Here is a 144,179-nt window from a genome sequence, read left to right on the forward strand (position 1 = left end):
TCCCCCTCTCCCTACCAAAAGCCACATTTCCCCTCTTTCCGCCTTCCTTTCCAAGTTGAAACCTTCACTTCTTGCTTACAGCGCCGCCGCCTCCTCGCCGGCGACCCTCCTTCACGCTGCTCAGCCTAGCCTATCCAGGCAGGTAATCCACACCCGACCCCCATCCTCCTCCTCCTTCCACATCCCACATGGCCTGACCGCCGGCGCGAGCGCGACACTTTCCACCCAAATCACCGACCCCTCCACCAAATAAGCGCCGACCTAAGCCATGGTGCTCGCAGTATAGCCAGGACCTCAAGGAGCATTTGGCAGCGGAGAAGCAAATCGTGGCCGCACGCGCGGATGAGATCGCGAAGGCTGCCATTCGTGCCGACCCCCAGATCTTGGAGGAGCACCTCGCCCTCGAGGCCACTGTTGACGCCTCGCGCACCGATGCCGCGACGCGTTGGCTGCTTTAAACGACAGTTCATGGCGTTTCACCGTCGGTGCCTTCGACGAAGACTACGAGGTGTTTTCTCAGCGTGCACGTGCTTACCTCATCTCGAGAGCCAGCAGGTTGGTGCCCAGAGCGGCTCAGGCAACTCACCACTACGATGAGGGCACCCATGATGCGGAGGCCTCGCCCTCTTCCATGTCCAAGGAGCCAATCATCATCGATATCTCCAACAATGAGGAGTAGCCTGTCTTATTAGCTCACTATAAGGACCCATGTTCAGTTTGCTAGCTACTGCCTTTCCTTAACAAATTCTAGTGAAATGCGCTATCTACTTTTACCATACAATCTTCTGCTATAGTGTAGATGTTCTATATGTCGTGCAATGTGGTGTTCAATTAACTGCGTGGTTCAATTCTGCAAATGTGATGTTCAATTCTTCAGGGTGCAATATTTCCAAGTTGTTAAGCATGCTTGGTTTGGTTGACTGTCTCATCTTCTATTAGGAGTATGTTATATTGTTCAATTGGTGTTTACTTAACTACTTGGTTCATTTGTTGTGGCTTGGTTCACTTGTTGTGGTGTTTAGTTAACCGCTTGGTTCAATTCTGAAATGCGATGTTCAATTGTTGTGGCTGCATTCTATTATTGTATACCATGCGAGGAATAAATCGAATTTGGTTGTACTAAATACATGAGAAACAAATAGAATTGATATATTTCCAAGTTGTTAAGCATGCTTGGTTTGGTTAACTGTCTGATCTTCTATTAGAAGTATGTTATATTGTGCAATGTGGTGCTCAGTTAACGTTTGGTTCATTTGTTGTGGTGTTTAGTTAACTGCTTGGTTTAATTCTGCAATGCGATGTTCAATTGTTGTGGCTGCATTCTGTTATTGTATACCATGTGAGGAATAAATCGAATTTGGCTGCACTTAATACATGAGAAACATATACAAGTGCTATATTTCCTAGTTCTTAATCATGCTTGGTTTGGATAAATGGGTTTTCCATGTGGCTTGAATTAATCTGATGAATTTGCAATGTGCTTATTTATCATCAACATATTTTACTGATATTATACGAACCCTTACTTAACCTGATGACTAACTACCTTATATGTGTTGCAGGGAAACAATGGGAAGCACTGAGGTTTACAAGATGGTACTAACTATTATACCTTGCCTTTTTGTATTCCTTTGCCCCATTTCCAATATAGAGAAGATATTTATGCACATCCTTGTTTTCAGGCTTCAGTGATGATTACCTCTCAAACCACCTCTATGGTCAGGAGGCGAGGAAAGTTTTCATACAACAGCCACGGTTCAATATTGAAGTGTTCCTGAAGAGGTCGAAGGATGGACGGTAAATCATCCATTGGCACTGGCCTAAAGTTGCAAAGACCTTCAACATGAATGAAGGCTCAATATTCGCCTTCTGCTTCAGCAGTTTTCCAAATGTGATGCATCTCTCTATGTACCGTCTAAGATGCTAATTTCGAAAGGTTCTAGATGTTGCATGTGAAACTTGCTGCTGGTGCAGTTGTGTAATGGGGTAGCTGAGTGCTGAAGCTATATCATGTTGTCCTCTGATGTATTTCAATTATGAAATCTTGCTTCCTTAATATGGAAATGGAATATATTATGTGCTTAATATGAATGTCAATTAGATTAGTAAATGGATTATTAATAATAGGGCAATTAGCCCGCTAATTGGCCAATTAGCTTGCTAATTGGGTTTTCCTATTGCAAACGGTTAATGAGAAACCACCGTGGGCGATGACCTCAGGCAACGCACACGGTTTCTAGCAATAAACCGTGTTGGATCAATGAACAATCACACACGATATTCTCTTAAAAATCGTTTGCGTTACGCCACCTTGCGCAAACGTTTTCCTTGGAGCGACTGTGTGGGATGTACATACGAATGGAAACGTTTAGCGGGGACTGACTGTGTGGGATGTACTTGCGACCGGAAGCAATTTCGCCGTATAATTGTATTTTTAGCTAGACTATACGTATTTCCGTATTTGCGCGCTCGCCGGTCGCACACGACCTCATTTTGCCGAACGTGTGTGCCAGGAGGGCATACCCCCGACGGTTTCTGGGTCATGTGGGAAGGACCCCCCTATCACCCACACTCACTTGGCGACGGTTCCAGATCTCGTCGCGGAAAGGGGTTAAAAACCATTTGTTTAGGACCGACGCGCTCCAGTGTCTGGGAAATGTGATATGTTGGAAATTTTAGCTAGAGGTAGAGGCTATTGACCCATCCAGTATCATAAGGAATTGGAAGTAAAGGAATGCCTTATTGTGCCGTCTGAAATCAATGTGCGACAAAATTCGTATATTGAAACTATACATATACAACGTCTCGTACCAGAAAACAATGACATTATGTCATTTTAATGAGAGGATCCCTAGTTTCCTTAAACCCTGGTTTCACTATCGATTTGGGGATTAGAGTGGAACTAGATTTTTTTTGGAACCTCTCATATTCAAGGAATAGAATGACAACAGTTGTTCCTTTCCTTTTGAAACAAGGTGGCAAAAATGGATTTAATGTCCTTCAGGCCATGAGAAGGAATAAATCTCAATTCCTTTGTGACCCAAACCACATCACATGTTTCGCCTCACTTCACTAATATGTTCAGAACAAAGGGCATATACATGATCAAAAAGTAATACTCAAACTAACACATGTTGATTAGAATGATCTTCTTCTTGGGAAACATGTTGCTCAAGAGGATGCCTCTCATTTCAACAACACAGTATTCAACCAGAATGAAAAATATCTACCTGAGTAAAATGTAATAAATAAGCTTGCAGTGTCAACTGCATATCCAGCTTCCTTGATCTTCATCGGATGTGCGTACCCACACTACTGCAGGATGCTGCTAACGCAACACTACGATCAGAGACACTTTGACGAAACTGTGTGCGATGCAATAATCGCAAACGGTGGTGTAAAAAACCGTCAAAAATGGTGCAAAACGTTTGCGATGACGGATGCATCAAACACGGTTCAGATTTTAGTTGCGTGTGCGATGCAGGGCATACGGTACAGTTCAATTAACTGTTTGCCATGAGGAGGAACAAAAGAAAAGCCAGATGAAGGTGTGTGCGATATACAACATAGGGTTCACTGGATGAACTGTTTGTGATTAGGCAACACAAAAGAAACGGTCAGCCAGATCAAGGTGTGTGCGATATACGGTATGCGGTTCACTCGGATGAACTGTTTGTGTTGAGACAAGAGAACCGAAACGCTTCAATATAACAAGATGTGTGTGATACGCGACAAACAGGTGTGTAATCAGAAATGTTTGCGAAGACCAATAATAACACAGACGATTGCTGCTAATAAGACGTATGTGAGATGCTCTGTCTACACAACATCTATTGGGCATTGGGCGACGGGAAATCATCCGGGTATGAAATAAGGATGCGAAGAGGCATCCTATATCAGCAAGGACTAGCTGTTCCACCAATAGCTCATCTAAGAGAACTCTCAAGTTGTGCTAAGGCTGGAGCAGCTATCAGATGGGTGACTCGATGGGAAGTTATCTTGATGTTAAATTAACTGATGGGATGGGTCATCCAGGTCAAATTAAATGACCTGTATGATCCATCCCATCAGTTAAATTAATCTCGGGGTCCTTGTTTTTTGACACATGTTAAAGAAGGTCTACCGCATTACTTTTTGAGAATGTGCGATACGTGGCATACAGTTGATCCATCCAACCTATTTGTGATGGAATAAGCCATGTGTGTTGTGGGCAAACACATGCTAGTATACAACCGTTTGCGATTGATAAATTCATCACCGACGGGTTCCCTAGTATGGTCCGTGTTCATCTGATCATCATCTACTTCTTGTGCTAGCTCGATGTTTCTTATATGCTAAGTTTCCATTAATTGATGGCGTTTTGTGAACACGCCACCGTTTCCCGCCATTTCCACACCTGTTTCCCCCCACCCAGCGATATTGTGCATAAACCTAGGCGGCGCATGATGCACGGAGGCAACAAGCGTAGCCTGTAGCACATCCACCTTTTCCAAGCATGCCAACCCACCATAGCGCCGCCTCTGCCATCAACCTCGTCGACGAGGAAAACGAGCAGGCTGCACGGCTCATCGAGGCCGAGGCGCTCCCCGACAACGCGATGGACGACGCTGTGATGCGTGTCATCGCCAGGGTTGAGCTGACCCTTGGTGCATGGCGCTTCAGCGCCACGGATCAAGATAGGCATGTCAGCGTCGAGAGGCTGCAGCTCGCCGCACAACATGATCGATGGCGTGCCGCAGAGCAAGCTAGGCGCGTCCGCGCCGATAGGTTGCGGCTCGCCGCATGGCGACAACGTTGGAGCGCTGCAGAGCGAGAGGCGCGGCACGGTGCACAACAAGAGCGGATCCATCGGCGCTTGCCTGTTGTCAACAGGGCGTCGCAGCTGGGTGCACGTCCCGTCAGTACCCCCATTCCTCGCCAGGAGTGGGCAGAGGCCCTCTGCGCCAAACCTACACAAGAGGCCGGCTGTGTCGTACTTGCACCAGACGCCTGCTGTGTCGTTCGCATGGGTCGCGCCGTTCGCATTGTCCTCGGCCCGCTCGATGCCAACGCGCTGGTCGGTAGGTTCGACCGCCTCCTTGGCCCAGGTGTCCACCTGGGCGCAGTAGAGGAACATGGCCGTCGCATCCTCGAGCTGGTGATGTACGATGAAAGAGCCAACTTGGAGTTCGAGATCACGCTCCAGATGTATCGCGAGCGTGTCGACCGCTTGGACGAACGCCTGCACGAGTTCAGGCAAAGCCAAGATCTACCGTAGGCAAGGGCTGTTGGTCATGGTCTTATGGACGTGTTTTATTTTGTTGAGTCGTTTCAATGTGGATAGCTATGTATTCACAGCAATCATAGTATTGCTCTGTTTCAATGTGTGTACTCTGTTTTCCATTCTTATATGTTCTGTTTCAATGTGTGCATATACGCTTTCCATACTGTATATGTGGATGATAACAGCCAGATTCAAATTAGTATACAAAAAAAGATAGAAAATGCAATTCATAATATATATATATATTAATTGTTCATTAGTTCATCATAGAATATATATAATATCATCACATATACATGATGATACTTAACTACTATGTACAATGCATAAAATTGAAAACGAATAATACTAAAACTAATAATCCCTCCTGGGGCGAGTATTCCGGCAACCCCTCGCCAGTAGCTCCCTGGTGCGTTGGGTGCCCACCGAAGCTCCTCGGCAGTGGCACGGTGGAGCTTATCGGCCCACCTCCACACAGCGATGAGGCGCCCAGTGCCACTACTGGAATCAGAGATTTTGCCGTCTGCCAGTTCTTTGCCGTCCGCTAGCAGACGGCAAAGAAGGTCTGTGCCATCAGCTACCAAAAAGCAGACGGCAAACAACTGGCAGACGGCAAAGAAGGTCTTTGCAATCTGTCAATTCTTTGCCGTCTGCTGGCTGACGGCAAAGAGAGAGGTGGCCCCCACTAACGAGCCGATTAGAAAAAACTTAACGGCCCCCCTCTTTGCCGTCTAAAAAAAGCGGATGGCAAAGGCTAACTAACCTAACCTAACTAACGGCCAATCCACCCCCCCGCCCGTTACTCCTCTCTGTTTCTCTCCCTCTCTACTCCCCGACGCCACGCCACCAGATCCACCCACCGCCACCCCCGCCCCCGCTTGCCCCGTCGCCCCACCACCCCGCCGTCCCCACCCCACTCGCCGACGCCCCGTCGCCCCACCACCCCGCCGCCCCCACGCCACCCGCCGATGCCCCGTCGCTCCACCATCCCGGCGCCTGGGCGCGCCACCACGTCGCCGGCCCACCCACCCCACTGCCCCGACCGTCCCATTGCCCCGGCGCGCCACCACGTCGCCGGCCCACCCGCCCCACTGCCCCGACCGTCCCATTGCTCCGGTGAGTTATTTTTTACTTTTTTTCTTTTTTTTTCATTTTTTGTTGTTTAATTGTTAGTGATAGATTTAGTGCTAGATATGTGTTATATAGTGTTAGTGTTAGAAGAAAAGAAGAAAAGAAGTAGAAGAAAAAAGAATATGTAGAAGAAAAGAAGAAGAAGAAGAAGAAGAAGAAGAAGAAGAAGAAGAAGAAAAGAAGTAGAAGAAGTAGAAGAAGAAGAAAAGAAGAAAAGAAAAGAAGTAGAAAAAAGATGAAAAAAGAAGAAGAAGAAAAGAAGTAGAAGAAGAAGAAAGGAAGAAAAGAAAAGAAGTAGAAAAAGATGAAAAAAGAAGAAGAAGAAAAGAAGTAGAAGAAGTAGAAGAAGAAGAAAAGAAGAAGCGAAAAGAAGTAAAAGAAGTAGAAAAAAGATGAAAGAAGAAGAAGAAGAAAGGAAAGAAGAAGAAGAAGAGAAAGAAAGAAGAAGAAGGATAGAAGGAAACACCCCGACCCCCTGACACCACACCCCGACACCCTGACCCCCCTGACCCCGACACCCCGACCCCGACACCACACCCAGACACCCCGACACCGACACCACACCCCGACACCCCGACCACCTGACCCCCTAACCCCGACGCCCCGACCCCGACACCACACCCCGACACCCCGGCCCCGACACGACACCCCGACACCCCGACCCCCGACCCCAACACCCCAACACCGACACCACACCCCGACCCCGACACGACACCCCGACCCCGACCCCCTGACCCCCTGACCCCGACACCCCGACCCCGACACTAGACCCCAAAACCCCGACCCCGACACGACACCCCGACCCTGAAACAGCACCCCAACCCCGACACGGCACCCCGACACCGACACGACACCCCGACCCCCGACACCTCCCGAAAAGGTGCTCTTTGGCCGTCCAGAGGCCGACGGGATCATATATTTGTGAATTATGAGTTAGGTCATATATTTTTCGATTTTGTTATGAAAAACATCATATATATATATATATATAATTGTGTTGATCGGGTAGATTTAAATGTGCAGTTGTTTCATCGCTGCGAGGTTTGGTGTTCGACGACCTCGCCGTGCGTTTGACGAGCTCTGCCCCTTCGTTCGTGGGTGAGCACAAATGACATGTCCTCCTCCCCCATTAATTATTTGCTCTGTTCAGGTGTTCGTGCCGATGAAACTTGATAGCTAGCTATATATGTGTCTTGAGTCATCAGTATGCGTAACCAATATGTGTCTCCCATTCGAAAGCGTTATAGTTATAAATATGCATGCATTTGCATATTTATAACCTTGATTCTTTCGAATTGTCCAACGCTATCCATGGACAGCCCGAGTATGTGTAGATTGGGTTCGTTTTCCCATATGCTTTGCTCCGGATCCGACGCATAAATTTCGTCAGTGCCTCCCCTGTTGTTCTCCGGGTACACATCCTCTCTGTTTATTGCAGAGACGTGTATCAGGAGAACAGCGGGGAGGTGCTGCCGAAATTTTGCGTCGGATCCGAAGCATAGCATGGGAAAATGAACCCAATCTACACATATTCGGGTGGGATTATGATCTATCATTACCTATTAGAGTGTAGGTTGCATGGACGTAATAAAATTGACAAAGTAGATCAACTGATGAATATATACATGGTGAATTATATATATATTTGTTGTGTGTCCAGTAGCTCTGAAAGTCAAGATGAGTGATCGTGCGTGGATGTATACCGGTCACACTGGTCAGAACAAATGGAGCGCTGAATGGTTCACAAAAACCAAGGGGTTTGTGCAAGCCGCATTTGCAAATGGCCAGCCTGGTGCCCCTGTTTCCGGTGCGGCAATTGGGAAAAGAGGATAGAGGATGAAATGGGCAAACACCTGTAGAAGAGTGGTTTTACGCCCCATTATACGGTGTGGACATATCATGGTGAGTCTGCCCAACGTGACAGAGCTGAGGTGGATCGTCGTCGCACCGACGAGCATGGTACCGGGATGGACAACGTTGAAGCAATTTATGAACTTATATTCTATGGTGACAACCCACCGAATGTCGTACTCTTCAAATGTTATTGGTTTCAGCCGAAGGAGACTAGAAGGACTCATGAACATATAGGGCTAGTTGAAATCAAACAAAGCACCCATTTAGATGTTCCTGATGTCTATATTACGGCTCAACAGGCGACCCAAGTATTCTATCTAGCGTGGGCCTGCCAAACTAATCCAAATCTGAAAGGTTGGGATGTCGTTTATGAAGTGCCGCCACGTGCTAGACTATCTCCCCCAAAGGAAGAGGATTATGAACCTCACATTAACCCAGACACATATGAAGGAGAATTCTTCCAAGAGACGCGTCTTTCCAAAAAGCATTTCAAGAACCGCTATACTTCACCCCAAAATATTGAAGTAGACAGCGACAGTGAATCCGACATCAACCCAGAGGAGGAACAAGAAGAGCCGGAACAAGAAGAGGTTACTGCTGCGGATGACCTATCAATGCTTGACCGATTACGTCAAGGTGGCCTTCCACATGTTGATGCCACTGAACCCTATGAGCCCATCATTGATTATAGTGATGATGATGATTATGCATTTATTGATGATAGTGATCGAGATTATTAGTAGTGTCAGGTACATAATTTTTTTATGTTGTACTTGATGATGATACACTTAAGTGGTATACATATTATTATTCATGTCGGTATTTTTTTATGTTGTACTAATTTCGTTTACTCTTTGTCATGGCAGGTCTTGAAAGATGGTGGGCGCTAGTAAGGTTCTTCTAGTGTTTTGCTTAACAAATGCATAAAGACCTAGACTTAGCCTTATTTCCTCCCATATGCTTACCACAATGACCTAGAGTTAGCTTCTTTTCCTCCAAAATGACTTAATAAGCTTACTGACCTCCAAAACCATCCATTTTACCTAAGTTAGCTCTAAAACGATCTATACTTAGCTTTGTTTCCTCCAAAATGACCTAAGTTAGCTCTAGTATGCTTAGTTAACTAGGTTTGCTCAATAATGACATGTACTTAGCTTACATATGTCAAAAATGGCATAATTAGCTTAGTTAGCTCATAAACAATCCATTTTACCTAAGTTAGCTCTAAAATGACCCACTATACCTTAGTTAGCTCATAAATGATCCATTTTACCCAAGTTAGCTCTAAAATGACCCATTTTACCTAGACTAACTTCAAAATGATCCATTTTACCTATGTTAGCTCTAAAATGACCCATTTTACCTAGGTTAGCTCCAAAATGACCCATCTTACCTACGTTAGCTCCAAAATGATGCATTTTACCCAAGTTAGCTCTAAACTGACCCATTTTACCTAGATTAGCTCATAAACGATCCATTTCACCTAGGTTAGCTCACAAACGATCCATTTTACCTAGTTTACCTCCAAAATGACCCATCAAACCTAGGTTAGATCTAAAATGATGCATTTTACCAAAGTTAGCTCATAAACGATCTATTTCACCTAGGTTAGCTCATAAACGATCCATTTCACCTAACTTAGCTAAAAAACGATCCATTTCACCTAGGTTAGCTCTAAAATGACCCATCTTACCTAGGTTAGCTCTAAAATGATGCATTATACCTAAGTTAGCTCATAAACGATCTATTTCACCTAGGTTAGCTCATAAACGATCCATTTCAACTAAGTTAGCTCATAAATGATCCATTTCACCTAAGTTAGCTCATAAATGGCATATACTTCTTCTTCTTCTAGTCACCTTTTTCTAACTTTCTTATTTGCCTCAGATTTCATTCACTTCACGGAAGCTAGCTTGCTATGATGGAGTGCTTGTTTTTTCTTTCATTCTCCTCTAGTATTCTTCTAGCTTGCTATGATGGAACTTGCTATCTTGATGAAACTTTGCATTGTAATATGTATGGATGGAACAATGTGTATGTGCAACTTGCTATGTATGAATGGGTGGAACTATATATGTATGCACGATGAAACTTATGTGTTGGATATGTCATATGTTTGCTGTTAAATAGCCCTGTGAAATATATATATATGTCATATATTTGCTGTGAAAATTGCTGGATTTAAAAAAAACAGAAAAAAAAGAGGCACCTTTGCCGTCAGCCGCTGATGGCAAAGGCGCCTTTGCCGTCCGCCGCAGACGGCAAAGAAGCCACGCGGCGGCCACCTGTGCTCCCTGGGAGCTGACCCATTTGGGCAGTTTGCCTACAGCGGCGGACGGCAAAGGCTTTGCCTACAATGGCAGACGGCAAAGACTTGTCCCACAGTGACGTCCAGCCGACGTCATTCGGCGGACGGCAAAGGCCGGATGCTCTTTGCCGTCAGCGGCGGATGGCAAAGGCTGCCGTTAGCCGCCTAACAGACTAACAGCACATTTATTGCCGTCGGCTTTCTTTGCCGTCCGCCGCTGATGGCAAAAGCCCCTTTGCCGTCCGCTTCAGAAAGCAGACGGCAAAGAAGCTCTTTGTCATAGCCTACTTTGCCGGAGCCTTTTGCCTTCCGCGGCAGACGGCAAAGGCCTTTCCCGTCCGCCATCCTTGCCTTTGCCGTCTGCCGTGGCAGACGGCAAAGTAGCTGATTCCTGTAGTGTGCCTTTGACCTTCCTCGCGAAGTACCCGTCTTCGTACACGTCCTCCGCACAACGAGGCGCCCGACCCCAAAGCTCTGCCACCTCCTTTTTCCAGGCGGCATCACGGGCTTCACAAGCCGCCTGGTACCTAGCTTCCTCCTCCGCCATCCCCTTCTTGAGTGCCACTTGCCTGGCTTTCTGAGCCGGCAGCAATGACTTCCACAGACAAAGACTGTACTGGCCCCAAAACCAATCCAAAGTTGGAGGGTCCGGTGCAACCTCGTCCGGCGGCGTGTAGGGATCCTCGTTGCTGCTATTCGAGTGAGCGTCCTCAGGGGGCGGCGACTCATCGTCGGCGCCTGGGCAGACCGGCGGCACCATGGTAGAGATTTGAGAGAGAGAGAGAGGGCGACCGAGGGGAGGATGTAGATGAGAATGCAGGCGGGACGACGTGAGCAAGGTAGTATTTATTGGCGGCCGGAATCTAGATCGATGGGAACAGTACACACGCCGGTCGCCGGAATTTACGAGTATTGTAGTTTGAATTACACACGATTCCCGCAGCAAAATCTGTGTGTGAACATAATAGCTAACGGTTTCCAATACAGAACCGTGTTTGATTAATGACCCCCGCCTCTCACCTACCAAACTTCGAGCCGCGAAATAGAGTGCCAATCGTGTGGGGCCCGGTTGTCTTACCAGATCTTGACATTTTCTTTTTTGAACACCAGAAATTTACATCGTCTGATAATTTTTTAACTCGCACACAAGTACACAAAAATATGATCACACCGTTATGGTTAGCCGTTGCATGTAGATGTAGTTCAAATTTGAATTACGGTCATTAAATGGCTAGAAAATCACTTAAATGCCTTTAAAAGGTCAAATGACCCCAAGAATTTTCCAAATTTCACAGGACAATTGTAGTAGTGCATGTTAAACGTAGAAAAAAAATTGAAGGCCGTAAGAGGAAGCTATCTCCCGTTCGTTATCAAACATGCATTGTTCCCTCTCGGAACTCAGAACCACGAGCATTCTAGTGAGTTGCTCCGGTTTCTGAGGGGTGTGTGTCCAAACTTTCGTCAAACAGGCCAATTTTTTTACCACATAATATTGGTGGCATGACATTACATTAAGCAAGGTTTCATGTTTTCCTGATCATTTTTTTATTTTTTGGAACAAAAATGCCATGGCACTCCATGCATGTGTCAATCCCATGAGACCAATATGTTTGAAAGTTCCTTCTAATTTACTGCACATGGAATTAACTCGCACACAAGTACTCAAATATGATTTTTCAAACCGTTATGGTTAGCCGTTGCATGTAGATGTAGTTCAAATTTGAATTACGGTCATTAAATGGCTACAAAATCACTTAAATGTCCTTAAAAGGTCAAATGACCCCCAGAAATTTTCCAAATTTTCACATGACAGTTGTATTAGTGCGCGTTAAATGTAGAAAAAAATTGAAGGCCGTAAGAGGAAGTTATCTCCCGCTCGTCATCAAACATGCATTGTTCCCTCTCGGAACCACGAGCCTTCTAGTGAGTTGCTCCGGTTTGTGAGGGGGTGTGTCCAAACTTTCGTCAAACAGGCCAATTTTTTTACGACATCATCTTGGTGGCATGACATTACATCAAGCAAGCTTTCATGTTTTTCTGATCATTCTTTATTTTTTGGAATTTAAATGCCATGGCACTCCATGCATGTGTCCATGCTGTGAGACCAATATGTTTGAAAATTCCTTCTAATTTACTACACATGGAATTAACTCGCACATAAGTACACAAATATGATTTTTCAAACCGTTATGGTTAGCTATTGCATGTAGGTGTAGTTCAAATTTGAATTACGGTCATTAAATGGCTAGAAAATCACTTAAATGTCTTTATAAGGTCAAATGACCCCTGCAATTTTCCAAATTTTCACATGACAGTTGTATTAGTGCACGTTAAATGTAGAAAAAAATTGATGGCCGTAAGGGGAAGCTACCTCCCGTTCGTCATCAAACATGCATTGTTCCCTCTCGGAACCACGAGCCTTCTAGTGAGTTGCTCCGGTTTGTGAGGGGGGTGTTTCCAAACTTTCGTAAAACAAGACAATTTTTTACCACATCATCTTGGTGGCATGACATTACATCAAGTAAGGTTTCATGTTTTTCTGATCATTTTTTGTTTTTTGGAATTTAAATGCCATGGCACTCCATGCACGTGTCCATGCCGTGAGACCAATATGTTTGAAAATTCCTTCTAATTTACTGCACATGGAATTAACTCGCACACAAGTAAACAAATATGATTTTCCAAACCGTTAAGGTTAGTTGTTGCATGTAGATGTAGTTCAAATTTGAATTACGGTCACTAAATGGCTAGAAAATCACATAAATGTCTTTAAAAGGTCAAATGACCCTTGAAATTTTCCAAATTTTCACATGACAGTTGTATTAGTGCACGTTAAATGTAGAAAAAATTTGAAGACCGTAAGGGGAAGCTATCTCCCGTTCGTCATCAAACATGCATTGTTCCCTCTCGGAAACACGAGCCTTCTAGTGAGTTGCTTCGGTTTGTGAGGGGTGCCTGTCCAAATTTCGTCAAACATGCCAATTTTTTTACCACATCATCTTGGTGGCATGACATTACGTCAAGAAAGGTTTAATTTTTTCTGATCATTTTTTATTTTTTTGGAATTAATATGACATGGCACTCCATGCATGTGTCCATGTCATGAGACCACTATGTTTGAAAATTCCTTCTAATTTACTGCACAAGGAATTAACTCGCACACAAGTACACATATTTTTTTTCAAACCGTTATGGTTAGCCGTTACAAGTAGATGTAGTTCAAATTTGAATTACGGTCATTAAATGGCTAGAAAATCACTTAAATGTGTTTAAAAGGTCAAATGACCCCTGAAAGTTTCCAAATTTTCACATGACAGTTGTATTATTGCATGTTAAAAAATGCTAACTCTTGAGCATGCGTTGGTTTTCCCTTGAGTAGGAGATTACACGCAAGTCACCTAGTACCTGGACAAACAATCAAGAACCTCGCAATCAATGTGATAAAGGGGTTGTCAATCCCTTCACGGTCACTCGCAAAAGTGAGATCTGATAAAGATATTAAGATAAATATTTTTGGTATTTTTGTTGTATAGATTGGAAAGTAAAGATTGCAAAATAAACGGCGACAGAAATTGGTAAGTTGACGAGAAACTAATATGATGTAAGACAGACTCGAGGCCCATAGGTTTCACTAGTGGCTTCTCCCAAGATAGCATATATTACGGTGCGTGAACAAATTACTGCTGAGCAATTGATAGAAAAGCGCATAGTTATGAGAATATCTAGGCATGATCATGAACATAGGCATCACGTCCGTGTCAAGTAGACCGAAACGATTCTGCATCTACTACTATTACTCCACACATCGACCGCTATCCAGCATGCATCTAGAGTATTAAGTTCATAAGAACAGAGTAACGCATTAAGCAAGATGACATGATGTAGAGGGATAAACTCAAACAATATGATATAAACCCCATCTTTTTATCCTCGATGGAAACAATACAATACGTGCCTTGCTGCCCCTACTGTCACTGGGAAAGGACAATGCAAGATTGAACTCAAAGCTAAGCACTTCTCCCATTGCAAGAAAGATCAATCTAGTAGGCCAAACTAAACCGATAATTCAAAGATACTTGCAAAGATATCAAATCATGCATATAAGAATTCAGAGAAGAACCAAATATTATTCATAGATAAACTTGATAATAAATCCACAATTCCTCGGATCTCGGCAAACACACCGCAAAAGAGTATTACATCGAATAGATCTCCAAGAACATCAAGAAGAACTTTGTATTGAGAACCAAAGAGAGAGAAGAAGCCATCCAGCTAATAACTATGGACCCGAAGGTCTGTGGTAAACTACTCACACATCATCGGAGAGGCTATGGTGTTGATGTAGAAGCCCTCCGTGATCGATTCCCCCTCCAACGGAGCGCCGGAAAAGGCCCCAAGATGGGATCTCACGGGTACAAAAGGTTGCGGCGGTGGAAAATTGGTTTCGTGGCTCCCGCTGATATTTTTAGGGTATAGGAGTATATATAGGCGAAAGAAGTACGTCGCTGGAGCTACGAGGGGCCCATGAGGGTGGGGGCGTGCCTACCCCCCTGGGCGCGCCATCCTGCCTCGTGGCCGCCCCGTTGCGTCTCCGACTTCATCTCCAAGTCTCCTGGTTTGCTTTCGGTCCAAGAAAGATCATCGCGAAGGTTTCATTCCGTTTGATATTCCTTTTCTACGAAACACTGAAATACGCAAAAAAACAGAAACTGGCACTGGGCCTTCGGTTAATAGGTTAGTCCCAAAAATAATAAGAAATAGCTTATTAAAGCCCATTAAACATCCAAAACAGATAATATAATAGCATGGAACAATAAAAAATTATAGATACGTTGGAGACGTATCAAGCATCCCCAAGCTTAATTCCTGCTCGTCCTCGAGTAGGTAAATGATAAAAACATAATTTTTGATGTGGAATGCTACCTAACATAATTTTCAATGTAATTTTCTTTATTGGGGCCTGAATGTTCAGATCCGAAAGATTCAAGACAAAAGTTTAATATTGACATAAAAATAATAATACTTCAAGCATACTAAAAAGTAATCATGTCTTCTCAAAATAACATGGCCAAAGAAAGTTCATCCCTACAAAATCATATAGTTTGGCTATGCTCCATCTTCGTCACACAAAATGCTCAAATCATGCACAACCCAGATGACAAGCCAAGCAATTGTTTCATACTTTAGTATTCTCAAACTTTTTCAACTTTCACGCAATACAGGAGCGTGAGCCATGGACATAGCACTATAGGTGGAATAGAATGGTGGTTGTGGAGAAGACAAAAAAAGGAAGATGGTCTCACATCAACTAGGCGTATCAATTTGCTATGGAGATGCCCATCAATAGATATGAATCTGAGTGAGTAGGGATTGCCATGCAACGGATGCACTAGAGCTATAAATGTATGAAAGCTCAACAAAAGAAACTAGTGGGTGTGCATCCAACTTGCTTGCTCACGAAGACCTAGGGCATTTGAGGAAGCCCATCGTTGGAATATACAAGCCAAGTTCTATTACGAAAATTCCCACTAGTATATGAAAGTGACAAAATAAGAGACTCTCTATCATGAAGATCATGGTGCTACTTTGAAGCACAAGTGTGGAAAAAGGATAGTAACATTGCCCCTTCTCTCTTTTTCTCTCATTTTTTTGGGCCTTCACTTTTTTATTTGGCCTTTCTCTTTTTTTGGGGCCTTCTCTTTTTTTATTTGGCCTTTCTCTTTTTTTATTTCCTCACACGGGACAATGATCTAATAATGATGATCATCACACTTCTATTTATATAACTCAAGGATTACAACTCGATGCTAGAACAACATATGACTCTATATGAGTGCCTCCGGCGGTGTACCGGGATGGGCAATGAGTCAAGAGTGACATGTATGAAAAATTATGAATGGTGGCTTTGCCACAAATATGATATCAACTACATGATCATGCAAGGCAATATGACAATGATGAAGCGTGTCATAATAAACGGAACGGTGGAAAGTTGCATGGCAATATATCTCGGAATGGCTATGGAAATGCCATAATAGGTAGGTATGGTGGCTGTTTTGAGGAATGTATATGGTGGGTTTATGGTACCGGCGAGAATTGTGCGGTACTAGAAAGGCTAGCAATGGTGGGAGGATGAGAGTGCGTATAATCCATGGACTCAACATTAGTCATAAAGAACTCACATACTTATTGCAAAAATCTACAAGTCATCAAAACCAAGCACTACGCGCATGCTCCTAGGGGGATAGATTGGTAGGAAAAGACCATCGCTCGTCCTCGACCGCCACTCATAAGGAGGACAATCAAAGAAACACTTCATGCTTCAAATTTGTTACACAACGGTTACCATACGTGCATGCTACGGGACTTGCAAACCTCAACACAAGTATTTCTCAAATTCACAAATACTCAACTAGCATGACTCTAATATCAGCATCTTCATATCTCATAACAATCATCAAGTATCAAACTTCTCATTGTATTCAATGCACTCTATATGAAAGTTTTTATTATACCCATCTTGAATGCCCATCATATTAGGACTAAATTTATAGCTGAAGCAAATTACCATGCTGTTCTTAAAGACTCTCAAAATAATATAAGTGAAGCATGAGAGATCAATAATTTCTATAAAATAAAACCACCACCGTGCTCTAAAAAGATATAAGTGAAGCACTAGAGCAAAATTATCTAGCTCAAAAGATATAAGTGAAGCACATAGAGTATTCTAATAAATTCTGATTCATGTGTGTCTCTCCAAAAGGTGTGTACAGCAAGGATGATTGTGATAAAATAAAAAGCAAAGACTCAAATCATACAAGACGCTCCAAGCAAAACACATATCATGTGGCGAATAAAAATATAGCCTCAAGTAATGTTACCGATAGACGAAGACGAAAGATGGGATGCCTTCCGGGGCATCCCCAAGCTTAGGCTTTTGGTTGTCCTTGAATTTTACCTTGGGGTTCCTTGGGCATCCCCAAGATTAGGCTCTTGCCATTCCTTATTCCAAAATCCATCAAATATTTACCCAAAAACTTGAAAACTTCACAACACAAAACTTAACAGAAAATCTTATGAGCTCCGTTAGTATAAAAAAAACACCACTTTAAGGTACTGTAATGAACTCATTCTTTATTTATATTGGTGTTAGACCTACTGTATTCCAACTTCTCTTTGGTTCATACCCCCCGATATTACCCATAGATTCATTAAAATAAGCAAACAACACACGAAAAACAGAATCTGTCAAAACAGAACAGTCTGTAGAAATCTGTATCAAACGAATACTTCTGGAACTCCAAAAATTCTGAAATAAATTGGTGGACGTGAAGAATATGTCTATTAATCATCTGTTAAAAGAATCAACCTAAAAGCACTCTCCAGTAAACAATGGCATCTAATCTCGTGAGTGCGAAAGTTTCTACTTTTTACAGGAAGATTGCAAAGACTTCACCCATGTCTTCCCAAAGGTTCTACTTGGCAAAAACACTAATTAAAACATAAAACCACATCTAAACAGAGGCTAGATGAATTATTTATTACTGAACAGGAAGAAAAATCAAATAAAAAATAAAATTGGGTTGCCTCCCAACAAGCGCTATCGCTTAACGCCCCTAGCTAGGCATTGAAAATTTCAATGATGCTCACATGAAAGACAAGAATTGAAGCACAAAGAGAGCATCATGAAACACACGACAAACACATCTAAGTCTAACATACTTCCTATGCATAGGCATCTTATAGGCAAACAAATTATTATAGCAAGCAAAAACTAGCATATCCAAGGAAGCGGAAAGAAACAATAGCAATCTCAACATAACGAGAGGTAATTTAGTAACATGAAAATTTCTACAATCATATTTTCCTCTCTCATAATAATTACATGTGGGATCATAAGAAAATTCAACAATATAGCTATCATATAAAATATTTTCAACACGATCCACATGCATGCGAAGTTGACACTCTTCCAAAATAGTGGGATTAACATTAACTAAAGTCATGACCTCTCCAAACCCACTTTTATCAAAAATTTCATAAGATTGAACATTTTCCAAATATGTGGGATCTAAAGTTCACACTCTTCCAAACCCACTTTCAATATTATTGCAAACATTATTATCAATCTCATATTCTTCATGGGGCTTAAATAAATTTTCAAGATTGTAAGAAGAATCACCCCAATCATGATCATTGCAACAAGTAGTGGACATAGAAAAACTAGCATCACCAAGCTTAGGGTTTTGCATATCATTAACACAATTGACATTAATAGAATTTATATTATATCATTGCAATCATGCTTTTCATTCAAGGAGCTATCACGAATCACTTCATAAGTTTCTTCTTTCAACACTTCATCACAATTTTCAGATTCACGAATTTCAAGCAAAATCTCATAAAGATAATCTAGTGCACAAAACTCACTAGCAATTGGTTCATCATATTTGGATCTTTTAAAAAGATTAGCAAAGAGGATGAGGATCCATAACAATAGATTTTTAGCAAGCGAAGATGCAAGCAAATAGAAGGCACATGGTAACACGAGCAAATAGAAGGACGAACGGAAAAGGGGCAAAGAAAAGGCAAAGGTTTTGGAAAATCGTTTTAGAAGTGGGGGAGAGGAAAACGAGAGGCGAATGGCAAATAATGTAATGCGAGGGAGAAGAGTTTATGATGGGTACTTGGTATGTCTTGACATGGCGTAGATCTCCCCGGCAATGGCGCCAGAAATCCTTCTTGCTACCACTTGAGCATGTGTTGGTTTTCCCTTGAAGAGGAAAGGGTGATGCAGCAAAGTAGCGTAAGTATTTCCCTCAGTTTTTGAGAACCAAGGTATCAATCCAGTATTAGATTACACGCAAGTCACCTAGTACCTGCACAAACAATCAAGAACCTCGCAACCACGCGATAAAGGGGTTGCCAATCCCTTCACGGTCACTCGCAAAAGTGAGATCTGATAAAGATAGCAAGATAAATATTTTTTGTGTTTTTGTTGTATAGATTGGAAAGTAAAGATTGCAAAATAAACGGCGACAAAAATTGGTAACTTGACGAGAAACTAATATGATGTAAGATAGACCCCCGGGCCATAGGTTTCACTAGTGGCTTCTCTCAAGATAGCATATATTACGCTGGGTGAACAAATTACTGCCGAGCAATTGATAGAAAAGGGCATAGTTACGAGAATATCTAGGCATGATCATGAACATAGGCATCACATCCGTGTCAAGTAGACCGAAATGATTCTGCATCTACTACTATTACTCCACACATCGACCGCTATCCAGCATGCATCTAGAGTATTAAGTTCATAAGAATAGAGTAACACATTAAGCAAGATGACATGATGTAGAGGGATAAAATCAAACAATATGATATAAACCCTATCTTTTTATCCTCGATGGCAACAATACAATACGTGCCTTGCTGCCCCTACTGTCACTGGGAAAGGACACCGCAAGATTGAACCCAAAGCTAAGCACTTCTCCCATTGCAAGAAAAATCAATCTAGTAGGCCAAACTAAACCGATAATTCGAAGAGACTTGCAAAGATATCAAATCGTGCATATAAGAATTCAGAGAAGAACCAAAAATTATTCATAGATAAACTTGATAATAAATCCACAATTCATCGGATCTCGGCAAACACACCGCAAAAGAGTATTACATCGAATAGATCCCCAAGAACATCGAGGAGAACTTTGTATTGAGAACCAAAGAGAGAAAACAAGCCATCTAGCTAATAACAATGGACCCGAAGGTCTGTGGTAAACTACTCACACATCATCGGAGAGGCTATGGTGTTGATGTAGAAGCCCTCCGTGATCGATTCCCCCTCCGACGGAGCGCCGGAAAAGGCCCCAAGATGGGATCTCACGGGTACAAAAGTTTGCGGCGGTGGAAAAGTGGTTTCGTGGCTCCCTCTGATATTTTTAGGGTATAAGAGTATATATAGGCGAAAGAAGTACGTCGGTGGAGCTACGAGGGGCCCACGAGGGTGGGGGCGCGCCTACCCCCCTGGGCGCGCCCTCCTGCCTCGTGGCCGCCTCGTTGCGTCTCTGACTTCATCTCCAAGTCTCCAGGTTTGCTTTCGGTCCAAGAAAGATCACCGCGAAGGTTTCATTCCGTTTGATATTCCTTTTCTACGAAACACTGAAATAGGCGAAAAAACAGAAACTAGCACTGGGCCTTCGGTTAATAGGTTAGTCCCAAAAATAATATAAAATAGCTTATTCAAGCCCATTAAACATCCAAAACTGATAATATAATAGCATGGAACAATCAAAAATTATAGATACGTTGGAGACGTATCAATAAACATAAAAAAATTGAAGGTCGTAAGAGGAAGCTATTTCCCGTTTGTCATCAAACATGCATTGTTCCATCTCGGAACCACGAGCATTCTAGTGAGTTGCTCCGGTTTGTGAGGGGGTTGTGTCCAAACTTTCGTCAAACAGGCTAATTGTTTTACCACATCATCTTGGTGGCATGACATTACATCAAGCAAGGTTTCATTTTTTTTCTGATCATTTTTTATTTTTTTGGAATTAAAATGCCATGACACTCCATGCTTAATTGTGTCATAGCCGTTAGACCAATATGTTTGAAAATTCCTTCCAATTTACTGCACATGGAATTAGATCTCGCACAAGTACACAAAATATGACTTTTCAAACTGTTATGTTTAGCTGTTGCATGTACATGTAGTTCAAATTTGAATTACGGTCATTAAATTGCTAGAAAATTACTTAAATGTCTTAAAAGGTCAAATGACCACTGAAATTTTCCAAAATTTTACATGACAGTTGTATTAGTACTACAATTTTTCTTGTACATTTAAAACACCATCCGTTGCCACTTTACTCCAAATTCATCTTTCACAGCTAATAAAAAATATCCACAACATCACACACAATTTTTTTGTCGGAACCGTTTGCGATGAAAATTTCTGGGTCTATTTAAGTCTTCCTCCTTAAGCTTCACCGACTCATCTGCTCCAGTGTCGGCAACCCCCGAATCCATGAATCCCGATCCCCATTCCCGCACCCCCTTCTTGCAAAGATGACGCCGTGGAAACGCTTCGTGAAGGCTCATACGATGGCCGCGTCCTCCCCGATCGCCGCCGCCTGCGCCGAGAGCGCGGCCGCCTATGCCGAGAGTGCCGCCGCATCTACATTGAGCGCGGCCGCATCTGCCGAGAGGGCGTCTGCGGCGGCCGACAGGGCAGCTGCAGGAGACGAGACGGCTGCATCTAGTGCTGCAACGGCGGCTGCAAACGACGAGAGCGCTCGAGCAGCCATCCGTGCCGCCGATGTCGCCCTGTCCCGGGTTGAGGCCATCGACGCCAAGATCGAGGATGCACACGCCAAGATATCAGGCCACCTCAGAATCCATCAAGCAACCCACGTACGAAAAGGCGGCGATGGCCATGGAACACCTGCTTCCTCATGAGATCGCCGAGCGGGAGCTCGAGATGCAGGAGGGGGCGGAGATCGAGGAGCGCCAGGAGGATGAGTTGCGCGTGGCCGAGGTCGAGGTAGAGAAGAGTCTGTCCGTCGAGGAATCGGCGGTGGAGTACCAACACGAGATCTGGCGCAGCCACTACTACGAGTACTACAACCTTGAGGACGACGCCAAGGACGAGGACGAGGACGTGGTCGACTTCAGAATGGGGACGAGGAGTCCACCAACGGCGGCATTTCGCCACGAAAAGTAATCGACCTGTCATCTGACACCGGTGATGCATAGGCCGGCGTGGCGGCAGATTTGTTAAAATTATGCTTACTTGGGCTTTGTTTTTAATGCTGGTCTTTTGTTAGAGCAATGTTTAGGTCAACTGGCTCTGTTTAATTACTAAATTTGCTCGATTCAGTAAGTGTGGTCTGTGTGTTGTACACTCTTTTGTGCGCCCAAATTAGTAAGCGATGTTAAATTATGCAATGACGTACCATGGGGAAATTTTCACCAAAATTTGAATTATCAAACTCATCCCATGCGCGTAAAGCATAAGAATCGTTTGTATTGCACACAATTGTTTAAAGTGAATGGTGTCCGGCGGCACCGCACGCAAAGTTTCCCTCCACATTTCCAAAATTTTGGCCTACCGCCAAAATATCTACCCCCTCCCCCCTTCCCCACCCCCTTTTCTCCCCAACCACAAGTCACGTTTCCCCGGTGTCCTCCTTCCTTCCTTCCTAAGCTATGGCCGCTTCCTCGCTCTCGTCGTCTCGCATCCTACCACCAGGGTTGCCATGGTCTTCTTCAATGACCTCTCCAGCGGTTCATCCTCCTCCTCCGACTCCTTCACCACCCGGGTATGCCTCTCTTCTCTCTCTCGGGCTATCACTTGGAATGAAGGAATTTAACCCGGCGGTCGATTTGAGTCATTTCATCCTCTTGTAGTTCCCTAGGACCATCAGTTGCAATGAGTGGAGCGGGGTGACTGAAGATCTGTCTGCTCGTTGTCACCATCAATCTCCATGCGTGAAGCTAGTTGCGTTAGAATATGTGGACAATGGGAGGAAGTTTCTGGCATGTGCAGAGAAGGTGAGACCCTCTTTCGTTGTTACAAATCATTTCTTAGATGTGATTCAGACACTGTCACGGTTCCAACCCATTCATACCACACCTTCAACCAAACGCATCCTAAGACAGTGTCACAATTTGTACCTAGTATCTAAAAATGTTGCCATCTCATCAGCGGTGCCTTTAGAAAATTATTTGGCACCATTTCAGTAGTTTGTGCCGCCAACTTTGGTCCACACATCCAAGAAGCCAAGCAGTAAAATACTAAATCTTTATGGCATGAAGGAACTGGGCATCGGAGCAACTAGGTGCTCCGGAGTTCGGGTCCCTGATTTCCGCTGCATCGGCTCGCCAATGCAGGGCACCGGTGCGAGATGTAGCAACAGTTGTCTTTACACCGGTTTTGGCATACATAGTGGATGGCCTTAGTGCTATTAGTTCTCTGTTACTAAATTTGTGCATGTACACACCTGTTAGTATCAATTTGCTGTCATCCAAACACTGTCGCTATGCTGTTGAAGTTATATTTACCTTCCTCATAAAATGTTCAATTTGCTATTTATAGTACATGAGTAAGAACTTGTAGCGTTGTTGTAGTTAATTATAGCTTCTGATGTTTCAGAATTTGGTTGTTGTCTCAGTAGCAACTAATTCATTTGCACATTGATCTTTTTGAGAAGATATGTCATAATTAACCTATTTCTTTAGTTTTTCAAAATAAGTATTGGTGATTTTCTATGTTGCTATAAACCCATGTTCCCTTACAATTGTTACAGATCTAGTTTTAAATATTATAGGATGAACGGAAGTGTTCTTACTTGGAGTGGGTTGGTCAAGAGTGGCCACAGTCTTTGAAGACATGCCTGGCAAATCTCTGGAGCATGTATGAGGAAGAGAACAGAGGTAGGCTTAGAGAAAGTGTTGTCAACGGTGAATAATATTTGAAGATGCGGGATAAAAAGAGGAAGGTGGAGAATGAGCTCAGATTTTTGAAGTCAGACTTTGCTAAAATGGTGTTGGTGAAGGGGGAGGCACTTTCCCAGTTGGACAGTGCAAAACAGGTTCTTACTAAACTGAAAGCATAGGTGGATAAGGCGTGCCTGGATGATCTCGATAAGGGAAATGTATATGTTGTTCTAATATTGTTCTTATGAAGTTGAACTAGCTATATAATGTACTATGTTGTTTCCAGGTAGCTATCGTACTGTGATGTTAAGATATATTTATGTGCCTGATATGAAATTGGCAAACAGTTGTTCGATATGAAATGTGGAATTATTAATTTTAAACTAATAAACCTGCTAAATGTGTCATGGAATGTTGCAAATGGTTCTAGCAGTAAAAGCGCTTGCGACGGATAGCCCAATGCCACACAGTTTTCTTCATAAAATCATGTGTGATGTAGCTGATAAAAGAAAATGGTTAACCAAGGCAGAGCGTGTGTGATAGTTACACCTTTCACACACGAGCCTATACATAAAACTGTGTGGGATGTACATACGAATGGAAACTTTTTCCCTGGATTGACTGTGTGGGGTGTACATAAGAACGGAAACATATTCCTTGGATTGACTGTGTGTGGTATACATACGAACGGAAATGTTTTCCCTGGATTGACTGTGTGGGATGTACATAAGAACGGAAACGTATTCCTTGGATTGACTGGGTGTGATATACATAAGAACGAAAATGTTTTTCTAGGATTCACCGTGTGGGATCTACATACGAACGGAAAGGATTGGGTTTTGATGCCTCTCCTGATCACACCCGAGCTCATTTTGCCCCAGCCTGTGTGCCACGAGGGCCTATTCCCGACCGTTTCTGGGTCGTGTGGGAAGGACCCCCTATCGCCCACACTCACTTGACGACGGTTCCAAATGCCATCACGGAAAGGGGTTAAAAACCGTTTGTATAGCACTGACGCATACAAGTGCCATGGCAGTGCCACCTTTGTGCTCATGGTGTTAGGGAAAAAATGTTCGCATAGTTCGTCCATGGTGGTCACTTGGTCTTGGCACCCACATTGCTATCCTGCATGAATGGTCATAGATGACATTCTCCTTGAGCCAAACACCCCCCCTAATTGGAGATGAGCTAACTACATAAGATTTTTTAAACGTGCCTCCTCCAGGTACTCAACTGTGCCCCCATGCATTCCCTGGCCGTTCCGTACCGCTGAAGATGCTCATCCCATTGTGTGCGTCTCCGTGTAGCCGCATCAATGCCGAGCGACGTCACACGCTCTTTCTCTAGTGACTGTGTGGCATCACCGTGTGTGTTTCTTCCTGTGGTTGAAGCATGTAGTCACAACGATGCACCGGGAAGCAAGGTCAAGGCTGTTGCAGGTTCGGATGTGCGCACGACCGGTGACGTGCGCACGACCGGTGCTGCGAGGACGACACATGGCATGTGTTGACGCTCAAAAGTGGCACAATCGTAAAAGTTTCTTAAAGCTATGTCAAGATTAAGTCAAACTTATGATTGGAAGTCATCATGGGATGGCTCTCTTCGCGAAGATCGAGATGGATATGAAGATGGTCTAAAACAGAGCTCGCATGCAAAAGTTATGACAAGTTCAGAGATGCTCATGTTGACAGCAGATCAAAGAATGACATGAAACTCAATTAAGACGGCCTCTGATAGAAAAAGTTTCAACATGTATCAGCAAAACGGTTGATCTTGATATAAAAATCGTCTTAATCCGAGGTCATATGCAACCTGTGGAGCCACAAGGCTAAAAACAGAAGCTGCAGAGTCATTTCGGACCGACCGAGTTGACTTGACTCGGTGATACCGAGTTGACTTGGTAATTCCGAGTTAAACCACTCAAAAAATTTGAATGAGATACAGAAGATTACAGAAGGTTGGCCACATTCACTCGGTGGGACCGAAGCAAATCACATGGTGGCTCTGAGTTGATCCGAAAAATTGCCAAAGATTCATGTCCGAGTTTGGTAAGGGTTTTTGATGTTTTGGACGGCATTTTTAGTCCTTTTCTTGTATGGAAATTCCATCCGCCTCATAAATAGATGAGAGGTGACAGCCGATTGAACATCACACAAACGAACAAATCTATCTAGCACTTTTTAGTTTTATCTTTTACCTTCTCCCTTTGTTCTTCTTCTTCTCGTTCTTTGTGAAGCAGGGCAGTGATCCACCAGGCCCTAGGGGCGATCAGGTCGACCTAGGGCAGCTCATAGCCACCGCACGCCCTGACGGGGTCCCTCCCGGGCGTATAGAGATAAGAGTTTGCCTCCTATTACAAGAAAAACCAATCTAGTTGTCCAAACTAAACCAATAATTCGAAGAGAAATACAAAGATATTTAATCATGCATAAAAGATTTCAGAGAAGACCCAAATAATATTCATAGATAATCTGATCATAAATTCACAATTCATCGGATCTCGACAAACACACCACAAAATAATATTACAACGGATAGAACTCCAAGAACATCGAGGAAAACATTGTATTGGAGATCAGAGAGAGAGAGAGAGAGGAAGCCTAGCTATGGACCGGTAGATCTGTGGTAAACTACTCACACTTCATCGGAAGGGCAGCAAGGTTGATGTAGATGCCCTCCGTGATCGAATCCCCCTCTGGCAGGATGCTAGAAAAGGCCCCAAGATGGGATCTCACGGGAAGAGAGGCTTGCGGCGGCGGAAAAGTATTTTGGTGGACGCTTCTGGTGGTTTCGGAATATTTGGGAATTTATAGTACAAGAATTAGGGTTGAAGGACTCCCGAGGGGCCCACAAGCCCTCAGGGCGCCCCCCATGGGCGTGCCTCGCAGGCTTGTGGCCTGCTCGGGCATCTTCTAACCCCCTCTCCAAGCTCCGTGGATGTCTTCTGATCCAAGAAAAATCATCGTAAAGTTTTATTCGATTTGATATTTCTTTTCTATAAAACTCAAAAACAAGAAAAAACATAAACTGGCACTGGGATCTAGGTTAATAGGTTAGTCCCAAAATAATATAAAATAGCATATTGATGCATATAAAACATCCACAACATATAATATAATAGCATGGAACAATAAAAAATTATAGATACGTTGGAGATGTATCAAGCGCCCGCCGAATTGCTTGTGTACCGCGCTTCCGGACGGGTCTCCTTCGACGTGAGTTGCGGTGCATCACCCCCGACGTCGAGGGTACACGGTGATGTGTTCGTGTGCAAACACACTTTTTGGCGACTCCGCTGGGGACGAAGCTTTGAACGGTCTGCAGCCCGTTATTCCTAGGAACAGATCATCGTTTAGGGTTTGCAATCTACAAAGGTAATATGAATACCCAAGTCACTTATGTAGATGCCAATAACGCATATGTGATTGCTAGATCGTTTCATGATTATAATGTATCGGCTAGCCCTAGTTTTATCAATCATGCATCTAATTATGTGCAAGGGCCGATGCAAAATAATCTTCATGCTTCAAATTCTTATGATTTTAGCAACGTACAACATATGTATCCTAAGTCTCATGCATCGGCAACCCCATAAATCCATATACCATTGTACAACATGATGGGTTTGGTTAATCAATTTGAAACACCTCATGTTAAAATTTCCAATAGCATACAAGAAAGTGTTTCACCCTTTTATTCGTCGGTAACTAATTTGCAATATGTGAGTCCAAACTTGCCGATGGATGGGGGAATTGGCCATACTACCACTAGCTATTCGGACAGTTACTCTGAACGGTCATATGCTACACCTCATGTTAGCAATTTTTCAGCACCGTACGCAACTGTAGATGTTCATAATTCGGCCCCGCACCTTCATGGTCATAGACGAATAAGTGAAATTTTCAAGGAACACACGTGCCATCATCTAATATTGTAGTGTATAATGCATGCTCTAAGCAATTCGAGAATTTCGGCAACACTCACGAATCGTTGCCGAAAGAATCTAAAAGTATTGTGGAGCAATCCCTTCCAGAAGCGGTTGTGGCTGCATTAAAAAAGAGCTTAGCACAAAACAAGAGGATTAGTGCTCTTTGCCATGAACAATATGAAAAGGGGTTGTTCCTTGGTTGTGCTGCAATAAAGGCTATAGTTTCACAAGAAAATGAAACTTCATCAATTGATAGAATTGGCGAAAGAACAAATGGTTATAGAGGAGTGCATACACCTCCACGTTGTACCGCAACATATTATACACCCCCTACAAAATTGCAAAATTTCGGCAACACTAAGAATTCATTGCCGAAAGATCATAAAAGCATTGGGAGGCAAGCTGATCTAGAGAGAGCAGAAATTGAGAGGGGAGTTAAAGCTTTGCACGATAGGGTGCAATTACTTCTCCAAGAGAGAATTAATAGGGAATTGGCTTAAAGAAAACAAGCCTTGACAATTTGTAGAATTAATGAAAACAAGGATGATTCAGAACATGAAAGTCCTTCGGTTGAAAAAGCCGAATTAAGTAGTATATATTCCGAGTCCATCAAATCCAAAGAGGCAAGCATTATTGAGAAAGGAAATGGCAAGCATAGCAAAATGGCCATGCTTGATTTTTCTGAAGTTAATGGAACCTACTTCCTACCCTATGAGTTCCGTGCCACATAAATTGAGAAGCCTCAAGAACAGAACAAGTAGCCGAACAAATTTCGGTTGACAAGGACCTTCAAAGTAACGATGCAAGGAATCAAGAAAAAAGGTGATGAAAAGGCATTGGGGAGCCATCCAAAGACGGAGCAAGATATTGTTCAAGTCATATCACCATCATGCTCTCCCAACATATTTGAAGAGGTATATCTAGCAAGTAATTTACCTATTTTCAGATTTGGTCACAACTTTATTATTGATACATCAATTAGAAAAATTATCATAAGTAATTTTCAAAGACCAATGAAGTAGGTAATTTACTTGTTAGCAATAAAAATTTTATAGAACATATCAGTCAACCCATTGCGCCATTTATAAAAACTGATAGCTACTTATTGTTGCAACCAAGGATTTCCCTTTTGCTTTATCTAAAGTTTATATCCAATTGGGTAGTTTTGCTTGCTTCATACTTGCTTATGGATGGTCTCAATTGAGACATGTATGTTCTAACTGCTTTGATTTCAGAAATTTAAAACCAAGGTTATACTTTGTTGAGAAAACTGATGATAGTATAATTTCCTTTTCAAAGACATCGGAGATAGAGTGCAAAACCCAATGCATAGCCGAATGAGGCAATGCAAAATCCGAACCATTCGTTTGCTTAACTCCAAATCCGTTCTCACAGCAAGATCAGCTAGAGAATAAAAAGTATACCTTCAATTCAAATATGTGTAATAAAATCTTTGATTTGGTGTTGAAAAATAGTTATATAAGAATTCTTGATCACCATGTCAAGCCATCAACCAAAGGACGAATGTATTGTAAGTTGCATGATTCATCCAAGTATAATTTTGAAGATTGCGTCATATTCCGTCAAATAGTTAAATCGGCCATTTATAAAGGACGACTGAGATTTGTTGAAACGCCAAAGAATGACCAATCTATTCCGATTGGTCCTAATAGAAAAAGGTTTTTGAATCAGCTGCTTCAAGGCGATTCATTTAAAGGTAAGAACGTAAAAGTTGTGGATGGTGCGATCAAGCTTTCAAATAATCAAAGTTGGCTGGCCCATTTTACGCGTGCACATGTTTTTATTTTTCTTCTATGTTTCGTTTTTTGGTTTATTTTTTATTTTTTATATGACCAACCTAATATTTTGTGCTAGGCACTATCAGAATTGGCACATGCCTGTATGTCATGGTTAGTTGGTAGCGCCGCCTTCATTTAGGATAAACCTCCCCCATCGATTCTTTTCAATCCCACCAATTTATTTTAACTGATTTTTAGCCCACTGATCTATTTAATCTCCTTTTTTCTGCCAAATTAGTAATGTCATCATCTTTACTCCTAAAGGGTAGTTGGTAGTCTCGCCTCACTACCACCAACACTATGTTACACCCGCGAGCGTCTTTGAGCCGGCCGATTTGGCGCGTGCATGAACTCAATTAAATCAGTATTTTCTCGAAACAACATCATGCATTAATTAATTCAAATCAAATCTTTTAATAAAATCTCTACTAAATCTAAACTTTTCTTTCTTCCATTTTTTTCTATGTTTTGTTTTCTGGTTTATTCTTTTCTGTTTCATTTTTTCTATGACCAGACTAATAATTTGTGCTCGGCACTACCGGAATCTGCACAGACTTGTACGTCATGGTTAGTTGCTAGCATCGCCTTTATTTCTTCTAAATCTCCCCCATCGATTTTATCTATCCCACCAATTTATTTTAATTAATTTTAACCCACTAATCAATTTAATCCGGTTTTTCTGCCAAATTAGTAATGTCGTTATGGAAAGTAATCAATTAAGATGATCTCTAATCAATCTTTAAACACCAAATCCATGGAAAGGAATCAATGTTAGATAACAAGGGGCAATATTTATGGAAAGGAATCAGCGTTTGATTATAGAACCCAACACGTTTTCAATATTGGTTTGAACTCCTCCACTGCGGTTAACTACCCACAACAAAGTGGCCAACCAGCTGGTTAAATTTTGCTTCACCGGTTTAATTCACATCACCCTTTCACCACCCCTTCACGCTGGTTTTTTCTCCCTCACACGTAACTCCCCTGCCTCTGTTGACCCAACTCATCTCTTTCTCTAAAAAATCATCACTATGTCGATCTCTCAAATTATCCTGTTGCTCGACTATCTTTTTTCTAGAGTTCCTCAACATCGCCGCCCCTCTGCCACACCTGCCACCACCAGCTGGTGGCCAAGATCAACCTCATCGAGTGTGGCCTAGTCGAGGCCCCGACTCGTGGGATGACGAAGCTGGCGCCATCGCCTCACCCCGGTGTAGGGTGTGTCTGCAACCGCGGTGCAGGCAGTGAGGAGCTCTCCAAGGGCTCTCCACCCGCCCACCCCCTACTCGGTCTTGGCCATGCACATTGTAGATGGGGCGCTGCTCCACCCATTCGTGGTAGTCGCCCCATCCTCCTCCACCTCTTTAGTGCCCCAAACCCCCACCTTCCGGAGACGCGGGCCAGCTAGGGAGATCCTTCCGTGCACCCCTCCTCGGCCATGGCCATGTTGCACTACCTCTGTCTGAAACACCCCGTGTGTTCACCTTTGTAGTTAACTTCCTTATAGATGAAGCCAACCTCGAATATCTGTTTATTGGAACCATTAGATTTATCAATAGTTTTAGTCATTACATTCTAGAGGGCCTGAAATGAAGAAAAGAAACACCTATCCCTTTTTAATCATGTAATGGTAAGGGGGTGACACTCTTTGACGGTGAGAAATTATTGACGTTTGGTAATGAAATAGTATTATATGAAGAATATTATAGAAATATAATTACATGAAAAATAAAGTTCAACTACTGTTGTCTTATAAAAGATTTGGTCATACCTATATATTTTTAACCCTCTTATTTTTATTATTACACTGTTCTTCGCTATACATGATAGTTCAACTATGAAATTGATTACACCTTACATGCATACTGACCAAACTTTCCTAATAGAACCACTTCGGACTCAAATGGAAACTCTGAAGTTCCGTCAGAAACACCACTGCAAAAAATATTGTGTATGTCACAATTCCCAGCAACAACCGTTATGACAGCGCAATGCCACGATCGCGAGGGACATGGATTCGATGAGGACAAGATGGTAGCTATCGACAAGGATTCAAGAAGGACCAGACACCACAGTAGTGGTTGTAATATTATCCGAGATGAATTTGAAAAAATAGTCGATATGTGGAGGTATGGTGGATTTTGCAAAAATATCTTATAGATTTTTGCTAGAGAGAACATATCGATGTGTATGCACTGATAGCATTTGCTTCATGACGCAATATGTTTGTCCTGCTATTAAATTTCTATTATTTTTTTATTTTTTGTTTTGTGTTATAAAACGCATAAAAAAGTATAGATCGTCCAGCACCATCTTGGTGTGTAAGCATTTGTAGTAATATAATATGTTTCATGTGAGAAGATTGGTGAAAGTGTATGTTGATGGATTTGAGTATTGAGAGATAAATTAGCATTCCTATGTAACTACCCTTCCATCACATAGTGAAATATGGGAGACCACACATCTTTCACATGCACGAGAGTTGATTAATAAAATTAGTGTGAATAAGTTGAAGAACTATCATACCATGGCAATGGCATACATAAGATGAAGTAAATAGAAGGGGTCCATAGCACTCAGATGGGAAGGCAGTTGCCACCCTTGTCCCTTGCCGCTGGCCTACCATGGTGGCGTCGACCACTGGCTCACTTAGAACATGAGTTAGTTAATTTTATGAGAAGAGTGAGGGTTGAGAGTGAGCGGGAGGAGTGTTGGGGTTGGTCTATTCAGTTACGGCTATCTGAGCAAGATAATTTCCCTACTTAGAAAATGTGGCAAATTGCATCCGTTAGTGATGGTTTTGCAGCAAATTGCATGAGCGAGTCGTTCATATTTTTTTCATCAAGTCGCTTACTTTTTTATTAGGATAGAAGGGTAAATGCAGTGGTTGGTTTCTTCAAAAGTTAATAACAATCTTTTTTGGTTAGGATAGAATGGTAAATGCATTGGTTGCCTGCTTCAGGAGTTAACATAAGAGACACTGTGTCCTATCACTCGCATGCCAAACAATGTACATCATATTTTTGTTTTGTGGTAATGCGCGATATTCAAATGTATGTTACAATGTGGCAATGGCTTAGGAGACATCAGATCTGGCTTCTGGGCTGGGGGACGCACACGCCTCCTCCCCCTTGATGGCAGTGACAGATCAACACAAACATTGGGGAGGGATCAAGGCCGAGAGCGGGGCGTTTGGTAGGGGACGTCTCCTTGGTGGTCCGTGGGGAAGTACGATGTGAAGGAGAGAGGGCGCCATGGAAAATGTGAGGTGGGCGTCATCTGGTTTTAAAGAGAGAAATGTCCTGCTACAGTGGGAAATCGAGAAGAAAGTGGAGGGTCCGACAGAAAAAGGGAAGGGTGCATCGTAGGGGTGAGTTTTTTGTGTTGGGGCGCATGTTTGGGATAACATGGCAGATAGTCTAAACAACCACATTTGTCTGCCATGTATGGGTTGGATTAGAGGAAGCCCGGACTATCTAGACAGTTGAGTTTTGAGGAGCCCACTGGGCACCCGTTTGATGTGCAGACACACCAAAACATATGAGGAAATGATTTTTGACCTTGGAGAAGACATTAATCATTTGTTTGATTCATTTCTGTACAAAGGTATGTGCCCGTGCGTTCCCACGGGAGCCAAATATTTTTTTAACACAATAATTAATCGGGTAGCCTCGGTCATGCCTGGTAAGTAGCTTAATGGGATATATTGAGTGGTGCAGGGGAAGATGCGCTGAAATATGGCGTACAATTAAGCAACGAAATTCCACATTATTGCAAAAAGGTAAGTTAATTAAGGTGGAATTGATGTAGTGCTACTAAATTAAATTAAATTAATATGATTGAGCAACGTACTTGAAAGGTGCGATCAAATATTGCTTCGTGAAAAAAACCCAGCTAGATGAATAAAAATGGGGGTGGAATGTGGTGAAAAAGGGAGAACCAGTTGACGGAGAGTTTTTCTTGGCAGGAAAAGGAACACTACTTATTTTTTAAGTACTATATAGAGATTGTAGCCCGTAGCAACACACATAGGTTGTATTAGTGATATATAAAAGGGTTGTGTTTCCCTCTAGTATCTGCATTTTGTTAGGACTTTTGGAGACACTTTAGTGCATTCAATTGAAAAAGGTGTCGAGGACTATATATTCATGGTATATAGTAAAGATGTGGATTTAAAATGAATAATCCATAGTCCATCATCAAACCCAAGGAATTATTTTGTTTATTTAGGAGGGTCGGCGCCAATAATGAATTGGCATTTCAACAATCTTTGGGTTCGAATGTTCTCTTGATTTATCCACATATTTGGTGTCGTACTGTTGTGTCTATTCTTCTGCCTGTTCATCCCAAGATGGAAATTAATCTTAATTTACAAAGGCTAGCTGTGTATCCCCCCTTTAACCAGCACCAGTCATCATTTGACCTAGGGGTTGCTAACATGTACTACCTCTGTAAAGTACTCCCTCCGTTTAAAAAAATGAGATCCATGGGAACTAGCACACAGGACATATTTCTATAGAAGAAGCTCAGTCGGGTGAGGGTCCCGAAATTCGCTCCCGACGGGATTTGAACTCTGGCCGCTGGGTGCACCACTGCAACCCATTGCCACTTGGCTACAGCCTGGCACTCACCCCCTCCGTTTTTATTTACTTCGAAGATTAGCTTTGTCTCGGGACAAACTTTCTATACTTTGATCAAGTTTATATATAAAAAATTAACATCCACAATAGCATGTCAATTCCTTTATAATCATCATTCAATATATTTCCATATCATAATACTTTTTATTGTGAAAGTTTAGACTGTTTTTGATAAAACTTGGTCAAACTTTCTAAAGTTTGACTTAGTTCAATGCTAATATACGGAGTAACTAAAAATGGAGGGAGTAATATAAGATCTTTTAGATCACTAAAGTAGTGATCTAAAAGGTCTTATTTTACTTTTTGGAGGTAGTAAATCTGTAAGGGTATCCATAAACCATAGTGCACCGAAATATTTTGGTAGGAAGCTAGTGACCGTTTTTTCACACCATGGTCATTTACACATTTTCACAAGCAACACAGGAACCAGGCTTGTGACGGTCTGATGTTGCATATACATTGGAGATACCCTAATGCAACTTAGAGATGTTATTTCCCCTCGATTAACTACACTCTTTTGGCAAAAAACTAAACAATAGCTACACCTGTATAAGAAAGAAATAAAGGAAGTAGGTGACATGTGGAGTTTGGTGAAGCAATGAAGTATGCGCTCACACTTAATCTATGAATAACTACCTTCCACGTGTAGCAAAAGCAATAACTGCAACTATGATAGAGGTGTTTTCCCTTTTGAGGTGATGGCTACAGTAGAGGTGGTATAAAGGTGTGTGATAGTGTGAGGCATGGAGAAGTCCAAGAGGAGAGTAAAAATGTCCAGCACGATGAGTGTGGCACCCATGCTTGAATGGGGACTTCTTTTAGAAATGGGATGTATTGGAAATTTCAGTTAGAGTCAGAGGATGCTAAAATGTCCAGTATCATAAGGAATTGGAAGAAAAGGAGAGCTTTCATGTACACATTGTTCTCGTTGACCAAGCAAATTTGGATGTTGAAACTATACGACACATAGACCGTCTCATATCAGAAAATAGTGTCCTTTTACTTAGTGGATCTTTGGTTTTCCTTGAGAAAAAAGAGGAACCCTCATTTCATTAACCATATGGGGATTAGAGTGTGATACGTCTCCAACATATCTATAATTTTTTATTGTTCCATGCTATATTATATTCTGTTTTGGATGTTTAATGGGCTTTATTATACACTTTTATATTATTTTTGGAACTAACCTATTAACCGGAGGCCCAACGCAAATTGCTGTTTTTTGCCTATTTCAGTGTTTCGAAGGAAAAGAATATCAAACAGAGTCCAAACGGAATGAAACCTTCGGGAACGTGATTTTCGGAACAAACGTGATCCAGAGGACTTGGAGTCTACGTAAAGCAATCAACGAGGAAGGCACGAGGCAGGGGCGCGCCTACCCCCCTTGGGCGCGCCCTCCACCCTCGTGGGCCCCTCGTTGCTCCACCGACGTACTTCTTCCTCCTATATATACCTACGTACCCCCAAACCATCATGTACGGAGCCAAAACCCTATTTCCACTGCCGCAACCTTCTGTACCCGTGAGATCCCATCTTGGGGCCTTTTCCGGCGCTCCGCCGGTGGGGGCACTGATCACGGAGGGCTTCTACATCAACACCATAGCCTCTCCGATGATATGTGAGTAGTTTACCTCAGACCTTCGGGTCCATAGTTATTAGCTAGATGGCTTCTTCTCTCTCTTTGGATCTCAATACAAAGCTCATCTCGATCTTCTTGGAGATCTATTCGATGTAATCTTCTTTTGCGGTGTGTTTGTCGAGATCCGATGAATTGTGGGTTTATGATCAAGATTATCTATGAATAATATTTGAATCTCCTCTGCATTCTTTTATGTATGATTGGTTATCTTGGCAAGTCTCTTCAAATTATCAGTTTGGTTTGGCCTACTAGATTGATCTTTCTTACAATGGGAGAAGTGCTTAACTTTGGGTTCAATCTTGCGGTGCTCGATCCCTGTGACAGAAAGGGAAACGACACGTATTGTATTGTTGCCATCGAGGATAAAAAGATGGGGTTTATATCATATTGCATGAGTTTATCCCTCTACATCATGTCATCTTACTTAAAGCATTACTCTGTTCTTATGAACTTAATACTCTAGATGCATGTTGGATAGCGATCGATGTGTGGAGTAATAGTAGTAGATGCAGAATTGTTTCGGTCTACTTGTCACGGACGTGATGCTTATATACATGATCATACCTAGATATTCTCATAACTATGATCAATTCTATCAATTGCTCGACAGTAATTCGTTTACCCATCATAATACTTATGCAATCTTGAGAGAAGCCACTAGTGAAACCTGTGGCCCCCGGGTCTATTTTCTATCATATTAATCTCCCGACAACAAGCTATTTCTGGCGCCGTTTATTTTACTTTGCATCTTTATTTACTCTTTATCATAAAAATACCAAAAATATTATCTTATCATATCTATCAGATCTCACTCTCGTAAGTGACCGTGAAGGGATTGACAACCCCTTTATCGCGTTGGTTGCGAGGTTCTTATTTGTTTGTGTAGGTGCGTGGGACTCGAGCGTGGTCTCCTACTGGATTGATATCTTGGTTCTCAAAAACTAAGGGAAATACTTACGCTACTTTACTGCATCACCCTTTCCTCTTCAAGGGAAAACCAACGCAGTGCTCAAGAGGTAGCAAGGATTTCTGGCGCCGTTGCCGGGGAGTCTACGCACAAGCCAAGACATACCAAGTACCCATCACAAACTCTTATCCCTCGCACTACATTATTTGCCATTTGCCTCTCGTTTTCCTCTCCCCCACTTCACCTTTGCCATTTTATTTTCCCCTCTTCCGTTCGTCCTTCTGTTTGCTCTTGTTACCATGTGCCTTCTTTTTGCTTGCATCTTTGCTTGCTAAAAGTTTATGGATCCTCATCCACTTGCTAATCTCTTTAAGAGATCCAATTATGGTGAACCTATTGCTAGTGAGTTTTGTGCACTAGATTATCTTTATGAGGTTTTGCTTGAAATTCGTGAATCTGAAAATTGTGATGAAGTGTTGAAACAAGAAACTTATGAAGTGATTCACGATAGATATTTGAATAAAAAGCATGATTGCAATGATGTTATTATAAATTCTATTAATGTCAGTTGTGCTAAATATATGCAAAACCCTAAGCTTGGGGATGCTAGTTTTGCTATGTCCTCTACTTGTTGCAATGATCATGATTGGGGTGATAGTTCTTCTTATAATCTTGAAATTTTATTTAAGCCCCATGATGAATATGAGATTGATAATAGTGTTTGCAATATTATTGAAAGTGGGTTTGGAAGAGTGTCAACTTTAGATCCCGCATATTTGGAGAATATTCAATCTTATGAAATTTTTGACAATAGTGGGTTTGGAGAGGTCATGACTTTAGTTAATGTTAATCCCACTATTTTGGAAGAGTGTCAACTTTGCATGCATGTGGATCGTGTTGAAAATATTTTATGTGATAGCTATTTTGTTGAATTTTCTTATGATCCCACATGTAATTATTATGAGAGAGGAAAATATGGATGTAGAAATTTTCATGTTACTAAATTACCTCTCGTTACGTTGAGATTGCTATTGTTTCTTTCCACTTCCTTGCATATGCTAGTTTTTGCTTGCTATGATCATTTTTTTGCCTATAATATGCCTATGCATAGGAATTATGTTAGACTTAGATGTGTTTATCACGAGTTTTATGATGCTCTCTTTGTGCTTCAATTCTTGTCTTTCATGTGAGCATCTTTGAAATTTTTATGCCTAGCTAGGGGCGTTAAACGATAGCGCTTGTTGGGAGGTGATACGTATCCGTCGTATCTACAAAAGTTCTCGGAATGACCTGAAACTCCACGGAACATATTTTTGGAAAATATTAAAAATACTGGAAGAAGAATCCACGTCAGGGGGCCCACACCCTGTCCACGAGGGTGGGGGGCGCGCCTGCCCCCCTAGGCGCGCCCCCCTGCCTCGTGGGCCCCCTAACGCTCCACCGACCTCAACTCCAACTCCATATATTCACTTTCGGGGAGAAAAAATCAGAGAGAAGGATTCATCGCGTTTTACGATACGGAGCCGCCGCCAAGCCCTAAAACCTCTCGGGAGGGCTAATCTGGAGTCCGTTCGGGGCTCTGGAGAGGGGAATCCGTTGCCATTGTCATCATCAACCATCCTCCATCACCAATTTCATGATGCTCACCGCCGTGCGTGAGTAATTCCATCTTAGGCTTGCTGGACGGTGATGGGTTGGATGAGATCTATCATGTAATCGAGTTAGTTTTGTTAGGGTTTGATCCCTAGTATCCACTATGTTCTGAGATTGATGTTGCTATGACTTTGCTATGCTTAATGCTTGTCACTAGGGCCCGAGTGCCATGATTTCAGATCTGAACCTATTATGTTTTCATGAATATATGTGAGTTCTTGATCCTATCTTGCAAGTCTATAGTCACCTACTATGTGTTATGATCCGGCAACCCCGAAGTGACAATAATCGGGACCACTCCCGGTGATGACCGTAGTTTGAGGAGTTCATGTATTCACTATGTGTTAATGCTTTGGTCCGGTACTCTATTAAAAGGAGGCCTTAATATCCCTTAGTTTCCGCTAGGACCCCGCTGCCACGGGAGGGTAGGACAAAAGATGGCATGCAAGTTCTTTTCCATAAGCATGTATGACTATATTCGGAATACATGCCTACATTACATTGATGAATTGGAGCTAGTTCTGTGTCACCCTATGTTATGACTGTTACATGATGAACCGCATCCGGCATAATTCTCCATCACCGATCCAATGCCTACGAGCTTTTCACATATTGTTCTTCGCTATTTACTTTTCCGTTGCTATTGTTACAATCACTACAAAACCAAAAAATATTACTTTTGCTACCGTTACCGTTACTTCCATACTACTTTGCTACTAAATACTTTGCTGTAGATACTATGTTATCCAGGTGTGGTTGAATTGACAACTCAACTGCTAATACTTGAGAATATTCTTTGGCTCCCCTTGTGTCGAATCAATAAATTTGGGTTGAATACTCTACCCTCGAAAAGTGTTGCGATCCCCTATACTTGTGGGTTATCAAGACTATTTTCTGGCGCCGTTGCCGGGGAGCATAGCTCTATTCTTTGAGTCACTTGGGATTTATATCTGCTGGTCACTACGCGAAAACAAAAATTTATCCCTCAACTACGAGGGGATGTAAGGAACTGCCATCTAGCTCTGCACTTGATTCACCTTCTTGAGTAAGCTTGCGACACCTAAACCTGCTTCTGCTATTCATTTTGATATGTCGCATGTTACTGATGATGCCACTTATGCTATGCATTATACTTATGATGAAACTACTTCTATGCTTGATACTACAATGCCACTTGGTGAATTTCTTGATGAACAACTTGTTAGGGCTAGAGAGAATGAAATTACTAAAACTGATAATATTGAAGATAGTGATGATGAAGACTCTCCCCCTAATAAATATGAATTCCCTGTTGTTCCTGAGGTTTATGTTTTGGATGAAGAATCTACTAGAGCCATTCTTGCTTGCAATGATAGAAGTGATCTTAAGAAATTATTAGCTAAATGGAAGCAGCGATCTCTTAATGCTAGAATGAAACCTGACCCTGCTTTTGCTACTTCACCTATCTGTGTTATTGATAAGGATTATGAATTCTCTGTTGATCCTGATATAATTACTTTGGTTGAATCTGATCCTTTTTATGGCTATGAATCTGAAACTGTTGTGGCACATCTTACTAAATTAAATGATATAGCCACCCTGTTCACTAATGACGAGAGAACTCGCTACCTTTATATCCTTAAAATATTTCCGTTCTCATTAAAGGGTGATGCTAAGATATGGTTTAATTCTCTTGATCCTGGTTGTGTGCGTAGTCCCCGGGATATGATTTATTACTTCTCTGCTAAATATTTCCCTGCTCATAAGAAACAAGCTGCTTTAAGGGATATATATAATTTTGTGCAAATTAAAGAAGAGAGTCTGCCACAAGCTTGGGGGAGGCTTCTCCAATTACTTAATGCTTTGCCTGATCATCCTCTGAAGAAAAATGAAATACTTGATATCTTTTATAATGGACTAACCGATGCCTCCAGAGATTACCTGGATAGTTGTGCTGGTTCTGTTTTCAGGGAAAGAACACCGGATGAAGCTGAAATTCTATTAAACAATATGTTGACCAATGAAAATAATTGGACACTTCTTGAGCCAACTCCTGAGCCTATTCCTAAACCAACTCCAAAGAAGAGGGGTGTTCTATTTCTCAGTCCTGAAGATATGCAAGAGGCAAAGAAATCTATGAAAGAAAAGGGTATTAAAGCTGAAGATGTTAAGAATTTACCTCCTATTGAAGAAACATAAGATCTTCATCCTTCACCTATTGAAGAAACACATGGTCTTGATAACCCGACACAGGTAGTAAAGGTAAATTCTCTCTATAGATTTGATGAAGGTGATATTCCTCACTATAAGTCTGCTAGACAATGCTTAGAAGAGTTTGATAATTTTATTGTCAAACAAGAAAACTTCAATGCTTATTTTGGTAGACAATTGAAATACAATTCCGATACGCTTGAACACTTTGGTGATTATATGTCTAGAGTTAAAGGTGAACTTAAACTCATTAGTAAACATGCTTCTATGGTTACCACTCAAGTAGAACAAGTACTTAAAGCTCAGAATGATTTTCTCAATGAATTGAATAGTAAGAAAAATGATTATGTTGTTAGAGTGGCTACTAGAACTGGTAAAATGACTCAGGAACCTTTGTATCCTGAAGGCCATCATAAGAGAATTGAGCAAGATTCTCAGACAAATAATATAGATGCACCTAGTCCTTCTAAAAGAAGAAAAAGAAAGATGATAGGACTTTGCATGCTTCTAGTGGACCTATTGCTAAACCACCTGAGAATCCAAATGATATTTCTATTTCTGATGCTGAAACACAATCTGGTAAAGAACATGAACCTAATGAAAATATTAATGAAGATGTTCATGATGATGCTCAACCTAGTAATGATAATGATGTAGAAATTGAACCTGCAGTTGATCTTGATAACCCACAACCAAAGAATCAACGTTATGATAAGAGAGACTTTGTTGCTAGGAAACATGGTAAAGAAAGAGAACCATGGATTTAGAAACCCATGCCTTTTCCTCCCAAAACATCCAAGAAAAAGGATGATGAGGATTTTGAGCGCTTTGCTGAAATGATTAGACCTATCTTTTTGCGTATGCGATTGACTGATATGCTCAAAATAAATCCTTATGCTAAGTACATAAAAGAAATTGTCACTAATAAAAGAAAGATACCGGAAGCTGAAATTTCCACCATGCTTGCTAATTATACTTTTAAGGGTGGAATACCTAAGAAACTAGGAGATCCAGGAGTGCCAACTATACCATGCTCCATTAAAAGAAACTATGTTAAAACTGCTTTATGTGATCTTGGAGCCGGTGTTAGTGTTATGCCTCTCTCTTTATACCGTAGACTTGATTTGAATAAGTTGACACCTACTGAAATATCTTTGCAAATGGCTGATAAATCAACTGCTATACCTGTCGGTATTTGTGAGGATGTGCCTGTTGTGGTTGCAAACGTTACTATTTTAACGGACTTTGTTATTCTTGATATCCCCGAGGACGATAGTATGTCTATTATTCTTGGAAGACCTTTTTTGAATACTGCAGGGGCTGTTATTGATTGCAACAAAGGCAATGTCACTTTTCATGTTAATGGTAATGAGCATACGGTACACTTTCTGAGGAAGCAACCTCAAGTCCATAGTATCAATTCTATTGGAAAAATTCCATCGATTATTTTTGGAGGTTTTGAATTTCCTCTTCCTACTGCCAAGAAGAAATATGATATTCTTATTATTGGGGATGTGCATATCCCCATTGAGGTAACATATTGTTATTCGAAATTTCTCCGGTTCCATGTTATTCGGAATGAGTTTGTTAACAAGACTTGATCAACCTTGTTAGTGGATTCCTTTTGATGAGCATGAGATGGATGAAACTAGAAGCACAACCTTCTATACCCTCTCTTTACTTTCTGTTATTTAGTTGAAATAAAGCAAAAAATAGTATTTTCCTGTCTGTTTTCTGATTTATCCGTGCAATATAAAAATACCCCGAAAATAAAAGTTCTCCAAATGCCCTGAAAATGGAATATGATTTTTTCTGGAATATTTGAGAATATCTGGCACTGAGAACACATAAGGGGGAGCAAGCACCTGGCCACGAGGGTCCAGGGCGCGCCCACCCCTACAAGGCGCGCCCCCTGCCTCGTGGGCCCACGGTGGCTCCCCTCCACTTATTCCTGCACCCACACACTTCTTCTTCCTCCCAAAAAAATCACCATCCAACTCAAGCACGAGTAGCTCATTTTGCTGCGATTTTCGATCTCCTTGCTCAAAGCACCTCTCACAAAACTGCTTGGGAAGATTGTTCCTTGGTATGTGACTCCTCCATTGGTCCAATTAGTTTTTGTTCTAGTGCTTTATTCATTGCAAATTTGTGCTGCCTAGGTGACCATGTTCTTGAGCTTGCATGTCAAATTTATATGGTTCCAAGTAGTTCTAATGCTTGATATAGGCTCTAGGCACTTGTAGGAGTAGTTGCTATCAATTTTGTTGAGCTTGGTTCACTTTTATTTTGAAGTTACTAAAAATTTCAGAAATTTTTCAGAGGAAGAAATATGCTTAGGAAAATGTTCCATGGTGGTCCTTCAAGGAAGCAAGGACCCAGGCTTGCAATGTGTGATGCTGCCGATGACCCACCAAGGGACGCTCCAGTGCGGCCTTGTGAATGGCCTTCAGAAAACTTTATGGATCGAGCGGGAATCAAGGAAGAATTTAACGCGTATTTGCGTAACGCTGATCTTGTGAACTTCGAGGGAGAGAAGTGCCGCCAGTACCACTATCTCACTAGTTCCTTTGTGAGGAGGCAAAAGGAAGACATTTTATTATCAGAGAGGAGACAGATGAGTACGAGAGGAGGGCGGAGGCAGCTCGCCGCCACGCTGCAGCCCAGGAGGCAATAACTGTCGCATCGCAGTACGACCCCGGCTACAACTATGGATATCCGCCAGGCCATCCGTGGCAATAAAACAACTTAGGCCAAAAGCCTAAGCTTGGGGGAGTATGTATTTCCCACCGACATTACATTTATGTTCACACACACTCATTGCTAGATGTAGGTGCTCATACTCTTTCTCTGTAATATCCATGCTAGTTTATTTTCCTTTTTCTTGCTTTCTTCTTGTGTGTTTAATAAACCTTAAGAAAAACAAAAAAATAGTGTAGCTTTTAGTTAGTTTACTTTTCTTGTTGTAGTAGTAGTAATTAAAAAGAAAACCCAAAAAGATTTCCTCTTCTTCTTTTGCTTGTTGGGAGCTTTCCCGTGTAAATGTTTTATTTCTTTTCTTTTCTTTGGGGGTCGATAGGAGAAGACCATGATTAAATTGTTAAAGTGGCTCTTATATGCATTATTGATGATTTAACCAAGAGCCCATATTGCCTTGTCGTCTCCTGTTTATTGAATGCTCACAGATTCCAGCTTAGTCCAATGCACGTGCACTCTTATTATTTTCACATCGTTCGGTCGTGCAAGTGAAAGGCAATTATGACGATATATGATGGACTGACTGAGATGAGAGAAGCTGGTATGAACTCGACCTCTCTTGTTTTTGTAAATATGATTAGTTCATCGTTCCTGATTCAGCCTATTATGAATAAACATGTTTGCAATGACAATTAGAGATCATAGTTGCTTATGCCATGCTTGATTAGCTATGAGTTATAATGGTTTACCTTGCGTGCCAACATGCTATTAAAATGGTTGTGATGTGGTATAGTGGGGTGGTATCCTCCTTTGAATGATTTAAGTGACTCGACTTGGCACATGTTCACACATGTAGTTGAAACAAATCAACATAGCCTTCACGATATCTATGTTCATGGTGGATTATATCCTACTCATGCTCGTACTCAATGTCTATTAATTTTAATGCATGTTCATGACTGTTGTCGCTCTCTAGTTGGTCGCTACCCAGTCTTTTGCTAGCCTTCACCTGTACTAAGCGGGAATACTGCTTGTGCATCCAATCCCTTAAACCCCAAAGTTATTCCATATGAGTCCACCATACCTTCCTATATGCGGTATCTACCTGCCGTTCCAAGTAAATTTGTATGTGCCAAATTCTAAACCTTCAAATGAAATTCTGTTTTGTATGCTCGAATAGCTCATGTATCAACTAGGGTTGTCTGTATCTTCCATGCTAGGTGGGTTATTCTCAAGAGGAGTGGACTCCGCTCCTCACTCATGAGAAAATGGCTGGTCAACGGGATGCCCAGTCCCATGCTTTATGCAAACTAAATCAAAATAATTGCAAACAAAACTCCCCCTGGGACTGTTGCTAGTTGGAGGCACTCGTTGTTTCGAGCAAGCCATGGATTGATGCTTGTTGGTGGAGGGGGAGTATAAACTTTGCCATTCTATTTGGGAACCGCCTATAATGTGTGTAGCATGGAAGATATCGCCATCTCTTGGTTGTTATGTTGACAATGAAAGTATGCCGCTCAAAATACTATTTATCTCTATTTCAAAATCGAGCTCTGGCACCTCTACAAATCCCTGCTTCCCTCTGCGAAGGGCCTATCTATTTACTTTCATGTTGAGTCATCACCCTCTTATTAAAAAGCACTAGCTGGAGAGCACTGCTGTCATTTGCATCCATTACTATTAATTTATATTGGGTATGACTATGACTGGATCTCTTTTACCATGAATTACAATGTCTAGTCAGTCCTTGGTCTTTAAAGATGCTCTGCATTTATGTTTTGCGGTCTCAGAAAGGGCTAGCGAGATACCATCTTATTATATCATATTATGATTGTTTTGAGAAAGTGTTGTCATCCGAGATTTATTATTATTGCTCGCTAGTTGATTATGCCATTGATATGAGTAAACATGAGACCGAAGAGTTATTGTGAATGTGGTTAGTCATAATCTTTGCTGAAAACTTGAATGCTGGCTTTACATATTTACAACAACAAGTGCAAACAGAGTTTGTAAAAGTTTTTCTTTATCACTTTCAGTTTATCAACTGAATTGCTTTAGGACAAGCAAAGGTTTAAGCTTGGGGGAGTTGATACGTCTCCGTCGTATCTACTTTTCCAAACGCTTTTGCCCTTGTTTTGGACTCTAACTTGCATGATTTGAATGGAACTAACCCGGACTGACGCTGTTTTCAGCAGACTTTCTATGGTGTTATTTATGTGCAAAAACAAAAGTTCTCGGAATGACCTGAAACTCCACGAAACATATTTTTGGAAAATATTAAAAATACTGGAAGAAGAATCCACGTCAGGGGGCCCACACCCTGTCCATGAGGGTGGGGCGCGCCTGCCCCCCTGGGCGCGCCCCCTGCCTCGTGGGCCCCCTGACGCTCCACCGTCCTCAACTCCAACTCCATATATTCACTTTCGGGGAGAAAAAAATCAGACAGAAGGATTCATCGTGTTTTACGATACGGAGCCGCCGCCAAGCCCTAAAACCTCTCGGGAGGGCTGATCTGGAGTCCGTTCGGGGCTCCAGAGAGGGGAATCCGTCGCCATCGTCATCATCAACCATCCTCCATCACCATTTTCATGATTCTCACTGCCGTGCGTGAGTAATTCCATCGTAGGCTTGCTGGACGGTGATGGGTTGGATGAGATCTATCATGTAATGGACTTAGTTTTGTTAGGGTTTGATCCATAGTATCCACTATGTTCTGAGATTGATGTTGCTATGACTTTGCTATGCTTAATGCTTGTCACTAGGGCCCGAGTGCCATGATTTCAGATTTGAACCTATCATGTTTTCATGAATATATGTGAGTTCTTGATCCTATCTTGCAAGTCTATAGTCACCTACTATGTGTTATGATCCGGCAACCCCGAAGTGACAATAATCGGGACCACTCCCGGTGATGACTGTACTTTGAGGAGTTCATGTATTCACTATGTGTTAATGCTTTTGTCCAGTACTCTATTAAAAGAAGGCCTTAATACCCCTTAGTTTCCGCTAGGACCCCGCTGCCACGGGAGGGTAGGACAAAAGATGTCATGCAAGTTCTTTTCCATAAGCACGTATGACTATATTCGGAATACATGCCTACATTACATTCATGAATTGGAGCTAGTTCTGTGTCACCCTATGTTATTTCTGTTACATGATGAACCGCATCCGGCATAATTCTCCATCACCGATCCAATTCCTACGAGCTTTTCACATATTGTTCTTCGCTTATTTACTTTTCCGTTGCTATTGTTACAATCACTACAAAACCCAAAAATATTACTTTTGCTACCGTCACCGTTACTTCCATACTACTTTGCTCCTAAATACTTTGCTGCAGATACTAAGTTATCCAGGTGTGGTTGAATTGACAACTCAACTGCTAATACTTGAGAATATTCTTTGGCTCCCCTTGTGTCGAATCAATAAATTTGGGTTGAATACTCTACCCTCGAAAACTGTTGCGATCCCCTGTACTTGTGGGTTATCAGGAGGCAACCCAATTTTATTTTTAGTTTTTTTGCTTTTTGGTTCTGTTTAGGAAAAATTCTTTGATCTAGCCTCTGGTTAGATTTGTTTTTATGTTTTAATTAGTGTTTGTGCCAAGTTAAACCTATAGGATCTTCTTGGATGATAGTTATTTGATCTTGCTGAAAATTCCAGAAACTTTCTGTTCACGAAAACAATTGTTTAAAATCACCAGAACGTGATAAAATACTGATTCCAATTGCAGTAGATCAATAAACAAATTTTCTAGGTCTTCCTATTTTGGTAGAATTTTTTGAGTTCTACAAGTTTGCGTTAGTTATAGATTACAACAGACTGTTCTGTTTTTTGACAGATTCTGTTTTTCGCTTGTTGTTTGCTTATTTTGATGAATCTATGGCTAGTAAAAGAGTTTATAAACCATAGAGAAGTTGAAATACAGTAGGTTTAACACCAATATAAATAAATAATGAGTTCAATACAGTAACTTGAAGTGGTGTTTTGTTTTCTTTCGCTAACGGAGCTCACGAGATTTTCTGCTGAGTTTTGTGTTGTGAAGTTTTCAAGTTTTGGGTAAAGATTTGATGGATTATGGAACAAGGAGTGGCAAGAGTCTAAGCTTGGGGATGCCCATCGCACCCCAAGGTAATCTAAGGACACCAAAAAGCCAAAGCTTGGGGATGCCCCAGAAGGCATCCCCTCTTTCGTCTTCGTCCATCGGTAACTTTACTTGGAGCTATATTTTTATTCACCACATGATATGTGTTTTGCTTGGAGCGTCTTGTATGATTTGAGTCTTTGCTTTTTAGTTTACCACAATCATACTTGATGTACACACCTTTTGAGAGAGACACGCATGATTCGGAATTTATTAGAATACTCTATGTGCTTCACTTATATCTTTTGAGCTATATAGTTTTTGCTCTAGTGCTTCACTTATATCTTTTAGAGCACGGTGGTGGATTTGTTTTATAGAAACTTTTGTTCTCTCATGCTTCACTTATATTATTTTGAGAGTCCTACAAACAGCATGGTAATTTGCTTTAATCATAAAAATGGGTCCTAATATAATAGGCATCCAAGATTAGTAAAAAAAATCTTATGAGTGTGTTGAATACTATGAGAAGTTTGATGCTTGATAATTGTTTTGAGATATGAAGATGGTGATAGTAGAGTCGTGCAGGTTGAGTGGTTATGAATTTGAGAAATACTTGTGTTAAAGTTTGTGATTCCTGTAGCATGCACGTATGGTGAACCGTTATGTGATGAAGTCGGAGCATGCTTTATTTACTGATTGTCTTCCTTATGAGTGGTGGTCTGGGACGAGCGATGGTCTTTTCCTACCAATCTATCCCCCTAGGAGCATGCGCGTAATACTTTGCTTTGATAACTTGTAGATTTTTGCAACAAGTATATGAGTTCTTTATGACTAATGTTGAGTCCATGGATTACACGCACTCTCATCCTTCCACCATTGCTAGCCTCTCTAATACCACGCTCTTGTCGCCGGTATCATACACCCACCATATACCTTCCTCAAAACAGCCACCATAACTACCTATCATGGCATTTCCATAGCCATTCCGAGATATATTGCCATGCAACTTACCACCGTTTCGTTTACTATGACACGCTTCATCATTGTCATAATTGCTTTGCATGATCATGTAGTTGACATCGTATTTGTGGCAAAGCCACCGTTCATGATTCTTTTATACATGTCACTCTTGATTCATTGCATATACCGGTACACCGCCGGAGGCATTCACATAGAGTCATATTTTGTTCTAAGTATTGAGTTGTAATTCTTGAGTTGTAAGTAAATAAAAGTGTGATGATCATCATTATTAGAGCATTGTCCCAAGTGAGGAAAGGATGATGGAGACTATGATTCCCCCACAAGTCGGGATGAGACTCCGGACGAAAAAAAAAGAAAGGCCATATAAAAAAAGAGAAGGCCCCCAAAAAAAGAGAGAAAAGGAGAGAAGGGACAATGCTACTATCCTTTTTCCACACTTGTGCTTCAAAGTAGCACCATGATCTTCATGATAGAGAGTCTCCTATGATATTACTTTCATATACTAGTGGGAACTTTTCATTATAGAACTTGGCTTGTATATTCCAATGATGGGCTTCCTCAAAATGCCCTAAGTCTTCATGAGCAAACGAGTTGGATGCACACCCACTTAGTTTTTTTTGTTGAGCTTTCATATACTTATAGCTCTAGTGCATCTGTTGCATGGCAATCCCTACTCACTCGCATTGATATCTATTAATGGGCATCTCCATAGCCCGTTGATACGCCTAGTTTATGTGAGACTATCTTCTCCTTTTTTGTCTTCTCCACAACCACCATTCTATTCCACATGTAGTGCTATGTCCATGGCTCACGCTCATGTATTGCGTGAAGATTGAAAAAGTTTGAGAACATCAAAAGTATGAAACAATTGCTTGGCTTGTCATCGGGGTTGTGCATGATTTAAATATTTTGTGTGGTGAAGATAGAGCATAGCCAGACTATATGATTTCATAGGGATAACTTTCTTTGGCCATGTTATTTTGGGAAGACATAATTGCTTAGTTACTATCTTGAAGTATTATTATTTTCATGTCAATATTAAACTTTTATCTTGAATCTTTTGGATCTGAATATTCATACCACAAATAAGAGAATTACATTGAAAATTATGCTAACTAGCATTCCACATCAAAAATTCTGTTTTTATCATTTACCTACTCGAGGACGAGCAGGAATTAAGCTTGGGGATGCTTGATACGTCTCCAACGTATCTATAATTTTTTATTGTTCCATGCTATATTATATTCTGTTTTGGATGTTTAATGGGCTTTATTATACACTTTTATATTATTTTTGGGACTAACCTATTAACCGGAGGCCCAGCCCAAATTGCTGTTTTTTGCCTATTTCAGTGTTTCGAAGGAAAAGAATATCAAACGGAGTCCAAACGGAATGAAACCTTCGGGAACGTGATTTTCGGAACAAACGTGATCCAGAGGACTTGGAGTCTACGTAAAGCAATCAACAAGGAAGGCACGAGGCAGGGGGCGCGCCTACCCCCCTGGGCGCGCCCTCCACCCTCATGGGACCCTCGTTGCTCCACCGACGTACTTCTTCCTCCTATATATACCTACGTACCCCCAAACCATCATATACGGAGCCAAAACCCTATTTCCACCACCGCAACCTTCTGTACCCGTGAGATCCCATCTTGGGGCCTTTTCCGGCGCTCCGCCGGAGGGGGCATTGATCACGGAGGGCTACTACATCAACACCATAGACTCTCCGATGATGTGCGAGTTGTTTACCTCAGACCTTCGGGTCCATAGTTATTAGCTAGATGGCTTCTTCTCTCTCTTTGGATCTCAATACAAAGTTCTCCTCGATCTTCTTGGAGATCTATTCAATGTAATCTTCTTTTGCGGTGTGTTTGTCGAGATCCGATGAATTGTGGGTTTATGATCAAGATTATCTATGAACAATATTTGAATCTCCTCTGAATTCTTTTATGTATGATTGGTTATCTTTGTAAGTCTCTTCGAATTATCAGTTTGGCTTGGCCTGCTAGATTGATGTTTCTTGCAATGGGAGAAGTGCTTAGCTTTGGGTTCAATCTTGCGGTGCTCGATCCCTGTGACAGAAAGGGAAACGACACGTATTGTATTGTTGCCATCGAGGATAAAAAGATGGGGTTTATATCATATTGCATGAGTTTATCCCTCTACATCATGTCATCTTACTTAAAGCATTACTCTGTTCTTATGAACTTAATACTCTAGATGCATGCTGGATAGCGGTCGATGTGTGGAGTAATAGTAGTAGATGCAGAATCGTTTCGGTCTACTTGTCACGGACGTGATGCCTATATACATGATCATACCTAGATATTCTCATAACTATGCTCAATTCTATCAATTGCTCGACAGTAATTCGTTTACCCATCGTAATACTTATGCTATCTTGAGAGAAGCCACTAGTGAAACCTATGGCCCCCGGGTCTATTTTCTATCATATTAATCTCCCGACAACAAGCTATTTCTGGCGCCATTTATTTTACTTTGCATCTTTATTTACTCTTTATCATAAAAATACCAAAAATATTATCTTATCATATCTATCAGATCTCACTCTCGTAAGTGACCGTGAAGGGATTGACAACCCCTTTATCGCGTTGGTTGCGAGGTTCTTATTTGTTTGTGTAGGTGCGTGGGACTCGAGCGTGGTCTCCTACTGGATTGATACCTTGGTTCTCAAAAACTGAGGGAAATACTTACGCTACTTTACTGCATCACCCTTTCCTCTTCAAGGGAAAACCAACGCAGTGCTCAAGAGGTAGCAGAGTGGAACAGGAAAAATATATAACATCTCGTATGAAAGGAATGGAATGAGAACAATTGTTCCTTTTTTACTCTTTTGAAACTAAATTGCAATAATGTTTTTATTGTCCTTCAGGTCAAATGAAGAAATAAATCCTCAATTCCTTTGTGACCAAACAACAACGTATCTTCTGTTTCATTTCACTAATCCATTTAGAACGAAGAACATCTACCTGGTCAAAGAGTAATACTCGAACTAACAAAGGTTTATTAGAATGACCTCTTCTTGGGAAATAGGTTGTCCAGGAGGACGTCTCTCATCTCAACGCAATTAAACGATCACAATGGAAAAGGATGCCTCCTTAATCGCATAAAGCACCTTGGATTAAACTTTGCAGATTATGGCTAATAATAGTAGTCTCGATGTAATATACAATAAGAACTCAGAGTAAAGATTTGATCATTAACTAATAACTAAAAGTGATTTGATCTTCAATTACAAACAACTATTCTAGGCATGCCGATTTGAAGGCTCGGCTGCCTGTGCTACTTAGTAATGCAAACTTCCATGTGGCCGAAATAGGCTTTCACCTAGCTTTAAGCCCAAACGGTCAAACCGATGCATAGTGGTGAGTAAATCCCCATAGAAGAAGGCCAAAAGAGAAAACCGACATCCGAGAGGGTGGCGAGAATGGCACCCACTCGACCGAGCATGAAACCATGAGCCGCCATACCTAATAAGAGGCGACCTAGATTACCGACCAGGAAATAAACCACGCCGATGGGAAACCACCGGACCCTGATGGACCAAACACACCAAACTATTGCCGGAGAAATCGTATCACAGGGCATGTATTTCGAAATTGTTTTTTGTGCTACTTGGTGACAATATATTCATGGTATATAGTAGAGATGTGAAATTAAAATGAATTTGTGGTCAACCATAATCAATCCCAACGAATTATTTTGTTTATTTAGGAGGGTCAGCCTCAACAATGAATTGGCAATTCTACAATCTTTGGGTTTGAAGATTTTTTTGGTTTATACACATGTTTGAAGTCGTGTCAGTTTTTCTGACTGGACATCATAAGATGAAAATTAATCTCAATTTAGTGACAGATACATACAGACATTTGGGTCATGATAAACCATATTTTCACACCATGGTCATTTACTCATTTTCATAACCAACATGGGGACCAGGCTTGTGACAGTCTGAGGCTGCATCCATTGGGGATGCCCTAATGCACCTTAGCTATGTTAGTTCCTCTTAACGATGACCACACTCTTCTGAAAAAAGATTTATTTTCATAAGAAAGAGACCTCAAGGCAGTACTTGGCATGTGGAGTTTGGTGAAGCAATGAAGTATGCACTTGCGCCTAGTCTATAAATAACTACCTTCCTCATTTAACAACTGCAATGCTCGAAACCATGGAAGATGTGTTTTTCTTTGAGGTAACTACAATAGAGCTATGGTAGATGTGTGTGAGGTGTGAGGCAGTCACACATAATGGCATATGGAGAGGAGAGCAGAAATGTCCAGCACGATGAGTGAGGTGCCGATACTATGGGGACATCTTTTACAAATGGGATGCATTGTAAATTTCTGATGGATTTAAATGCAGCTAATACATACAGTATTATAACAAATTTGAAGCAACAACTGCCTTCTTGCGCCTTCTAGAATCAATGTGCAAGCAAATTTGCATATTTTCTCGAAAAAAACGGGAAACAAGTATTCTTGGCATACTGATTTGAAGGTTCGATTGCCGTGCCACTTATTAGTACCTCCATGTGGTCTCACTTCACAGCTTTAGCTACGACACAGAACACACCCCTGCATGGGGGACCATGCATGTATTAGCACAATTAACATTTTGATAATTTAAATAGGTATTGTGCATTGTACTAAACATACCAAAAGGAACAATTTCATGAGTAAGGGCGTACTCACATGGTACATATGCAGAACAACAAGTTCATAAATATGAACTCCTCATAGACAGAGAAACACAACATGGAGAGGGCTGCAACTTGCCGACCTGTAAATCATAGGAATCCAGAATATATCCACTGATTACATAATGGAGTGTGATACTTGTCAATAATCAAGCACAATGGCATGTAGAATCCTTGCAGTTTCAAGACATTTGCCTGATGATTTCTTGAAACAAGGAAAATCGTCCCTAAAGCCGAAGATAACAAACCTTCCAACATAACACACAGACATGAACCGATAATCTTGGCAATGCAAATGTCATTTACCTACTATTCTCCCTTCTATCAGTTGTATCCTTCGACGAGTGGTTCTTCAACACTAAAGCTCGCTCCTTTAGAATCTTGTGATACGTGATAGCAAAGCAACCAACTTACACTGCAACGTCAGTGCCTCAGTGGTCCTATCTTTTTGGAGGAAGCAGTGAAAATAGGGGTAGGAGTAGGACTCGGGAGGGTTATTTTCATAAGACTGCTATTGTACCCGCCGGGTTAAGAACGTTATGTTACAAATGGGAATTTCTTCCTGGAGCGGCAAGGGCAGCAAATCATGGCATTGGGCTATTTAGGCAACACAGTTAAAGGTAGAGCATGATGGATAGTCCGGGCATGCTGAACCTTCAAATTATAATCAAAGATCAACATTTTCTTTGTTCCTTTATTTTTTTGACGAAGTAAAACTATTGGTGGTTTCTTTAATGGAAATAGGTGAGGAGGCTCGTTGTTAATAAAACTCAAAATCAAAGATCACAGCCCCATGAAGGTTTTCATCTTTGAACTTGCCTACGCTCCGTGCATTATTGATTTTGGAAATGGTTTGCCATGCTACTTGGTGACTACGTAATCCTAGTGCATCGAAGGAAGAAGGAACATGCACATGAGAAAGAGGGGTGAAGAAATGGATAGAGAAAGACTCTGCTGATTTTATTTTTAATCCAGTGGCCATATTCTCACACCATGGCCATTTTCACAACCAAGATGGAGCCAAGCATGAGGTGCATAAATTGAAGATGCCTTAATGCACCTTAGAGATGTTAGTTCCTTAACAACAACTACACCCTATGTGCCATAAATGACTAAGCTCGCAAAAAATAAAATAAAAAGGCAGCATCTGGCACATGAAGTTTGGTGAAGTAATGAAGTATGCACTTACACCTGATCTATAAATAACTAGCTTTCACATGTAGCAGAACCAATGCTTGAACTACAATAGAGATGTGCAGTAGTGTGAGGCAATCACAGACAGTTCCAGTATGGAAGTCTAAGAGAAGAGCAAAAGTGGCCATCACGACGAGTCCATCACTAGTAGTTAAATGGGGACAACTTATAGAAATGGGATGCCTTGGAAATTTCAGTTGGAGATCAACCTCCAGGATACGCCTGACATTCGAAGGACTCTGTCGGACCAGAGGACTATTGTGTAAGTATCCCTTGAAGCTTCTCAATGAGAAAGTCATGTGGCAAGAACCTCATTCCAAATAAACATTTCGGCTCTAAAACACTACTACTACATAATGTTTTAGCACCCATGAGTCAAAATGGCTTACTGCTAGCTGATGAGGGCTGGCACATAAGGTTTTCATCAGTGATGATTTGGTGACCGTTGATAGGTCGGACGACCCGAGAGGGATGAGATTCAACGCTAACGGGCGGACCTATATGCATTGTTTAATATCTTGAAATTCTTTGGGGTAGCACTTAGAGCAACTCCAACGGGGTGACCCAAACAGACGCGCACTTTGTCCGTTTGGGTCGGCCAGGCAGACGTGTGCGTTCGCATTCTCAAATAAATGGGTCGGCTTGACCGCCCAACGGGAGGCGGATCCAAATCTGTCGGCGTAGGAAAAAAATAGCTCGCAAAAATAAACATAATTAAACATTAAGTGGCTAGTCAACCTCCGGCCAAAGTCCACTTAAACCTAATTAAACAATAATTAAAACATAAAAAAGTCTGCGCCCGCACGCTGCCCTAGACGTCGTCGGCCTTGCCTTGCCCTTTACGTCGCCATCGCCATCGCCGCCGGTGAGGTCGATGAAGACGGGAGCAGGGCCAGCCCACCCGAACGCCGCTTGGTACGCTGCCAAGATAGCCTCCTCCAGCGTTTGCTGGGGCGGCGGCATTGCGGCCCGCCGAGCACGCTCCTCCTCCTCAAGCCGCAGCGCCTCCGCGTCGCGGTGCAGCAGCTGCTCCCAACCCATCCGCCGCTCGTCGTCGGCCTGCTCCTGGGCGAGCAAGTGTGCTTTCCAGCGCTCAAGATGGGCCGCCTCCTCCTCCGTCGTCGCGGCGTAGTGGACCGGAGGCGTGCTCACCCACTCGCGGTGCTCGTCGGTCCACGTGTTGGCCTCCTCCGGTCAAGGGGTGGAGGCGGGGAGCTCATCCGCGTCGGCTCCGGATCCGCGTTGTGCTCGAGGACGGGCGGCGGCGGTGGAGGAGGCTGGACAAAGAGCGGGGTTTGGACGGAGTCCCCGCCGCCGACAAGGCAAGGGCTTGCTCCAGCCCATCCCAATATGCGTCCTCCTCGAGCCGGCTAGCCTCCAGCGCGTGCTGCAATGCCTCCTTGAGGGCGACTTGGTACTACGCCTCCGCCTCCATTTCCTCCGGCTCTACCCGCGGGGGCGGCGGTGGAAACGGCGGGTTGGCATCGACGCCTAGCCGACGTTACTCCTCATGTTCGAGGGCAAACCACGCCTCCCAGTTGGGAGAGTCGGCGGCGTACTCGGGCATTCGCTGTTGCGCCAGCGTGAGCTGCGCCCGGCGCCTGCGCACCTCCTCGTCGTGCGCCCACTGTGTCCGCGGAACCGCCGGCACCGGGATCCGGTGCGGATCCAGGTGCTAGTGGTGCGGCAGCGTCACATCGGGGTAGGGTAGCGCATGTACTCCCAGTGCCACCGCGCTTGGTGCACCATGATGTGCAGACGCCTGCGACCTGGGTGGACACGCGCCAGTGGCGGAGGTGGAGGGGGAGGAGGAGCACGGGAGGATGAGGCGCCGGGGGTGCACTTCCCCTTTCTGCTGCTGCTGCCGAAGAGGCCCATTGCTTGCTAGGGTTTGGTGGTGTCGCCGGCGAGGAAGCACAAGGGGGTGGTCGGGGGCCAGATGTGGACGAAAGTGGATGAGGCCGGCCCCCGCCACACGCGTGGGTTAAAAAAGGACGCTTCCACTGGCTGACTGGTGGGCCCGCTGTCGGTGGTCGTCATAAATTAGACAACGAGCGGTAGTTGGGTGGCCGTCAAGTGGGACCGCGGCGGACAACGAGGAGACGTGCGGCGCGTCCGCGCCGACGCATTTCAGGCGCAATTTTTGGCCAGAAATGGGTCGGCGCGGATGCTAGGCGGACGCGATTTGGGTTTGGGTCGGCGCGTTGGGCTTTTATTTTTGTCCGCGTCGATCCAAACAGATCGCAGGCTGACAAAATAGGTCGCCTCGTTGGAGTTGCTCTTAATATCCCATTTATTTCCTAGGGGTGCCTAAGATCTTGAGCTTTGTACGCCGACAAAAATGAATACTCGTCCGAGGGAGTAAATTACAAAGAACATATTTGGGCTCTAGGATATAAGAAATTTACTTCTCTCGAGATGGTGACTGCTGCTACCATTTGACAAACCGACAATGTACCGTGTACCGGCAGCTGCCACCCATTCAAGTCGCTCCACAGCATGCAATCACATCGCAGTTCAATCATGCACACATGCCGCGCGTCGGCGTTCCGGCTTGCGCTTTCCCTGAAATGGAAATTAGCTAGCTGGATTCATGCGGTCCCAGATCAGTTGTAATAATGTACGGGTTGGTTTCTACAGTTCTAGGTGATAACAGGTACTGTAGTAGGTACAGTATAATTTAGATTTGTTAGGATCGGCTAGCTGCTACAAGTATATGATTAACATCTTGTCTTAGCTTCGCCTAAGGGAATATGCTCGGGCATATATAGCTCTCTTCTTGAACCCACTGGCTACGTCCTCACCAGTTTCCAGGCGCCTGTCAGTCTGCATGTTCCGGTGAATATACCGTGCCGGGGAAGAATATACTCGCACAAGTGGTAAACAATCAGCTCGTTTGCTTGACATTGCATATCTCCCGTCGCACTTACACTAACAACCAGCTTGTCTACGTAACTGTCGTACGCCCCGTCACATTTAGACTGCAAATCTTGGAGCATTGTCTAGTCGCTAATCACACGCCGCTACAATCTGCAAAAGAACCATGGAACGAAAAGTCTACAAGAACGCCATTTCTGAGCAAGTGTAGGCGCTCGTGATTATGCAAGCATACCTCAACATCGCAACCAGTATGAGCTATCCTTTTTGCGTGTGTTTGTTCTTTCTTGTGCCTCCGCAGCTTAATTTGTAGCTGAAACGGCAAGATTCCGCGTGTGACACGCAAGGCATCTCTCTCGTCTCTCATTTCAGCTGCTAGCGCGAACGTCTGATTCAGTGTCAAATCGCGCGGCGCGGAGGGAAAATGAACTTTTGGGGATCGGAAGAGGTTGATGAAAAACGGAGCATAGATTTGTGGATAAGTGCCCCATGCATAATTTACAAGTCAAAAGGAGAATAATATATAGAAGTAGTAGCAATTCGTATCCAACACTTCTTCAATAATAAGCTCAATATTCCACCCCCCCCCCCCCCTCCCCCGTGCGCAAAAAAAGACTTTAATATTTTAATATGAACACCAAAAGGGCATTTTCTATGTGAAGGTAAAAAAGAGGCATTACTAGAAAGAAATATTTTTTCATTTTTGAAATAACCACACATATATTTATTAGACAAACGTATTACAAAAAGTACACATGTGGTAATCACAAGAGACATACATAGATGTCTTGCAATATTGCACCAAAGAGTTCGCAAGAATTAAAACTAGAATTTCACGCCACACCAAAACTTCGCCAACCATCGTCCTCCTCCACCGCCGAGGCAACATTGAAGAAAGAGGGGAACTGCCGTCATGCCAAGACCTTTGGAGGAGCACCTTTGCACATACGGATGCTTTTTGAGCCAATGAACTGGCACCCACCCCCTCCCCCCAGCGCCGTCAACTTCATTCGACGCGGTCGAAGAAGAGGAACTCCACTACATGCCGCCATCCACGCACCCCACTGCAAGACACCAAACACAACTGCAACAACCGACACCAACGCCAGCCTATATAGAAAGTGTCGTGCGCCGACCATCTGACACAAATCACGTCGGAGGCATCAATCGCGATCCGATTGATGCATGTGGCCTAAGAAGTTATGGTCTGATATGTAGCTTTTCGGGCCTCCAACTTACCAAAGACAGAGCCATTGCCGTTGAAAGAATCTGACCGGGGCAGCATCCCGGATACACCATCAAACTCCAAATCTGGCACCCACCCCCCTCCCCCAATGAAGATCTCGAGGGAGAAAACCATACCTGTCAGCCAACAACCATGAATCCAACACACAATCCACCATCTTTTAAATGCCGCTAACGCAAACCACCATCTGCATTCGCTCCTGGATTACCTCCCAAACTTCATGCTGGCGCTGAAGCAAACGTCATTGGAACGGCGAAGCCCGGGGATACAATTCCACCACATGGATTACGCCACCGCCACGCAATCACCGCTTGAAAGATCTGGAGCTTCTTTATAATGCGCCGTCGTCATCATAGCTGAAGCCAAGACTTGAGACGACCAAGACCTAAAATTAACATGACCCTAAACCTATAGCTACACACGTCCGCATGTGTGAGATCCAGCGAACCCCCTCACCAGTGACCAAAAGGTCGTCACCGGAGTCCGGAGGGGAGCCGCCAGATACGGCGTTGGAGAGCTTGTTGCCCTTGCGGCTAGGCCGCTTTCTTTCTTCTACGGGGAGAAAGGAAAGTCCTAATTAACTTGGCTAGCACCTTTGAACCTAGAGCGCCCTAGTGTAAAAGGGTTTTGGTATTTCCGAAATGTTGCATGAGCATGCCGTGTGCATTTTCTATGAAGGAGGCCACGAGAGAGAAGATAGCGTTGGCATGTCACGCCCTGCACGGTGCAAGGCCGTACATCCACATCACATCCGGTGCGTAGGCTGTGGCCGTCTCACGTACAAGCCGGCACTAGGGGATGGTCCGAGTGACCAGACAAGACAAGGCGCTGTAACAAACCGGCACGGCGTGTACCGGGAGGAGGCCCAGATGCGCACCGCGGGCAAAATCACTGTTCTGACCCTTTTGGAATAGTTAAGCTTGATTTGACCCTGCTTTATAAATATTTTCAAATCTGACCTTTTTCATCGCGCCAGACGGCAGGGCGCTATGTTCAACGTTATAGCGCCGTGACTTATGGTGCCATGCGTAGGCCAGCGTGCCAGAGCGGAGCCCAGGTTGCAGGCCATAGCGCCGGGGATAAGGGCGCTATACATCAAACATAGCGCCGCGCAGTTTGGCGCTATACTCTTAAAGTAGCGTCACGTAGTAGGATGTTTAAGCACTGATGCTGCTGGCTGGCCATTACTTCCCGTAAACCAACTGCCACTGCCTCTTATTACACACTACCGGCAGTGTAGGCTTTCGGCATCTAGACGCTGTAGCTCCATATTTTGTGGTACTCCGCAGCGGGGACATGCTTTTTTCTGATTAGCACCTCCTATTTAGCCAACTAAACCCAGAAAATGTAGTCACCTCTTCTAACAGTTTTCCTGTACCGCTTCACTAGTGACGCTGTTCACTCGAAATGATGTTTAACCTGTAACTTTTTGTTTTTTGCTCACTTGACTAGAGAAAGGTTAACAGTAGCGAATCTTTTGTACATCCAAAATTCAACCCCCCCCCCCCCCCCCTCCACACACGGCAGTCAAAAAAGTTCCCAACTAATATTTTGTTTTCAAAATTGTTCTCTGCAAAACAAATCAGGTCAAATATCACAAGACTGTTGTTTCTATAAAATATTCTTTACGCTAACATTAAAAAAACTACAGATTACTCATAGTAATTTCTAAAATCAAGAAAGCTCCATTTTATCTTCAAAAAATATATTTACAATCGCAATTTTGTTTTCCCGAATAAATTGTTCGACATAGCAATCCAATTGATTATGTACTGCCCCCCCCCCCCCCCCCCTCCCAAATTACTTGTCGCAAAAATGGACAGAAATGGATGTATTTAGAACTAAAATATGCCTATATACACCATTCTACGACAAGTAATTCGGAACGGAGAGAGAGAGTATGTTTTACATTTCGAAGTCAAATTTGTTAACGTATATTTGTATGTTTTACATCCGAGACAAACGTGCTACTGCTAAACCTAGTGTGGCGGGAACGGCCGGGCAATTTTAGTAGTAGTGTTTGTTTTCCGTGCCGCGCTACTAAGTCGATAGCAGTAGCGCCTGGTCTTGACACGCGCCACGGCTAAGTAGGAGTAGCGCCTCTTTTTATCCAGCGCTACTGCTAAGAGCATCTCCACTCGCGCCCCCAGGGTCTTGTTTATCGCCGGTTTGGGCCGAAATAACAGCCGGCAAATCCGAGCCTAACCCAAGCCCCCGGGGGTCGCCTGGGGACGCCGGCCGAAGCGAATAGGCATGTGGGTCCGCTATGTCGGCGAGAGACGGATCTTTTTCCCGCCGATCCCTAGCTTCCCCCTTCCTTTCCCTCCATTCTCCCCTCTTCTCCCGCCATTCTCCTCCATCTCGCCTCCATCCGGCCGCCATGCCACCGAAGAAGTATACTGCCCCTCGCGCCGCTACCGACACCGACGCCGCCCCGCCGAAGCAGAGGAAGCCAAGGGCACCATCGGCGAAACCACGGGCATGTCTAACGCCGACTGGAAGGCGGAGGTTCAGCGCCGGGAGGCTGTCACCACCGACCGGCTGAACGGGCTCAACGCCAAGAGGGTCCGGGACGCGGCCGCGGCGGCGGCGGCTGCGGCGGAGCAGGGAGAGGCGTCTCGCGCAGGTATGATGTATCCACCCGGCGGCCACGGCCCACAAGCATGGAGCCAGCAGAGCGTCGGGTCGCCACAGCCATGGGGGTGCTCGCCCTCGCCTGGCTGTGGCATGGTGATGGCCGAACTAGCCGCGGATTGCCGGACTTGTGGCTTTTTTGGATAGCGGGAAATGTCGAGTTTGAATTTATAACGTCTTGGGGCCGACACCTGGGGGTGTGGCTGGGAACTAGATCGCCCCCAGGGCCGAAAAAGCGCCGGCCGGGGCCCTGGGGGGCGAACGAGTGGAGATGCTCTAAGATTATGTGTATAAGGTTTTCCCTAGTAGTGAAGAGCTATACTGGTATCCGGACATCCACTTGACAAACAAAAAAGCCACCACAAAATCCTCCTCTCTTTTCTCTCTCCACACATACATGGTCCCCTCTCCTCTCACTCTTCCCAACTAGACAAAGAACATAAAAACATAAAAACAGACATATACCGAGTCATTTGTGGGTAGCTTTGGAGACGCCCTTAGTTCTTTGTCCGATGTCAAACAGTGCTGACCATAATTAAATGGGGATCATCACTCTCAGATATATAGATGATCATATAGATAAGGCCGGCGGTCATAGGGGGAGTAACTTAGCTAGTAACATAACACATCTCAATGCAAGTTTGCTTATGTGGCATGTTAATGAGAATAGAAGTGTTTGTGGTAACATAATATGTTATCATAACATAACGGACCCCAAGACAAAATGACTCTACATATAAATAAATGAAGGCTTGCATGATACTACACTATAAAAGATTGTATGTTACTAGTCTAAGTTACTTCCCTCTATGACAAGCCTAATTTAGTTAAATCCCTCGGAGTTCTGTGCACACCTGTCCCAATGATTTTCGTTAGCATTCAACACATTACTACAATATTATGCAGTAATTAGATTTTCCTTGTTTCAATCAATTTTAATTGACCATACTACGATGCAAACATTATAAACATTTATAGATAAGTTGATGAACTTCAGGCAATAAGTTAACTGTATCAAAACGTTGATGTTCATACCACATGCATACACTGAAACAAACAACCTTCTCAAATTTCTTCTAATAGTATATAAATCTAATATATTGTGCGTACGTGAGAGTAAAATGGTTTCATCTAAATCAAGTGGATCATGGAGCCACACACAAAAATATTACCTTTATTCAAAAATCTGCCTCGACAGCTACGAACATGAAAATATAAAATGTTCTTCTAAAGCAACGATTCATATAATCATGTTTTAGCTGAGATGACAGCAGTAAGTAATGCAGCGCTACTTTGAATGTATAGCGCCTCACCAACTGGCGCTATGGTTGATGTATAGCGTCCTCCATCACGGCGCTATGGCCTGCAACATTGACTCAACTGTGCCACGCTGGCCCAGGCATGGCGCCACGAGTCACGGCGCTATATTGTGGTACATAGCGCCCCTGATACTGGCGCGATGAAAAAGGGTCAAATTCGAAAATATTTACAAAGCAGGGTCAAATCCTGCTTAACTTTCTCAAAAAGGTCAGAACAGTGATTTTGTCCGCGCACCGCTCCGAGGAGACCGTCCAAAAGTGGTCTCATCAGGGACCTGCAACAACGAAGCTGGTTGCAGCTTTTTGTCATCGTCCATGGCTTCCGTCGTCTATGGTTGAAACGTTTTTCGCCGCCGGTTGAAGCTTTTCTTGTAGACGGTTGCAATACAATTAAATGCCAGTGCCAGCTATTTGCTCCTAAAAAAGGTAATCCATGGAAAATATTTGATCGTAGAACTATCTCCTTTTAAGGAAAAAGGAGGTATGGTAATTCATTGCATGTATAAGATTAATTATGTATCACTAGTAGAAAAAGGGTCAAATGTTCAGCTCATTAGTGCCGGTTTGAATTTGAGCCGGCACTAATGTGTCCATTAGTGCCGGTTCCAACGGCTAGCCGGGTCGCTCTCATTAGTACCGGTTCTTGCTGAACTTTTAGCACCGGTTCGTGCCACGAACCGGTACTAATGAGAGTGGTGGCAGGATGTTGTCAGTCTGGGGCCCCTCCAGCACCTTTAGTACCGGTTCGTGCCACGAACCGGTACTAAAGGTCGCCCTATATAAACCCTTCGTCCACCCGAGCTCGCTTCTTCCCCCTTTCCCCTCTCCTTTGTTCTGCCCTTCCTCTCGAGCTCATCACAAATTTTTCCCAAATTTATCAAGATTTGAAGGCCCCCCATCCATTCAAATGATCACAAAGGTTAGCAACTTTGTCCTTTCATCTCTCATTGCTAGATTAGCTCTTGCAATGGTTTATATAGTGATTAATTTGTGGGTTTTAGTAATTTGGAAGGAATTATATGTGGTAGTATTTGATTTATATGCAATTTGAGGTCAAAATAACACTTAGTTTGCATATGTAGGTGTGGTTTACTTAGTGCCTTCTAAATCTCCGTCGTAACCACCGTCGATCGCCCGCACCGTCCCGTCGCTGGCACCACCTTGTGGTGAGCCTCTTGTTCATGAATTTTTATATAAAAAATTGATGTTTGTGTGATTTCGATATATAGTTACTCGTATAATTATCTTACCCGTACGTTGTTTGTTATACATACTGCCATGGTTTTGATATCCGTCCCCGTCGGCCCTCGTCCTTGTTATGATTCAGATGTGGTATATTCTCTTTTAAAACTATTTGTTGCATTTCGTGTTTATGACAAATTATGCCCATCAAGTTGACATAGATATTTTTATCTAGGAGGTATGTGAACCGGGAATTGCAACCGACCCTATTGTCGAGAGGTTAAATTTAGTTGAAAGAGAAAACGAGTATTTGAAAGAAAAATTGAAAAGAATTGTGGGGGAGAAGATGGAATTGGAGTTGCATGTTGCCGATGTCGTCGATGATCACAAGATCAAGATGGAGAAAATGCGCTTGAAGATTAGAAAGCTTAGAAAATATGCCATTGATAGTGAGGCTTGGTATCATTATGTTGTTGGATCAATTGTTACCTTTGTTGCGATCTTGATTGCATTTAAATGCTTTAGCTAGAGAGTTATTTGTTTGTTGCATTTAAGTGTTGTATGAACTTTATGTATGAACTTGTATCAATTTGGTCTTTTCGGTGTTGTGTAATGAAGATGAGCCGACAATGGATGTACGATGACCGATGCTCTCCCGAGTTCATTAATGGTGTGCAAACTTTTCTGCTTGCGGCTGAGGCAAACAAGCGGGCGGATGGTTTTATGCCTTGTCCATGTGCTGGCTGTAAGAATGATCACAATTACTCTAAGTCAAGAACCATTCACGTCCACCTGTTTGAGTCCGGTTTCATGCCCCACTATAATGTTTGGACTAAGCACGGAGAAAGAGGGGTTATGATGGAAGACAATGAAGAAGAAGAGGACGACGACAACTATCCTGGCCATGGGTTCCCTGAATACGATGATACAACAATGGGGGAAGAAGCTGAGCCGGCAATGCGGGAAGAAGCTGAAGAAGAGGCATCAGATGAGCCCGCTGATGATCTAGGTCGGGCCATTGCCGATGTAAAGAGAAACTGCGCAAGTGATTTGGAGAAGAAGAAGTTGCGGCGCATGTTAGAGGATCACAAGAAATTGTTGTACCCGAATTTCGAAGCTGACAATAAAAGTTGGGCACCGCACTGGAATTGCTGCAATGGAAGGCAGAGAATGGTGTATCTGACAAGGGATTTGGAAAGTTGCTGGTAATGATAAAGAATATGCTTCCAAAGGATAATGAATTGCCCGAGAGTACGTACGAAGCAAAGAAGGCTGTCTGCCCTCTAGGGTCAGAGGTGCAGAAGATACATGCATGCCCTAATGACTGCATCCTCTACCGCGGTGAGTACGAGGATTTGAACGATTGCCCGGTATGCGGTGCATTGCGCTATAAGATCAGCCGCGATGACCCTGGTGATGACGAGGGCAAGCGCCCCAGGAAGAAGATTCCTGCCAAGGTGATGTGGTATGCTCTTATAATACCACGGTTGAAACGTTTGTTCCAAAACAAAGAGCATGCCAAGGCGATGCGATGGCACAGAGAAGACCATAAGAAAGACGGAAAGTTGAGAGTACCCGCTGACGGGTCGCGGTGGAGAAAATCGAGAGAAAGTACAGGGAAGAGTTTGCAGGTGACGCAAGGAACGTATGGTTTGGTCTAAGCGCAGATGGCATTAATCCTTTTCGGGAGCAGAGCAGCAACCATAGCACCTGGCCTGTGACTCTATGTTTGTATAACCTTCCTCCTTGGTTGTGCATGAAGCGGAAGTTCATTATGATGCCAGTGCTCATCCAAGGCCCTAAGCAACCCGGCAACGACATTGATGTGCACCTAAGGCCATTGGTTGAAGAACTCTTAAAGCTGTGGAATGGAACAGGTGTACGTGCGTGGGATGAGCACGCACATGAAGAATTTGACCTAAAGGTGTTGCTGTTCGTGACCATCAATGATTGGCCTGCTCTCAGTAACCTTCCAGGACAGACAAACAAGGGATACCGCGCATGCACGGACTGTTTGGATGATATCGACAGTATATGTTTGGATAATTGTAGGAAGAATGTGTACCTGGGACATCGTCGATTTCTTCCGAGCAGGCATCCCGTAAGAAAGAAAGGCAAGCATTTCAAAGGTGAGGCGGATCACCGGGCGAAGCCTCGCCACCGTACTGGTGCTGATGTACATGATATAGTCAAAGATTTGAAGGTAGTCTTTGGAAAGGGTCCTGGCGGACAACCTGTTTCGAATGACACTGACGGACGCGCACCCATGTGGAAGAAGAAATCTATATTTTGGGACCTGCCCTATTGGAAAGACCTAGAGGTCCGCTCTGCAATCCACGTGATGCACGTGACGAAGAATCTTTGCGTGACCCTGCTTGGCTTCTTGGGCGTGTATGGGAAAACAAAAGATACACCTGAGACACGGGAGGACCAGCAACGTATGCACGGAAAAGACGCCATACATTAGGGTCATGCCAGCTACGCTCTTACCAAAGAAGAGAAGGAAATCTTCTTTGAATGCCTGCTCAGTATTAAGGTACCGTCTGGCTTCTCGTCGAATATAAAGGGAATAATAAATATGGTAGAGAAAATGTTCCAGAACCTAAAGTCTCATGACTGCCACGTGATTATGACGCAACTTCTTTCGGTTGCATTGAGGGGGCTTCTACCGGAAAACGTTCGATTAGCCATTGTGAAGCTATGTGCATTCCTCAATGTAATCTCTCAGAAGGTAATTGATCCAGAAATCACACTAAGGTTAGAGAATGATTTGGTGCAATGTCTTGTCAGTTTCGAGTTGGTGTTCCCACCATCCTTCTTCAACATCATGACGCACGTCCTAGTTCACCTATGCGAGAGATTAATGTTTTGGTCCTGTATTTCTACACAATATGTTCCCCTTTGAGAGGTTCATTGGAGTCTTAAAGAAATATGTTCATATCCGTGCTAGGCCAGAAGGAAGCATCTCCAAGGGCCATGAAAATGAGGAGGTCATTGAGTTTTGTATTGACTTTATTCCTGATCTTAAGCCGATTGGTGTTCCTGAATCACGACATAAGGGCAGACTGGATGGAAAAGGCACGCTAGGAGGGAATCAAATAATTTGTATGGACGGACATTCTCTCACTGAAGCACACTACACAGTTCTATAGAATTCCGCCTTGGTGGCTCCGTATATGGACAAACACAAGAATTTTCTACGCTCCAAACACCCGGAGCGGTCTGATGACTGGATTACACGTGAACAAACGGGGACTTTCGCCGGCTGGTTGCAGACACGTGCCATGCATGACGCCTCTATTGAAGATGACATGTACTTGCTGTCCCAGTTACCATCTTCGAATACAATGACTTTCAAAGGGTACGAGATAAATGGGAATACATTTTACACGATCACCCAAGATAAGAAGAGCACCAACCAAAACAGTTGTGTCCGCTTTGATGCAGCAACCAAGACGGGAAAGGAAACATATTATGGTTACATAGAGGACATATGGGAACTTGACTATGGACGTGGTTTGAAGGTCCCTTTGTTTCGGTGCAAATGGGTCAATATGACACGAGGCGGGGTAACGGAAGACCCGCAGTACAGAATGACAACAGTGGATCTCAACAATCTTGCGTATGCAGACGAATCATTCATCCTAGCCAATGATGTGGTATAGGTTTTCTATGTGAAGGACATGTCTACCAAGCCGAGAAAAAGAAAAGATAAGGAAGCGAATGCATCATACGATGAGCCAAAGCGCCACATAGTTCTTTTTGGGAAGAGAAACATCGTGGGAGTGGATGACAAGACAGACATGTCAGAAGATTATGAAAAGTTTGATGACATTGCTCCATTCACAGTGAATATTGACCCGAGCATCCAGTTAAATGATGAAGATTTTCCATGGCTACAGCGCAAAGGGACACACACGAAGAAAAAGTTTCACACCCAAAGATCTGGGATGTGATCGGCTTCACTATCATCACTTTCTTCTGTGTTTCACTCCCAGGAGGTAATTTGTGTAATAGTTAGGGTAGTTATGTGTTTTGGCATTTGAAACGCGAAGAAATTTTATTTGCAAACAAATTCTTTCATGCATTTACTGATTTTTTTCCAGCTAAATGACCCTGAAATTGAAAAACACTTCAAATGAACTCCGAAAAGGTTGAAAGTTGGCATTGTATCATAATTTCACCCACATAGCATGTGCAAAAAAGTAGAGAGGCTTACGGCAAAAACTAGATGCACTTCGTGTACAAAATGGACAATCTCTTTCGAAGTATCAGGGTTTCGGAAGAAAACTCATCTGTTACAAAGGCATTTCATTTTTTTAAATAACATAAGCAATACCAAATTGAATATAATGATAAAACACACTAATATTAAACATAAGAAAAAAGAATCACTGAAAAATCTATTTTTAAAGTTAAGTTATTCACAAACTAGTGATTCACACAAATTTCAAATAATTCAAAATTTAAACTATTCAAATTTGAAAACTACCGGCACTAACAGAAAGTTTGTAATTTTTTGTACCTAAAGAAAAAATATTCACAAAGAAACTCTAAATACAGCAAAAAAACAACTCTGAAATAAATAAAAGAAAATAAATAAAGCAAAAAAGAAAATACAAAAATAAAAGCCCGCCTACTGGGCCACAGCGGCCTGCATACGACTAGAAACCCAACCTTTTATTGGGCCATGATGCAGGCCCGCAAGGCCCAGTTGGCCCACAGGGCAGCACAGAACAGGTAGGCCCAGAAGGCCTGTGAAAGGATCGATATAGTTGACTAGAGGGGGGGTGAATAGGCAACTAACAATTTTTAGCTTTTCTTTATCAAATTAAAGTTTGCATCAAAATAGGTTGTCTAGATATGCAACTAAGTGAGCAACCTATATGATGCAACGACAACAAGCACGCAAGCAAGTAAGAGCAATAACACAAGTAAACTAGCGAAAGTAAAGGAACAAGATAACCAAGAGTGGAGCCGGTGGAGACGAGGATGTGTTACCGAAGTTCCTTCCTTTTGAAGGGAAGTACGTCTCCGTTGGAGCGGTGTGGAGGCACAATGCTCCCCAAGAAGCCACTAGGGCCACCGTATTCTCCTCACGCCCTCACACAATGCGAGATGCCGTGATTCCACTATTGGTGCCCTTGAAGGCGGCGACCGAACCTTTACAAACAAGGTTGGGGCAATCTCCACAACTTAATTGGAGGCTCCCAACGACACCACAGAGCTTCACCACAATGGACTATGGCTTCGCGGTGACCTCAACCGTCTAGGGTGCTCAAACACCCAAGAGTAACAAGATCCGCTAGGGATAAGTGGGGGAATCAAATTTCTCTTGGTGGAAGTGTAGATCGTGGCCTTCTCAACCAATCCCAAGCAAATCAACAAGTTTGATTGGCTAGGGAGAGAGATCGGGCGAAAATGGAGCTTGGAGCAACAATGGAGCTTTTGGGGGAAGAGGTAAGTCAACTTTGGGGAAGAAGACCCCTTTATATAGTGGGGGGAACAAACCAACCGTAACCCCCCCTCTGCCCCGAAGAGAGCGGTAGTACCGCTGGCTCAGCGGTACTACCGCTTGCAACAATAAGCGGTACTACCGCCCAAGAGCGCGGTACTACCGCTTGGTCCACAGCGGTACTACCGCAGAGGGAGGGCGGTACTACCGCACAGGGGCGGTACTACGGCCCCCACAACCGCGGCCAGTACCGTAAAATCCGACACGAAAAAGAGCCCTCGAATCGAGGCGGTACTAGCACGGGACTAGAGCGGTACTACGGCTTGGGGCCACCAGCGATACTACTGCTCTGGAGCGGTACTACCGCGCCCAGAGCGATACTACCGCTTGTGGCACCCAAGCGGTACTACCGCTCCGTCCCGCGGTACTACCGCTGGGACCAGAGACAGCACACACACGGTGCTACTAGCGGTACTACCGCTCCGGAGCGGTACTACCGCTTGTACCACCCAAGCGGTACTACCGCTCTGGCCCGCGGTACTACCGCTGGGACCAGAGAGGGCACAAAGAAAGGAGAACCAAGCCCATCATCGAAACGGAAAGGCTCGGAGGGAGGGGCAAAGGAAGTGTACGCGATGATTCCGCCCTAGCCTTTCCAAAACGGACCCCCTCTTGATAGTACGGTGATCCCTATGAAACTAGTCCACCAAACTAATCCGAAAGGACTACACCGTCTTCGCTTTAAGCTCCGAGGGGAGGATATCGTCTCGTGCCCAAAAGAATGAATCTCTGAAAAGCACTCAGCGCACACGATTAGTCCGCAAAAGCATTGTCATCAATCACCAAAACATCTTAGGGATAAATATGCCCTTACAATCTCCCCCTTTTTGGTGGATTGATGACAATACGGGATTTGCACAACTGGGAAAAAATGGCATAAGCAAACCCCAAGTCTCTAAAATATAGACGGGCTCCCCCTAGATATGTGCCATCAAGATAGGTGCTTTGAGCTGCACGACACACATACTCGGATCAACACTCCCCCTGTATTTTAGAGACCAACAACCTAAGCGAGAAACAGGAAAGCATGATATATAACATAATGAAGCGTATAGCTCAAGAGATATCAAATGACTAGAGACAAAGATAAAGATATTATAATGATAGGGTAGCATATGTCTCACACCATATGACGCGAACTAAAGTCTTACTGAACACAAAACCAAGCAAACGCAAGTTCCAAGCAAAGCACAAAGTAGCACATAACGAAAGCACAAAGGCAAAGACACACTCGCAACAACACTCGCAACACAACGATGCAACGCAAATCCCTAAACTCTCTCCCCCTTTGGCATCGAGACACCAAAAGGGGCAAAGAGCTAACCTACGGCTCCAGGTGAGAGCATGCTGAGGATCTCGAACATCAGGACTCTACGTGATCATCTGCACTGCCGTCCGCGCCCGGAAACTGCTCGGCATCTGAGTCGGTCCAGGGACAGTGCTACTGGATCCACTCCTCCTCCTCAGTAATCTGACCCTCTGAGCCGCTGGCAACTGTCGCACCCATCTGCCGCATTAGCTCCTTGTGTCGTCCTCTTGCCTTCTTCTCAGCCACATGAGTCATGTACTGACCATGAGACTCCATGCAGAACAGCTTCTTCATCTTGTATTTCAGCTTCTTTGCCCAAGAGGGCTCTGCTGCAGAAGGCTCTGTCCCAGGTGGCACATACTCCTCATCATCATCCCCGGCATCAGCCTCGTCCTCGGTCTCCATGGCAGCAGCAGAAGATGGAGCTCCAGATCTACCCCAATTATCCTTCTTCCGCAGACGCTTGATCTCATGAGAGACCAACTCTCCAGTCTCCAGCTGCTCATCAGGATAGGTACGTCTCCAGGCCCTCTCAATAAGCAACATGATGAACGGACCATAAATTGGGCACTTGCGCTCAGAAACAGCCGCCAAAAGCTCAGACCACATGACATGAGAGATGTCCAGAGACTCGCCGGTGTTTGCGTCCTTCTCACGCTGGCAGAAGAGAAGCATGTCCACAAGGTAAGAGTGCACCATGTCCAGATTCCCAATACGAGGGAAGAGAGTCTCGCGGAAGATGCGGTGAAGGATGTCCAAATAGGTAGACAACTCATAAGTTTCCTTCCTGGTCTCAGGCTGGACCTTCCGAGTACAGTAGGGCCAGAGGGCTTGCTTGTGAGTGGAGGTAGTATTCTGGTGAGGACGAAAACCAACTGGAGTCTCAAGCCCTTGATCTTCCACCTCAAGCAGCCCCATGTAGTACAGCTAGCACCTTTCCATTTGTCATCCAAGTCAGAGTCCTGTCTGCATCAGTCCCTAGGTGAACAGTGGCAAAGAACTGTGCTAGCAAATCTGCATCAAAGTCCTTGTTGAACTGCATGATCCTGAGAATGTTCAACTGAGAGCACATCTGTAGAGCATCACCAAAGTACTCAGGGTCCTTCTCCATAGCATCCGTGTTGATGGAATGAACATTGACAAAGAGATTCTTCTTGGCTTTGATCACATCAAAGTATGTGGAATACTGAAACCGGTTCCAGAACGGGCGGTTGACAAGATTGGGTTCTTGTTCTTCCTCATAGGGGTTGCGCCGACGCTTGTCCCAGAATTCCCTGCTAGACATCTCAGTCACTTTCCTGCCACTTGGCATTGGTCGGCTGGCAATCTTCTTCGTGCGAGGAGGATTAGCACTTGAGGAAGCACCCCCTGCCGGCTGTGGAGCACTGGAAGAACCACCTGCAGGCTCAGATGAGCGGTACCGCTTCGACGTTGAACGCCCGGGGTTGACACGACGGACATGCTGCTCAGGATGTTCATCACCTGGAACCAAACACACGGACACAAGAAACAACCAGTAGAAACGATCAAAACCAAATAAACACAACAAAGATGGATCAACATGTGGTAGGAAACAATGGAACTAGGCATCCAGCGGTAGTACCGTGCCTGCTCAGCGGTAGTACCGCTTATCCACACAAGCGGTAGTACCGCTCCGCGGAGCGGTAGTACCGCTCGAGACGGGGCACGGCGGATCCCTACTGCCGTGGTCAGATCCGGCACTACCGGGGATGCCAAATTCAAAAATAAACCTACCAAACATCAATCCAAAGAGTCTAGTTGCCTTCTCCAACCTACTCAAGCCTAGATTTGGCCAAAAATCTAGAGATGCAACTACTATTGCCCCTAAAACGCAAGATCTGAAAACTAGACACGAAGAGAAGAGGAACGGGGGCAATACCGGCATCCATGGCAAGAGGACGAGGTGGGGATCGACTCCACCGAAGGAAATGGAGAGGAATGGTCCGGAGACGGAGGGCCGCCGGAGCCTTCCCGCGGCGAGATGGCGCTGTAGAGAGGAAGAGGAACCAGGGGACGAAGCAAATGGGTATGGGGTCGAGGAAACCACCCCTGCCCACGACTTAACCCCCTGGCCCCGCCCCTTAGCGGTAGTACCGTGGTGAGGGGCGGTAGTACCGCTTAGCCGAATAAGCGGTAGTACCGCTCCATGGAGCGGTAGTACCGCTCCTGCGCAACTGTAGTACCGCCCAGCGCAACACAAACCAGACTCAACACATATGGTGCAAAACGAAAGACGGGAAACAACGGCAAGAAGACCAACAAGAGCACTAGCAAGAGAACAAGAATCACACGCCTCTATACGAGAGGGCGGTGGCCGAGGCCACCTATGTTTGAGTCACTTGGTATGGCACCGCGAAGAATTATCCTTGGGCCCATGACCAAAGCTCGTCTTTGAAGCACAAGTACCATAAAAAATGGCTAATGTGAAAGAGTGAGATCAGTTTATGCATTGTGGGGGGAGGGAAAGTTCATTGAGAGAACAACACTCCCCCTACGTCCATGCCTACACCTAGACAAGAAAGCACAATGAATGTGAGGGGTGTGCAAAGGTTCAAACCACATTGCTCAAATCAATGATATTTAGCTCATGCCTTAACTCGCGAAATCTTGCTTCATCCAATGGCTTTGTGAAAATATCTGCAAGGTTATCATGAGTGTTGACATAGTTGAGCTCGATCTCCCCTCGCCTAATATGATCCCGGATGAAGTGATACCGAATCTCAATATGCTTTGTCTTGAAGTGTTGCACCGGGTTTAGAGAAATCTTGATAGCACTTTCATTGTCACACCAAAGAGGCACTTTGTCACAAATGACACTGTAATCCTTTAAAGTTTGCCTCATCCATAAGAGTTGTGCACAACAACTTCCGGCCGCCACATACTCCGCTTCGGTGGACGAGAGAGACACACAACTTTGCTTTTTGGAAGACCAACTTACCAAAGAGCCACCAAGAAATTGGCACCCTCCGGAAGTGGACTTCCTATCCACTTTGTCTCCCGCCCAATCGGAGTCCGAAAAACCTACAAGCTTGAAGTTTGCTCCTCTTGGGTACCATAGGACAAAGTTTGGGGTATGAGCCAAATATCGAAAGATTCGCCTGACCGCCACAAAGTGGCTTTCCTTAGGTGCGGCTTGAAACCGTGCACATATCCCCACACTCAACATAATATCCGGTCTAGATGCACAAAGGTAAAGCAAGGATCCAATCATAGAGCGATATACCTTTTGATCCACCGCTTTACCATTGGGATCAATGTCAAGTTGGCACTTGGTGGGCATTGGAGTGGAAGCCGGCTTGACATCACTTAGCTTGAATCTCTTTAGCATGTCTTGAGTGTATTTGGCTTGGTTGATGAAGGTTCCTTCTCTTCTTTGTTTGATTTCGAATCCGAGAAAGAACTTCAACTCTCCCATCATAGACATCTTGAACTTTGAGGTCATGAGAGCGGAAAATTCTTCATTGAAAGCTTTGTTAGGGAAACCAAAAATAATATCATCATCATATAGTTGGCACACAAACAACTCCCCTTTGACCTTCTTAGTAAAAAGAGTGGGGTCGATTTTCCCGATTTCGAATCCACGATCTTGTAACAACTCCGTAAGATGCTCATACCACGCACGTGGGGCTTGTTTAAGGCCATAGAGCGCCTTGTGGAGTTGATACACATGATCGGGGAAATAGGGATCTTCGAACCCGGGGGGTTGTTTGACATATACCAACTCATTTATGGGACCATTAAGAAAGGCACTCTTCACATCCATTTGTTGCAAAGTGAAATTATGATGAGAAGCATAAGCAATCAACAAACGAATAGATTCAAGGCGAGCAACGGGGGCAAAGGTTTCACCGTAGTCGATACCCTCGACTTGGGAGTAGCCTTGTGCCACTAGACGAGCCTTGTTGCGAACAATGATTCCATGAGCGTCTTGCTTGTTCTTGAATATCCACTTGGTTCCAATGACATTATGATTCCCGGTTGGCCTTGGCACTAACTTCCACACTTGGTTATGTTCGAAGTTGTTGAGTTCTTCATGCATGGCGTTGAGCCAATCCGGGTCCTCAAGCGCTTCATAAACCTTTTGGGGTTCGACACAAGAAACAAACGCATGATGTTCACAATAGTTTGCTAATTGTCTATGAGTGCTTACCCCCTTTCTTAGGCTTCCAACCACATTCTCCATGAGATGACCTTTGGTGGTGAGCTTGGAAGCGATCTTAGCGGCACGACGCTCCAATTCCTCCTCGGAAGTGAAGTGAGGAGGGGTAACTTGATCATCTTGAGCATCATCTTGAGCTTGTTCTTGATCTTGAACTAGCTCGAGGGGAAGAACTTGACCTTGGGCATCATTTGGTGGATCATCACCATCTTGAGGTTGATCTTGCCCTTGATCTTGTTCATGAGGTTGAGGGCCTTCACTTTGTTCTTCGGAAGCGTGTGGGTCTTGCGTTGGTGAAGGCTCCACTTGAGTGGAGCATTGTCCTTCTCCTTCGGCCACAAGGGGTTCCTCAATGGGTAGGATATAACCAATACCCATTCTTCTTATGGCTTGGGGAGGAATTTCATCACCTACATCACAAGTACCACTTTGCTCCACTTGGGAGCCGTTATTTCAATCAAACTCCACGTTACACGTCTCCTCAATAAGTCCCGTGGACTTTTTGAGAACACGGTAAGCATAGGAGTTTGTAGCATAACCAACAAATATGCCCTCATGAGCTCTAGTCTCAAATTTAGACAAACGAACACCTTTCTTGAGAATGAAACACTTACACCCGAACACCCGAAAGTACTTGAGGTTGGGCTTGTTACCGGTGAGGATCTCATATGGAGTCTTGTTCAAACCTTTGCGAAGATAGAGCCGATTTGAAGCATGACACGCGGTGTTGATGGCTTCGGCCCAAAAGTTGTATGGAGACTTGAACTCCGCCATCATGGTCCTTGCCGCATCCATCAACGTCCGATTCTTCCTCTCCGCAACACCATTTTGTTGAGGGGTGTAAGGTGCGGAATATTGATGCTTGATCCCCTCATCACTGAGAAACTCATCCAAGGTGTAGTTCTTGAATTCGGTGCCGTTGTCGATTCTTATTGTCAAGATCTTTGTATTGTGTTGACGTTGGGCTTCATTTGCAAAGTCAATGACTGTTTGTTGAGTCTCACTCTTCCTCTTGAAGAAATACACCCACGTGTATCTAGAATAATCATCCACAATTACCAAGCAGTACTTTCTACCCCCAAGACTATCAAAGGATGGAGGCCCAAAGAGATCCAAATGAAGGAGCTCCAACGGCCTCTTCGAGTAAATAAGAGTCGTGGGAGGGTGAGCCTTCTCATGAAGCTTTCCTTCGATACAAGCACTGCAAGCACGATCTTTGGCAAAACTAACGTTCGTTAGTCCACGGACATGGTCCCCCTTGAGAAGACTTTGCAAAGATCTCATATTGACATGGGCTAAACGGCGATGCCACAGCCACCCTACGTCAACTTTAGCCATTAGGCATGTCGCGGTCTTAGTGGGTTGCTCCGAAAAGTTAATCACATAGAGACCGTTCTCGACATGCCCAACAAAGGCTACTTTAAGAGTCTTGCTCCACAAGAGGGCCACGGTATCAATATCAAAGAAGGTGGCAAAGCCCATGATAGCAAGTTGACGAACGGAAAGTAAATTGTATGCAAGGGACTCAACTAGCATGACCTTCTCGATCGTGAGATCATGAGAAATGGCAACTTTGCCGAGTCCCAGTACCTTAGAAGACGAGGCATCACCCCACTCGACATTGGTGGGCATAGATGGATTCTTGTGCACGTCCACCACCAAGTCCTTGCTTCCGGTCATATGATTTGTAGCTCCACTATCGAGCAACCATGATCCCCCACCGGAAGCAAACACCTACAAGAGATCAATGCTTGGTTTTAGGTACCCATTTTGTAATGGGTCCTTTGATGTTAGCAACAAGGGTCTTAGGAACCCAAATAGACCATTCAATGTACTCATGAGGAGAACCAACGAATTTGGCATAAACATGCCCATCACTAGCACGGCATAACACATAAGAAGGATTAAAGTCGCCGGCTTTGTTGGAAGGAGTGGCATTGCACTTCTTGACACCTCCACCCTTCGCATTGTTCTTCTTCTCCTTGGAAGCACCCTCTCCCTCCTTCACAAAAGTTTGCTTGAGAGGAGGAGGTCGCTTGGCCTTGTCATTCTTCTTCTTGTTCTTGGGATTGGGTGCGAACCCAATCCCCTCCTTGGCCACAACTTCCTTTTGATTGCTCAAGAGGTCTTTGAGGTTCTTCTCACCTTGTATGCATGACACGGGTTAGTAGCATTTGCATTATCAATTAACACCATATGAGGAAAGGTGGCTTTCTCCTTTGTTAGCTTCACTTGGAGTTGATCATGAGACTCCTTGAGGCTAGCATGAACACCCTTCAAGACTTTGTGAGCCTTGTCGAGAATGCCAAACTCCTCTTTGAGTCTAGCAAGATCAACCCCAAGTTTTGCCTTCTCGGAGTTTAGCACACGAGACACAACAAGAGCATGATCAAGATCCTTCTTTAACTTAGCATGATCATCGTTGTATGACTCCTCAAGAGCCAAACGAAGACCACGCTCTTCGTCAAGAGCATTGGAAAGATCCAAAATCTCATCGGCATAGTCACGACTATGCCCCTCCATCTTAGAGATGGTATCTTCGTGAGCCTCGATCATGTCATTGGCTTCACCAAGTTGTTCCAAGAGAGCAACGAAGTGCTTCTTGGATTTACCCTTGAGTTTACTCATAAAGATCTCAAACTCATTTTCCTCCACATTTGTTCCCTCGTGTTCATCAATGCTATCCGTCGAAGAAGGATGATTAATGATGGTAGTTTTGATGTTGGAGGTTACCTTATTGGTGGCTTTAGCCATGAGGCACTTGGCGGTGATGTTCTCATTGGGTGAGTCGAAGAGAGACACCCGTGGGGTCTTTGCAACGGCAACGGAGGCCATGGCAACCGACTCACTATCTTCATCATCGTCATCATCCTCATTGTACTCTTCTTGAACCACCAACGCCTTGAAGGGAGTCTTCTTGGTGAAGTTGCTCTTGTTGGGGAACGACTTGGCCTTGTCTTTTCTAATGAGCTTGCCACCATTGTCTTCCCTCTTCTCGTAAGGGCACTCCGCAACAAAGTGGCTCACATTGCCACAATTGAAACAAGTCCTCATCCGTTCCTTGCCCTTTGCGCCACTTGAGTTGCTTTTGTTGAAGTTTGGCCTCATGTTCTTCTTGCTCCAAAATTGTCTTGAAGCAAGAGCCATGTGTTCATGATAGGCATACTTCGTATCTTCGAGGTTGCCCTCCTCTTCTTCCTCTTCATCCTCTTCCTCCATACTAGCCTTGGCCTTTAGAGCAAGGTTGGGCTTCTTTACTCTTTGAGAGCGAAGAACCGCATTGTCGGCGGTCTTGTCCAAGATGCTCATAGCAACAAACTCATCCAACACTTCACTTGATGACAAGGTGTGGAAGTCCGGCCTTTGACGAATTACAGAGGACATGGCTTTGTGGTAGGGCATCATTGCCTTGAGGAATTTGCGCTTGATCCAATTGTCATCCGTGTCCTTACTTCCATGATCTCGGAGAGAGACCGCGAGTTTGGTCACTCTCCGAAAAAGCTCACGAGGTTCTTCATCTTCTTTCATTGCAAACTCGTCGGCTTCATCTTGCACCACTTCATAGTTGGAGCGTTGAATGCTTGCGCTTCCCCGATAGAGGGAAACAACTTGGAGCCAAGCATCTTTGGCCACGGTGTAAGGCCGGAGATGAGGAAGATCTTCGGGCGGGATTGCTTCTTGGATGATGAAGAGAGCATTCTCATTGAATTGATGATCCACAACTTCTCTAGGAGTGAAGTTGCTTCGGTCATGCGGATAGAAGCCTTCTTCAATGATTCTCCAAAGGTTAGTGTTCACATGATTTAAATGACGCTTAAAACGATAGACCCAAGAATCAAAATCTACATTCTTCTCAATCTTAGGGGCCGGGCCGGCATGATTCAAATGAGTGGAAGGAAGCGGTCCACCATAGACGGGTGGAGGTTCCACATGGGCAAAGATGCTGGTCCCATTTTTATCACTAGAACAAGGAGCCTTCTCGCTCGAAGCTTCCCCCTTGTTGGAGGTAGCATCCGTCACCTTGTTAGCGGGATCACCCACTTTCAACGGTGCGGTTGTAAGTTTAAGCCCTTCTAAGAATTTATTCAACATGCTTTCGACCTTGGTCGTCATGGAGTTTTTCAATGTGTCCAACGCCACATTGAATTCCTCACGAGAGACCGCGGTTCCCCCATCTCCCGTAGACGAGACAGGATTCTCACCGGAGTGCTCCTCCGCACCGTCTACGACGTCAACCATACTCTTTGGACGGTAAAGTCCTTAATAAAGAGACGAGGCTCTGATACCAATTGAAAGGATCGATATAGTTGACTAGAGGGGGGGTGAATAGGCAACTAACAATTTTTAGCTTTTCTTTATCAAATTAAAGTTTGCATCAAAATAGGTTGTCTAGATATGCAACTAAGTGAGCAACCTATATGATGCAACGACAACAAGCACGCAAGCAAGTAAGAGAAATAACACAAGTAAACTAGCGAAAGTAAAGGAACAAGATAACCAAGAGTGGAGCCGGTGGAGACGAGGATGTGTTACCGAAGTTCCTTCCTTTTGAAGGGAAGTACGTCTCCGTTGGAGCGGTGTGGAGGCACAATGCTCCCCAAGAAGCCACTAGGGCCACCGTATTCTCCTCACGCCCTCACACAATGCGAGATGCCGTGATTCCACTATTGGTGCCCTTGAAGGCGGCGACCGAACCTTTACAAACAAGGTTGGGGCAATCTCCACAACTTAATTGGAGGCTCCCAACGACACCACAGAGCTTCACCACAATGGACTATGGCTTCGCGGTGACCTCAACCGTCTAGGGTGCTCAAACACCCAAGAGTAACAAGATCCGCTAGGGATAAGTGGGGGAATCAAATTTCTCTTGGTGGAAGTGTAGATCGTGGCCTTCTCAACCAATCCCGAGAAAATCAACAAGTTTGATTGGCTAGGGAGAGAGATCGGGCGAAAATGGAGCTTGGAGCAACAATGGAGCTTTTGGGGGAAGAGGTAAGTCAACTTTGGGGAAGAAGACCCCTTTATATAGTGGGGGGAACAAACCAACCATTACCCCCCCTCTGCCCCGAAGAGAGCGGTAGTACCGCTGGCTCAGCGGTACTACCGCTTGCAACAATAAGCGGTACTACCGCCCAAGAGCGCGGTACTACCGCTTGGTCCACAGCGGTACTACCGCAGAGGGAGGGCGGTACTACCGCACAGGGGCGGTACTACGGCCCCCACAACCGCGGCCAGTACCGTAAAACCCGACACGAAAAAGAGCCCTCGAATCGAGGCGGCACTAGCACGGGACCAGAGCGGTACTACGGCTTGGGGCCACCAGCGGTACTACTGCTCTGGAGCGGTACTACCACGCCCAGAGCGGTACTACCGCTTGTGGCACCCAAGCGGTACTACCGCTCTGTCCCGCGGTACTACCTTTGGGACCAGAGACAGCACACACACGGTGCTACTAGCGGTACTACTGCTCTGGGCGGTACTACCGCTCCGGAGCGGTACTACCGCTTGTACCACCCAAGCGGTACTACCGCTCTGGCCCGCGGTACTACCGCTGGGACCAGAGAGGGCACAAAGAAAGGAGAACCAAGCCCATCATCGAAACGGAAAGGCTCGGAGGGAGGGGCAAAGGAAGTGTATGTGATGATTCCGCCCTAGCCTTTCCAAAACGGACCCCCTCTTGATAGTACGGTGATCCCTATGAAACTAGTCCACCAAACTAATCCGAAAGGACTACACCGTCTTCGCTTTAAGCTCCGAGGGGAGGATATCGTCTCGTGCCCAAAAGAATGAATCTTTGAAAAGCACTCAGCGCACACGATTAGTCCGCAAAAGCATTGTCATCAATCACCAAAACATCTTAGGGATAAATATGCCCTTACAGCCTGCTTTGGAGAGGAGCTCGAAGGAGCAGCCGCAGCTGGGTTTATAAACCAGTACGGCTGCCCTTCGCTAGGCGAGGTGGGACTAAACTTTGCGCCCCTCGCCTGGCAGCGCACCCCTCTTTAGTACCGGGTCGTGGCTCCAACTGGTACTAAAGGTGCCTCCTATATAAGAAAACACTTCAAAAATTTCAGTTTCTCATCTCCCACTTCTCTCTGCCGCCGCCCCGTCCCACGCCGTCGCCGTCGCCGCCCCCATCGCGCCGTCTCGCGCCGTCGCCGTCCCCGTCGCGCCGCCGCCCCGTCCCGCACCGTTGCCGTCCCCGTCACCGTCCCCGCGCCGTCCCCGTCCCCGCGTCGTCGCCCTCCCCGTCCCCGTCGCCGCGCGTCGCCATCCCCGTCGCGCCGCCGCCCCGTCCCGCGCCGTCGCCGTCCCTGTCGCCGACGCATCGACCTCGCCCGCGCGCGCTGTGAACCCCTCCCCCGTCCTCTCCTCCCTCCAATCCACCGCGCCGCCGCCTGCGCCGGCCGCGCGCGCACACACACACACACACTACACGCACACACACACATACACTACACGCGCACACACACACACACTACACGCGCGCACACACACACAATTTTTTAGTTTTTGGTTTTTAGTTTTTCTGTTTTTTCTGTTTTCATACAAAGTTTTAGATGAATTAATTAGATTAGATTAGATTAATGTCAAATAGTATATAGAAATGTTAGTTATAATATAATGTCAAAGGTTTTTTCTGTTTTTATAAAAATGTTATAAATTTTAGTATATAGAAATGTTAGAAATTTTAGAAATGTTAGGTTTAGCAAGATGAATTAGATTAATTTCAAATTTTTAGACGATGATCGATGTTCTTTTAGTTTCTTATAATTTTAGTTATAGAAATTTACAATTTGAATATAAGACACAATCCAATAATTTAAAAAATGTTACATTTGCATATAGTATTTGTTTTCGATGATGCCCGGACCGCATCCTCGCCGTCGACCCGTTCGCGACGACGTCCTGCTTCAGAGGACCCATGTCCGGGACCGGGCTCCGCCCAGCTGGCACTGGGAGGTGCTACCTTCAGGGGAGAGCCGCTTGGTGAGGAACCCGGCCCCGGGTCCCGTCGTCGACCCTGATCTCGTTTGGTGGCATTTGCGTGGGCCACATTCGGTGCAGAGGGAGCCAGCCCCGCCGGAGGTGGTGCGTCGCCGTGTCAGGGAGGAGGACGAGCACGTCCGTCGCTACATGGCTGCTATGGACGTCAGGTTCTACAATACCTGGCAGATTCTTTGGGCAGATGACCGGAGATATGATCTTGTGATGGTTCCTTCTCTTTGGGTGTCCACCGCCCGCGCCTCAGGAACCGCGAGTGGCCTAGATTCTTCTGTAGTATTCGATCTTTATTAGCTAGCTAGCTATAGTGATGTATTCGATATATAATATTCGAGACGATGTATTCGAGATTATATATGTTATTAGAGAAGATGTATTCGAGATTATATATTATTCGAGATGATGTATTCGAGATTATATATTATTTGAGACGGTGCATATTATGTACTATGATTCAGTTTTTCCTTATTGATTACATCCATGCATTGTAATTTGAATACTAAATTATTTTATATTTCTTCTGGATTAGTTAAATAAAAGCTATGGCGGAGAATACCGGCAGAGAGGGAGAAGAGGCCCTGTTCGAGATCATACGCAGCCCTCGCAGCCCAGATGATCTGAATGAAGAAGATGACGGCTCCCAATATCTGAACAATACCGGGGATGGTGATGATAAGATATTCGATCTCGACGACCGAATTGATGAAGTCATGAACTATGATTATGATTATGATGACGCAGACAATGTTGATCTTGAAATAACAAAGACCGGCGAGGTATATTAATATAAGGAGGCATCTGGTGATCATCACATGTTTTCTGATTTGAAGATATATTAACGAATCGATCGTTCTTCTTTCAGCCCTTCGGATCGAGCAAATCTGCTTCTACAGGCAGCAGGACAAAGCGAGGCCCAGGCAAAAAGTTGAAGGAGGGTGTAAAGAACAACATCGATGCCATCAAAGCTAATGGCGAATGAAGCACGCCTAAGAACATTGCGAACAAGTTCATTCGTCAGTGCGGAGTTCTTGTGAAGGACCAACTCCCGATCTCCATTCAAGAATGGAAAGAGCCAAAAAATAAACGTCCAAATCTTACTTGGGTCGACGACAGAGCAAAATAAACGCTTTGGGAATCTCTCGTGGAACATTTCACCCTACCAGATCATTTCACTGATGCAGATGTGCAGAAAGTCAAGGACGCTGCTCTTAGGAAGATGGCAATTACATTCAACACCCACAAGAAAACTGTATGGGCCAACTACGTCGAAGGATGAAGGAAGACTCCAGAATTCAAGGGAACACTGGAGAAGCAAAGAGAACACTGGCCCGCTTTCATGAAATTCAAGGAATCAGAATTATCTAAGGAACGGTTGAGAAAAAACAAGGCCAATTCCGCAAAAAAAGATGCAGTTCCATAGGCTGGGGCCAGGTGGCTATACAGTGGCAATACCTAAGTGGGATAAGTCTTAGCAAGAGATGCTGGATGCAGAGGTCACTCCAGTTACTAGGAGCTGGCCCCCCCAGGTGCAGAACTTGGTTCTATGCGCATGGGGGGGCGTTGTGTTGGAAATATGCCCTAGAGGCAATAATAAAATGGTTATTATTGTATTTCCTTGTTCATGATAATTTTCTATTGTTCATGCTATAATTGTATTAACTGGAAACCGTAATACATGTGTGAATACATAGACCACAACATGTCCCTAGTGAGCCTCTGGTTGACTAGCTCGTTGATCAATAGATGGTTATGGTTTCCTGACCATGGACATTAGATGTCATTGATAACGGGATCACATCATTCGGAGAATGATGTGATGGACAAGACCCAATCCTAAGCATAGCACAAGATCGTGTAGTTCGTTTGCTAGAAGCTTTTCTAATGTCAAGTATCATTTCCTTAGACCATGAGATTGTGCAACTCCCGGATACCGTAGGAATGCTTTGGGTGTACCAAACGTCACAACGTAACTGGGTGGCTATATAAAGGTGCACTACAGGTATCTAAGAAAGTGTCTGTTGGGTTGGCACGAATCGAGACCAGGATTTGTCACTCCGTATGACGGAGATGTATCTCTGGGCCCACTCGGTAATGCATCATCATAATGAGCTCAATGTGACTAAGTAGTTAGTCGCGGGATCATGCATTACGAAACGAGTAAAGTGACTTGCCAGTAACGAGATTGAACGAGGTATTGGGATACCGACGATCGAATCTCGGGCAAGTAACGTACCAATTGACAAAGGGAATTGTATACAGGATTGATTGAATCCCCGACATCGTGGTTCATCCGATGAGATCATCGTGGAACATGTGGGAGCCAACATGGGTATCCATATCCCGCTGTTGGTTATTGGCCAGAGAGCTGTCTCGGTCATGTCTGCATGATTCCCGAACCCGTAGGGTCTACACACTTAAGGTTCGATGACGCTAGAGTTGTTATGGGAATTAGTGTGCAGTTACCGAATGTTGTTCGGAGTCCCGGATGAGATCCCGGACGTCACGAGGAGTTCCGAAATGGTCCGGAGGTAAAGATTTATATATGGGAAGTCCTATTTTGGCCATCGGAAAATGTTCGGGATTTTTCGGTATTATACCGGGAAGGTTCTAGAAGGTTCCGGAGTGGGGCCCACCTGCATGGGGGGACCCACATGAACTTTGGTAGTGGGGGCAAGGCCCCACACCCCTGGTCAAGGCGCACCAAGATCCCCCCTTAGAAGGAATAAGATCATATCCCGAAGGGATAAGATCAAGATCCCTAAAAAAGGGGGATAACAATCGGTGGGGAAGGGAAATGATGGGATTTCTTTCCCCCACCTTTGCCAACGCCCCAACGGACTTGGAGGGCAAGAAACCAGCCCCCTCCACCCCTATATATAGTGGGGAGGCGCATGGGAGCCGCACCCCCTTCCCCTGGCGCAGCCCTCTCCCTCCCCAACACCTCCTCCTCCTCCGTAGTGCTTGGTGAAGCCCAGCCGGAGAACTGCAAGCTCCACCACCACGCCATCGTGCTGCCGGAGCTCTCCCTCAAATTCTCCTCTCCCCTTGCTGGATCAAGAAGGAGGAGACGTCCCCGGGCTGTACGTGTGTTGAACGCGGAGGCGCTGTTGTTCGGCGCTTAGATCGGAATCAACCGCGATCTGAATCGCTGCGAGAACGACTCCTTCATTCACATTCTTGTAACGCTTCCACGTCGCGATCTTCAAGGGTATGAAGATGCACTCCCCTCTCTCTCGTTGCTAGTCTCTCCGTAGATTGATCTTGGTGATGCGTAGAATTTTTTTTAATTTCTGCAACGATCCCCAACAGTGGTATCAGAGCTAGGTCTATGCGTAGTTTCTATGCACGAGTAGAACACAAGTTGTTGTGGGCGTCGATTTTGTCAATTTACTTGCCGTTACTAGTCTTATCTTGATTCGGCAGCATCGTGGGATGAAGCGGCCCGGACCGACCCTACACGTACGCTTACATGAGACAGGTTCCACCGACTGACATGCACTAGTTGCATAAGGTGGCTAGCGGGTGTCTGTCTCTCCCACTTTAGTCGGATCGGATTTGATGAAAAGGGTCCTTATGAAGGGTAAATACAAATTGGCATATCACGTTGTGGTTTTGGCATAGGTAAGAAAAGTTCTTGCTAGAAACCTATAGCAGCCACGTAAAAACTTGTAACAACAATTAGAGGACGTCTAACTTGTTCTTGCAGCATATGCCGTGTGATGTGATATGGCCAAAAGGATGTGATGAATGATATATGTGATGTATGAGATTGATCATGTTCTTGTAATAGGAATCACGACTTGCATGTCGATGAGTATGACAACCGGCACGAGCCATAGGAGTTGTCTTAATTTGTTATATGACCTGCGTGTCCATGAAAACGCCATGTAATTACTTTACTTTATTGCTAACTGTTAGCCATAGTAGTAGAAGTAATAGTTGGCGAGACAACTTCATGAAGACACGATGACGGAGATCATGATGATGGAGATCATGGTGTCATGCCGGTGACGATGATGATCATGGCGCCCCGAAGATGGAGATCAAAAGGAGCAAAATGATATTGGCCATATCATGTCACTATTTGATTGCATGTGATGTTTATCATGATTTTACATCTTATTTGCTTAGAACGACGGTAGCATAAATAAGATGATCCCTCATAAAATTTCAAGAAAGTGTTCCCCCTAACTGTGCATCGTTGCGAAAGTTCGTTGTTTCGAAGCACCACGTGATGATCAGGTGTGATAGATTCTAACGTTCGCATACAACGGGTGTAAGCCAGACTTACACATGCAAAACACTTAGGTTGACTTGACGAGCCTAGCATGTACAGACATGGCCTCGGAACACAAGAGACCAAAAGGTCAAACATGAGTCGTATAGTGGATACGATCAACATGAAGATGTTCACCGATGATGACTAGTCCGTCTCACGTGATGATCGGACACGGCCTAGTTGACTCGGATCATGTATTACTTAGATGACTAGAGGGATGTCTATCTGAGTGGGAGTTCATTAAATAATTTGATTAGATGAACTTAATTATCATGAACATAGTCAAAAGGTCTTTGCAAATTATGTCGTAGCTCATGCTTTGGTTCTACTGTTTTAGATTTGCTCCTAGAGAAATTTAGTTGAGAGTTGACAGTAGCAATTATGCGGACTGGGTCCGTAAACTGAGGATTGTCCTCATTGCTGCGCAGAAGGATTATGTCCTTAATGCACCGCTCAGTGTGCTGAACCTTGAGCATCGGTTGTGAATGTTGCGAACATCTGACATACACGTTTTGATGACTACATGATAGTTCAGTGTGTAATGCTAAATGGTTTAAAATTGAGGCACCAAAGACATTTTTGAAACATCGCAGAACATATGAGATGTTCCAAGGACTGAAATTGGGATTTCAGGCTAGTGCCCACGTCAATAGGTATGAGACCTCTGACAAGTTTCTTAAGCCTGCAAACTAAGGAGAAAAGCTCAGTCGTTGAGCATGTGCTCACATTGTATGAGTACTACAATCGCTTGAATCGAGTGGGAGTTGATCTTCCAGATGAGATAGTGATGGTTCTCCAAAGTCACTATCACCAAGCTACTAGAGCTTCATGATGAACTATAACATATCAGGGATAGATATGATGATCCTTGAGCTATTCGCGACACCGCAAAAGTAGAAATCAAATAGGAGCATCAATTTTTGATGGTTAGTAAAACCACTAGTTTCAAGAAGGGCAAGGGCAAGAAAGGGATACTTCATGAAACGGCAAATCAGTTGCTGCTCTAGTGAAGAAACCCAAGGTTGAACCCAAACCCGAGACTAAATGCTTCTGAAATAAGGGGAACGGTCACTGAAGCAGAACTACCCTAGATACTTGGTAGATGAGAATGCTGGCAAGGCCGATAGAAGTATATTGGATATACATTATAATGTGTACTTTACTAGTACTCCTAGTAGCACCAGGGTATTAAAATACCGGTTCGGTTGCTAAGTGTTAGTAACTCTAAATAAAAAGCTACGGAATAAACGGAGACTAGCTGAAGGTGAGATGACGATATGTGTTGGAAGTGTTTCCAAGGTTGATGTGATCAAGCATCGCATGCTCCCTCTACCATCGAGATTGGTGTTAAACCTAAATAATTGTTATTTGGTGTTTGCGTTGAGCATAGACATGATTGGATTATGTTTATCGCAATACGGTTATTCATTTAAGGAGAATAATGGTTACTCTGTTTATTTGAATAATACCTTCAATGGTCTTGCACCTAAAATGAATGGTTTATTGAATCTCGATCATAGTGATACACATGTTCATTCCAAAAGATATAAGATAGTAATGATAGTACCACATACTTGTGGCACTGCCATTTGAGTCATATCGGTATAAAACGCATGAAGAAGCTCCATGTTGATGGATCTTTGGACTCACTCATTTTTTGAAAAGTTTGAGACATGCGAACCATGTCTATTGGTTTATACGCATGAAGAAACTCCATGCAGGTGGATCGTTTGGACTCACTTGATTTTGAATCACTTGAGACATGCAAATCATACCACATGGGCAAGATGACTGAAAGGCCTCATTTTCAGTGAGATGAAACAAGAGACCAACTTGTTGGAAGTAATACATTTGATGTGTGCAATCCAATGAGTGCTGAGGCACGCAGTGAATATCGTTATGCTCTTACTTCACAGATGATTTGAGTAGATTCTAAGTATATTTACTTGATGAAACACAAGTCTGAATTATTGAAAGGTTCAAGTAATTTCATAGTGAAGTTGAAGATCGTCGTGACAAGAGGATAAAATGTCTATGATATGATCATAGAGATGAATATCTGAGTTACGTGTTTGGTACACAATTAAGACATTGTGGAAATTGTTTCACAACTAATGCCAACTGGAACACCATAGTGTGATGGTGTGTCCGAACATCATAGCTGCACCCTATTGGATGTGGTGCATACCATGATGTCTCTTATCGAATTACCACTATCGTTTATGGGTTAGGCATTAGAGACAACCGCATTCACTTTAAATAGGGCATCACGTAATTCCGTTGAGATGACACCGTATGAACTATGGTTTAGAGAAACATAAGCTGTCATTTCTTAAAAGTTTGGGGCTGCGACGCTTATGTGAAAAAGGTTTAGCCTGATAAGCTCGAACCCAAAGCGGATAAATGCATCTTCATAGGACACCCAAAATAGTTGGGTATACCTCCTATTTCGGATCCGGAAGCAAAAGTAATTGTTTCTAGAAACAGGTCCTTTCTCGAGGAAAAGTTTCTCTCGAAAGAATTGGGTGGGAGGATGGTGGAGACTTGATGAGGTTATTGAACCATCACTTCAACCAGTGTGTAGCAGGGCACAGGAAGTTGTTCCTGTAGCGCCTACACCAATTGAAGTGGAAGCTGATGATAGTGATCATGAAACTTCGGATCAAGTCACTACCAAACCTCGTAGGTCGACAAGGATGCATACTATTTCAGAGTGGTACGTAATCCTGTCTTCGAGGTCATGTTGCTAGACAACAATGAACCTATGAGCTATGGAGAAGCGATGGTGGGCCCGGATTCCGACAAATGGCTCGAGGCCATAAAATCCGAGAGGATCCATGTGTGAAAACAAGGTATAGACTTTGGAAGAACTACTTGATGGTCGTAAGGCTATTGGGTACAGATGGATTTTAAAAGGAAGACAGACAATCATGGTATGTATCACCATTAAGAAAGCTCGACTTGTCGTTAAGATGTTTTCCGACAAGTTCAAGGAATTGACTACGGTGAGACTTTCTCACTTGTAGCGATGCTAAGAGTCTGTTGGAATTATATTAGCAGTTACTGCATTATTTATGAAATCTTGCAGATAGGATGTCAAAACATTGTTTCCTCCACGATTTTCTTGAGGAAAGGTTGTATGTGATACAACCAGAAGGTTTTGTCAATCCTGAACTATGCTAACAAGTATGCAAAGCTCCAGCAATCCTTCTAAGGACTGGAGTAAGCATCTCGGAGTTGGAATGTACGCTTTGATGAGATGATCAAAGATTTTGGGTTTATACAAAGTTTATGAGAAACTTGTATTTCCAAAGAAGTGAGTGGGAGCACTATAGAATTTTTGATGAGTATATGTTGTTAACATATTGTTGATCAGAAATGATGTAGAATTTCTAGAAAGCATATAGAGTTATTTGAAAAGTGTTTTTCAATGGAAAACCTGGATTAAGCTACTTTAACATTGAGCATCAAGATCTATAAGGATAGATCAAAAACGCTTAATTGTACTTTCAAATGAATACATACCGTGACAAGATTTTGAAGGAGTTCAAATAAGATCAGCAAAGAAGGAGTTATTGCCTGTGTTATAAGGTGTGAGCATTGAGTGAGACTCAAGATCTGACCACGGCAGAAGAGAGAGAAAGGATGAAGGTTGTCCCCTATGCTTTAGACGTAGGCTCTATAGTATGCTATGCTGTGTACCGCACCTGAAGTGTGCCTTGCCATGAGTCAATCAAGGGGTACAAGAGTGATCCAGGAATGGATCACATGACAACGGTCAAACTTATCCTTAGTAACTAGTGGACTAAGGAATTTTCTCGATTATGGAGGTGGTAAAAGAGTTCGTCGTAAAGGGTTACGTCGATGCGAACTTTGACACTAATCCGGATGACTCTGAGTAGTAAACCGGATTCGTATAGTAGAGCAGTTATTTGGAATAGCTCCAAGTAGTGCATGCTAGCTGCATCTACAAGATGACATAGAGATTTGTAAAGCGCTCACGGATCTGAAAGGTTCAGACTCGTTGACTAATAACCTCTCTCACAAGTGAGATATGATCAAACCCCATCGGTGTTGGATTCATTACAATCACATAGTGATGTGAACTAGATTATTGACTCTAGTGCAAGTGGGAGACTGTTGGAAATATGCCCTAGAGGCAATAATAAAATGGTTATTATTGTATTTCCTTGTTCATGATAATTGTCTATTGTTCATGTTATAATTGTATTAACTGGAAACCGTAATACATGTGTGAATACATAGGCCACAACATGTCCCTAGTGAGCCTCTGGTTGACTAGCTCGTTGATCAATAGATGGTTATGGTTTCCTGACCATGGACATTAGATGTCATTGATAACGGGATCACATCATTAGGAGAATGATGTGATAGACAAGACCCAATCCTAAGCATAGCACAAGATCGCGTAGTTCGTTTGCTAGAAGCTTTTCTAATGTCAAGTATCATTTCCTTATACCATGAGATTGTGCAACTCCCGGATACCGTAGGAATGCTTTGGGTGTACCAAACGTCACAACGTAACTGGGTGGCTATAAAGGTGCACTACAGGTATCTCCGAAAGTGTCTGTTGGGTTGGCACGAATCGAGACTGGGATTTGTCACTCCGTATGACGGAGAGGTATCTCTGGGCCCACGCGGTAATGCATCATCATAATGAGCTCAATGTGACTAAGTAGTTAGTCGCGGGATCATGCATTATGAAACGAGTAAAGTGACTTGCCGGTAATGAGATTGAACGAGGTATTGGGATACCGACGATCGAATCTCGGGCAAGTAACGTACCGATTGACAAAGGGAATTGTATACAGGATTGATTGAATCCCCGACATCGTGGTTCATCCGATGAGATCATCATGGAACATGTGGGAGCCAACATGGGTATCCAGATCCCGCTGTTGGTTATTGGCCAGAGAGCTGTCTCGGTCATGTCTGCATGATTCCCGAACCCGTAGGGTCTACACACTTAAGGTTCGATGACGCTAGAGTTCTTATGGGAATTAGTGTGCAGTTACCGAATGTTGTTCGGAGTCCCGGACGAGATCCCGCATGTCACGAGGAGTTCCGAAATGGTCCGGAGGTAAAATTTATATATGGGAAGTCCTATTATGGCCACCGGAAAATGTTCGCGATTTTTCTGTATTGTACCGGGAAGGTTCTAGAAGGTTCCGGAGTGGGGCCCACCTGCCTGGGGGGACCCACATGAACTTGGGTAGTGGGGGCAAGGCCCCACACCCCTGGTCAAGGCGCACCAAGATCCCCCCTTAGAAGGAATAAGATCATATCCCGAAGGGATAATAAGATCAAGATCCCTAAAAAAGGGGGATAACAATCGGTGGGGAAGGGAAATGATGGGATTCCTTTCCCCCACCTTTGCCAATGCCCCAATGGACTTGGAGGGCAAGAAACCTGCCCCTCCAACCCTATATATAGTGGGGAGTTGCATGGGAGCCACACCCCCTTCCCCTGGCGCAGCCCTCTCCCTCCCCAACACCTCCGTAGTAGTAGTGCTTGGCGAAGCCCTGCCGGAGAACTGCAAGCTCCACCACCACGCCGTCGTGCTGCCGGAGCTCTCCCTCAACTTCTCCTCTCCCCTTGCTGGATCAAGAAGGAGGAGACGTCCCCGGGCTGTACGTGTGTTGAACGCGGAGGCGCCGTTGTTCGGCGCTTAGATCGGAATCAACCGCGATCTGAATCGCTGCGAGTACGACTCCTTCAATCACATTTTTGTAACGCTTCCGCGTCGCGATCTTCAAGGGTATGAAGATGCACTCCCATCTCTCTCGTTGCTAGTCTTTCCATAGATTGATCTTGGTGATGCGTAGAATTTTTTTTTAATTTCTGCAACGATCCCCAACACGTTGAACCCGAAGACAGGCCTGGTTTCGAAGAAGGCGAGTCTAAAAGGAGCCGAAGATAAGTTACTGGAAGCAATAGAAGATGCTCGAAAGGGGGTGTTCACGCCCAACGGAGAGAACGACGAGCTTACGCGCACCCTAGGACATCCTGAACACCGAGGAAGAACACGAGGCAACGGCGTTATTCCGTGGTATGAGGGCTTTTCGGACTGGAACGCGGACTACAGAAGCCGTGCAAGAAGGAAGATGGAGGTGGAGAAGAAGAGGAAGCTGGAGGAGGAGCAGAGGAAGCAGGAATCAAAATGCCTTCAAGGCCTAGAATCAGCGCACGCGGACTTGGCACTCAAATTCCAGCGGGAGCAGCAGCAGATCGACTCACTTAGCCAGGAAAGGGGATCTCAGCAGCGGCAGCGGCTAGCGGATGATCCAGCATTGGATAGCACCGTCCCATCCATGCCGAGAAGCAGCGTGGGTTCCGCCCCAGGTGACGCACTGCTGGATAGATACCCTATGGATGACATCATGGAGAGCACTAACTGTGAGCTACACTTCAAAATGAAGAACATATCCATGAAGGTGGCGGACGCCATTGCTCATACAAATTCCCCCGATGCAACCTTCCATTGCAACCCGATTCCAGCCGGCTATGCTCGTGTCGTGGTTGATGAGGTGGTGGACCAATATTCGGGGCTAGAGCTTGACATTCCTGGAGGTGACGAGGAGCACACACTGGGAGAGGCCAAACATCGTATCATCCTATGGAGAAAGGATTGCATCATCTTTCCAAGGCCACCGACACCGCGTCAGCCGACTCCTCCTCAAAGTCCGCCACCGCGTCAGCAGACTCCCGCTCCTCCAAGTCCGGCACAGCATCAGGCCACTCCTCCTGCTTCAAGTCCGGCACAGCGTCAGCAGACTCCTCCTTGAAGTTTGCCACCGCGTCAGCAGACTCCCGCTCCTCCAAGTCCACCAAAGCGTCAGGCCACTCCTCCTCCTCCAAGTCAGGCACAGCGTCAGGCCACTCCTCCTGCTCCAACTCAGCCATGTCAGCCATCTCCGCCGCCTCAGCAATCGCAGAAGAGAGTCGCCGCAGCTATGGTGCGTAGCGGTACGAGTCGAGGTAGTACAGGAGGTACAGGCGGAGGCAAGCGATATAAATATGGTCCAAGCCTCGCTCCTCTTCCTCAGCGGCCTTACGACATGACCGAGGAGCAAAACATAGTCATAGTGCAGACCCAAGTGGACGCCCATTTTGGACCGAAACTGGCACCGCCACCAAGGGAGAAAGTGCCTGAGGAAAAGATTGACAACTTCATTCATATGGCTAGAACACCAGCTCCCAAGCCTGTTGACTCAGACTATGAGCGCCAAATCAGGAAGGCACATCGAGCACGACTACAGAAGGAGTCGAGCTCGAGCTCGAACCAAGCAGCTGGCAAAAAATGCGGGAAAACCGTACCCCAGCTGGGAGAACAAGCGGCGCACTCGATCCCCCCGCTTGTTGTGCCAACAACACATGAGAGTACTGCCGCCCTATATATATGTGGGCAAACCGTTCCCAGCTAGGCAATCTGGTATTAACCGAGGAGCATATAATGCAGGCTGAAATGCTCGGTATCACTGTTGGACAACTCCTCGAGATCGAGCCCATGTCTCCGCTTAGAGAGGAGGAAATAAAACGGAAATATGTCCGCGGCCAACCTTTGGTCGAGCCCGAGGAGGTCAAGAACCTCCCAACGAGAATGTATGAATTGCATGATTGGTACATGAAAATTACCAAGAGTTCCAATCGAGAGTCCCTCATGGTGAATGTCAAGGAAGAGCATTACTTCCATAAGCTAGCTCTGTTCGTTGAGTATTCAAAACTATTTCAGTTATTCAATCAAGATGCACTCGACAAATCTCTCGTCAGTTGCTATTATCTGTAAGTGATTCTTTTTGTAATTTAAGTCCCAAGCTAGCTTTAGTGCTCATTGATCGATCATTACTTGTAATTATCCTCACTGTATTCTTTTTTGTGGTATTATGCAGGATGAAGATGTATGAAATGAAAAAAGCTGGACTCTATGGCATCCTGTTCATTGACCCAAATACCATTAATGAAACAACATGGAAATTGGAATGGTATAAACAAGATGTAGAGAATAAAATGCTAGAGTTCTTGAAGCGCCTCAATACCAATGAAGATATAGTACTTCCTTACAACTTCCGATGAGTCACACTGTACTACAAATTCTGTTTTTGCTTACTAGCTAGTTAGATGATAATTAAGTGTATAGCGTTTAGGGTAGTTGATTAGTGTTATGCACATGCCCGCTTAATTAAGACATGCAATCGTGTGCGCATGCAGTTACCACTGGATCTTGTTAGACATTAAAGTTGAAGAAGGAAAAGTTGAAGTACTGGACTCACTACTTAAAAAAGAAAGTGACTACACCATCTTGAAGGGGATAGTCGGCAGGTAATTTCAATCATTATTAACTATATCTCGGCCTATTTAGTTCGTCATTTCCTGATATCAACTATTTAATAACCCCTTTATTAATTTTCTTTGCCGGCGGGCAGGGCTTGGGCAAAGTTCATCAAGGTAACTCCAGGCAAATGGCGAGAAAAGCTGTTTTGGTATCGACCCAAGGTAAGTAATTAAGTAGATGTGACGCCCTCGATTCAATCGTACACTAATCATACATGCAAATGTGTACGATCAAGATCAAGGACTCACGGGAAGATATCACAACACAACTCTAGACACAAAATAAAATAATACAAGCTTTATATTACAAGCCAGGGGCCTCGAGGGCTCGAATACATAAGCTCGAAATCACTAGAGTCAACGGAAGCAACAATATCTGAGCACAGACATGAGTTAGACAAGTTTGCCTTAAGAAGGCTAGCACAAAAGCAACAACGATCGAAAAGGCAAGGCCTCCTGCCTGGGAGCCTCCTAACTACTCCTGGTCGTCGACGGTCTCCACGTAGTAATATGCATCGGCGGTGGCATCTGGCTCCTGGGCCCCGACATCTGGTTGCATCAACCGGAAAGAAGAAGAAAGGGGGAAAGGGGGAGCAAAGCAACCGTGAGTACTCATCCAAAGTACTCGCAAGCAAGGATCTACACTACATATGCAACATTATCAAAGGAAGGCTGTATATGTGGACTGGGCTGCAGAAATGCCAGAATAGAGAGAAGGCATAGTCCTATCGAAGACTAGCATCTTCTGGAAACCACCATCTTGCAGCAACAGGAGGGAGTAGAGTAGCATAAAGTAAAGTAGTAGTAGTGTTATCAACCTCGGCCAGAGATCCTTTCTCGACTCCCTGCAAGAAAGCAATCCCAGAGCCATACTATCCAGTTATCATCACAATCCATTACTCATCACAAGTATCCAGTTCTAGTTGTATCGATCGGGATACAACTCCAAGTGTCCGTTACCGTAGGACAGGCTATCGATAGATGTTTTCTTTCCTGCAGGGGTGCACCAACTTACCCACCACGCTCGATTAACTCCGTCCAGACACACTTTCCTGGGTCATGCCCGGCCTCGGCCAAACAATACGCCGCAACCCGACCTAGGCTTAAAAGAGAGGCCAGCACACCGGACTAAACCTATGCCCCCAGGGGTCATGGACCATCTCCCCGGGAACTCTTGCATGTTGCGAGGGCGGCCGGTGAGCAGACCTAGCTACCTCCTTCAACAAGGCAGGTGCTTAAGCAGTCCAACCCGGCGCGCGCCGCTCAGTCGCTGACGTCTATTAAGCTTCGGCTGATGCATACGACGCAGAACGCCCATACTATGCTCACGTGATGGTTAGTGCTATCAGGCCAAAGGCCCATCGGATCAAATATCCAAATCGTAGTGGATTAGGAACGCGCGGTAACAAGCAGAGACTCACGAAAGATGTGACCCCATTGCCCCGTCTCGAGGACTTGCAGCAAGCGCTGGGAATGCCCGGCCACGCCTCGTAATTATCTCACGGGCACCCTCCAGGTCAAACCGTCTCCACATCACTCGCAATTTAGCTCGTGCGGGTACCCCTCAGGGCCGACCCGTCTTTAGTAACATGGTTCAGTGTAAAGTCATAGTAACCATAGTAACTGTGTGTCCAAACATCAAGGGGAAAACCCGAGGAATCACCCCCGGTGAATTCCACTCGATGTAATCATCAAGGTGAACGTAAGAGGAACCACCCCCGGTGTTCACACTTGAGGGGTTGCACGACAGAGTCGTATCGGAAGTGCTTAAGACAGAATCACCCTCGATGACCACGACCGGATAGCTACACTACAGGGTTAACATCAGAAGTGCTGTAGAGGTGTCACCCTCGGCACTCGATAGTAACCCAGTAGTGTCGAGCAACTAAGGGGAAAGTGATGTGCGGTGCCGGGGCCTGGTCTTCAATCCCGTTGATCGGGTCTTCGATGATGAAGCAGGGGCAACAAGGACAAGGCGGGGGTCACTGATGGATCACTAACCAACCTATACTAAGCAGTTTAGGATAAGCAGGTAGGTAACAATGAGCAGGTTACAAAAGCAGGCTATGCATCAGAATAGGAGCAAACAATAACAGTAGCAAAATCTAATGCAAGCATGAGAGAATGGAATGGGCGATATCGGGATGATCAAAGGGGGGGCTTGCCTGGTTGCTCTGGCAAGGAGGGGTCGTCGTCGACGTAGTCGATCACAGGGGCGGCATCGGTCTCGGGGTCTACCAGAGAGAAGAGGGGGAAGAAACAATAAATTAAAGCAAGCATAGCATCACAAAGCATAACATGGCAATATGCTGTGTCGGGTGTGACCTAACGTATGGCTACACGATAAAGGTGAAGGGGGAATTCAACCGGGAATGTATTCCCGGTTCTAGACCTATATCAAACAGATGACCGGAGGGGGAATGTTCCATGTTCAGCATGCTACGGGCATGTGACAGATGAACGGACCACGTATTCGGATTCGTTGGATTTTTCTGAGCAACTTTCATGTAGAAAACATTTTCATCGGAATTACGGTTTATTTTCTATGAATTTCTAAAGGTTTAAACATTTTCTAAAATTATTTAAATTAACAGAATTAACAGAAAAGGAAATATGACGTCAGCATTGTGTGGCGATGATGTCAGCGGTCAACAGACACGCTGACCAGGTCAAAACTGACCTGTGGGTCCAGTGGGTCCCACTGGTCAGTGACTGGACTAATTAACAGTGGTTAATTTAACTATACTAAGTTAATTAGCTAGTAGGCCCCACCTGTCAGTTTCTAATTAGTTTAACTAAATAAGTTTTAATTATTAAAATGTTGATTAAAGGAATGGGGCCTGCCTGTCAGTGGCTCTGGGCTGCCCAGTCAGCGAGTTGACTGGGTCAACACAGTCAACAGGGCCCCATGGGCCCACACGTCAGCCTCACAGGGGAGGCCACGCGGCGCCACGTCGGACGCCGGCGACGGAGCGGCTCCGACGACCAAAGAAACGGCGGCGCCTCGGCAGAGTTGGCCGGAGCCACGCTACAGGGGACCTCCGGACCTGCGGCTTGGACCTAAGGGTGTGGCCCGGCGCCGCGCACACGATGGTGACGACGATCGGCGTCGGGGACGACCGGAGCATCGCCGGTGGCGAGCGGAGGCGGCAGCGTCGTTCGGGAGCGTGTCGGGAGAAGCCTACGGGGCGCCAAACCGGCCGCGGCTGGTCGCGTTCGAACGGGGAGTGAGCAGCGCAGCTGGTGGTGGTGGTGGTTTCGCCGGAATCGGTCGAAATCAGCACTGGCGACGAGCGGAGGCGACGGCGTTCTCGGACGCTCGTCGAGCTAGGTGCTTAGGGGGCACGGGAAGGCGAGTGCGCGTGCGCGTTGGTCTCCTGGGAACCCCAGGAGCACAACGGTGAGCTCGGGCGAGCGTGTCAACGGCCACAATGACGACAACGAGCTCATCGGCGGCGACGCGTGCGGGTGCTAGCGGAGCGGTGGCTACGAGCGGCGAAAAGCTTCGCGGAGATAGGGAAAAGGGGGAGAGGCTCACCGTGCGGCTCACACGTAGGCCCGTGACGGCTTAGGAGCTGCAGAGGTCGACGGAGACGGAGAAGATCGCCGGAGCCTGAGAAGAGAGGGGGCGGCTCGATCCACGGCCTGCGGTGCTCCTCGAGCTCGATGGCGACGCGTAGTCGAGGTTGAGGTCGACGGCGCGTCTTGTGGGCGTGCTGGCGAGGCACGGGGTGTGCGGTGGCCGCGGCTACGGCACAGCCATGGCGACAGCGGCGCTCTGTTGAGGTGGGGAACTAGGGGTGGAGAGCAAGGAGGGATCTGGTGGGAGAGGGAGAGGCGGAGCGGGCGACAGTGGAGAGCGGGGGAGAGGACCGAGGCGTCCGGAGCCTTATCCCCTCGTCGGGTGTCGCCGGCGAGGTGGTTGGACGGCGACGGGCGCGCGCTGTCCCGCCCGGTCAGAGGAACAGGAAGCGACCGGGGAGGGGGAGTGGGCCAGCCTGCTGGGCCAGTTGGCTCGGGCCAGGCACTATGCACTTGGCCCAATGCACAGTAGCCTGTGCTCTTTCTCTTTTATTTTTATTTTTTTTAACTTTTGCTTTTTTTTAGCAGCTTTTGCATTTTCTTTTAGCCACAATTGACTTTGCAAAAATATGCCACTGGCCAAAACAATTTTAAACAATTATTGGGCACTGTCACAAAAAGTTTGGGGCCATCAGGAGTTGTCCAAGCATTTTAGAAAATGAAAAGGACATCTTAAATACTGTTGGACCAGATAATAAATTTCCAGGGGCAAATTTGGGAATTCCAAAAAGTTGGCTTCAACATGACAAATATCTAGGGATTATTTGCCATAGGATGAACTATTTTATTTGCATGAAAGAAGATGCAAATATTTGACATGCAATTTGAATTAGAATTTGAAGCAGATTTTGGACAAGTGGCATTTTGGCATGATGATCATGATGACATGACCTTCATTAGGGGGAGATTACTGTAGTGTGATGCTGTTGATGTTACATAGTACTAGCTAGCTACCATCTATTTAATTCTTATTTCAATACCATTAATTAATTATCATGCTTGATTAATTATTATCTGATTAAATTCCATTCTCGTAAAGGCCCTGAAGCAGGCGCCGGGGGCTGATCTGTGTGCATACTACGTTTGCGAGAACATTCGCATGATGGCGTCCGAAAGGAGCAAATCTCAAAGACAGGAATGGGTACGTTTGCCAGAACACTATTCACAATTTTTACATCATTATCGATATCTAGTCACACAACTAATACACATGCATATTGATCTCCTTCTTAACAGTTCAAAGAGGTGCGGGAGAAGCTCCTACCAACGGAGCGCATACTAGCACTTCAAGAGGGAATAGCGGGATTTTTGCTCGACCAGGTCATAGATCCCAAAGGAGAATACTATTACCCGCTACCGCCCCCCATGAACCACTCCCAATTGTCATCGTGCTCCGAAGGCATCAATGCAACATGTAGGAGAAATTGTATATATATATATATATATATATATATATATATATATATATATATATATATATATATATATATATATATATATTTATATATATATATATATGATCGGTTCTATGAGAAATTCTATTTATATATATGCATAACGTGTACAATATGCAGTATCATAAAATACCAGCAAACAAAAAAGAATTAAATGGAAAACACAAAATTAAAGGAAAATAAAAAATAAAACCAAAACCCCCCAAATGTTACCAACCGGTACTAAAGGGCTCCCCGCCCCCGGCGCTGGCTCGTGCCACGTTGTGGCCCTTTAGCGGCGGTTCATGCAGAACCGGTACTAAAGTGGGGACCTTTAGTCCCCACCCTTTAGTGCCGGTTACAAAACCGGCACTAAAGACCCTTACGAACCGGTGATACATCTCGGTTCTGCACTAGTGTATGGCTGGATCAATGGTTTTATATGAATATATAATCCATAAGAGTTTTTCATGTAATCTACTTTCTATATAATTTCAATGGATTTTCATTTTCATCGAGTCTACCTGAACAGAATTCTTTCATTTTGGTGACAATCATGGTATACATCTAGTCCAGTAGAAGAATGCTAGCTTTTCAACACGACATGTCATCAAATTTCTACCTTTTTCCTCTTTCGGTATCTTCAAAACTTATGAACCAAATTAAAATGTGGGAGGCTACGCATTTCTTAACCTTTACATATTGTTCACCCATTAATGTTCAACAATTAAATCTTGAGTTGTAGTTAAGTGGAGAACTAAATTAAGAGAATTCAATGGTTCTTCTACCCCGTACAACATGTGGATGTCCTGCAGCTGTGTGAAGACCTGTTCCTGCACGGGATCAAAATCCAACAGATGAGGATAGAAATCGAGATCGAGATCAAGATCAAGAGAGAGCCTGTAGATAGGGGAAGGCGGCCTCATCCATCCGTCATCACGCTCGAGGAAGACGGTCAGAGGGAAGCCCTAGCGGCGGAGGAACACCTGGTTGTGGCTGGTTGAAGTAGATGTCGAGTTGTCTGGCCGCCTAGTGAGGAAGGGAAACGATGGGAGCCGGAGTGATTGTCACCAGAATACTAAACGTTTTCCTAAGCGAGCGAGGAACTATCCTTTTATTACGGAGAGAGGTTGAGCTTTGATCGGCTGTTTCGTTTGGAAACGGACCTGCTGGGAATTAAATAGAAGTACATAGTGGGCGGTGGCTTGAGAAAAACCTTGCAGGGGGATATGCCAGCAAGCGATGGTACGTATACGTGGAGAAGGAAAAATAACTAAGAAATGAAGTGACGTGGGTGGAATTTGCTGAGGTGGCACGATGATGACGTGGACGGCCTGCATGTTGAGAGAATAGGTAGTACTCCAGGTTTAGGAACAAGTAAAACAAACACTAAAAATAATAAAAATAATAAACATTCAATCTATCCATCTTCAATCATGACAGTACAACGAACACTAAAAATAATAAAAATTACATCTAGATCCATAGACCACCTAGCAACGACTACAAGCACTGAAGCGAGTTGCAGACGGGCCGTCGTCATCGCCCTACCTCGCTGGAGCCGGGCAAAACTTATTGTAGTGGACAGTCGAAGAGTCGCTGTGTTAAGGCCCTATAGGACCAGCACAACAGAATCCGACCGGCACCGATGAATAGTAGGGTAGGTCGGAAGGTTTAACCTTTTGTTTAAGATAAGATAAAGTGATACAATCTGGGCACTTTGCTTTTTCGTTGAGGGGTCATGGAAATAACACTGCATGTATTGAGTATGATCGATGTTTATATATGTGCTTGATCATAATGTTTTTGTGGTTCTATTTGTCGTATTGATGTGTCGAACTCAATCGGTGACTTGTAGGGTGACGAAACCTTACGTCCACGTTAATTAATTTGTGCATCTAAGGAAGGATAGTAGGCACTGCGGTTAAAGCGTGGAGGCTATTCCAGCAAAATAATAATAATGGGCACTGCGGTTTTTTCTTTCTTTTTTAACCGATCTAGAGTTACATTGAAGTGGAGTGCTGAACTAAAAGAGAATTTGACATGGAGTACATACATGGCATTACATGGGGAGTATTTATAAGCAGTGACTTGATTTAGGGAAGAGTCAGCCGGTCGATTCTTTTTGGCGAAAATCATGGTCAATGTAAATATGTACTGTATCTCGCAAAGAAGAAAAACACAGATAACATGTAATAACTTTGAACTATGTAAATTTGGCACGTGCACATTTTCCATTTCTAGTATTGTTTGTTGGCAACATATACAAATGACTCGCCGTCATATGAGTAAATATTTAGTATACCTTATTAATCCTACACATAATAAGCCAAGCCTCTTGTCATCAATTGACTCATGACGTCTATGGCAGAGTGTGGTTTGTTCGAAAACTTTGGATCATCCATATGAGTTTTTCATGTAATCCACTTTCCCCATAATTTCAAATGAAAATTTTCATAGTATTTTTTTTGGAAATATACTGACCGTTGAACGTACCCTGGGAGGGGGTGGCAAGCAAACACATTTTCTAGACAGTTTTAGTTGCAACCCGAAATTATACGGTGGCAGTTTTAGAAGAAAAATGCCTTCCTCTGAAGAAATTTTAATCTTCACATAAACTTCTATGGGAATCCACTTTCTGCCACAACTAAATGTCTGTAAAGAGATTTGAAAGTGAATACTCCATCCACAGTTAACATCCATTTTATGGAATCTTTATTATCATAGGGTCAGCTTAACACTACTCCACCCTAGAGAGCTAAAGTACCACCCCACAGGGTCCGTCTAGATTTTGTACACTCCCATCCTTCAAGGCATCATCCACATAAATATTGTAATCAAAGCTCAAATTGTATAATATAACATGGGTATTTTCTATAGTTTTAAATAGCGCGCTAAGCATCTTAGCGGTGAACCTCTTCTAAAGGCGATATATCGCGCTATTTAAAATGGGAGCTATAGCACGCTATTTAAAACCATTACTATTTTTACAGGTTTATCACCAACGCACCAATCCTCCCAAAACCTTGTGTTTTTATGTTACCCACTATCTTCTTACAGTGTTGGTAGAAGGTGCCTTTGATTTTCATTAAGTTGGACAAAAAGTGGGAATTCCCCACTTTTGGTTTAAGCCCGGCTAGGCCTTCAATTTGGACATATTTATTCAAAACAATATTTTCCCATAACCCACTTTTAGTTTTCAGTTTCCAAAGCCACTTAGCCATCAGAGCTTTGTTCATAAGTTCAAGATTCAAATTCCTCAAACCCACTTGATCTTCATTAAATGATATTTCTTTGTATCTTCATCTCATTGCCAAACAAATCTAGCCATAAATAATTTGCTCTTTTCATTCACTAAGTCTTACTTAATAGAACTATTTTACTTCCACGTCAATGTGACATACATCTAATCCTTATAGACAACAATAGTTTATCACTAGCGCAACATAACAACACCTATTACACGTTTATGTGCTTTCGGTTTATGTAGGATTCACCATGACATCAAATTTCTATGTTTTTCTATTCCGATGTTTTCAAATCTTATGAACCAAATTAAGGTGTGGAGGGCTACACCTTTTTCCTTTACATGGTTCACCAATTAGTGTTCAACAAATACATTTTTAGTATAGTTCAGTGGAGAACTAAACTAAGAGAATCTAACATGAACGCCATGGAAATATGTTTCCTTGGAAATTCAATTTTCAGTTGATACAATCTCTATCCAGATAGGTTTAACCTCCCGTTAAACATAAAAATATGCAACCTGGGAGCTTGTTCTTTTCTCAGGGAATAGTGAAAGTAACACTACACATATGAGGTATGATCGATGTCTACATATGTAGTTTATAGTATTTTTTTCATTGTTCTGTTTTTCGTATGTCTGTGTTGAACTCAATCTATGGCTTGTAGGGTGACGAAACCCTACCGTTTAGACTAACTAATTTGTATATCTAGGAAGGACGGTAGAAACTTCACATGATTAAAGCGTGGAGGCTATTTCCAACAACAAAAAATTATGAAGACTGCGTTTTTTTGCGGGTTTTCCTGTTCAACAGATCTAGAGTTACATTGAAGTGGAGTAATGAATTAAAAGAGAATTCCACAGGGAGTAGTATATAGGCGGTGTATTGTTTTTCGGCAGCCGGTAGATAATTTTTTGGCAGAACGGCCGATGTTAATACGTTTCTTGAAGTCCCCTAAAAATATGTGTTTCTCGAAAAAAAAAGATATAGTCATGTAGTAATAATTTTCGAAGGAGATACACTAGCGGTTTGTCCAAAAATGAAAACCAGTGCTGATTCTTTTTAGCAGCTGCTACTGTAGCATGTACTCCTCTACTAGACTGCAGGGCCACACATGGGCACTGGTAGAAAAAAGCCCTTTAGTCCCGGTTCGCAACAGCCTTTAGTCCCGGCTGTGCAACCGGGACTAAATATGCACGACTAAAGACCCCCCCCCCCCTTAGTCGCGCCTCTTACAGACCGCGACTAAAGGCTTTAGTCCCGGTTCTTGTGGCTGACCGGGACTAAAGGCCCGTCCACGTGGGCGCCAGTGGTCCGTCGGGGCGGAGGACCTTTAGTCCCGGTTCTCGTGGCCAACCGGGACTAAAGGCCTCCTCCGCAGGTTTAGGGTTTTAGCCCCCCTAAACCTGGTTTCTTTTTAGTTTGGAGTGTTTTATTTCTTTTATATTTTATTTTGTGTTTTATTTTAATTTTGATAAAGTTTCAGTACACATATTCTACGCTACTATATACATGCATATGAAATTTCAAATATGAAGAATTCAAGAGGAATATATAATATATATTCAATCTCGGGTGACCATATACAACTTCGAACAAGTTTCCATACACAATTAGGATGGATGACCATATACAACTTCGAACAAGTTTCAATCTCGGGTATGCATATAAATTTCTTCGTCCTCGGTATAGTGTTCTCCTTTAGGATTGATGACTTCCCTCATGAAAAATCCTGCTAATTCTTCTTGAATTGGTCGGAAGCGAGCTTCTGGACTAAGCCTCCTCCGCAAGTTATCCGTCGCGTTCCGCACGCTATCCGATGCCTTCCGCTCAGAGGTGTGTCTCCGGATGTTCTCACAAACATAGTATCCACATAGATTGGTCCCCGGTGGCTGCTTATCCACATTAACTAACCTTCTGAAATCTAGCTCATGTTTGAATTCACCGACAATTTTTCTGAGAACCGTCTCCAAACCCTACAGGGCAAAGAAAATTAAATGAACAAGGGAGTTATTAGTTACTTGATATTAGGAAATGAACGAAAGAGACCGATCGATATAGAGCTCAAATGATTGAAAATAATTACTTTTGCAGCATTTTTCTCATGTCGGCCCAACGCTTTGGATCCGAATCCATAGAGTCCATGATTAGAACTCTGGAGGTGTGAAGTTCAATATTTAGCAGAATCCAGTGGAACCTGCGGACACGTTACATGCACAGTCATGCATAACTCATCGATTAGACATACCATGCATAGAGTAAACAAAAGAGAATGGGCACAAGAGAGAAACACTCACCCAAAATGGTAAGGAAATAGAATATGACTTTTGAGTTGATGCTTTCTAAGAAACTTGTACAAGTCTTTCTCCACGTCTTCGGGGTGATGTTGTAACACATGTCCATTAACGATATGTGGGTCAATGAACCCAACATCATGGATGTTTCTTATTTTGCATTCCCAAATCTTCAATCTGCATAATAGCGTACGCAACAATATAGTTAGGACAATATATATATATAGTGCAGGCAATGAAAAACGAGATGAGGTAGAAATAAATCACTTACAGAACGTAGCAACTCAGCATAGATTTGTCGAGGTCGCGCAGATTGAACAGCTGGAACAATTCACTCATATGAACTTCTACAGAGTACCGTTTGGTGTGATGCTCATCTGTAACATCCGCATAAACATATTCTTTTTCGGCCCATGTTATGAATTGCTTGTACCAACATAGCAGATTTCACATTTGTGGTGGTAGACTCTTTTCCCGCGCAGGCTCGACGAGAGGCCCATTCCGCACATATAGTAATGCTATCTCACATACTGGCGCATCCTCAAGGCCTAAGAAGGCACGAAGAGTCAAACCCATCTCGGACGCTTGTTTCATGGCACTCGCTACAGTCAATCCAAGTGCTGCCGCAGCTGCTATGATCTCGGGGTCCTCTTCCGGACCGGCTTTCACTATGAGCGGGGGGATCGATTGTTTCTTCTGCATCCCGAGCTGGTCAACTTGTTTCCCGCTTTTTTTACTTTCTTCTTTCTCCTCCTTCAATATTTTTGCTTGCCTACGAAGTTCATGTCCATAGTCGTCAGGCATATTCAGCTCCGCTTGGGACGGTGTCGTCAAAAAATCCTTAGCCCACTTCTTTTGCTTCTCAGTGAATACTTGCTTGGGCTCAGGCTCTTTTTTCGCCTTCATATCCGCCTTCCATTTCTCATAATCAGCAGACGCGGCCAATTTGGTTTCAGCTTCACTAAGTTCCCCAGGCCTTGGGAGGAGAGGCTTCAGTGATGGCTCCGGTACCCTTGTGGTCTTAGGTACATAAGGGTCCGGGTTAATAGTCCAGGAGCGGGTTTCCTTGTTGTCCGCCTGCTTCTGCTTCTTCGCCGGAGGTGGATTGGGGGGCGTCGTACCCGCCGGAGGAGGATTGGGGGGCGTCGTACCCGCCGGAGGTTGTGGATCGGGGGACGGCGTCGAATGGCGTGAAGGAGGTGTAGGTGAACCACCACGACCACCACCACCGCCACCACCACCACCACCACCATCACCACCACCACCATCGGAGGGGGGTGGACTTGCTAGCCTTGGCGCCTCGCCTGGAAACACTATGTACTTCTTTTTCCATAGAATGAACTGGCGCTTGACATCTCCAAGTCTTCTCTCCCCTTCGGGTGTAGGTTTGTCAATCTCCAGGTCCTCAAACCCTTGGACTATGTCTTCCACCATGACACGAGCATAGCCATATGCAATGGGGTTGTTGTGGAGGAGTGCTCCAGGTGTACAGGGTAAAGCACTGCCGCTAGCTACCTTCGTGGAAATGTTCCCCACGGGATAATGCAGATCACATTCTTTCATCTCCTTTACATCATCCACGGGGTAGTGAGGCTCCGGTGCACGAATCTCGATCATCGGTGCACTAGCACCAGGCGGGGCATCCGTGGAAGCCACGCTGCTTCTCCGCTGCTGGCTTCCGCGATCCGCTTCATGATCTTCATGCGGCCCTGCAGCCGATTTTTCTTTCACTAGTTCATGCACGGTCTGCTTCAACTCATGGAGTTCCGATGCAAACTTCGTCATAAGATCTTCATCCCGGTCCGTCTTTCTCTTACGGCTTCTGTAACAGTACGGGTCATTGTCCTGGGAAAACCCTACTTTCCACGGAACTTTGCCTTTGCCTCGTACACGTCCTCCGTGTTCATCATTCCCGAGGGCTGTTGTCAGTGCGTCTTTCTCTCTGTTGAACTTGATCAAGCCCTCTTGAGCTTGGGTCATTGCGTCAATAAGGGCTTGGGTGGGAGCAAACTGTCTCTGCCGGTGAACACACACCCCTGTCTCCGGGTCTAGCGATCCCCCATGCCCGTACCACCAGCTTTTGGCCCTTGGGTCCCATCCCTCTGTACCTAGAGGGATTCCTCGCACCCTCAGGTCCTCCTCCATCTTCTGCCACCTAGGCTCCGAAAGGCGGTATCCTCCTGGCCCCATAATATGATGGAACTTTTTCTTACTCGCATTATCCTTATTTTTTTCGATATTTCCTTGAAATGCTCCGATTGCTTTTGCCTCACAAATTCTGGCCAATCATCTTTCAGTTTCTCATGTTGTCCATTGAAATCCGGAGTCTTGCCCTTGTTGACATAGTCACGGGTTAAATTTTTCTTGAAGTTCCGGAATGCTTCGCCCATCTTCTGAAAAGCGAACTCTTTAACTAGCCTTCTCCTCTGACGTCCACCCGGAACCTCGTTACCGAATTCATCGACTTTGTTGTATTCCGGAGGTAGAATGAAATGTTCCATAAGCTTTCTCCAGCAATCCTTTTTCGTTCTCTTGTCGACAAAACTGAAACCAAGACGTGCCTTCTTTGGCTCCTTCCATTCCTGGACGGTGATCGGGACGTTGTCTCTAACAACGACTCCGCATTGGTTGATAAACTTTGAGGTGTGCTGTAGGGGCTTGCCGGTTTCACTGACAAACTCAATGGCATATGTTTCTCCTGTTTTCATCGCCTTGGATTTGCTACGCTTTGTCGTACTCGATCCGGAGGGCTAAAAAAAGAAAGAGAGTCGCGCGCGTTAATACATATGTATTCACATTTCAGTAAGTTTGTATCACGAGAGGCTCAATGTATATATATACCTCGCCGGAGGTGGTTGCTACTTGCAATTCGAGATCGTCGTTTGTTGACGGTTGACCTCCGTCGACAATGTCCGTTCCTTCACCTTCTTGATCATCGACAATCTCTGTTCCACCGTCAAGGTTCAGAAAAGAAGAGACTACATCCTCTTGTTGCTCATATTCTGAGCCCGGCACATAAGGAATCTCATTGTTGATGATGCCCATTAAATAGCGTTCAGCCTCCGGATCCCTAAGCGGCTCGGCTCTATCGTCCGCCATATGTCACTCCTGCATGTAGTAAAAATTCTTTAAGTATAAAGGAATTAAAAAATAAGATTAAGGGGACACAGAGGAGGAGGAATTAAAAAATAAGATTATTGAGCACTGCCAAGTATTTTGTTTTGTTTTCTTTGTTTTTCTTTTTGGTTTTCATTTGGTTTCTTTCTTCTTCCTTTTTTCTTCTTTTTTTCTTCTTCTTCCTTTCTTCTTCCTCTTTCTTCTTTCTTTCTTCTTCTTCCTTTTTCTTTTTTTCTTTCTTTCTTCTTCTTCCTTTCTTCTTCCTTTCTTCTTCTTTTTTTCTTCTTCCTTTTTCTTTCTTCTTTCTTTTGGTTTTCATTTTTTTCTTCTTCCTTTTTCTTTCTTCTTTTTTTCTTCTTCCTTTTTCTTTCTTCTTTCATTTTTTCTTCTTCCTTTTTTTCTTCTTCCTTTTTCTTCTTTCTTTCTTCTTTCTTTTTTTCTTCTTCCTTTTTCTTCTTCTTCCTTTTTCTTCTTTCTTTCTTCTTCCTTTTTCTTTCTTCTTTCTTTCTTCTTTCTTTTTTTCTTCTTCCTTTTTCTTCTTTCTTTCTTCTTTCTTTTTTTCTTCTTCCTTTTTCTTTCTTCTTTTTTTCTTCTTCCTTTTTCTTTCTTCTTTCTTTCTTCTTTCTTTTTTTCTTCTTCCTTTTTCTTCTTTCTTTCTTCTTCCTTTTTCTTCTTTCTTTCTTCTTCCTTTTTTTCTTCTGTTTTTTTCTTCTGTTTGTTTTTCTTGTGTTTTCTTTTGTTTTCTTTTTTCTTTCTTCTTCCTTTTTCTTTTGTTTTCTTTTTTTTCTTCCTTTTTCATTTTTTCTTCCTTTTTCTTGTTTTTCTTCTGTTTTTCTTTTGTTTTCTTCTTCCTTCTTTCTTCTTCTTCCTTTTTCCTTTTTCTTTCTTCTTCTTCTTCCTTTTTCTTCTTCCTTTTTCTTCTTCCTTCTTCTTCTTCTGCCGGCGTGCAGAGGACGGCAGGCAGGGGCAGCGGGCGGCGGGCGGCAGGGCGGCGGGCGGCAGGGCGTCGGGCGGCGGGCGGCGCCCGGGCAAGGGCAGGGGCTGCGGCGGGCAAGGGCAGGGAACGGGCGGCGGCGGCGCTCACTGGGGACGGGGGCGGCGGCGCGCAGGGCTTCGGCGTCGGCGTCGGCGTCGGGGCAGGGCTTCGGCGTCGGCGTCGGCGTCGGGGCAGGGCTTCGGCGTCGATCGGCGTCGGGGCAGGGCTTCGGCGTCGAGAGAGAGGAGAATGGGAAGTGGCGAAACTGCTAAGTGCAGTATATATAGACGTACCTTTAGTCCCGGTTGGGAAGGCGGACCGCGACTAAAGGTACCCTTTAGTCGCGGTTGGCCACACCAACCGCGACTAAAGGGTACCTTTAGTCGCGGTCCGCCTTCCCAACCGGGACTAAAGGGTTTTGGCGCCGCTTTCGTTCCCGCGCAGAAAGACCCTTTAGTCGCGGTTGGGGACAACAACCGCGACTAAAGGGTACCCTTTAGTCGCGGTCCGCCTCCCCAACCGGGACTAAAGGCATTGTGTTGGAACTAGCGCGGTGCGGTGGGATGTTTAGTCCCACCTCGCTAGCCGAGAGGCTTCGACAGTGGTTTATAAGCGCGGCTGCGCTGACCACTTCGAGCTCCTCTCAAATGCAGGCTTACGGGCCTATTCTGTCACTATGTGCCTGTGGGCCTACTGGGCCTTCTGCGGGCCTGAATCCTGGCCCATTGATGGGTTTCTAGTCGTATTCAGGCCGTGGTGGCCCAGTAGGTGGCATATTTTTTATTTTTTGCCTGTTTTTTGTTTTCTTTTTTGCTTTATTTATTTTGTTTTGTTTCTACTTACAAAAAAAAACTTATTTATTTTATTTTATTTTGTTTCTAATTACTTATTTATTTTACTTTATGATAATTATTTTTGCTTTTAAAGTTTCTAACAAAAAAAGTTCTTTATGAAAATTCTTTTAGCTTTCAATGATTTTGAACAGAAAATACTTCGATAATTTTAGTTGAATCAATTTTATTTATGTTATTAAAATTTATTTTATTTTGTTTGTACTTATATATTTTATTAAAGTTTATATCATTTTGTTTCTAATTCATTTCAAAATCTTCAAAATACAATTATATATCAAAAAAATCAGAAAATAAAACTAATTCATTTTAAATTCTTAAAAATACAAATAATATATCAAAAAAATCAGAAAAATAAAACTAATTCATTTTAAAATCTTAAAAATACAATTATATATCAAAAAAATCAGAAAAATAAAACTAATTCATTTCAAAATCCCTTGAAGGTTTGACAAAAGGTTTGATACATCATTCAGTTCATCGACCAAATACAAAGTTTGGTACAATAAATTATTACACATCAATTCTTCCCTTGTGTCCCTGCTTGCTTACGATTGTGCCGTATCCATGGAGCATCCTCATCATTTAACTTAATGCTTGGGTCTGTGTTCACTTTGAAGGGCGGAATTTCACCAAACATATTATAATCTTCTGACATGTCTGTCTTGTCCTCCACTCCCACGATGTTTCTTTTCCCTGAAAGAACAATGTGTCGCTTTGGATCATCGCATGATGTACTGATCTTTTTCTTATCTTTCCGTTTCCTCGGTTTGCTACTCATGTCCTTCAAATAAAAAACCTGAGCGACATCTTTGGCAAGGACGAATGGTTCGTCAAGGTAACCAAGATTGTTGAAATCCACCATTGTCATTCTGTATTGCTCGTCCACCTTTACCCCACCTCCTGTTAGCTTGAACCATTTGCACCGGAACAAAGGGACCTTAAAGGAGGGTCCATAGTCAAGTTCCCATATCTCCTCTATGTAACCATAATATGTGACCTTTCGCCCATTCTCGGTTGCTGCATCAAAGCGGACACCACTGTTTTGGTTGGTGCTCTTTTTATCTTGGGCGATGGTGTAAAATGTATTCCCATTTATCTCGTACCCTTGGAAAATCGTTATAGTCGAAGATGGTTTCTTGGCCAACATGTACAGCTGATCTCCAACATCATTGTCATTCATTAAATGTTTTCGCAACCAACTGCCGAAAGTCTCCATGTGGGCCTTTCTAATCCAGGATTCAGGCTTCCCCGGGTTGTTCGAGCGTAAAATATTCTTGTGTTGCTCGAAGTACGGAGCCACAAAGCTGGAATTTTGCATAACTGTGTGGTGTGCTTCAGTCATAGAATGACCGTCCATACATATCGTGGATTTCCTTCCGATCTTGCCTTTTCCACTTAGTCTCCCCTCGTGCCGCGATTGAGGAATACCAATTGGCTTAAGGTCAGGAACATAGTCAATACAGAACTCAATTACCTCCTCATTTCCATAGCCCTTGACGATGCTTCCTTCTGGCCTAGCATGGTTACGAACATATTTCTTTAATACTCCCATGAACCTCTCAAAGGGGAACATATTGTGTAGAAATACAGGATCGAGAATGGAAATCTCTTCGACTAGGTGGAGCAGGAGGTGCGTCATAATATCGAAGAAGGATGGTGGGAACACCAACTCGAAACTGACAAGGCATTGGACCACATCGTTCTGTAACCGTGGTAGATCTTCTGGATTGATTACCTTCTGAGAGATTGCATTGAGGAATGCACATAGCTTCACAATGGCTACTCGAACATTTTCCGGTAGGAGCCCCCTCAAAGCAATCGGAAGCAATTGCGTCATAATCACGTGGCAGTCGTGAGACTTCAGGTTTTGGAACTTTTTCTCCGCCATGTTTATTATTCCCTTTATATTCGACGAGAAGCCAGACGGGACCTTCATACTGCTCAGGCATTCAAAAAAAATGACCTTCTCTTCTTTGGTAAGAGCGTAGCTGGCACGACCTTGAAACCATTCCGGATGCCGGTCATCTGGGTCTTTCAAAAGTTGCTGGTCCTGCCGTGCTTCCTTTGTATCATTTGTCTTCCCATACACGCCCAAGAAGCTTAGCAGGTTCACGCAAATATTCTTCGTAACATGCATCACGTCGATTGCAGAGCGGACATCTAGGACTTTCCAATATTCTAGCTCCCAAAATATAGATTTCTTCTTCCACATGGGTGCGTGCCCGTCAACTCCCCGCGGAACTGATTGTCCGCCAGGACCCTTTCCAAAGATGACTTTAAAATCCTTGACCATATCAAATATCTCAGCACCAGTACGTTCCGCAGGCTTCGGCCGGTGATCTGCCTTGCCGTTGAAATGCTTGCCTTTCTTTCTTACGTTATGATTTCGGGGAAGAAATCGACGATGACCCAGGTACACGTTCTTCTTACAATTAACCAAACGTACACTTTCAGTCTCATGTAAGTAGTGCGTGCATGCATTGTATCCCTTATTTGTCTGTCTTGAAAGGTTACTGAGAGCAGGCCAATCGTTGATGGTTACAAAAAGCAACGCTCGTAGGTCAAATTCCTCTCCTTTGTGCTCATCCCAGACACGTACACCAGGTCTGGCCCACAACTGTAAAAGTTCATCAACTAATGGCCTTAGGTACACATCGATGTCGTTCCCGGGTTTCTTTGGACCTTGGATGAGCACTGGCATCATAACGAACTTCCGCTTCATGCACAACCAAGGAGGAAGGTTGTAGATGCATAGAGTCACGGGCCAGGTGCTATGGCTGGAGCTCTGCTCGCCAAAAGGATTCATGCCATCAGTACTTAGACCAAATCTTATGTTCCTTGCGTCAGCTGCAAAATCTTTGAACACTCTGTCGATCTTTCTCCATTGCGTTCCATCAGCGGGGTGTCTCAACTCCCCGTCGGACTTACGGTCCTCTTTGTGCCATCGCAACGACTTGGCATGCTTTTTGTTCATGAACAGACGTTTCAACCGTGGTATTATAGGAGCATACCACATCACCTTGGCGGGAACCCTCTTCCTGGGTTTCTCGCCCTCAACATCGTCACCAGGGTCATCGCCTCTGATCTTATAACGCAATGCAGTGCATACAGAGCATTCTTCAAATTCTTGTATTCACCGCGGTAGAGGATGCAGTCATTAATGCATGCATGTATCTTCAGAACCTCTAAACCTAGAGGGCAGACTACCTTCTTTGCTTCGTACGTACTGGCGGGCAACTCGTTATTCTTCGGAAACATATTCTTCAACATTTTTAGCAAATTTTCAAATGATGAGTCACCTACACCTTCCTGTGCCTTCCATTTTAGCAAATCCAGTGTGCAGCCCAGCTTTTTCAGACTATTATCGCATCCTGGATACAACGACTTTTTGTGATCCTCTAACATGCGATCCAAATTCTCCCTATCCTTGTCAGTTTCGCAGCGTCTCCGTGCATCAGCAATGGTCCGACCAAGATCATCAGCGGGCTCATCATGTGCCTCTTCTTCACCTTCACCTAACCCTTCCCCACCTTCAGCATCATCCTCCATGAAAGTATCACCGAAATGATCATGATAGTTGTCATCGATATCATCCCCTTCTTCATCTTCTTCCATTCTAACCCCTCTTTCTCCATGCTTGGTCCAACAATTATAGCTTGGCATGAAACCGTGCCGAAGCAGGTGCATGTGAACGTCTCTTGAGGAGGAGTAACCCTTCTGATTCTTACGGACAGCACATGGACAGATAATAAAACCTTGCTGCTTGTTCGCATTTGCCACTACGAGGAAATCTTTCAAACCCGTAGTGAACTCGCCGGAGAGTCGGGACCGTACATCCATTGCCGATTCATCTGCATTATTATTATATAAAGTATATAATTAACCATCATGCATTTGTTAAACTAACTAGCTAGAAATAATACAAATTAAACAATGAACTACACACATGCATATTTTATCAATGACACATGAAAGGTTCAAGTTGCTAACCGCGATCGCGGAGGAAAAATAAATGAGAAAGCTCAAGTGTGGCTCGGACACTTCATATCATGTTTGTTTCAGGCTCTCGGGCATTTCATCGAACACCTTGTGTGCATAGGAGGAACCAAAAGCAAACCCACCACCCCCTTCTGAAAATTGTGAAGTGGGCTGAGTGAAGTGAAGTGAGCTGAGTCCTATATATAGGGATGGGCCTTTAGTCCCGGTTGGCCTGGCCAACCGCGACTAAAGGCCTTCGGGGACCTTTAGTCCTGGTTGGCCAGGCCAACCGGGACTAAAGCCCCTCCCGTCCGCCAGCTGGATGGGCCTTTAGTCCCGGTTGGCCTGGCCAACCGCGACTAAAGGCCTTCGGGGACCTTTAGTCCCGGTTGGCCAGGCCAACCGGGACTAAAGCCCATCCCGTCCGCCAGCTGTCGACCGAGCACGCTGGGCCCAGATAGTTGGTCGCGGGTCTCCTCCCGAACCGCGACTAAAGACCCCTTTTGTCGTGGTTCGATTATTTTGGGGACTAATGGGGGCGTATGGAAGCCTATTTTTCTACTAGTGGGGCTAGCCGCCCGTGGGTTGCCCACCCTGAGGCCAACTCCACCGCGCGACCCTATCCTGTCCGGCCCCGCTCGTTTGGGGTAAAACGGACAAACGAGGCGGCCCAACGCGCGACGGCCCGGACCCATCTTGTCCGTTTTGTGTCCAGGCCGACCCATTTCGAGCGCAAACTTGCTCCGGGTTTGGGTCGCCGCGGAAACCGAACGGACGCGCCGCTCGTCCGCGTCTGGCCGCATGGCGGGGCGGCCACCTACCTCCCACCAGCCAACATCAATGCGCACGGGCGGCCGGCCCCACCTGTCATCGGCCCAGTGGAAGGTCGCCGTCCTTCTTAAATGGGACCCGTGGACCGGTCGTCGTCCTCACTTTCCACTCCGGCCCCTCTCTGCCCCCTCGAAAGCCGACACGCCCAAACCCTAGCCACTCCCCGTCCTCGAACTCGCCGGCCGGCCGCAGCCATGGGGCTATGGAACTACGGCCGCAAAGGGAACCACGACCGCGAGGCCGGCTCCTCCTCGGGCCGCCGCCGCGGCTCCGTGAAGAAGGAGGAGCCCGTGTCACCGTCGCGCTCCTCCCGTCGAGCCCCCGCGCCGGCCCCCTTCACCATCGCCCCTAGGCCCGCCGGCGAGCGCGACCGGCAGTACCTCTGCGCGGACGTGTGCCGGAGGTACTGGGAGACAAGGACGCCGGTCCCGTGGAGCGACGTCCACCTCCCCAACGGGTGGCACCTCAGCGCCGACCGGGTCCCGATCCCGCCGGTGCCGATGGGCGGCCGTGCGCGCCGCGATGAGATCGAGCGCCGCTGCCGCCTCCTCCCAGACGACATGTACTACGACGACAGGTACGCCCCCGACTCCGTGCTCTGGGACACATGGCTCCAGGACGAGCACGACACGCGCCGCGCGTCCTACTTCGTCGGCACGGTGTCGGGGCCGCGGCGGCCACGTCGAGAGGTGCGCGGGCGTACGCGGGTGCGCGGCCTCACGCCCACGCCATCGCCTTCCCCGTCTCCGTCACCACCTCCACCTCCTCGCATGACAGCGGAGGAGGAGGCCCGGCTCATGCAGCGTGTCATGGAGGACTCCATAAACACGCACGACGAGCGCCAATGGCACGGCTTGGAGGAGGCGATGGCACTCTCTGCCGCCGGCGATGTCACCTTCCCCGAGATGGAGATGGTGGCCGTCAAGGAGGAGGAGAGGAGGGAGGAGGCGATGGAGGCGGAGCCGGTGGCCGCGTTCCACCCCGGCCTGGTGGGCCAGCAATGGAGCTGGTCGTGCACCGCGCTGGAGATGGCCGACGCCGTGGGGGGCGTGCACTGGCGCCCCACGCCGCCGCGGTCACCGGAGCGGGAGGCCTCGCCGCGGGAGGAGGTGGTGCAGGCACCTCCGGCCTTCCAGGCCGCACCTGTGTACCACGCGCCGCCGTCCCACCTCTGGACACCGCCGGCCTACGTCGACCTCGTCAGCGACGACGACGACACCGGCGGCCACTGAAGACGGCGAGAGCCATGGCATCGACGGGCGCGGCTGGAGCGCGCGACGGCGTTTTTTATTTTTTTTATGTTAATTAAGTCAAGTGAACTGCTAAACTGGGCCGTTTTGTGGCCGTGACCCCCGTAACTAAGTTTTATGTTTATTAAACTACGGTTATTTACTTTTTAGTCATTTTATTTACGTTTTTCTGTTTTTTTAAATCATGTCCAACGCGGACGTGATTTGGCGTGCAGCCGCGCGGTGGGCGCACGCACGACCTAAGGCCATCTCCACCGCGCGACCCTATCCTGTCCGGCCTCGTCCGTTTGGGGTAAAAGGGACAAACCGAGCGGCCCAGCGCGCGGGAGCAAACGGACTTTTGTCCGTTTTGTGTCCGCTTTCGACCCATCCCCGGCCCAAGTTTGCGCCGCTTTTGGGGTGAAACGGACACCACGTGGACGCGCCGGCCGTCTGCGCGTGTCCTCCCCTGGCCCGCCCATCGGTGGCACAGGGCGGGCCTTTTTCTATCCGCCCCCCTCCCTCCCTCCGGCCGCACCCCACTCCACTCTTCTCCACTCTTCCCTACTTTTTCCCTCGCCGCTGCTGCCATTGCAGCCGTGCAGCTCGGACGCGCGCTCGCCGGAAGGCCCTGGCAACGCCGCAAGGCCACATGCAGGCAGTGGCTCTTCCTCTAGCCGCTCGGATCTGCACCGTCGGTGGTCCGCCGGCAGGTACACGAATGGCGGCCGGCCGGGCTCGGTGCTTGCCCAAAAGCTCGTCGGCGCACCGTTGCCACTCATTAAGTGTGACCACTGCCCAAGGATGGTCGTGCGCCACGTGTCTACAACGCCGGAACATCCCGGATGGGTGTTCATCAAGTGCTTAAACGATGGGGTATGTGCTCTTTTTAGCTTCGGTTTGTGCTCTCGGATTAGACTAGTTGTGCTAACTTCAAATTTTATTGTGTAGAATGGATGCAAGTTTTGGTATTGTGTCGTAGAATTGTCACGGCAGATGTCCTTAGTGTCAGGACTTAGTCGCGAGGCCAGCGCATCTATGTGGTAGCTTGAGAGGGGTTGGGCGGAATCGAGAGACGCAACACAAGACAAGGATTTAGACAGCTTCGGGCCCCGGGAAACATCATCCGGTAACAACCCTACATGCTGTTTGAGGCTAGGTCTCATTATGATCACGGGAGAGTTGCCGGGAAACGGCTCTCGGTGTCTAGCCCTAGAGATCGTTTCTTGTCCTTTGGGGAGCCCTGCCCCTCCTTATATAAGTTAGAGGGGCGGGTTACATGTGGAGTCCTAGTAGGACTAGGACTAGTCTATCTTCTCTTACAAGTTAATTACAAGTCCGGGTCTTGCTTCCTCGTAAAGGAAATATTCGTCATCCCTTTCCTTTTAATCCGGCCCATCATAACGTGAGCCGGCCTTCTGGGCTTTAGGCCTTGTTGTCCATCTGACCCGCCCGCCGAGTTACTAATGAGCCGCCAAGATCGGGCAGGTTATCTGTGAATCGCCAAGCTCCGGGCGGGTCACCAGTGAGTCGCCAATTCCGGCCGGGTCATACCGCGGGGTATATCCCCGACATTAGCCCCCAGTTTAATTTTGATTTATCCATGTTAAACTGATCCTGTAAAATAAACACAAGAACAAACTTGATAGGTTGTGCTCCGGGTTAAATTTTTGTAAGCCGGCACCTGATCATCTTTAAATCCTTGTCATTTCCTTCTTGATACATGCCCATGAACTCATAGCAAATCTCCTTTAGTAGATATGTTCAAACTTTGTGAATGCAAAAAATCCATATACTTCTTTTGAAAAATCCGGGTCAATAGGCCAGCTTCAGAGTCAATTTACTCGCATTAGTCTCTTGTAGAGAAACATTGTAAGAAATAATCCACTTGAATCGGCTTCCAAAGCGCCGGCTTAAAACATATTGGTCTTGAAATACTCATCTGACTTTCAGTCAGCTTGAAGAGGTAAAACTTGCCGGTTTATCATAACCAAAATTGCCGGCTTGTAAATATTGATAGCACCGGGTCATAACTGTTGCCGACGCCGGGTCATAATTATTAGTGACACCGGATCATGATTGTTGCAAACACCGGGTCAATCTGATCTGCTCAAAACTAAGAATTTGAATATTTTCCCCCCTTATATGTATATCACCTGTAGCCCCTAAGTGTCGGGTTGTCATGCTTGCAGCAAGCTGGGACTTGTAATTGCCTTATGCTCATAAAACTTCAACCAGTGTAGCCCCCAAGGGCCGGTTCATTATGCAATAATGAGCATGGACTTTGTAAATATGATCATGTAAACTGGAGCAGCAACGTGTAGCCCCCAAGGGCCGGCTCAGTAAGATATTACTGAGCTGGGACTTTGTATATAATTCATTGATAATAACATCATATGATGTAACCCCACCATGGGGTTTGAACCCACGTCCAAAAGTTTATGAGTCTTGTCCTCTACCAACTAAACAATGAACCCTTCAATATAATGGATTAAGGCTTGTGTACCTTGAATTTTTGACAGGAGCAATTGGTAGTCCCCAAGGGCCGGCTCATTTAGAATATGATGAGTCGGGTCTTCAATAAGTTGAGCAAAAAATAACTTTGCATTAGCCCCAAGTGCCATGGTGCATGCTGGCAGTGACATGGGACTTGCATATTTGATGTAATCTCAATTTAAATAATGTAGCCCCCAAGTGCCGGGTCGTAAGCCTGCAGTGACTCGGGACTATTCTTTCCATTGTAGAATAAATCATATCCATTGATAAAATAATAGCCATTGCGCCAAAGCGACTTTGAATACCTCATCTGCTGATAAGTCAATCCGGAGTTTAAATACCCGGCGGCTCTTGGCCGATGGCGATTTAATACGCCTCCATTGTAAGCAGGAATTTGTACAACCCGGCGGCTTATAGCCTTTAAGAAAATCAAGAATTGATAACCCTTTTGAGACACCAATTTCAATCTATGATGATGGGCTTGAATTTAATCATTTATGTAAGTCATAGCTCTGTAAATCCTGCAGAGTTTAAACAACATATGCCCTGGCGACTTAACGTCAAAAACCAGGGCGGGTAACCACCCAAATGTAGTCTTATCCTGCACATAATTAGATCACAAGATCCCTTGGCGGTTTACCGCAGGGCGGGTCATAATATCTCACATATAACCATTGATGTGTAACAAGGAGTCATAGATAAGCCTGTTATGAATCATAACTTTGAAACATAACTATAATAATAATATTATACCTGTGATATTGAATTTTCACTGCCGGTTTATGTGACATGTGCAGTAAGGGTGATAACCCAATCTTTAGAAATCAAGACTTCCAAATGTTTATGATTGTCATATGATGGCGACTTATCATCCAAAGTCAAACCGGGTTAAATAGCAACCACTCATATACACTTTAGATATGATCAAAAGAGCTTCAAATAAAATCCAAAAATTGTTTGCAAAAAGAGACTTCAAAAAATTTGAGGCTTCTGATTCGAATACGATCAGAAAACCGTCCCAAAGGGGTTAAGCTAATATTCGAATACGATCATATAGCCCCCAGTGGCTTTGGCGTTGCCGATCAAGAGGGTACCGACAGCTATGTTCTCTTTGGTTCGAATACGACCTATGTTTGAACAGGAAGCCCCCAAATGACCTTGAGAGTTGTTTAACGACACTGGTTCGAATACGATCCAAGTCGGTTCCCAAAAGGGGTTGAGCTATGATTCGAATACGATCAAGAAGCCCCCTAGTGAGCTCGGCAGTGTGCCAATCAAGAGGGTACCGACAACTATGTTCTCTTTGGTTCGAATACGACCTATGTTTGAACAGGAAGCCCCCTAGTGATCATGAGAATATTTAACGACTCTGATTCGAATACGATCAGGGTCACACCTAAAGGGTTAAGCTAAATTCGAATACGATCAGCTCCCAATGGTCATTAAAGCAGGGTACCTATGTTTGGGTTGTGCTTTGTAACAGACTCCTTTTGGTCCCTTTAATTTTTCCTGAGAACTCGAACTTTTGCGAGAATAAATTCTTTCTGAACCAGAAAACCCGGATATTGAGAGTTTCAAAGCTTTGTGATAAACAAATTTACCTTGAACCAGATTTGAGAGCTTCAAAACTTTGTAGCAGATAAATTTCCCTTGAACCGGATTTTAAACCGGATATTTAAGAGCTTCAGTGCTTTGTGGGAGATGTCAAGTCGCTTGAGCCGGATCTAAACCGGAATCCTTCTTTTTAAACCAGAAATTTTCTGATGGCCTTTAAACTTTTTACCAATATGGCGGTAGCCTCCGGGACCGGGTTATTTTTCCCTCCAATGACCCGGAGTTCTTGAATGCATTGAAACCGACCAATGCTGCCGAGTCATATCATTGTAGCCCCCGAGTCTCAAGATGACTCGAGGAGTTGGCTTTGAGATTCTCCATATTGACCATAGCATAAGGTGTATATCATTGGTGTTGATAGCGCGATGTGAATCCACAGAAGGTTGAGGTGACTGCGGCGGGTTATAAATGATCCCGTATGAGCCGTGTCAGCAACTCGGCCAATGGTTCCTTCCAACTGGATGTTTGAAGTTAACCAAACTGTAGTGGCGGCGACTTGTGCGCCTGCCCATTGAGCCATCCAGTGCAGACGGTGGCTGATAATACATGATAATTTGCCTCCAATTTGTCGGAAGAAAACCGGGCTACCCAAGCAGTGACTTGCTCATACTCAATAATCAGCTCATGCAAACAGGTGTGGCCCGGTATGTTTATATAGATCAGGCCGCGAGAGACAGATGGTAAAGACGACCGTAGCATCAGAGGCGGTACAGACAGACGAGTCGGTCGCGGCATTGTAAGCCGGCGCGGACGGACGAGTCAACCACGTTATGTTGATGTAGTGAACAATTGTCCTGCATCAAAAACATCGCAAACCAGAGTAATTGTTCTTTGACAAAAAAATGTATGCTAATAAACTTAAACGGATAAATATCACCTGATTATTCGGATGACAGGTGATTCGTTCAACGCAACAGAGGCGGCTCGGGCAGACCGACGGCTCAATATAGCCCGTGTGGCTCAACACGGCAGAGGCGGCTCAACGCAGCCCCGGCGGCTCAACACAGCAGCGAAACGGAGGCATAATCATGGTGGCGGCTCAGAAACTGCAGCGGAAGTGCGTTTGAGACGGCGCAGGCGGCGACTGGAACTGCTTGAGACGGACGCGAGCCGACCCGGGGGCAGGCGGCGGCCCATCGTGTGACGGCGGCTCTCCGGCGGTATAGTAACCTGGCGATGACGGCTTGAAGCAAAGCGGCTCGCCAGAGGTCTTGGTTGGTGTTTGTGAGCCGGCCACGGCAGCCAGGTTGACAGCAGCGGGCGGGTCAGCAGCGGAAACCGGTGAAGGCGTCGGCGGCTCAATGCGCGGTCATGGAGACGCCGAGACGGTAACTGGCAGCCCGGCAATTTTCCTGATTCACCCGACGATAGATGATTAGTTCTGCGCATGTCGCCGGACTTGTCCCAGTCATAGCACCCTTTTTTTTAAACGTCCTTTGACTCTTAGTTCTTTTTCACACAGCCCGCCCACATCCCATCTCCTTTTTATCAGTCGAACAACCGGACCCGTGAAGGCCGCAGAATCGGGGGCGGCGGCTCAGCGACTCGTAGGCATGCGCGAGTAGAAAAGGTAGCGAGCCGGTGTGGCGCGCCGGAGCTGGCCGGGGCAGCGACTTAAAGCAGAGGCAGTGCGGGTTGGTGGTGTGCGGGCAAGGCAGAAGCGGCCTAGAGTCCAACGGCAGCTCGACCACGGCGGAGTTGGAGTGCGGCCAGGGTGGCTTGACCGAAGCGAAACAAGACCAGGGCGACTTGGAGGTGAGCACGGCGGCAGTTCTGGCAATGGCGGGTGACTCGCGGCACAGACGGAGCTAGCAGGCGGATGGCGGCCTGGAGCAGAACAAGGCGGGTCCGCGGTGGCGGTTTATCATTAGCAGCGTGAGGCGACTTGGGGGCGCCGGGCGAAACGGTGTAGCGGTGCAACTTCTGCTATGCTGTCTTTAGTATCTCACGCGCGGCTAACTTGTACCAACAAGCTTCTGTCTTAGGATCAGTACGTGGAAGCAAAATTCCATGGGTGATGCCTTCCACGTGAGCCACAAATGATCTTTGCTTTGGAACTTGTGTTTTGGGTAGTCCTAGTACTAACCCTTCACACTGCCATCAATTGATTCTGACTTCATCTGCTGGTACTCGGAGAAATTGGATTGCTAATGGCAGTACATGAACGTCGCTGTTTTTTCTTCAAAACAATCCAAAGGTTCTGATTTTGTGCTGTAAATTGTGCAATATTGATACGAAACCGAGTTGGGAAGTACTCCCGCATACAGCCCGCAGGGAAAACAAACCTGCCAAAAATATTCACGCCGAGTCACGGTCTCACGGAAGTTGTCGGACGCTGGGTGGCTAGTACTTTGAGCCAATATGCTACTACTCGAGCAAAAAAGGTTATGGCTGTCATCAAACTTTATACGCGCCATTGAGTGAGCGTAGCAGATGATCACGCTGATGCTCCGAATTGGATTTGAACACGGACTACGGTGTAGGTCTCGGCGACTTGTCCCTCGTATCAACTGATCTCAGATGTGAGACTTCAACCTGCAGCGGCAACGGAAATTAACCCGGCCTCGACGGATCATCTGGTCACGTGCGCTTGCACAAAAACGCAACTCTAACTTTCTCTTGATCTTAAATCTTGTATATCTTATCTTGACTGTTCTTCGACGATGTTATCTTCTGCACCGGCTCTTTTTCATCCGGCACATCGCAAGCTTCTTGATCCCTGGAGAAAGCCCTTCAAGAACTCAACGCCATCGTGCGCAAGCCCCACGGTGGGCGCCAACTGTCGTAGAATTGTCACGGCAGATGTCCTTAGTGTCAGGACTTAGTCGCGAGGCCAGCGCATCTATGTGGTAGCTTGAGAGGGGTTGGGCGGAATCGAGAGACGCAACACAAGACAAGGATTTAGACAGCTTCGGGCCCCGGGAAACATCATCCGGTAACAACCCTACAGGCTGTTTGAGGCTAGGTCTCATTATGATCACGGGAGAGTCGCCGGGAACCGGCTCTCGGTGTCTAGCCCTAGAGATCGTTTCTTGTCCTTTGAGGAGCCCCGCCCCTCCTTATATAAGTTAGAGGGGCGGGTTACGTGTGGAGTCCTAGTAGGACTAGGACTAGTCTATCTTCTCTTACAAGTTAATTACAAGTCCGGGTCTTGCTTCCTCGTAAAGGAAATATTCGTCATCCCTTTCCTTTTAATCCGGCCCATCATAACGTGAGCCGGCCTTCTGGGCTTTAGGCCTTGTTGTCCATCTGACCCGCCCGCCGGGTTACTAATGAGTCGCCAAGATCGGGCAGGTTATCTGTGAATCGCCAAGCTCCGGGCGGGTCATCAGTGAGTCGCCAATTCCGGCCGGGTCATACCGCGGGGTATATCCCCGACATATTGGGAAGAAGAGTACATCGATATATTGATAGAGCGAAATTTAGTACATGTTCGTGCACTTTTAGCTAGCATAGAGGCTGTAGATGAGACAAGTGCACTTGTTGCTAGATTAGAGGCTAGACATGAGATTAGGTGTGAGGAAGCAACATCGACTTCTGGCTTGAAGAAGAAAGGAGGGTGCAACATCGAGCCTCCTCCACAGATCAACAATGAGTGCATCGAGAAGGCCCTAACCCAACTCAAGGGAGCAGTTATGGAAGTTGGGTATCTTCTAAAATGTATTCTTGTTGTTCTTATTTTCTTTGGCCTTGCTTTACTAGTCAAAATGTGATGATGTATTGTCATGTACCAAAAATGAATGATAAAAAAAAGTTAAGGACTTGCAAAGAAAAATGCACGCGGACAGGATGCGGCCGGGATGCGTCCGCGCGCTGGGCGCACGGCCACCGCATCTCAGGACACGCCCGGACACGACCTCAAATCCCTACCCAAACGGACAGAATCCGGACAAAATAGACGTCCGTTTGGGGTCGCGCGGTGGAGTTGGCCTAACGGACAAGACCGAATACGGGCGAACCCATCAGCGCCTCAAAGGGACAAAATCCGGCCGAACCGGACGTCCATTTGGGGTCGTGCGGTGGAGTTGACCTGACGTACGCGAGCAGGTAAAAACCCAAGCCAAACGGGCACCAACACCAAGCCTGTCGCTGCCGCACGCGCAGGCGCAGCGGACAGCGGTCCGCGCACGGTCCTGCCCCTGCGCCCTCGTCCCCTCCGCTATATATGCCATCCCCGGCACCGGCCACTCAAAATCCCCAGACTTTCCAAGCCCAAAATCAAAATCCCACCTCTCTCCGATCCCCCCTTCTTCCTCCTCTCGTTTCGTTTCTTGCGGCCGAGGGGATCGTCGATCGATCCATGGCAACAATGGGCGTGGGCGGAGCGGTGAAGATGATCATCGGGGCGAAGGAGGAGCGGGTGGTGGCCACGGGCAAGGCGCCCGGCGCTTGCCCGTCCTGCGGCGGCCCCGTGGTGGCGACCGACGTGGAGAGCGAGCGGCGCATCCTCTGCCTCCCGCTGTGCCTCAAGAGCAAGCGCAAGTACTACTGCACCAGGTGCTTCCGCCGCCTCGTCACCGTCTACAGCTAGTAGCTCATCAAGCCTCTCCTCATGCCGATCCATCCATCCATCCATCGATCAACTAGCGTGCGGAGTTCTTTGGTTCTTAGTTGGCCGTGGTTACGGCCCTAGAGTAGCTTGCTAGCCTGGCTAATGTAATGTAATGGTGATTCTGAGTTAATTCTTCTATATCTAGCTTATTTGGTGGGCGTGCATCCCGTGAAGGGCTGCAAAACTGGCACTCTGCTGTGTCTTGCAGCAACCTCTGGCGGTGCACCTCCGCGTTAATGCGCAGGCCAGTAATGGAAACCTGGAACGCGCCAGCTCCTCCTTCCTGATTAAGTTTTTTTTTGAGTAATCCTTCTTGATTAAGTTTTTTTGAGATATTCCTTCTTGGTTAAGTAGATGGTGTAATTAACGCACGGCTGGGACCGACCATCATGGTGAGTGATAAAATGCAGTCCGGGCCCACTGCCCAGAGACTAGCGTACCCGTCTGTTTCTCAAAAAAAATAGAGTACATTGACTCGTCCCGATCGATCCCCCAAGGACCTGCGCTGTTTTCTTTCCTTTTTTGCGAAGGTTACAGTAGCCTGTACTGATAAACAGCATAGCAGCCATAGAATCTCCGTCGCTGCATGTACTGATAAACCTGGATCGCTGCATGTACCCGTCCGTCCGTTCGTTAACTGTTCCTTTCGCGGGCAATCACGTACTAAAATCCCCGCGATTCGATATGCACGGCTGCACACTAGCCGGCCGTCCAATCGGAACGCGCAAACGAGCCAGACCCTTCTGTTCAATGTTCATTAGTTGCCAAAAAGGAATATTTGTAGTACTCGTAGTGATCTCTGGATTGTTTCGAGTCCCCGCCCGGCACCAATTGTAGGATTATACTCCAAAAGGGGAAGGTTAATTTGTGTGTGCATGCCATGCGCGCCTCATTTATTTGGTGCCTAATCAGGGATCACAGCACATGGAAAACACGATTTATTCAAGAGAGAGTCAACGACAAGTCCAGAGGGAAAGGGATAGCTAGCGAAGAAGGAAGGTCGAGGCCCGTTCAACTTTGCCCGCCCGGCACGTGTGTACCCAAGAAATCAAATACAACAAGCTAACTCTCCATGCTTCAATTACAAAATGAGAACATGGATAGAAACATGCATCGCGTGATAGGGCATGGCTGCTGATTCCGGCCGACGTAGCGGCGGCGCAACGCGCACGCGAGGAAATTGCGCCGCAGGAGTAACAGACGACCGACCGAGCTGCTCGGTCGTGCATCTGAACCCAATCGATGTCGCTGTTGTCTGCTGATGTCCACGAGGTAGTATTATTACAGTCGTGGAGATCTGATCAGGAAGCTGCTGGTTGGCTTGACCTTTGACCGACTGGAACCAACTCATCCGAAACCTGAAAGCGACGGAGGATGGACGTCGCTCGTTGCAATTGCAACCGCCGAAAACGGAAAGGCCAAGACCCGAGGTTGCGGTCACCGCCACGTGTTGTTGCACCCACTGAAATTTACACGGGCAAACAAGAGGCAAATTTGACAATTTTAACCTGGAAACGAAATAAATTCACAGAATGAACTGGGTGCGAAACTATTTCACACCCCTGACCCTTTTGTGTAGCGCCCGCCATGCCGGCGCCACACCCTACGGTGCAGCGCCTAGCTCCGGGGCGTTGCACCTCTGTCCACCGTGGCAGCCCATAGGCCCGCACCCAGCAGTGCAACGCCTCCGAGCTAGGCGCCGCACATGTAATGTGCAGCGCCTAGCCGCTAGGCGCTACACGTGTAATGTGCAGCGCCTAGCGGCTAGGCGCTGCACTGTGACTTATCCAGCCACTTGGCTGGCCCCCCCTCCCCCCCCCCCCCCCCCACCACACACTCTCTCACTCTCTCCCCGAGCTTTGCCCTCTCTCCCACTCTCCCCTCTCAAATCTTCATCCAAATCTTGCAAATTTGAAGAATTTGTCCGTGGATTTCGAAGTCAAACCCTCCCTCAAGGTAATAATCTCCGATCCCCTTTTTTTGATCGAAGTAAAGTTCTCCCATTGCTCATCTGTTGGTAGTTTGGGGAAACCCTAGTTTTGTTTGGATCTAGAGATTTGCATGGAGATGTGAGATGTTTGTTTGCCAATTTCTATGATTAGGCTTTGTTAGTATGCTAGGGTTATTCTTATGGGTGTTCTTATGTTGGTGCTAGGGTTAGGTTTAGGGCTAGGGTTATGGTTAGGGTTATGGTTATGGTTAGGGTTAGGGTTATGGTTAGGGTTACGGTTGTTGTTTCATATATATATTAGGGTTTGTATTCGGTGTTAATCCATGGATTAGTACTCATGGAAGCAATGTTACCTTGTGTTCATTGCTTATAGGGATGGGAAGAACATGTGTGTTTGGTCATCATGGGGACAAAGACGCCTTTTTGAAAGGCAATAAAGAACCAGACCCGGATGAGTTTGACATGGTGTTTGATAGTAGTCCTAGCTATGCGGAGCTCTTGCAACAAGTTAGGAAAGATTTGAATTGGATGGACCCTAGTGATATCATTGAGTTGGAGGGAAGGCATAATGTTGGTTTTGGAATGCACATCCGTTGGAAGACAATGCGTGTAAACTCGGAGCAACGTTGGGTTGCATACAAGGAGACGGTGGCCGAATCACTAGACAAGGCTCTTGAGTTATTTGCAACGAAGAAGGTTGATTCCAGTTTGCATTTGGACTTGAACCAGAACCCCTCCCCTTTGGTTGCTAGTAGCCCCCCATCCTTGAAGCGAGATGAAATTGTTGAACCTCTTTTGACCCAAGAAGTGAGGCCAACATTGAGCCCTTATAGAAACAACCAAGATGAATCTTTGCAAGAGGACAATGATGAGTATGCGGACGATGACAATGAAGTTGATCTCCATGACAACAATGTGGTGATCTCGACAAATATCATTTGCAAGAGACAATGGACCATTCCATCCCTTTTTCCCGTGCATATGCATCGGACTCGGATGACGATGGTCCCGATGAACAAGTTGATGCGGAGGGGTTCACGGTGAAGGAGGCCGAAGCTTTCGAGAAGGTATTTGGTCGGGATCATCGGACTACATTGTTCAAGGATGTTAGTCTCGCGGATGAAGCCGTGGTAGATGGTGGCCAATGTGTACCTCTTGGGGTTAGGCCAAGCTCTCACCGTGATTTGGTAGACGACAAGAACCGGATTGCTAAAGGTTCTAAGTTCGACAGCTTGTTGGATTTGAAGATGTGGCTCGACAACTACTCGGTTACGCATTATCGTCCACACAAGGTGGTGCACTCGGACGTCAATGTGCGCTACACGGTTGCATGTGCACGTGAAGATGAAAAGCAGGTCCAACTTGGACTTACAAGAGGCCGTGGTGGTGGTAGAGGTTGTGGAAAGGAGGTCCAACAAGGAGTGGCAAGACGCCGTGGCGGTTGTCCGTGGATTGTGCGTGCAAGACCATGGAAAGGAGGTCCTACTTGGCATGTAGTGAGTTGTGTGCCAACTCACATGTGCCAAGGCAAAAGGGTGGATGGCAAGATTGTGTCCGAAGACCACAAACAACTCACGTCCGAGTTCATCGCTTACAGGCTCTCCAACTCAATATCCACACTTCCAACAATGAGCGTCCAACATGTCATTGACCTTGTGAAAGCCATCTTTCATTACAAGGTGAAATACGGCAAGGCATGGAAGGCGAAGCAAGCCGCATTTAAGATGTTGTATGGTACATGGGAGGAAGCATACAACCGAATCCCTAGGTTGTTGTTAGCCATGGCCGCGACAAACCCGGGCATGGTTCATGTGGTCGAGCCTCATGGGCACCAAACAACGGTTCATGAAGGAAGGAAAGTCAGAGTATTTGGCCGTGCTTTTTGGGCGTTCGAGCAATGTGTGAGGGCTTTCGAACATTGTAGGCCGGTCATCGCAATTGATGGCACGTTTTTGACCGGACAATACAAGGGCACCTTGTTGGTTGCGATAGCAAGTGATGCCAATAACCGGGTGTTGCCATTGGCATTTGCTTTGGTTGAGGTGGAAAACAATGACAACTGGGAGTGGTTTCTGCATCTTTTGAGGACGAAGGTGTTACCCGCTCAAAGGGAAGTTTGTGTCATATCGGATCGGAATCAAGGAATTCTTAACGCCGTGGAGATTGACATTCCCGGGCATGCTCCGTTGCACCATCACTGGTGCATGAGGCACTTTTGTTCGAACTTCTATAGGGCATGTGGCCTTAAGGAGTTGGCCGATGATCTTCAAGATTGTTGTCTCGCTTTCTCCGATAAGCGCTTCGCCACTTTGTACAACAAATTGCTCGCACACAAAAAACTTGATCCCGGGGGTCAAGAGTTTCTCAATAGGCACATTCAATACCGGAACAAGTGGGCACGTGCTTTTGATGAAGATGGCCGGAGATACGGTCAAATGACAAGCAATATGGCCGAATGCTTCAATAGGGTGCTCAAAGGTGCACGTGGATTACCCGTGACGGCAATAGTTCAATACACATTTGACAAGATGAATGCGTAATTTGTAAAGTACTCGATGGAAACCGATGCACAGATAGCAGGTGAGAACCCACGGAAGTACAAGTACAAGTTCCCACCCAAAGTTGATGAATGGTTGCTATTTCAATCACGGAAGGCGGACTCAGAAGAAGCTATATTATATGACAATGAAGAGTGGAAGTACGAAGTGAAAGAGCCAGGAGGAACCACAAATGATGGCCGGCAACATGGAGGTCGGGCTTTCAAGGTGTCGTTAACACAATGTGATTGCACTTGCGGGAGGCCATTGTTGCTTCATCTCCCATGCTCACATTTGTATGCCGCCGACCGCGTTAGGAATGTGGACATCAATCACCCATGCACCGTGAGGGAGTCGGAGTTCTCAATCATGACGGTCAAGAAAACATGGGCTCCCCGCTTTCACCCATACTTTGACCAATCACAATGGCCGGAGTATCATGGAGTTCAACTATGGCCGGATCCGGAGTTGAAGGTTGTTAAACGGGGTAGACGTAAGACAAAGCGTCTTAGAGGTGACATGGACGGATGGGGCCATGGTGGGCGCCGCGAAGCGGGCAACGACCAATTCCAAGAGCCTCGCGAGAGCTCCCATTGTGGGGAGTGCAAAGGTCATGGCCACAACAAAAGAAAATGTACCAAACCAAGGAAAAGGTCCAAGAAAAATGATGCAAGCACAAGCCAACATGGAGCTACACAAGGGAGCCAACCAAGTGGTAGCCAACCTAGTGGTAGCCAACAAGTGCCAAGCCAACCAAGTGGTAGCCAACCTAGTGGTAGCCAACAAGTGCCAAGGCAACCAAGTGGTAGCCAACAAGTGCCTAGCCAACCAAGTGTTAGCCAACCTAGTGGTAGCCAACAAGTGCCAAGGCAACCAAGTGGTAGCCAACAAGTGCCTAGCCAACCAAGTGTTAGCCAAAGAGGATCTAGGCAACAAAGAGGTCGGCAACTTGGACTTACAAGAGGCCGTGGTGGTGGTAGAGGTGGTGGTGGTGGTCTCGGCCGTGGTGGTGGAAGAGCTCGACGTGGTGGTAATGGCCGTGGTGATGGTCTCGGCCTTCGTGATGGTCTTGGCCTTGGTGGTGGACTTGGCCGTGGTGATGGACAAGCGCAAGTTTGTTATAGAGGAATGTTTGGATACCTAGATGGACCGTTTCCGTATGTTCCTCACTAACTATAATGTATCATATGTTCTTGTTTTTTCATATGTTCTTCTTTTTCATATGTGCTTCCATTTGTTCTTATTGTCCTTACTAACCATTATGTTCCACTCATTGTAGGTATGGCGGCTTCCCAACCCAACAAACCAACGATGAAGGAGGATGGCGAAGATGAGATGGCCGGATGGTGGGAGAAGGCTGCGAAGAAGCTTAGAGAGGAGGATGCAGCCAAGCTAAAGAAGAAGAAGGAAGAGGAGCTTGAGAAGGAGAGGAAGCGAAAACAGAGTGTGGCAAATGCGATGCGCGCTAGGGAGCAAGCGTTGATGAGGAAAGTTGAGGAGGCACAGAAGAAGCGTCAACAGGATTTTGAAGAAAGAACCATGAAGCTTTGGGCAATTGCAGCTGAAAAAGAAGAGAGGGACAATCAGATATTCATGCAGAGGGTGGTTAAGGAGGCTCACCTCATAAGAAAAAGGGAGGAGGAAGAGGAAGAAGAGAGGAAGAAGAAGAAGGGAAAGGGGCCTTGCTCTACGCAATAGAGCTATGTCTCCTCTTCGATTTGGTTGTGAACTACTATGTCTCCAATGTGATTTGGTTGTGAACTACTATGTGCCGTGAACTACTATGTCTCCTCCTCGATTTGGTTGTGTGAACTACTATGTGCGGTGAACTACTATGTCTCCTCCTTGATTTGGTTGTAAGAACTACTATGTGTCGTGAAGTACTATGTGTTATGAACTACTATGTGTCGTGAAGTACTTGGGCGCTGCAATCTACCATGTGGCGCCTAGCTGCTGTGGCTCTCTGGATAGCTAAAAAATTCACTAAGTCCAAGTCCAAGTGCCTCAAACTGTAAAGTACCTTCTGTTCTGGCTGCATAGCTACAGAACAGTGCAGCGCCTAACTAGGAGGCGCCACACTGTACAGTGCAGCGCCTGGGGGCTAGGCGCTGCACAAACACTTAGCGAAATTTTTGCCTGAAACTGGAGGCATACCTTCTGTTGCACTCTGGATAGCTACAGACATGTGCAGCGCCTAGCTTGGAGGCGCCGCACTCTACATGCACTGTAGAGTGCGGCGCCTCCAAGCTAGGCGCTGCACATGTCTGTAGCTATCCAGAAAAGCAACAGAAGTATGGCTAGTTACAGACATATGCAGCGCCTAGCACGGAGGCGCCACACTCTATAGTGCAGCGCCTGCGTGCTAGGCGTTGCACTGTAGAGTGCGGCGCCTCCAAGCTAGGCGCTGCACATGTCTGTAGCTATCCAGAAAAGCAACAGAAGTATGGCTAGTTACAGACATATGCAGCGCCTAGCACGGAGGCGCCACACTCTATAGTGCAGCGCCTGCGTGCTAGGCGTTGCACTGTAGAGTGCGGCGCCTCCAAGCTAGGCGCTGCACATGTCTGTAGCTATCCAGAAAAGCAACAGAAGTATGGCTAGTTACAGACATATGCAGCGCCTAGCACGGAGGCGCCACACTCTATAGTGCAGCGCCTGCGTGCTAGGCGTTGCACTGTAGAGTGCGGCGCCTCCAAGCTAGGCGCTGCACATGTCTGTAGCTATCCAGAAAGCAACAGAAGTATGGCTAGTTACAGACATATGCAGCGCCTAGCACGGAGGCGCCACACTCTATAGTGCAGCGCCTGCGTGCTAGGCGTTGCACTGTAGAGTGCGGCGCCTCCGAGCTAGGCGCTGCATATGTCTGTAGCTATCCAGAAAGCAACAGAAGTATGGCTAGTTACAGACATATGCAGCGCCTAGCACGGAGGCGCCATACTCTACAGTGCAACGCCTAGCTCGTAGGCGTTGCACTGTAGAGTGTGGCGCCTCCGTGCTAGGCGCTGCACAAACACTTAGCAATTTTTTTGCCTGAAACTTGAGGCCTACCTATTGTGCCTCCTCCCCCTCTACTGGGTCTTTTTCAGCCACAGTTCAACAATTAGTATAACAAACATTCAGGTTCAAAAAGGGTTCACAAAAGACATCATTTCTTAGAAAGGACCATCACAATAAGTTCCAGTTTACCATAGAGCTACCACCACTCCAAGTTCAACGACATAAAAGGTACGACCACTCCAAGTTCAACGACATAACAAATCGCACTCGAAGTTCAACATTATAAAAAAACTAAGATGACTAGTGCTTTCCATGCTTGCTGGGTCCTCCCCCCCTCTTGACGCTTATCTTCTTCACCTTCCTAGGAAGAGGAACCCGCTCCGGCTCCGGCTCCGCCTCCGGTTCGACATCGTCATCCAAATAGTCATCCAAAGCCGCCATCCGCGAGGTGCCGACCGTCCTTTTGCCTCTTTGGGTGAAGTCTTCAGGTGTGTACTTGTTGATTCCCCTCCTAGGCTTCAACTCGTATGCAGACCGAGCCCGGTACGTCCCCAAGGTCATATCATCAGCAACCTATGCATCAACAAAAGATATGGAAAGACCGTGTGTGAGGATATAGTTAGCAATGCATCAACAAATGGATATATATCGTCATGACATACCTCTTGGGTGACCACACCCACATCCTCATCCTCGAAAGGTTCACCATGGCTCTGCCCCGAAGCGGGATCTGATGGTGTCGCCGACCTAGACCGTTCTGGTGATACATACTCGGGGTCACGACAACCGAAAAGGTTTGATAGCCGCCTTAACTTTTGGCCCTGGCGCTGCAACATGTACAAGTGAATGAGACATGGAACGTACCAACAAATGTTAAGTGCTAGTTTGAAGGAGATGTGAACCTTAATGAATTCTCGAAGTGCACCTTCCCCATCGCTTTTGCCAGCCGGGGTTGTTTCCAGAATAGTCTCGGTCTCGTCAGCTGCTTTCTTGATCTGGGCACGCTATGAACAGAAAGGGTATCAAAGTGTTAGGCAAGCGAAGATGTGAAAAGTGCGAATGGAAAAGCAAAAAGGGCTAACCACAAAGTTCATCATTGGAGCTGAAGGGATCACCGAGTTGCCTTTCCTGACGAATGCGTTGTACTGGTGCTGGGCTACCTCATCAAAAACGATGGGTTCTCCCAGAATCTCCTCAGCATACGCCGGCTGGCATACCTCCACGCGGGTACTTGCAAGAAACCATGCGAGATAGTTGTTGAACGCGATCGGGCAGTGCTCACGAAGCTGGGCTCGTTTTCCAGCCCTTGCTTGCTCCACACTAAGAGCGAACTGCACGACATACTTCCTGTGATGGCTGGCCCAATCCTTGATCTTCCGCTGCTTTTTCCTATCCAACCTGCAAGTTAGAAACAGAATATTAGCATCATCGAAACCGTCGAGAAGCTGCTAAGTGCTCAAGGTTAATTAAATCTTACGCGTGTAGCAACTTGTCCGTGTCCTCCCACTCCGGCGGGTGTGGCTGGAACAAACCAAACTGGCGGAACACCCGATGTGGCAGGTGAAGCTCAACCGCCCAGTTGCATATCAGTGGGCACCGCATATGCCAGAGATCCCTATCCCTAATGCACATCGGATTAAGCCTAAACTCTATAGGGTTACCAAAACTCTCTCCTTTTCCATACGGCTCCCATTCCACCTGCAAAATGGGATTGAATGCAAAATTGATATCGAGTGAAGATACAAGCATGATAATCACTTATGCAAAGTCGGTTCACCTGCTCAGGCGTGATCGCGTCCAGCTCGCTCTTGTACAACTTGTACATTACAGAGGGATCATCCGTCGTCTCATTTAACACATCCCACTTGTAAGCCCAAGTGGGGAGCCGTAGTGGGTCGTCTTTATCGTCCCAATCCTCGTACTTCACGGTCTTAGGTCGTCCAACCGGCAAACGCTCCCAGCTCCATATGGAAAGTGCGAGCAGACAACCACCAATACCTCCAGTGTGCCTACAACTGGCATCGTCCAACTGCACATAAAAAAGAACATGGTCAAATTTGCCGCAAGAGCGCATGAATAATGTATCAATGAAGTGAAAAGGAAACAACTTCATACCTGTCGATACAAGTAAGGTAGTGTCGCCGAACCCCAACTCCATTTGCTATCGAAGACGGTCAACGCCTTCAGCCACATCCATGGAGCATTCTTGCCTGTGCCATCAGCAAACATTGTCCTCGATATCACGTACCACATGTAGACACGAGCATATGTCTTCACCATGTCCTCATTAGCATCATCGGGGCAATGACAGAAGTTCGATGATATCCACGTGAAAGTAGCGCCCGCTGCGACTCTTTCCTTCTTCTTATGTTCTGCTTCTGGCTTCCGAGGCTCCGGAGGAACCATACCGATAAGGGCTTGCATCTGCACGCGCCACCCTTCAGAATCGGTGTTCATACACAAAGGATTGCCATCGATAGGAAGACCGGTGATCATAGCAATATCCTGCAGCGTCACGGTCATCTCCCCGGTCCGAAGATGGAAAGTGTGTGTCTCCGGCCTCCAATGATCAATAAGCGCGGTGAGTGCTGCAGCATTGTTGGGTGGCGTCGACCGGCGGACCAACTCAATGAAAAGGAGAAGTCCTGCCTCCCTAACATAAGGTGTGTACCGCTCATCATAGCGCATCCCTCCAAGGCTGATCCCGTGAGATCGAAACTTCAGAGGTGCAAGCTCCTACAAACAAACAAATCATAACATTACATATGGGGCATTTGTGTTTGAAAAAACATACGAAATTCATAACACCGGCCACTTTCAGTATTACCCGCTGCTGCACCGACATAGCGTACGACCGGTGTTGTTTGTCCCAATGATCATCGAGAAGCCAAACCATCCTAACAATTTCAACAAAGCATTCTTGTCAACACGATTATCTTTTCAATTCAAAAAAACTAAAGTAGGCCTACTACATGCAAGATTCAAAGCATATGTATCCAAAGCATTTTTCTCAATACGAGTATAATTTTAGTACAAATAAACTAAACTAGGCCTACTTCATACAAATAACTTCTCCATAGAAATAACATGTCAATCTATGTATCCAATCTATATAAATAACATGTCAACCTATCTATCCAAACCACATTCTAATCTAACAAGGGTTCCCCAAATCTAATATATGCAAGATTCAAACAAAAGTTGCCCAAATCTAATACATGCAAGATTCAAACAAGGGTTCCCCAAATCTTCAAAATATAATATTTTCTATGGATAGAAAGAAGGGGGTCGGAGGAGAGTACCTTCTACGATGGATTGGTGAAGAAATGCACGGACCAAATCGTCGGATCGGAAGGATTTGGGAGAGGGGATTGAGAGGGGGAGTGCAGATGGACGCCGCCCTGTTTTTCTGTAACTGCCAATGGGGAGGGTGGGGGAGGAGAGGGCTGGCGCGTTTGCAGATAAGTCACAGTGCAGCGCCTAGCCGCTAGGCGCTGCACATTACACGTGTAGCGCCTAGCGGCTAGGCGCTGCACATTACAGGTGCAGCGCCTAGCTCGGAGGCGTTGCACTGCTGGGTGCGGGCCCATGGGCTGCCACGGTGGACAGAGGTGCAACGCCCCGGAGCTAGGCGCTGCACCGTAGGGTGTGGCGCCGGCGTGGCGGGCGCTACACAAAAGGGTTAGGGGTGTGAAATAGTTTCGCACCCAGTTCATTCTGTGAATTTATTTCGTTTCCAGGTCAAAATTGTCAAATTTGCCCAAACAAGATTTGTGTGCCAAAATTATAGAAAAAGTTGGTCCGTGCCACTGCCAAAGTTGCATATTAGGCTAGTCATAGTGGGGAGTAACTTAGACTAGTAACATACATATGTTACTAGTTCATGTTACCACCTTCATAGTGGGAAGTGTCATAGGTGTAATAACATACATATCTTCATTTATTGCTTTGTAGACTCATTTTGTATTGAAAACCGGTATGTGATGATAACATATTATGTTACTCTATTTGTCTCTCTTCTCTTTAATTACATGACACATCATCTTTTTTGCTTATGTGGCATCTATGTTACTACTTATGTTACTCCCACAATGACTAGCCTTAGAATTCCGACACCCAAAGTTGCTTATTTTTGTCCGTGTCACTAATGCTTGTGGAGAAATTATGTCGATACCACTCCGTGCCATCTCCTTGACAACAACTACACTTGCCAGTCCCATAAAAAACTGCATTCGCAAAAAAAAGGCAGCATCTCGCAGGTAAATTTTGGTGAAAAAATATGAAATCTGCACTTATTTTTTGAGAAACACACTACAAAATACAAACGTTCACACACACACACACACACACACACCCCTACAAATACTTGAAACCACTGTAGGGACGTGTGACAGTGTGAAGCACATGCACTGGCCATATCGAAGCCTAACAGGACAGTTCAAATGGCCAACGTTGATGAGTCTGTCACTAGTAGTTGAATGGAGACATCCTGAGGAAATGCGATGCATTGGAAAATTTAGTTGGAATTCAATGGACGTTACAAGTACAATGGCACAAGCACTCAGTCGCACTAGAAAACCAAGTGGTACATGAATTCACAACTTCGGGTTAAAAGATAGGACCGTGGCTCTTCAAGCCTCTCAATGAGGAAGACATGGCACCAAGTAACGCTTACACAAGTTCAGCAGTAACATGGTGACTCTCACTTCTAGGTTGGCCTAACAAGGGCCAAGTGAATTCTCTATGTTTTGATAACTGTTCGATTAACGATCATTCTCAAGTGAGATCTTGAAAGGATAAATGGATGGGGAATATCTCACTCAATGACCAATATCCTTGCTTGACTAGGTGTTGGATTTGCGCCTACCAGTTTTGCGGTCCAACGAGTTGAACAGAAGTTGTTGGCTTAGAATCATCTGTGTTACATTGGATTCATGCCCCCCAGTTTTGCCGTCCAAGGAGACATTATTGAATAGAAGTTGATGGCATAGAATCATTTGTCTTACAGTGGATTCGTGCCTACCAGTTTTGCGGCCTGAGGACTCTTATTTTTATAGAATTTGTGCACGCAGTTTTCTACCAAACCAATGTGTACAGTGTTGATGCATTCTATGCTTCAATTCAAAACAAACAATTATGAAAAGTTGAAAGTATATTAAAGCAATGTTTTACCGGAGGTACTTTCGTCAGAGTGTTATTTTAACATGATTATCTACTTAAGAGAAATAAGAGGGGTATCTCAAGATGTTACTGTTAGAAGGGAGAGAGAGGAATTGGTGGAATAGTTCGATGTATTGCTTGAGCCTCGTGGGCATATATATAGAAGTACATGAACTACTTGGAGTACAAGGCAAGCCAGAATATTTCCTAGTCTAACCTATGTTTTCTAATACAATCACGTTACTCAACACCCCGCCCCCCCCCCCCCCCCCCCCCCCGCAGTCACAACGGTAGCGATGCAGACGGTGAGACTGGAGAAGAATCCGAAGGCAAGCCAACGGACAACCCCCACGGTCGTAACGGTCGGCGCATTGCGGAGTCGTGGCTGGAGTGGAAACCAACGAGGTTGCTCAAGCAGGCGGTAGCCCTTTGTGCCGGTTATCGATGTAGCCAAGAGCATGGGTGGTGGAGCCGTGGTCGAGGTAGCCGTGCGAAGAATGCCGTGTTCGATGTCGAGTCGGGGTGGCCGGTGTCGAGGAAGTCGCCGTGGAGCCGCGGGCGCAAGAGGGCGCCGAGTTAGCATGGGCGCAGTGGTGTCGAAGTAGGGGTGCGCCGGAAAGAAAATGTTGTTGACGACGCGTCGCGGCGGGTTTGCCAAGCCCGGGGACACATCGTGGACGAAGGCACGCACCGGTGTTGCCAGCACCGGGCATGCGTAGACGGACGAAGAAGAAGATGACGAAGCGCCGACCAGGCTTGCCAGGCCCGGGGACACGTCGTGGATGAAGGCACGCATCGGTGTTACCAGCACCGGGCATGCGTAGGCGAGGGACCTGCACAAGCTGTACGCCATGTCGGAGAAGTCGGAGGGGCCGGCAGAGAAGAACTCGACGACGATTGCGGCGTCCATCGGCGCGGGGCCAATGTCGCCCGCGGTTGTCGGAGTAGATGAAGCGGTCGGGGTAGATGACGGCGACGCTGGAGACGAGCTGGTGCTGGACGAAGACGAAGGGGGTGGACGGGCGGCGGCGGCGGCTACGAAGGTAGCGGCGGCGGCGGCCAAAGAAGAGCGGCGGCGGCTAGGTTAGGAGTGCGGCGGCGGTGCTCGAAGTAGGCGAAGAACCCTGACAGCGTGACGAAGACCGGCGTGGATGGTGGCGTTCCCGCGCCAAGGGAGATAGCGTGGCGCATACCACGGGAGGTCGACGCGCGGTGACGGCGGAGTGGACCGCGGGCCGCGGCGCTACGGCCCGAAGGGGCGACGCAGCGGCGGTAGGCGGGTCGGGGCGACGGCGGGGAGCGCGGGCCGCGACGCTGCGGCCCGAAGGGGCGACGCAACGGCGGTTCACGAGTTGGTGCACCCGCGGGGACAGCCTTAGGACGGCGGCGTGGACCGCGTGCCACGCTCGCTACGGCCCGACGGGGCGACGCAGCGGCGGCACGAGGGTCGGTGCAGCCATGGGACGACCTGGAGCGCACGGCCTCGGGGCGGCGGGGGACCGCGGACTGCGACACTACAGCCTGAAGGGGCGACGCAGCGGTGACGTGGGTCGGTGCAGCCGGGAAAAGAACCACGGGGCGGCGGCGCTGCGGCCCGACGGGGCGACGCAGTGGCAGCCCGTTGCTCGATCGGTGGAGGGGCGCTGTGAACTCGGGGACGATCTTCACGGGACCTGCGGAGGCGCGCGTAACCAACGGGCCAGGTCGGTCGCACAGCGTAGATGAGGCGGATCGTGGCGGCGAGCGGGTGATCAAGCCGATCGCGCACGAGGTCGGGGACGCCGCTCGATGGAGGCGTGGTGGCGGCGGAGTCCGGGATGAGGCCAGCGACGACGGACGGCGTGGGACGTCGTGCGGACGAGCTTGTCAGTACCGGCACCCAGGCTACCAAAGCAGCGCCGGCACCTGGGCAGCGAGGCCCCGAGCGACCAACGGAGCAGCGGCGCCTGAGTTGAGGCAGCCGACGAGCCCGACGTAGCCCTCCCGATGCAGCCGAGGACGAGGCCGGCGAGGTAGACCGCCGGGCCGCCGTGCAGACGCGACGGAGGCGGGTGACGTGGATCGATGGGCGGGCCGGCGCGCGAGCGACGGCTATGATTGGCCGTCGCATGGCGTGAGGCCGCTGGGTCGGGGCGATGCAGGTGTCCCCGGTCGGAGTAGGGCGGTGACGGCCGGCGCAGGGCGACGGGCGGACCAACGCGCGGACGGCGGCTGGCCCTAACGGGCCGCTTCGGCGCGCGTGGCCGCCTGGTCGGAGGAGAGGCCGGCTGGTCGCGCCGGGGTCGGAGTAGAGACGCACGGGAGTCGACGGCGGCGGAGGGCGACGCAAACCGATCAAGATTAGATCGGAAAATCAAAAAAAGCCGATCAAAGCGGCCGGCGAGAGAGCGAAAAAACCCGGAGCAAGAGCTCGGGAAAAAGACTCTTCTATGGCAAACGCCCAATACGGCCGGCGGACGAACCCTAGGTACGGGCGGCGCGGCCCCCGGCGGCAGTCATGGAGGTCGACCGTCCCGGGGGCGGCGCGCGGGTGCGGAAGCGGCGGCGGCTAGGGTTTGGATCGTGATTAGATTGATACCATGTTAGAAGGGAGAAAGGGGAATTAGTGGAATAGTTCGATGTATTGCTTGAGCCTCGTGGGCATATATATAGGAGTACATGATCTACTTGAAGTACAAGGCAAGCCAGAATATTTCCTAGTCTAACCTATGTTTTTTAATACAATCACGTTACTCAACAGATACTTCCGTGACCATGAAACATCCACTTTTAACTATCACTTTGTATGCGCCTGGTGACAAATTGTCCACGTGACGTCTCGCGGAAATGTGATGTGTTGGAAATTTTAATTAGAGGTAGAGGCCATTGACACATCTAGTATCATAGGGAACTGGAAGTAAAGGCACGCCTTGCTGCACCGTCCAGAATCAATGTGTGAGAAAATTTGGATATTGAAACTATACACACATATAACGTCTCATACCAAAAAAAATAGTGTCATTTTAGTGAGAGGATCCTTGTTTTTCTTGAAACCCTGATTTCACTAAGCATTTGGGGATTACAGTGGAACAGCAAACCAACCAACTGTCACTGCAACATCAATGGTTCTATAATTTTGGAGTGTTATTTTCATGTGTCGTGCTATAGTGACCTGCTTGGTTAAGAACATTATGTTACAGAGGGGAACTTCTTCCCGGAGTGGCAAGGGCTGCAAACCATGGCATGCATTAGGCTATTTAGGCAACAAAAATAAAGGTCGAGCGTGATGGATAATCTGGGCATGATGAACCTTCAAAGCATAATCGAGGAACAACAGTCCCATGAAGGTTTTCATCTTTGAACTTGACCACACTGCATGCGTTTATTGGTTTGCAACACATATGTAACTTAATGTCCACAGGTTAATATATAATATATAAAATGGGATGTGTTCCCTTAAGGAAGCTTCCAGTATCTACATTTTACAAGACTTTTGGAAGTGTTGGTGCATTCAAATGAAAATAGTTTTGGGGGACTGTATTTGAAAATGGTTCGCGGAGCTACTTGATGACTACAGAATCTTAGTGTATCGACGGAAGAAGGAACTTGTACATGAGAAACAGAGGGGAAGCAATAGATAGAGAAAGACTTGGGGACACGATAATTTTGTTTTTAAACCAGTGGCCGTATTCTCACCCCATGGCCATTTTTGCAACCAAGATGAAGCCAAGCCTGATGCAGCATGAAGATGCCCTAATGTACCTTAGAGATGTTAGTTCCTTAACAACTACTAGATTTTATGTCCCCGCAAAAGACTGAGCTAAAAGAAAATTAAATAAAATGGCAGCATCGGGCACATCAAGTTTGGTGAAGCAATGAAGTCTGCACTTACACCCGGTCTATAAATAACTAGCTTTCACATGTAGCGGAACCGATGCTTGAACTATGATAGAGATGTGTGATAGTGTGAGGCAACCACACACAGCAAGAACGGCCAACACGATGAGTCTGACACTAGTAGTCATATGGGGGGACTTTTAGAAATGGAATGCATTGGAAATTCGAGTTGGAGAGCAACATCCAGGAAGGGATACGTCTAACATCAGAAGGACTCTGTCGGGCCAAAAACTCATTGGTATAGGAACGAAACTGCTTCACGGACGAAAAAGCCTAGACGTTCTATGGACGACCAAGAATCCAGCGGTTGTTGTTCCGCTCAGGACGAGATTCTTTGGCTAGATTTAACTGTCGTGAGCGAATCGTCTAAAAAATGGCGTCCGCATAGCATCGCTGGTATAGAAATCCAAGACTCGAGGTAAAACAATAGGAACATGCATGTTTGTGTAAGTGGCTCTTGAAGCTTCTCAACTAGCAAGGCGTGTGGCTAGAACCACCGGAAGATTCTGATCTCTAAAGAAATCTTTGCGGGCTCAATCACACACATATGCCGGGTTCCCATGTTCCTGCATGCGCTTTCCCTGAAATGGAAATTAGTTGGTCCCTCTATTTCTAAATATTAGTGTTTTTAAAGATTTCAATATGGACTACATATTGATGTATGTAGTTCATATTCAAATCTCTAAAGACTTATATTTAGAAACGGAGGGGTAGATCTTTGTGGTCCCATATCAATTATAATAATGTACGGGTTGGTTACTACAATTCTACAGTAGGTGATATTGTGATATAACAAGTATAATTTGGATTTGTTAGGATCCGGTAGCTGCTACAAGTATGATTAACATCTTATCTTGCTATGCTCAGCCAAAGCTACCACTGATCTCTTCATGAACCAATCTGGCTACGCCCTCTTCAATTTGCCGGCGCCCCTTTAAAAATGGTGCCCGTCACCCTGCATATTCCGGTGAATATACCGTGCCGGTGAAGAATATACTCGCACAAGCGGGAAGAACTACCGGCTCGTTTGCTTAACACGGCACATGTCCCGTCGCACTTACACTAACAACTTACTGTTAGGATGATCTCCACCGTGTGGGCCCAACGGCCCACCGGGCCCTTAGATCTGCGCCCTGATCGGGGGCGCTCAACTGACTATGGTTGACGGCCCCCTGTCACCTGCACTATATAAAGAGGTGGGGGCCAGCGGCTCGCATCACGAGGTTCGTCGCGACGCCGTACACCCCACCTACATCCCCTACCGATCTAGGGTTAGTGCAGTGCTGACGGAAAGCACCGCCACCGCTACTCTGCCATCACCGGCCACCGTCACCATGGCCGGCACCGGGAGCTCCTCGAGTCACAAGAAGAAGGTAATACCTACCACCACTGTTGCCGGAATCCTAGCCTAACCGATCCGTGATTCTATCAATGGTATCAGAAAGGTTTGGTTTAGGATCTTCGGTGCAAATCACAGAATTTTTCCCTTCCCCGAAGAATCCTAACTGCCAGGGCAAAGAAAAAATTCCTCGCCGGAGAAAGTAGCGCCGCCGTCATGGCCGCGCCGTTCCTCTCGATTCGGACGCACATCGGCATGCCGAGGCGTCTGGAAGAAGAACCACCGTCGCTAGCCAAAGGCTCGCCGGAAAAGAAAGAAAAAAAAGGAGGGAACGGGGTCAGCACCGCGGCCAAATCCCTCGATGGCGGCGCGCTCACCGGAAGGGAGGACGCGCGACCGGCGAGGAGGATGGCAACGGTACCACCGTCGACTGCTCCGCCGTCCTCGGACACAAGGGGAGCAGAGGAGATCCTCGTCCGCGCCTCACACTCTCTCTGTTGCGGGAGGAGGAGAAAGAAGCAGGAGGAGGGTGGCCTACGCAGCGCGGTGGCACGACGCCGTCGCCGGTAGCAGGGGTGAACCCCTCTTTTCCTGCTGTCTGCGGCAAGGAGAGAAACAACGAGGAGAGCGGGAGCGCGCGAGGTGAAAAGGAAGGAAAGGCAGAGCGGCGCGGTGGCTTCCTCCACCGCCGCCGGCGGCCGGAGCGCAGCTCCTTGGCTCCGCCGTCACGAGGGAGACAGAAGGGGGTCGAAGGGAACGAGAGAATGGGGCTAGGGTTCCATCAGGAGCTCTCTCCCAGGTTTTGATCCAGCGATGATCGCGCTGGGCCGTTGGATGCGGATCAATGGTCAGCAGCAAAGACCTAGCCCCGCCCCGGGCCAAGTGGGCTGAAAGTAGTGGGCCGCTAGGTTTCGGCCGTCTGACCAGGCCGAGAATAAGCTCGGCTGGAGCGGCGCGGTGCGCGGAGCAGGCCGTGGGTCGTTCGCTTCCGCTGCTGGCCGCGCGCGCTGGGCCGAGGCTGCGCTGCCGTTTTCCTTTTTCGTTTTAATATTTTTTGTCCAATTTTTTGGGAAAAATCTTATATAGTTTTTCTATTCAAATTTAATCCAAAGGAAGTTTGTTTAGAAAATAGAAAAGTAAACAGAAAAGGTTTCTGAAAATGAAAATAGAAAATTTTCACATAAATAAATGTTCACGAATTTTATAAAGAAAATAATAAAGTTCATGAATTTTTATTTAGTCAAAGAAAAGTTTCTGTACAAAAAAAGGGTTCATGAATTTTTATTCATGTTTTTCCGCTGCATAAATAATTAATAGTGCTCTTTTACAAAGAAAGTAAAAGTTTTATCCTCCAATTAAATTGGAACCAACGGGATAATTTAATTGGAAGAATTTTTTTTAGCAATGTTTTTCCCCTGTGGGTGAAATCAGATTCAGATAGTTTCCGCTATGACAAAAGATATTTGTTTAAAGTTAAAATGTGGTATTGTTATTTTCTGACCAACGTTGATGATAACAGTACTATAATTCTATGAGTCTTATGTTCAAAGCTTAAATCTCTGATATTTTGTATCAAAGTGATCAATTTTCAGAGAATAGATAAAGATCAAGAAATGCTCTTGAGCTAGAGAAAAGTATAGTTCTTGTTCTCGCTGCAATAAGGTTGATGATGATGGTTATTGCTTAGCAAAGTCGTTTAATAGAAATACTATCATCATATTGTTTATGAGTTATATGCATTATTTTCATTTCCGCCCAACGCTAATATGGAATTAATGTAGAAGGATGATGTTTTTATTCTA

This window comes from Aegilops tauschii, chromosome 2, assembly GCF_002575655.3.
Source record: "Aegilops tauschii subsp. strangulata cultivar AL8/78 chromosome 2, Aet v6.0, whole genome shotgun sequence".
Lineage (NCBI taxonomy): Eukaryota > Viridiplantae > Streptophyta > Magnoliopsida > Poales > Poaceae > Aegilops > Aegilops tauschii.